The sequence below is a fragment of the Oncorhynchus tshawytscha genome, linkage group LG15 (assembly GCF_018296145.1).
Source record: "Oncorhynchus tshawytscha isolate Ot180627B linkage group LG15, Otsh_v2.0, whole genome shotgun sequence".
Lineage (NCBI taxonomy): Eukaryota > Metazoa > Chordata > Actinopteri > Salmoniformes > Salmonidae > Oncorhynchus > Oncorhynchus tshawytscha.
The window spans coordinates 2,746,597-2,875,447 of record NC_056443.1 but is presented as its reverse complement, the minus strand read 5'-3'; the positions used below and the strand labels follow the sequence as shown (position 1 = coordinate 2,875,447).

Here is a 128,851-nt window from a genome sequence, read left to right as displayed (position 1 = left end):
CACTCACCCCTCTCTGTTCACCGTCTGCCCTGGCCTGTCTCCCCCTGTCTGGTACAGGTACCTCCATCACACTCACCCCTCTCTGTTCACCGTCTGCCCTGGCCTGTCTCCCCCTGTCACAGGTACCTCCATCACACTCACCCCTCTCTGTTCACCGTCTGCCCTGGCCTGTCTCCCCCTGTCTGGTACAGGTACCTCCATCACACTCACCCCTCTCTGTTCACCGTCTGCCCTGGCCTGTCTCCCCCTGTCTGGTACAGGTACCTCCATCACACTCACCCCTCTCTGTTCACCGTCTGCCCTGGCCTGTCTCCCCCTGTCTGGTACAGGTACCTCCATCACACTCACCCCTCTCTGTTCACCGTCTGCCCTGGCCTGTCTCCCCTGTCTGGTACAGGTACCTCCATCACACTCACCCCTCTCTGTTCACCGTCTGCCCTGGCCTGTCTCCCCCTGTCTGGTACAGGTACCTCCATCACACTCACCCCTCTCTGTTCACCGTCTGCCCTGGCCTGTCTCCCCCTGTCTGGTACAGGTACCTCCATCACACTCACCCCTCTCTGTTCACCGTCTGCCCTGGCCTGTCTCCCCCTGTCTGGTACAGGTACCTCCATCACACTCACCCCTCTCTGTTCACCGTCTGCCCTGGCCTGTCTCCCCCTGTCTGGTACAGGTACCTCCATCACACTCACCCCTCTCTGTTCACCGTCTGCCCTGGCCTGTCTCCCCCTGTCTGGTACAGGTACCTCCATCACACTCACCCCTCTCTGTTCACCGTCTGCCCTGGCCTGTCTCCCCCTGTCTGGTACAGGTACCTCCATCACACTCTCCCGAGTTTTGCTCGCCTCCAGCACACAAGCACTGTTGGGGCGACTGACTTGAACTTACAATGGCCCCAAGTCGTTAAATATTTGTATTTTTTTCTTGTGCATTTTGCTATTTGCCTCATGACTCCTGCATACTTTGTTGACTACAAACTTTCTTTACCCAACCGTGGGACAGACTATGTTTGTTCCCACACTCGGGACTCTGACTCTCTACTGGTTACACAGACTTTTGGCCTCCCATCCTATTCTAACCACCACTCGCCGGCTTTGTATTCATGTTACCTGATGAAATTGCTGTACAATATGATCTTGTTGCAATCTGATGCACATTCAGATGTCATAAACCAGCACTGCAGATCTCTCCCTGTACTATGTCGTGCCTTGATTGTATTACTGTTGATGGTATCTGGAAATGTACATGTACACCCTGGCCCATCTATAGTTGCTAGCCCCAATTCTGACTTGTGCTCTGATATCTGCTTCACTGATTTCTGCTCTCATAAAAGCCTGGGTTTTCTGCACGTTAACACTAGAAGCTTATTACCTAAAATGGATCAATTGAAATTGTGGGTTCACAGCTCCAATCCAGATGTGTTTGTCATTACTGAGACATGGTTAAGGAAGAGTGTTTTGAATACTGATGTTAACGTTTCTGGTTATAACCTTTTTCGGCAAGACAGATCTTCCAAAGGTGGGGGAGTGTCGATCTTTACCAAGGATCACCTTCAGTGCTCAGTTGTCTCCATCAAGTCTGTCCCCAAACAATTTGATTTGCTGGTTTTAAGCATTAAACCTTCAAATAAACTCAGCAAAAAAAGAAACGTCCTCTCACTGTCAACTGCGTTTATTTTCAGCAAACTGTAAATATTTCTATGAACATAACAAGATTCAACAACTGAGACATAAACTGAACAAGTTCCACAGACATGTGACTACAATAAATTGAATAATGTGTCCCTGAACAAATGGGGGGCGGGGGTCAAAATCAGAAGTAACAGTCAGTATCTGGTGTGGCCACCAGCTGCATTAAGTACAGAAGTGCATCTCCTCCTCATGGACTGCACCAGATTTGCCAGTTCTTGCTGTGAGATGTTACCCACTCTTCCACCAAGGCACCTGCAAGTTCCCAGACATTTCTGGGGAGAATGGCCCTAGTTCTCACCCTCCGATCCAACAGGTCCCAGACGTGCTCAATGGGATTGAGATCCGGGCTCTTCACTGGCCACGGCAGAACACTGACATTCCTGTCCTGCAGGAAATCATGTACAGAACGAGCAGTATGGCTGGTGGCATTGTCATGCTGAAGGTTCATGTCAGCATGTACCTGCAGGAAGGGTACCACATGAGGGAGAAGGATGTCTTCCCTGTAAAGCACAGCGTTGAGATCGCCTGCAATGACAACAATTTCAGTCCGATGATGCTGTGACACATCGCCCCAGACCACCCTCCACCTCCAAATCGATCCAGAGTACAGGCCTCGGTGTAACGCTCATTCCTTCGACGATAAATGCGAATCCGACCATCACCCCTGGTGAGACGAGAAACCGTGAATCGTCAGTGAAGAGCAATTTTTGCCAGTCCTGTCTGGTCCAGCGATGGTGGGTTTGTGCCCATAGGTGACGTTGTTGCCGGTGATGTCTGGTGAGGACCTGCCTTACAACAGGCCTACAAGCCCTCAGTTCAGCCTCTCTCAGCCTATTGCAGACAGTCTGAGCACTGCTGGAGGGATTGTGCGTTCATGGTGTAACTTGGACAGTTGTTGTTGCCATCCTGTACCTGTCCCGCAGGTGTGATGTTCGGATGTACCAATCATGTGCAGGTGTTGTTGCACGTGATCTGCCACTGCAAGGACGATCAGATGTCCATCCTGTCTCCCTGTAGTGCTGTCTTAGCTGTCTCACAGTACGGACATTGCAATTTATTGCCCTGATTACCCTGCATCACATGCTCCTGCCATCATCACTCACACCTGCCCTCCCTCGTCACTCGCGTCAGTGTTATTGGACTCACTTATCACCTGTAATTTCCTCCCCTATATTTGTCAGTTCCCCAGCTCTGTTCCCCACTGCTGCATTGTATTGTTTTTGTCTTATGAATTTGTTTCTGACGCTGTTCCTGTCTCGTCTCTGTCCGTTATAATTAAATGTTTACTCCCCGTACCTGCTTCGTCTCAACAGCGTCATTCTGCCTGACAGAATGCAGCAACCAAACATACGAATCATTCAGAGGTACTGGCGTTCCAGTTGGAATGGTGGCAGCGACTCTGGGTCGCCACCGATGGAACCGGGGTGCCTAAGCCAGCCCGTCGGGCTCTCACGCCCTGGCTGGCTCGAGAGGTTTTCCTGGCTCGGTGGCTTCCCATCCCACGTCACACTCCACTCGATCATCGGGCTCTTCTTCTGTAGCGGGATCATCAGGCTCTCATTGCCTAAGCTTCGTCTCAACAGCGTCATTCCGCGTGACACAAGCATGGGAAACAGTGTTTAAACCCTTTGTTACGTTCCCCAGTTTCTGTGTTGTGGTTTTGTTTGTATGTGTGTGTGTTTCAGGATGGCTTCCTGGATTCCTCTAAGCAGCTGATTTTTTCGGCCCCATTGATTGGAGCTGACCCTGCCCTCTCATCAGAAACAGCTGTCTTCAATTACCAACTTCATCTGACGCTATAAAAGTCAGTGTTCTGTTGCTCAGAAGAGAGCTGATTGCTGAGAGATGAGGGGGATATCCTGAGTTGGTTGTTAGGAGAGAGATGATTAGTGTGTCCTGTGTTGGTTGAGTGAGAGAGCTGATTGGTTGTGTGTCAATAGGATGCAGTGGTTTGATTATTGAAATGGTTTGTTTTTTAGCTGCTTTTGTTCCCAGGCGGGAAGGGGAAGGCACCTTGGGAGTGCTTAGGCAGGAGGCCTGTGGGCATACATATACCCATAGTATATACTCTGTCTATGCACACTAGGTAAGACCTGGGCGGACCATCCCCTGTATTTTGGTTAGTGCTCCAGGTGGTATTAGTTAAGTAAGTAGGGGGTAGGCAGGGGAGGGGGCTTTGACATTTACTTTCTTGCTTTGGTTCTGTCCAGACCCTTTCCCCCAAATTTACCGCGTGAAGGAATAAATTCCCTGTAAATGCTCTGCCTTTTGTCATCCTTACTTGCACCTACAGTTCCATACCTCTTTCACTCCACGGGGAGTTGAGTTGTAGCAGGGTGTCACGTTCCCTCTTCCAAGAGGCGTATGTTACGTACGCCTCTAGGAAGAGGGAACGTGACACCCTGCTACAACTCAACTCCCCGCGGAGTGAAAGAGTTAAGATAGGAGAGGGGGCTTTGACATTTTCTTGCTTTGGTTCCGTTCAGTTGTGTTGTAGCAAGGTGTTGCGTTCCCTCTTCCTAGACGCGTGCGTAACACCTTTACAACGAGGACCTGTGAAGTTATTTGGATTTTTGCAAATTATCTTTGAAAGACAGGGTCCTGAAAAAGGGACGTTTCTTTTTTCGTTAAGTTTAGCTCTTTGTTGCTGGGTGCTTTTGTCCTCCATCAGCACCAGCCTGTACCCTACCTTCCCTAAGCTCTCTCCTGGCCCCTTACACTAAGTCTGAATTTGTCCTGCTAGGTGACCTAAACTGGGACATTCTTAATCCACCTGACCAACTCCTAAAGCAATGGGACTCCCTAAATCTTTCTCCGATTTTCACCAATCCCACAAGGTATGACTCCAAACACCCAGAAAAGGCGACTCTCCTCGATGTTATCCTCACAAATAATCCTGATCAGTCTGGTGTTTTCGGTAATGACCTTAGTGATCCCTGTTTTATAGCCTGTGTTCGTAATGGCTGCTCAGTGAAACGACCTGTCCTGATTTGTCATAGACGCTTGCTAAAAAACTTTAATGAGCAAGCCTTCCTTCATGAACTGGCCTCTGTAAAATGGTATAGAATCAGCTTGATTCCCTCTGTCGAAGACGCTTGGACCTTCTTTTTTGATATTTTCAGTGGTATTGTTAACACGCCCCCATAAAGAAAATGAGAATTATAAACAGGTTCAGCCCCTGGTTCGACCGTGATCTTACAGAGTTACTCCACCTCAGGAATTGCATTTGGCGAAAGGCTCGGCACATGCATACTCAAGCTGACTTATTTTTCATTCAGGCAAATGAGAAATAAGTGCACTCAGGCTATCCGGAAGACTTAAGGAGCAGTTCTCTCTCTCTGGGTCTAACCCCAAAAAGTTCTGGAAAACGGTTAAAGACCTGGAGAATAAACCCTCCTCCTCACAGCTGCCCATGTCTCTTAATGTTGATGATGTGGTTGTTACTGACAAGATGCACATGGCTGAGCTCTTGAATCACCACTTCATTAAGTCAGGATTCCTATTTGACTCAGCCATGCCTCTTTGCCTGTCCAACATTTCCTCATCTCCCACCCCTTCTAATGCAACTATCCCTGATGCTTCTCCCTCTTTTTCCTCTGCCCCAGTACAAAGTTTCTCCCTGCAGGCAGTCACTGAGTCTGAGGTGCTAAAGGAGCTCCTTAAACTTGACCCAAAATACCATCTGGGTCAAATGGTTTAGACCCTTTCTTCTTTAAGGTTGCTGCCCCTATCATTGCCAAGCCTATCTCCAACCTTTTTAACCTGTCTCTCCTTTCTGGGGAGGTTCCCATTGCTTGGAAGGCAGCCACAGTTCGTCCTTTATTTAAAGGGGGAGATCAAGCTGATCCTAACTGTTATAGGCCTATTTCTATTTTGCCCTGTTTATCAAAAGTGTTGGAAAAACTTGTCAATAATCAACTAACTGGCTTTCTTGATGTCTATAGTATTCTCTTGGGTATGCAATCTGGTTTCCGCTCAGGTTATGGATGTGTCACTGCAAACTTAAAGGTTTTCAATGATGTCACCATTGCCCTTGATTCTAAGCAATATTGTGCTTCTATTTTTATTGACTTGGCCAAAGCTTTTGATACGGTAGACCATTTCATTCTTGTGGGCCGGCTAAGGAGTATTGGTGTCTCTGAGTGGTCTTTGGCCTGGTTTGCTAACTACCTCTCTCAAAGAGTGCAGTGTATAAAGTCAGAAAATCTGCTGTCTCAGCCACTGCCTGTCACCAAGGGAGTACCCCAAGGCTCAATCCTAGGCCCCACGCTCTTCTCAATTTACATCAACAACATAGCTCAGTCAGTAGGAAGCTCTCTCATCCATTTATATGCACATGAGTCTTATACTCAGCTGGCCCCTCCCTGAATTTTGTGTGAAATGCTCTACAACAAAGCTTTCTTAGTGTCCAACAAGCTTTCTCTACCATTAACCTTGTTTTGAACACCTCCAAAACAAAGGTAATGTGGTTTGGTCAGAAGAATGCCCCTCTTCCCACAGGTGTTATTACTACCTCTGAGCATTTCGAGCTTGAGGTAGTCACCTCATACAAGTACTTGGGAGTATGGCTAGGCGGTGCACTGTCCTTCTCTCAGCACATATCAAAGCTGCAGGCTAAAGTTAAATCTAGACTTGGTTTCCTCTATCATAATCGCTCCTCTTTCACCCCAGCTGCCAAACTAACCCTGATTCAGATGACCATCCTACCCATGTTAGATTATGGAGACATAATTTATAGATTGGCAGGTAACGATGCCCTCGAGGGGCTCAACATTCTTTACCATTCGGCCATCAGATTTGCCGACACATCACTGCACTCTATACTCCTCTGTAAACTGGTCATCTCTGTATACCCATTGCAAGACCCACTGGTTGATGCTTATTTATTAAACCCTCTTAGGCCTTACTCCCCCCTAGCTGAGATATCTACTGCAGCCCTCACTTTATTAAACCCTCTTAGGCCTTACTCCCCCCTAGCTGAGATATCTACTGCAGCCCTCACTTTATTAAACCCTCTTAGGCCTTACTCCCCCTAGCTGAGATATCTACTGCAGCCCTCACTTTATTAAACCCTCTTAGGCCTTACTCCCCCTAGCTGAGATATCTACTGCAGCCCTCACTTTATTAAACCCTCTTAGGCCTTACTCCCCCCTAGCTGAGATATCTACTGCAGCCTTCATCCTCCACATACAACACACATTCTGTTAATGGTCCGCAAAGCACACACATCCCTGGGTCGCTCCTCTTTTCAGTTCGCTGCAGCTAGGGACTGGAACGAGCTGCAACAAACACACAAACTGGACAGTTTTATCTCAATCGCTTCATTCAAAGACTCAATCATGGACACTCTTACTGACAGTTGTGGCTGCTTTGTGTGATGTATTGTTGTCTCTACCTTCTTGGCCTTTGTGCTGCTGTCTGTGCCCAATAATGTGTGTACCATGTTTTGTGCCGCTACCATGTTGTGTTGCTACAATGTTATGTTGTTTTGCTACCATGTTGTTGTCACGTGTTGCTGCCTTGCTATGTTGTCTTAGGTCTCTCTTTATGTAGTGTTGTCTCTCTTGTTGTGATGTGTATTTTTAATCCCAGGCCTCCGTCCCCGCAGGAAGCCTTTGGTAGGTCGTCATTGTAAGTAAGAATTTGATCTTAACTGACTTGCCTAGTTAAATAAAGGTTAAATAAATAGAATAAAATAAAAAATTGTGGAGTAACTATAATATTGTTGATCCATCCTCAGAGATGGAGAAGAGGTAGTCATTCAAATATCATGTTAAATGCTATTATTGTACACAGAGTCCATGCAACTTGTGACTTTTTAAGCACATTTTTACTCCTGAACCTATTTAAGCTTGCCATAACAAAGAGGTTGAATACTTATTGACTCAAGACATTTCAGGTTCAGTTAAAACATAATTCCACTTTGACATCATGGGGTATTGCTTCTAGGCCAGTTACAAAATATCTATATTTAATCAATTTTAAATTCAGGCTGTAATGCAAGTCTCCCTCAACAAATTATATTTAAAAACAAGTTTTATTAGATATAATTACTGGGAATAAATATAGTGTCATAACACATTGTACACAGAGACATCTAGAGCAGGGAACTTTAACCTTTTCATGCCTTTTCATATTCTAGGCCAAGCAACACTACTGTGCCAGCCTGGTTACACATCCATTGTAGTTGCTAAAACTGCTGGAAAGGACCATGTGAAAGCCAGCTCCGTACGGTTAGGGTTAGCACAACAGTGTGAAAAGGGTATGAGTATGCTTAGTTCCTGGAAGTCAATATCAATACCATTTCCACTGACTTCAAATGTTACTGTCAATTATAAAGCACAGACATGTTTTGCAGGAAGTCTGCCAACGTTTGGCCTTTTATTGGACAATGTAACAAAGGTAGATCAGACAACACAAATCAACAGAATCAACATCCAAAGTGACAAACGCACCAAGAGGTTTTCATAAAGTGCTGACCAAGAAAACAGACAAAGTAACTTAGACATGAAAACCACATAGAAAAGTAAAAATATGATCAATGAAAAGACTCAGATGACAAAACAAATTAAAATCTACCTCACGATAACCTTCGCCTCTGGAAAATGATTAATGGCTTTGCTTGTCCCTTGGTTGCCATCGCCTCTACGAGTTCAAAGGCCGTGTAACAGGCATATTATCAGTAGTAATTCATTTGAGATTTGACCATGTAATAAAAAAATACAAAATAAAAATTTTAAAAAACTCGGTCCGAGCGCTTGTACTTTGTGCAATTTTCATTTGTAAAAAAATATTAAAACCCTAGTTTCTAGTACATTCTAACACCACTCAGCAAGAGTCATTTCTAAAGGCACACGAGAAACATTCCAACAGTGCTTAATTTGACCTCTAAAATGGAAAACACCCCATCATCATCATCCAGTCTGTGACAAAGTAAAAAAAAATGTCTATATTCAATCAAACCTCCATCAATAAAAAGCTTATCCACACCGAGGACAAACATTCAGTCCAGTTATATTTCCTGTCAAAAAGTTGGTTACAATAACCTGCTTTGTAATGAATAATTAACATTTTCAAAGTGTGCTGCCTTAGTTAGCTCTGCTTTGCACAGAAATGACCCTTTCTGAAAAGAAAATGCCAATGTTTAAAAAGTATAACTTTTATATGCAGAGAAAAATATGTATCAGATCAGATGGACAAAGATGGAGCCCTCTGTAGAGAACCTCAAGACATACGAATAGATGTTAGAAAGCTTTCAAACACTCAAAATTATAGAAAAAGGATAAGAAAACAAAAGGCTGTTGATGGGATGTTGGTTTACAACGTTTCCATTGAGTGTTTCGGTGTTAGGCTTAAGACTGAATTGAGCTGACCTCAGATAAAATCAGTATCATTCACTTCTCAACCCATTCAAAGACAGCATAAAAACTTACTTATTGTCAAATGCTATTGAAGCATGAACTTTTGACAACAGGACAATTAAATGAGACAAAGTAAGTAACATTAAAAAAAATCTGACCAACTGAGAAACAAATGTAAAAATGGGAGCGGTGCAAATGGCGTTTTGAAAGTTAAACACTAGCTTGTGTGTTGACAGTTGCTGCATCTATACCCGGTTGGGTATATATTTGTGTGGACATTGGTGTTCTGCTGAATCCTGGTTGGGGACTTATTCAGACAAATACCGTGATGGAAGCACTAATGTTCAGTAGGACAGTACAGTCCTTCCCCGTCACATTACTATGTCCCCCAACTACGTTCTCACGTCTTCTGATGCCTTCTGCCGTTCATTTCAAAATAAGGGTCCTCGCTTTTGTTCTTGAGTTGGGTCTTCTTCGTGAGAGCAGTGTTCTTTTGGGAAGGGAGGGCTTTGATGTTGGGGCTGGTATTTTGGGGGGCCGTTTTGGTGGGCACCGGTTTGAGAGAGGGGGTGATGGCAGAGGGCGCTTGCCTCCGTACTGCCCTCTGGGCAGTTGGTACCATTCTCTGGTTGGTCTTGCCAACAGTGGTAGAGCCACTAGGGACCCCATGTAACCGCCCAGTGGTGCCGCCACATAGAGGCACAACCACTTTGGGGACGGCCCTGGTTTGGGCCTGGCTTTTGGCTGTGGTGTCTTTGCTCTTCGGGAGTGAGATGGTGGATTTGGGCAGGGCTGTTGTGGCAGTCCTGGGGGTAGGGGTTAGTGTCCTGGTGGGTTGGGCCGTTGCCGGCCTGGGTGTTTGCACAGTCACACGGGGGGTTGGACGGACCCGTCTGGCAGCATCCGGACGAAGGCGCGAGGCCGGGGAGGCGGGCCGCCTCTGAGACAGGCGGCGTTGAGTGGCGCCGGTTGGGGGTCGGCCCTCTTTCTGGAAGGGGACCCTCGATGGGGCTGTGGCGGGGCGTGGCACTGTGATGGAGGTGTGGGTGGATGGAGTGGAGGAGGGTTTAGGAAATTTACAGGAGGGCTCGGGGCACACAGGGCTACGAGGCTGGGAGAGGGCGCCGCGAGGGGACGGCCTGAGCTTCAGCTTGGGGGCAGAAGGAGCCACAGCTGGGGAAGAAGAGGAATGGAGCAGTGGTGCCGTCTGCTGGCTCTTGCCACTGTGAATGGAAGGGCTTGGGCCCTGCGGCGAAGACAGGGTGGGTGACACAGCAGCCACCTTCTTGGGGATTGGCAAGGGCTTCTGGGTGGGCTTCTTGGGGGAGGGAAGGGGCATCTGCAGGATCTTTTTGGGTGCTGCGGCTGCTTTCCTGGGCAGAGTAGGGGTCGAGACGGGGGTGCAGGTGGCTTTTGAGGCCGAACCAGAGGAAGACGAGGAGGAAGATGAGGGGATGAGGTTGACTGCAGCGAGAGGGTCCATGTCAGGTGGAGGGGCTGCTGCTGCAGAGCCGTGGACCAGTGGACCCTTCTGGTATGCCAGGATCTTCTGCTCCAGAGTGGTGAACTGGAGCACCCGGCCAGGGTCGTACTTGAGCAGGAAACCCCTTAGGGTGTCCCAGCCACCCCCCACACGCACCATCACATGCTTCCCATGCAGCATCTACCACAGTGAGAGCGAGGGAGAGACAGGGATAAATGTGAGACATTGCAGTTAGTCTCTTTAAAGGGTTAACATGGATATTTTTTACTTAACTATTCTTCGAGACCCGCATCTACACTCACTCCTACTACTTACCACCCACTACTCACTCCTACTCCCATCACTACTCACTCCTACTACCACCACCAACTAATATCTACAGTGCTGCCAACTACTATCTACAGCCAACATCTATTTTCCAGCTGCTGTTTGTTGGAAGTGTTAACGCTGTACCTTGGCCAATAAGGGTGTAATCCCTCCTGTAGGTCCAGTACTAATGAGATCCACTCTGCTTCCCTAATGAGCTTAGGGAGTGATCTGCTGCTGTGTGGAAACGTGAGACAGACCTCTCCTCCTTCCTTCCTTTATCCTACACCGCTGCTTTTTACACTTGGCACGGTTTTTTACTTTCCAGTTATATAAGCATTTTATCAGCCTTAAATACCCAACATCGGTACTAAGCTTACTTTTCCAAAATGTCTTCGTCTCAAGTCTACAGAACTATCTTGTAGGTTGGTCTCCAGTCTACAGGACCATCTAGTCTATATAGCAGGTTGGTCTCAAGTCTACAGGACTGTCTATATAGTAGGGTTGGTCTCAAGTCTACAGGAATATCTAGTTTATATAATAGGTTGGTCTCAAGTCTACAGGACTGTCTATATAGTAGGGTTGGTCTCAAGTCTACAGGAATATCTAGTTTATATAATAGGTTGGTCTCAAGTCTACAGGACTGTCTATATAGTAGGGTTGGTCTCAAGTCTACAGGAATATCTAGTTTATATAATAGGTTGGTCTCAAGTCTACAGGACTGTCTATATAGTAGGGTTGGTCTCAAGTCTACAGGAATATCTAGTTTATATAATAGGTTGGTCTCAAGTCTACAGGACTGTCTATATAGTAGGGTTGGTCTCAAGTCTACAGGAATATCTAGTCTATATAATAGGTTGGTCTCAAGTCTACAGGACTGTCTATATAGTAGGGTTGGTCTCAAGTCTACAGGAATATCTAGTCTATATAATAGGTTGGTCTCAAGTCTACAGGAATATCTAGTCTATATAATAGGTTGGTCTCAAGTCTACAGGAATATCTAGTCTATATAATAGGTTGGTCTCAAGTCTACAGGACTATCCAGTCTATAGTATGTGAAGGTATAAAAGGACCAGACAAGTACTGACCATAGAATTAAATCATGTGTAGTAATTTAATTTATACGGTGCTGACACAGCCAAACGTGTGCCAGGCACCGAGACTGAACCTTTGGATTAGTGGCCAGGTAATGAATGAGGTTACGGTAGAGAGATGTTTCCTGGTCTCTTGGCAGAGGACAGAAAAGGTGTGTCACTAGCTACAGGTCTAATGCTCACTTAGCAGTGGAATTGACCCCAACACTGGTGTTCAATATTTGGGAGTGTTCAGTGTGTCACTATACAGTGTGTGCTGCTCACCCGGATGAAGAGGGTCTTGTCTCCCAGCCTGTAACGGCCCTCTGACAGGTATTCAATAGATACTCTCTGGGAGCAGTTACACGGAGGCTCGTCCGTCAGATGTTGCTCCTGTAACACAGAGGGAGAATTAACATGGGCCTATAGAGTCCTGGCTAAGGAAGTAAGAACATGAGAAAGAAATGTTCTAAAACATTGAGAAACCCTGTTTCATTAACCCATCGCCTAAGGATAAAACAGAGTTGCTAACAGGAAAACTCAATGAACCGATGAACTCAACTGAACCAATTTTAAGTTGCAAAGACTTGAAAAGGCTATAGAACAGCATTCAGTAGCAGCCTCTGAATACTGTAGTTTAAGAGGACCGCTTTGGCAAACACACTAATCAAAGGCTAAGTGTCATGCAGCTTAGGCTGTGGACACAGGAAGCGTCATGATGTCCGTTGATGTTGTGACTGCGCTGCATTGGTGCCACAGGCTACAGAGTCACATGACCCCGGATGGATGGAGCATCACAAGGACCATAATGACTCATACAGCCTTGAGCAGCGAGGCTAGAGCCACTGCTGCATCCATTTTGGATCTGATGAACTGGGTCACCAACTAACTATTTTAATAGAACAAGAGATGAGACGAAAGTGGAGTCGAGACCCTATTTAGTCAGTACAAATTTGACAATAGCAGTTTTAACTCCTGGAGTGACTTACCCCAGGCTGGTAGAGGCCCCCATGCTGGCAGCACACAGTGAAGGTTTTGACTGCAGTAGCAGGCTCTGTCGTCTTCAGCAGGGTCTCCTCCAGCTCAATCTCCTTCTCCAGTTTCACCAGCACCGGAGGCTCCACCCCATACCTATGGAGAAAAACAGATCAGTTCAGTGCTCTAAAAGGACTGTTAGGAATGGAAAAAAAGATGCCACACATATTCATTTTTGCTGCATTGTCCATCTTTCTACCCTAACATACCACATTGCATAACTACAGGATCAGTGAAAGGTCAAAACAAAACGTGGTGGTCATGTTCTAGAATGATCTCATCTTACATTTGTCACAGTGCAGCACCTACAGCACACAGTGCCAGTCAAAAGTTTGGACACACCTACACATTCAAGGGTTGTAATGTATCAAACACCAAGGGCAACGTAGTAATGTATTAATCAACTCCTAGGTAATTAACTCCAAGGATAATGTAGTAATGTTACAAGAGTGGAATGGATTAGACCCTACCTCAACTGTACAACCATGGTTCTACTCCACTGATTACACAAGACTGAATGGGTTTTGGTTTGATTGATATACCTGTGATACCTGTCACAGTGCAACACCTACAGCACATACAGTGCCAGTCAAAAGTTTGGACACACCTACACATTCAAGGGTTTTTCTTTATTTTTTACATTGTAGAATATTAGTGAAGACATCAAAACTATGAAATAACACATGAAATCACTGTAGGCGTGTCCAAACTTTGACTGGTACTGTACATCATCTATCAACCAAGGGAAACTTACTTGGAGACGATGCGGCCGATTTCTAGCAGACACAGACACACCTGCCGGGGATCCTTGTGCAGAACTGCAAGACAGAGAAAATACATACTGTAGAGAGACGACATGGTTGTATAGTACAGCAGCAGTGTCACAAACCCATTACTTATAATGAGAAGGTGTCCACATAAAGAACTTATGTTAATCGCTCTCTATGGTGGATCCTATTATGTCATTAAGGAGGATGGCTTAAACAAAAGCCAGACAATGGCTGCAGTGGAGGCATCTGCTCCGTTCAGTCATTAAAGGCTTACAACTCAGCCCATGTTCCTTTGAACCGATTAAGCTAAGAAGCCATTAATCAACTCCAAGGGTAATGTTGTAATGTATCAAACACGAAGGGCAACGTAGTAATGTATTAATCAACTCCTAGGTAATTAACTCCAAGGATAATGTAGTAATGTTTAATGAGTGGTGGGATGGAATGGAGTTGGACCCTACCTCAACTGTACAACCATGGTTCTGCTCCACTGATTACACAAGACTGAAAGGGTTTTGGTTTGATTGATACCTGTGGACATTCGTGCTAGAATGCTAAGCTAACTAGAGGCTGCCGAGAAAAAAATAACCCAAATATGCACTTCAAAACTATCTGGAGCGATGGCCGTTTGTGATTAGCTCCTACTTGCTGTGTCTACTGGTCAGTACAGCCTCCTCACCAACTAAAACACCTACCCAGGCCCTCCGATTCAAACAGGTACGTCTCCTCCACGCCGATGTGGCGACACCAGCCCAGGAAGTTGGCAGTGTTGTCGCGGGCGAAAAAGGACCCTGGAGAGGCATTGCACTTACATGCCACCTTCTTCATGGGAAACAACTGCAGGGAAAGTCATTCAAAAAGCTTTAAAAAATTAACCACACATGCATTGGCATCACAGTTGACATATGACCATTCTTGGTTAGGTAATATTTTCAAATGGACAGAAAAACAAATAATTTCAGAACCAAACACACCAACTCTTTTCAGATGGGAAACAGACCACCAACTCAAACTACCCTATCCTTACCACTCTCCCCACTCCCCTACTTTTCCTTAATATCCTGTTCCCACCGCCATTCCTCTCATCACAGCTCACCTTGCCCATATCCGAGGCCCTGCTCTGAGAGATCCTGCTCTGCAGAGCTCCAATTAGCCGACACAGCTTCACACCGTTGTTCAGCTCCGCCATGAAGCTCTCCGCTCTCACCTCCTCTCCTGTGTATCAGAGACAGAGAGGAAAATATTAGCATGAGTATGTTAGTGTGTATTGTTGGGAGTGAGGGGTGAATGACAGGGCAAGACATTTAAGGCCAAATTATTAACAAAAAAAGGAAGAATTCTAGGCTGCACATCCAACAAACTTCCATTGCCAGGTTCAGAGTACAAATAATGCCACACGAACAAGACAACGACACACTTTTTGAATTATTTTCCCCCATGGCCCTCCTGGTCTTACCCAGCATCCCGGTGAGCCAGATGGCCAGGTCCTCCTGCATGGGTACCAGTGTGGCTTCGTGGCGCACGGCCAGCCACTGGTCATACTGGAAGACATCGGCTAAGCCCGGCCCATAGCGCAGCGTCAATGGGCTGCGTGGACTCTGCAGGGGCGTGTCAAACTTCTCCCCGAACCACATCTGCAGGGGGGATATAGAAAAAATACATTGAGTGACAAACTACCACCAGCTGGTGTCGTTACTATGGGAAGAGGGCAGAAAAAGGTTTTGGGGGCTGACAATTAAATCTTCCGAGCATATCGCTTACATTCATCCGTCATTCAACCCTTCCATTATATTACAAGTGGTGTCTGCCTGGCTAAGGAAATGTGTCATATTTTCAGGATGGATTCCAGCACTGTAGTGATTGTATCCAAATGCTCGTAGACTAAAGGAGCTGCACGGATCACTGGAAGTGGGTTTAGACACGGCTGGCAGTGGGATAGACCAGGGGGAGAAATCCGAAATCCTTCACTCACACAGGCTACTAGAACTCAGCCCCTGGCACACAGACCGCGCCTTCGTCAGGACAAGAATAACATGATTCAAGCATATCAATTTTCAAACATGTTGATATTCATCAGTATACAATTTCGACATTTGGACAAAAAAATAATCCAGCTACACTAATTAGATTGAAGTGGAAATAGACAGAGGAAAGGTTGCCTTGGAGATTGAGCAGGGTTTTGTAGGACTCTAAAATGGAAGAAGAATAGAAATAGGATATTGTCGAGACAACCAAGTACTCTGAGACGGCCTACTAGATGTCTGCGGTGACATTCCACTCGCAGTGAGGGAAAGGAAATCAGCTGAGGGGAGGAGAATGCCTGGAGGCTGGAACAAGCCTTGTATCCTACAGTCACATCAGATCAACCTCCAATCATACACACAGCTGACAGTATATCCGCTATCGCTTCCTCTCTCCCACACCCTCATTGGTATATCATGATTGAGACTTTCCCTGGGTTTAGCCTCACAGAAAGGCCTCGTTTGTTCTTTGGGAGTTTTTCCATGACCCCATTTGAATGACTCCCAAACTTCAGTGGGGGAAGAGAATGGGGGTGAGTCAAGTTATCACTGCTGGAGATATCAGATGTCACAGAAAACATCCCAGACTGACGAGAGTATGAGAGAGAAAGAAAATATGAGAGAGGAGGAGGGTATGAGAGAGGGAGAACGAGAGCAAGTAGGTGTGAGATAGAAAGAGTGAGCGTAAATGGCCCTGCTCAGTAGAAAGTATTTCAAATTCTGTCTGGTTCTCAAAAAGAGATACATTTAATTAATACAGAAATAAGAAGAAAACTCCTCCTCCCCAACCCCCTCTCCCTTACATAACTGTGTTCTAAGGATAAAGTGCCTGGCTGGTGCTCTGGGCAAGGCAACCCCACAACATATGTTGTTTTCCGTCTTACTCGTACCAAATATAGCTAATTAGAGAAAAGGCGACGAGGAGGGGAGTGTTTGAGTTACATAAACATGTGGAGATTAACACCATACCATTGGGGATTACCCGTGGTGACCTCTCCAGCATCACCTGACTGGATGCAGGTTTCACAGAAATGAAAGCTTTAGTAGCCCTCACGTGGGCTTATTGTAGTTAGACATCAATTCAACTGATCCTTTATGGTAGTACTTGTGCAGTAGAAAACCTACCACCTTTCTTGTGTCCAAATAAAATTGCTAAATGGTTTTGGGTACTGTGAAAACTTTAGACTCCTCCCAAGTACATGTTTAGTTTTCAGAATAAGGGTGTAGGGGTAGCCTGTGTACAGGCAAGTAGACTAATTGTGGAAACAAATACCGCCTATTCCTGGTAAATCTAGCACATAACAGAGGGAGATTGTAAGAGTTTTAACCATTGGACTTTAGAGCTCCCTCTTAATGGAACATAGTTAGGAAAGGGATTTAAAAACAGCAAATCTACATTCCTAACGCGTTCTTAATGAAGCCACCAAATATCCATTCAGGATGATGTGGATCGCATATATGTACACATACTAGGCCTCTTGATTGCATGTTGGTGTGATCACAAGACAGACACTAAGCCAATGAGTTTGAATACTTCTCAAATGCATCCTTTCACCCTTCCTTAACAGAATCACATGATTTGAGTGCGAAAAAACTAAGTTTCCACTATATTGCTTTCACTAATAATGTCACATCAGATTAGTGATGGTGAAAAAGATGTTTACAGTTACATATCGCGATAATATTTGCGCTGTACCTGCGCCATAACTCCCGTATTTTTCATCCTATATCTTGTTCTCCATCTTTTTAAAATAGTGAGCCAACATGTTTTCAGCACTTTTATTTCCCTGATCAACACTCATTTTCTCATGGCTCTCTATCGTCCCTCTGCAGCAGACATTGGGTGAGCAATATGTTAGGAACAGCAAAGCATAATAAAAATCATAGTATCGAATCGTAATACACATTGTATCGGCACCGACGTATCATGATAATATTGTATCGTGAGGTCCCTGGCAATTCCCAGCCCTACATCAGATCAGTGATAACGTCAAGGACGAGAGGAAGGAAGGATTCAAACAGGGCTGGAGTTACACCTGCTAGTCCTTTACGCTCCTCCTAGTTGTGAAATCTTCCCATGGTTCTCGTTGACCTAGAGTAGAAACCCCCACTGCCGTAACCAAGGTCTGAGTTTTAGTGAGGTCTGGACAGGGGGGAAAGATGAAGCTCATTTACTGCATTTCTATACCATTTAAAAACTACAAAAAAACAGCAAAAAAATAACCCTAGCCATAATCACATTCCCTTCAGTCCATCTACAAACACATAGCCTATTACCTATACAATTAGCTGCTAAACATTAACCAAGCACCGTGATTAAAAACAATAATTTCATACGTTACAGAGGGATCTGTTTGCAGCAAAAGTATTTTATTAACAAAAAGTAAACAAATGAGTTTGCTTTACAAAACTTCTATTTCAGACCATTTTCTGCAATTGTACACATTTTGCCACAGGGCGGGAATTTTTTTAAAGCACATTTTCTACAATTCTACGATGTTAATATAATATCTGAGTGAGAGTGACTAACAAAATAAATGGGTGCCCCCTGGAGGTCAGGGCCCCTGGGCATGTGCCCTGTCAGTAATTCAGCCATGATTACTACAAGTTTAGTTAGCTGGCTAAATTAACTAATTTACCAATCAAAACATTTTTACTGACTATCAGTGACTTGAACTGGAAAACTGCTTATGTACATCCAAGTTTCAAAATTGCACTTAGTGTATTCCACTATCCTAACTCAACAGTAAATTGAGATCCTCAACGACTGTGTGCCCCCCAAAAAATAAATCAAAGTTTATTCAATTTGTTTTATTTAACAAAAAAAATGTACGAGATCCAGACCTCTGTGTCCTCATATGTAGTTAAGGCCCTGCCCACAGGGTCTTATTGGCCTCCTCAGATATCAGACGGTCTTGAGAGCAAACAGATTATGTTGCTGGAGATAAGACCAGGAAAAACAGTAAAGCGATTGGATTGCTGTCAGTCCACCTCCTGAATAGACCAGCTAAACCAGGAAAGTGTTAAGAGATTTTGAATGACTTGTGAGGGGGTCCTAAACTGACGGGGGAAAAATATATATTTTTAAAAAATCACGATTTTGCTTTGCCATTGTATCCAAGGCATTTTGCTTACACCTGACTGCTACTCCTATCCTTTAAATATGTAAACACAGCAGGGATAGGGACCACGGTATGAGAAGAGGTCTTTGGACTGGGCCTTTGAGGGTAAAGGAGTTACCCCTTCTGAACAAAAAAATTCAAAAAATCCTTGTATGTGCATAATAAGTCATTTTCTTACCTGTATGCCAGCCTGCACTGCCATCGCTGCAATCAGAGGAGATTCACCTTTTCATCCTGAAACAGACATGAGGCTATTAAGTATAACATATCTAGAAAACAGCATTGGAACATGGGCCACAGCACTGAGGGTATCAAATCACCATTCTTACAGGAAATAGGGTTGAGAGTTTGCTGCCTCCTTGATCTTGCTTTGTGATTATATACCAATTATGACAACACATTCAAGCATTCACATTCGATACATGTGGCTCACGCATCATCATGTCCTATCCACCACGTGCTAACAAAAACAACACTTCCAGAAAATCTGAAACATCTGCAGCTGACACACATGGTGAGGATGATACAGTCCACAGGGCTGAGAAACATCTGGCAGTAGCAACCATCTCTGTATATTTTGTCATTGTAACTTAGCTCACTTAATAGTAGAGCTTCTCTCTCATCTAGGTAAGAAGACTTTTCAAACACATTCAACTAAAGGGCTGTTTAGCATGTAGTCTGGAAAGTTCAAGAATGGGATGGGACAACACTGATTCAGCATCAGTCCATGCTATCAATTACACCTTCCAGCCTTAACAGCTTCTACCCCCAAGCCATACAACTGCTGAACAATTAATCAAATGGCCACCGGACTATTTACATTGACCGCCCCTCAATTTGTTTTGTACACTGCTGCTACTCGCTGTTTATGATCTATGCATAGTCACTTCACCCCTACCTACATGTACAAATTACCTCAACTAACTTGTACTCCCGCACACTGACTAGGTACCCCCTATATATAGCCTCAATATTGTGTTACTTTTTACTGTAGTTTATTTGGTAAATATTTTCTTAACTCTTCTGGAACTGCACTGTTTGTTAAGGGCTTGTAAGTAAGTATTTCACGGGAAGGTCTACACTTGTTGCATTTGGTGCATGTGACAAATACAGTTTGATTTGATTGAAAAGGACATGAGTCAAGGACCATGTGCCAAGTAAATGACATGATATAGGTTAGTGATAAACAAATTAAACTATCTAGATTAGCTGTAAAGCACTGTGCTTTACTTTAAGAGATTATGACTCAAAGATTGACATGTTTTTTTTTTATGACTAAGCACACATACATACATCTCTCAAGGTATTGGAGTGGCCATCACAAAGCCCTGACCTCAATTCTATAGACAATTTTTGGGCAAAACTGAAAGTGCGTGAGAGAAAGGAAGCCTACAAACCTGACTCAGTTACACCAGCTCTGTCAGGAGGAATGGGCCAGAATTCACCCAACTTATTGTGGGAAGCTTGTGGAAGGCTACCCGAAACATTTGACCCAAGTTGAACAATTTAAAGGCAATGCTACCAAATAATAATTGAGTGTAGAGGTCGACCGATGATTTTTCAACGTCGATACCGAATATTGGAGGACCAAAAAAGCCGATACTGATTAATCTGACGATTTTTATTTTTTTATTTGTAATAATGACAATTACAACAATACTGAACACTTATTTTAACTCAATAAAATCAATTTAGCCTCAAGTAAATAATGAAACATGCTCAATTTGGTGCCATGTAAGAAAGCTAACGTTTCAGTTCCTTGCTCAGAACATAACATATAAAAGCTGGTGGTTCCTATTCCCAGGTAAGAACTTTTAGGTTGTAGTTATTATAGGAACTTCCCTCTATACCATTTGTATTTCATTAACCTTTCACTATTGGATGTTCTTATTGGCACTTTAGTGTTGCCAGTGTAACAGTATAGCTTCCATCCCTCTCCTCGCTCCTCGCTCCTCCCTGGGCTCGAACCAGCAACACAACAGCCACCATCGAAGCAACGTTACCCATGCAGAGCAATGCAATGCTTGACACACAACGAAGAGCTGCTGGCAAAACGCACAAAAGTGCTATTTGAATGAATGTTTACGCGCCTGCTTCTGCCTACCACCGCTCAGTCAGATACTTAGATGCTTGTATGCTCAGTCAGATTATATGCAACGCAGGACACACTAGATAATATCTAGTAATATCAACCATGTGTAGTTAACTAGTGATTATGATTGATTGTTTTTTATAAGATAAGTTTAATGCTAGCTAGCAACTTACCATGGCTTACTGCATTCGCGTAACATGCAGTCTCCTTGTGGAGTGCAATGAGAGAGAGGCAGGTCGTTATTGCGTTGGACTAGTTAACTGTAAGGTTGCAAGATTGGCTCCCCCGAGCAGACAAAGTGAAAATCTGTCATTCTGCCCCTGGACAAGGCAGTTAACCCACCGTTAACTGACTTGCCTAGTTAAATAAAGGTATATAAAAAAACTAAAAATCAGCAAATTGGCGCTCCCACAAAAAAGATTTCCGATTGTTATGAAAACTCAAAATTGGCCCTAATTAAATCGGCCATTCCGATGAATCGGTCAACCTCTAATTGAGTGTATGTAAACTTCTGACCCACTGGCAATGTGATGAAAGAAATAAAAGCTAAAATAAATAATTCTCTATTATTCTGACATGCCACATTCTTAAAATAAAGTGGTGATCCTAACTGACCTAAGACATGGCATTGTAAAAAACTGAGTTTAAATGTATTTGGCTAAGGTGTATGTAAACTTCTGACTTCAACTGTGTGTGTGTGTGTGTGATATATATATCTATCTATCACACACACAACTATATACACAATTCAGAATGTAAAGCTCTCCCTCTTCCTCCCAGGATGTAGGGGATTACCCAGACCCATCCCCTTGGCCCAAAGGATGTGTGTGTGTGAGAGAACGAGAGACAATAATGAGCTATAATAGCCTCTGACACTTTAGTCAACAAGAAAACACAGACCCCCCCCCCCAACACATACACACCCCAAAATTGCTCCCTTTCTCCCTCAGCAATCCACCCAAATCCCCTTCCCAGTCTGTTCTATAGGATAGAGACTGAGAATGTAAACTTCTCTACTGGGCTGAGCTCCAGTACTCAAACGTCACCATAGACCCGAGGGGCAGGCAGCACAAACTAAAACCCGAGCACTATGACCGCATTTCAATGTCATAGATAGGGTTGCAGAACTTTCAATAAATTCCCTGGTTTCCCCCGAAATCCCAGATGGGGGATTCGCAGAGTCCGGAGGGAAGTAGCAGAAAATCCAGAATCCTCCACCAGGATATCTGGAAAACCAGGGAATTTATTGAAGGTTCCCAGAATTTTGCAACCCTAATCATAGATCCACATTTCGCTACTTAATACGCTGTTGTCATTTCAAAGACTGCACTTTTTTTTTGTGCACGTAAAGAGCTTTCAGTTACTCTGACACAGCGTGAGAGAAATCAATCCATGTCTCATCTGTGATGCGTTGCTCTCGGCAGAGAACAGGATGACAGCAGTGCAGACAAGCAGAATTACCTTAGGACAGGAGGAAGACAGTAGTCATGTACGAAAAGAGCTGCGTAGAATCCCCAGAAAGTCGGAAAAACCCGTCTCCACCCTGCTTCTGACCGGAAAGCAGAAAGCGCAGCACAAAACATGCAGGCTCCTACTGGCTGGTTCCAGACTTCAGAGTGTGTAATGTCGACAGCCAGAGAGAGAATGACAGGAGGAGAGGAGGAGGGAGGAGGGAGAACATTCACTAATGAAGTGGCTCTGCTCAGCGCTGCGGAGGCCCCCCCACTCCTGCCACAGCCAGTCCTCCGCTCACAAAGCACCCATTGTTACACACCACACCCCCCTCCAGCCACCCCACACGTCCATCATCCCAACTCTGCAGCCTGCCCTGGGAGCTCCCTGCGAGGAGCTAGTGGAAATGGAGGACTAGGGGGCAGGGGAACCAGCCACTTCCTCATCCCATCCTCCTTCCCTAAGCCCCACTCCAAAAGACATGATCGCAAGGGTAAAGTTTGGTGTGGGGAAGACTGAAGAGGAAAGGGCAAGGGCCAGGGTTCAAATTGCACATTGTGACTGTCCCAAAGTTTGCATTGTCTAATGCTTATGTGGGTGCCCAGGCCAGTGCACATTTCCTGATTTGCTAAAAGGTGACAAGTACTGCCATAGTTGGAACCCTGGCAAGACTTGCTCCTGGAGCAGATCAGTAGGTCTAAACTACTGGACAGTAGACAAACAAAGAGGGGGAGAAAGAGAGAATGGGGTGACTTTCAATTTGAGTAGGGAGGCGTATGGGGCTAACAGCAGAGGACAAAGGGAGCACTAGTCTCTAGAATGTGCTGCATCTGGGGCCCCAATGCGCGAGCTGAGAGAATGCCTCCCCGTGGGGACCAAAAGGGCAGCATGTGCGTCCACACCACCACCAAAAGTCAATGCGAGGGAGGGAGCGAGAAATGAAAAGAGAGCCGTTCAAAAACAGAATGTGTTTTATGCTGCTGGGTTGGCTGAAGTGAATGTGCAAGTGTCTGAGGAAAGGGCAAGGCTCGACACTTGACAAGGGCCGCTGCCTCGCACATTCGACAGTGGTTGCTGAAACACTTGAACAATGCCTGTTCGCTCTTGGCATCCTGTTCAATCAAAACTGGTCTTCCAACAATGACCTTTGGGTCCAGCATGCATGTTTGAATGAATATGCATTTGAGCTAGTTTTTGCTTCATAATGTAAACCTTGTTAGGTACATTATTATACATTGGCACATTGTTGGGTAAATTAGATGTCTTTATCTTCTTTGGAAAAGGACCAGTAAGTAAGCATTTCACTGTTAGTCGACAACGCATGTGAAATAACATTTTATTTGATGTTGATTCATGTGTTTTGCGTCTGATAGAACCGGGATGTAAAATTACAAATCAAAAACCTGACAGCTCTTTAAATGAATTGAAATGGTGGGTCTCCCTTTGTGAGTGAGTAAATGGGAAGGTTTAATGAAGTAGAGGGACATGAGCCAAGCCTCTCTGTAGTCCTGAAGATAACCATACACAGATGGATGAGGGATCAGTAATCATTTAAGAGGATCAGGGGCTATTCCAGACATGGACGATCCACCCTCACCGATCACAATACTACAGACAGCACGTGGCACATGGATGGAGCTGCAGTCGGAGTACATCATGTGTTTGATGTGCATTCACAGTGGATTGTAAAGTGTGTGCGAATTAGTGAGTTAGGGGGGTGATTTGCGTATTTACCAATAGCATGGAGCAGCTGCACAAGTCTAACGTAAGAGTGTAAAGGGGCTGTAAGCCAGCACATGGGGCCATAACCTTTTTCATTTTAACCCTGCTCTCCTGCCAAACGGGGTCTGCTCCACTCTCCCCAGAGACTACCAACTTCTCATTCATTTAACTTCTCCTGCTGAGCCCTTTGTGTCTCAACTTAATTGGCCTGTCAGTTGAAGGTTTCATTCGGTGCCTCTCCATCAGAAATGGACCTTGTATCCATTGTGGGAGTAGGTGCATTCAGGCAGGATTAGGCCTAAGTGTAGTGTACATCATTTAGGCTCAAACCCATGTCCTTCAATTAGAGTTGTCCTGAAGATGACGGGTCGCCAGGAAAGCCCCTCATCGGCTTTTAGGTGTGAACTGAGGAGACACCTGCCAATCCCACTTCATCCTGGTTTGATTAGTCTATTACCACAGCATGCACTGAGGCTGCTGGGAAGTTTGTCTTAAAAAAATTAAAAACTGGAGACAGTCGCACTTCTGGTAGTGAGTAAAAATGTGTGGATTTATTGAAGTCCGAAATTGAGGCAACCAGATTAAAGTTGTCAAAAGGGAGCCAGCATTGAGTTAGATCTCCTATAGGGTGATTGTGCCCGTTAAGCTGCGGAAGGACTAGCAGCTTGCCCATTCATCGGGGGGAGTTCGCTCGCTGATTAACATAGGCTAGCTAGGCCACTGAATAGCAAGTCAACGCAGATGACATCATCCCTTCAGAAAACAATATCCCAACTGAAGTAGCTAAGAATGTCTCGAAGACCAAGAGCACTGATCTAACCTGACAGTTTCATAAATGTTGACATTTGCTTTAAATACATTTTCCAGAATGAATAGGGCTCCATGGCCATACTGACAAAGTCCCCATCAGGAAGGCCTTCTTTGATTGCCGAGGAGAGGGTTGTGATCTGATCATTGCAGTGATGGCAACAACTGCAGAAGCTGCTGTATTCAAAAATGGGTCAGTTGTAAGGACAAGGCAGTTAATGACCTCATCTGAAACTGTGACTGGATGATGTCAACAGAATAAAAAAAAGGGGTTTGACTTAAAGAGGGTGTTGAGGAAATGTTCTGTGTGTATTAGGGTATGCTGAAATGCTCTTATGACAGGAACATACATATTTTTTGGGTTATCTTAAAAGGTATACAAGACGAGTTGTACCTTTCAAATTGTACGACTTGTGTTCTCCATTGTGCTAAAACTCAAAAAAGAAAATCCTAAAAAAGGAAATTGGAACACAATGCAAGACCAAATATGGGCCTAAGACGTGTAGGCTAATTTGTAACCGGCTTTATCAAAGTGGTCAGATAAGCTGCTAGACGTCCAAGGCCCTGAAGAAGACCCTCACAGATGGTCAGGTAAGGAGGGTTACTTGCCTGTATGATAATCCCAGGGGTAGAGGGGAGTGGGACTGGGTAAACCTTTCACCTTAACATGAAAAAAGCTCAGCCCTCAGTAAAAACAAAAGCTACCATAGACCCGGTTGTCATTAACTAATGACCTCCAAACACCCTTTCAGCATCCTGCTCTCATCCTGTTCATTGTTTTGAAACTGGACTCATCATCAACTGTCGTAGGAGTCCAAAGACCTCTAGAATTAAACTGTATATATTCACAGGACGCCTAAAAGATAAACTCCTCTCACTCTGTCAATTAATCGATGTTCATTGATTCAGGTCAGCGAGGTCATTTCAGTAAGGCCCTACCTATAGAAGTCAGTCAACTCCTGTAATAGAAGACTCCAGGAAAATACGACACTCAAATCATGTCTGTTTTTATATCAGAAGAACTGAGAAATGTAATATTGAATGAGGTCATTAGCCATGAGGGTTCGGCAGGTAGAGAGTGAGACAATGGAGACGTTCGCTGTTAGCCAGACAGGCTACAGCCCAGCTGAAACCTGGCCAAAGGAGAAGACATTTAAGCCAACAGAGAAACATTTGTGCTGGGGAGACTATGAAATATTCAAATCCTTGGTGAATGCATCCTTTGAATGTGTACTTTGAGAACCAGTAGCCTAGCTTGCCATATGTTTGGCAGAAAGAGAAGAACTTCTGCTGAACAAAGTGAGCTTAAATGACTGCCCTAAGGCAACACACCAAAGTTACCACACCAACCAACCTATCCTGGAAATGAAAAAATTAAATTATCATGAATGTATGCATCACTGTGGGCACACTGCCTGCCCTCCAGGACATCTACAGCACCCGGTGTCACATGAAGGCCAAGAAAATCATCAAGGACCTCAGCCACCAGAGTCACAGCCTGTTCAACACGCTACCATCTACAAGATGGAAAGTACTGGTGCACCAAAGCTGGGGCCGAGAAAATGAAAAACAGCTTCTAACTCCAGGCCATCAGACTTTTAAATAGCCATCACTAGCTGGCCTCCGCCCAATACCCTGCCTTGAACCTTAGTCACTTACTAGCCGGCTGCCCTATGTACATAGTTATTGAACACTGGTCACTTTAATAATGTTTACATACCATTTTACCCACTTCATACAGTTGAAGTCGGAAGTTTACATACACTTAGGTTGGAGTCATTAAAACTCGTTTTTCAACCACTCCACAAATTTCTTGTTAACAAACTATAGTTTTGGCAAGTCGGTTAGGACATCTACTTTGTGCATGACGCGTACATTTTCCAACAATTGTTTACAGACAAATTATTTCACTTAATCACCATTCCAGTGGGTCAGAAGTTCACATACACAAAGTTGACCAGAAAATGTCACCATGGCTTTAGAAGCTTCTAATAGGCTAATTTACATCATTTGAATCAATTGGATGTGTACCTGTGGATGTATTTCAAGGCCTACCTTCAAACTCAGTGCCTCTTTGCTTGACATCTTGGGAACATCAAAAGAAAATCAGCCAAGACCTCAAAAGAATTGTAGACTCCACAAGTATGGTTCATCCTTAAGAGAAACGTCCAAATGCCTGAATGTACCACGTTCATCTGTACAAACAATAGTACGCAAGTATAAACACCATGAGACCATGCAGACGTCATACCGCTCAGGAAGGAGACATGTACTTTGGTGTGAAAAGTGCAAATCAATCCCAGAACAACAGCAAAGGACCTTGTGAAGATGCTGGAGGAAACAGGTACAAAAGTATCTATATCCACAGTAAAACGAGTCCTATGTCGGCATAACCTGAAAGGCCGTTCAGAAAGGAAGAAGCCACTGCTCCAAAACCGCCATAAAAAAGCCAGACTACGGTTTGCAACAGCACATGGGGACAAAGATAGGACATTTTTCCAAAAAGTACGCTGGTCTGATAAAACAAAAATATAACTGTTTGGCCATAATGACCATCATTATGTTTGGAGGAAACAGGGGGATGCTTGCAAGCTGAAGAACACCATCCCAAACGTGAAGCATGGGGGTGGCAGCATCATGTCGTGGGGGTGCTTTGCTGCAGGAGGGAGTGGTGTACTTCACAAAATAGATGGCATCGTGAGGATGGAAAATGATGTGGATATATTGAAGCAACATCAAGACATCAGTCAGGAAGTTAAAGCTTGGTCGCAAATAGGTCTTCCAAATGGACAATGACCCCAAGCATATTTCCAAAGTTGTGGAAAAATGGCTTAAGGACAACAAAGTCAAGGTATTGGAGTGGCTATCACAAAGCCCTGACCTCAATCCTATAGAAAGTTTGTGGGCAGAACTGAAAAAGCGTGTGCGAGCAAGGACGCCAACAAACCTGACTCAGGTACACCAGCTCTGTCAGGAGGAATGGGCCAAAATTCACCCAACTTATTGTGGGAAGCTTGTGGAAGGCTACCTGAAACATTTGACCCAAGTTAAACAATTTAAAAAGGCAATGCTACCAAATACTAATTGAGTGCATGTAAACTTCTGACCCACTGGGAATGTGATGAAAGAAATAATTCTCTACTATTATTCTGACATTTCACATTCTTAAAATAAAGTGGTGATCCTAACTGACCTAAAACAGGGAATTTTTACTAGGATTAAATATCAGGAACTGTGAAAAACTGAGTTTAAATGTATTTAGCTAAGGTGTATGTAAACTTCCAACTTGAACTGTATCTATATACTCTATTGTAGTCAAGGCTCATCCTATAAGTAACTTTCCAAAAACACATGTTCTATTCATATACTGTCCAAAAAGTATACCAAACATTAGCAACACCTTCCTAATATTGAGTTGCGCCCCCCCACCCAAAGCACACAACTGTGGGAAGTATTGGAGTCAACATCGGCCAGCATCCCTGTGGAACACCTTTGACACCTTGTAGAGTCCATGCCCAGACAAATTGAGGCTGTTCTGGGGGCAAAAGGGATGGTGCAACTCAATATTAATGTTTGGTATACTCAGTGCATATATTCCAGACTGAAATTGCACGTACTGATATTTCTTAATTGACGTGTGTATTGTTGGGTATTATTGCATTCCGATGCCGACAGAGATGGCCGCCTCGCTTCGCGTTCCTAGGAAACTATGCAGTTTTTTTACGTGTTATTTCTTACATTAGTACCCCAGGTCATCTTAGGTTTCATTACATACAGTCGAGAAGAACTACTGAATATAAGATCAGCGTTAACTCACCATCAGTACGACCAAGAATATGTTTTTCGCGACGCGGATCCTGTGTTCTGCCTTTCAACCAGGACAACAGAATGGATCCCATGCGGCGACCCAAAAAAACGACTCCGTAAAAGAGGGAAACGAGGCGGTCTTCTGGTCAGACTCCGGAGGCGGGCACATCGTGCACCACTTCCTAGCATTCTTCTCGCCAATGTCCAGTCTCTTGACAACAAGGTTGATGAAATCCGAGCAAGGGTAGCATTCCAGAGGGACATCAGAGACTAACGTTCTTTGCTTCACGGAAACATGGCTCACTGGAGAGACGCTATCGGAGGCGGTGCAGCCAGCGGGTTTCTCCACGCATCGCGCCGACAGAAACAAACATCTTTCTGGTAAGAAGAGGGGCGGGGGCGTATGCCTTATGGCTAACGAGACATGGTGTGATGAAAGAAACATACAGGAACTCAAATCCTTCTGTTCACCTGATTTAGAATTCCTCACAATCAAATGTCGACCACATTATCTACCAAGAGAATTCTCTTCGATTATAATCACAGCCGTATATATCCCCCCCAAGCAGACACATCTATGGCTCTGAACGAACTTTATTTGACTCTTTGCAAACTGGAATCCATTTATCCGGAGGCTGCATTCATTGTAGCTGGGGATTTTAACAAGGCTAATCTGAAAACAAGACTCCCTAAATTTTATCAGCATATCGATTGCGCAACCAGGGGTGGAAAAACCTTGGATCATTGTTACTCTAACTTTCGCGACGCATATAAGGCCCTGCCCCGCCCTCCTTTCGGAAAAGCTGACCACGACTCCATTTTGTTGATCCCTGCCTACAGACAGAAACTAAAAAAAGAAGCTCCCACGCTGAGGTCTGTTCAACGCTGGTCCGACCAATCTGATTCCACACTCCAAGACTGCTTCCATCACGTGGACTGGGATATGTTTCATATTGCGTCAGATAACAACATTGACGAATACGCTGATTCGGTGTGCGAGTTCATTAGAACGTGCGTTGAAGATGTTGTTCCCATAGCAACGATTGAAACATTCCCTAACCAGAAACCGCGGATTGATGGCAGCATTCGCGTGAAAATGAAAGCGCGAACCACTGCTTTTAATCAGGGCAAGGTGACTGGTAACATGACCGAATACAAACAGTGCAGCTATTCCCTCCGCAAGGCTATCAAACAAGCTAAGCGTCAGTACAGAGACAAAGTAGAATCTCAATTCAACGGCTCAGACACAAGAGGTATGTGGCAGGGTCTACAGTCAATCACGGACTACAAGAAGAAAACCAGCCCAGTCACGGACCAGGATGTCTTGCTCCCAGGCAGACTAAATAACTTTTTGCCCGCTTTGAGGACAATACAGTGCCACTGACACGGCCTGCAACGAAAACATGCGGACTCTCCTTCACTGCAGCCGAGGTGAGTAAGACATTTAAACGTGTTAACCCTCGCAAGGCTGCAGGCCCAGACGGCATCCCCAGCCGCGCCCTCAGAGCATGCGCAGACCAGCTGGCCGGTGTGTTTACGGACATATTCAATCAATCCCTATACCAGTCTGCTGTTCCCACATGCTTCAAGAGGGCCACCATTGTTCCTGTTCCCAAGAAAGCTAAGGTAACTGAGCTAAACGACTACCGCCCCGTAGCACTCACTTCCGTCATCATGAAGTGCTTTGAGAGACTAGTCAAGGACCATATCACCTCCACCCTACCTGACACCCTAGACCCACTCCAATTTGCTTACCGCCCAAATAGGTCCACAGACGATGCAATCTCAACCACACTGCACACGGCCCTAACCCATCTGGAGGATTTCCGCTTGCAAGAGGAATACCTATGTGAGAATACTGTTCATTGACTACAGCTCGGCATTCAACACCATAGTACCCTCCAAGCTCGTCATAAGCTCGAGACCCTGGGTCTCGACCCCGCCCTGTGCAACTGGGTACTGGACTTCCTGACGGGCCGCCCCCAGGTGGTGAGGGTAGGCAACAACATCTCCACCCCGCTGATCCTCAACACTGGGGCCCCACAAGGGTGCGTTCTGGGCCCTCTCCTGTACTCCCTGTTCACCCAAGACTGCGTGGCCACGCACGCCTCCAACTCAATCATCAAGTTTGCGGACGACACCACAGTGGTAGGCTTGATTACCAACAACGACGAGACGGCCTACAGGGAGGAGGTGAGGGCCCTCAGAGTGTGGTGTCAGAAAAATAACCTCACACTCAACGTCAACAAAACTAAGGAGATGATTGTGGACTTCAGGAAACAGCAGAGGGAACACCCCCTTATCCACATCGATGGAACAGTAGTGGAGAGGGTAGCAAGTTTTAAGTTCCTCGGCATACACATGACAGACAAACTGAATTGGTCCACCAACACAGACAGCATCGTGAAGAAGGGGCAGCAGCGCCTCTTCAACCTCAGGAGGCTGAAGAAATTTGGCTTGTCACCAAAAGCACTCACAAACTTCTACAGATGCACAATCGAGAGCATCCTGGCGGGCTGCATCACCGCCTGGTACGGCAACTGCTCTGCCCACAACCGTAAGGCTCTCCAGAGGGTAGTGAGGTCTGCACAACGCATCACCGGGGGCAAACTACCTGCCCTCCAGGACACCTACACCACCCGATGTTACAGGAAGGCCATAAAGATCATCAAGGACAACAACCACCCGAGCCACTGCCTGTTCACCCCGCTATCATCCAGAAGGCGAGGTCAGTACAGGTGCATCAAAGCTGGGACCGAGAGACTGAAAAACAGCTTCTCTCTCAAGGCCATCAGACTGTTAAACAGCCACCACTAACATTGAGTGGCTGCTGCCAACACACTGACTCAACTCCAGCCACTTTAATAATGGGAATTGATGGGAAATGTAAAATATATCACTAGCCACTTTAAACAATGCTACCTAATATAATGTTACATACCCTACATTATTCATCTCATATGCATACGTATATACTGTACTCTATCATCTACTGCATCCTTATGTAATACATGTATCACTAGCCACTTTAACTATGCCACTCTGTTTACATACTCATCTCATATGTATATACTGTACTCGATACCATCCACTATCTTGCCTATGCTGCTCTGTACCATCACTCATTCATATATCTTTATGTACATATTCTTTATCCCCTTACACTGTGTATAAGACAGTAGTTTTGGAATTGTTAGTTAGATTACTTGTTGGTTATTACTGCATTGTCGGAACTAGAAGCACAAGCATTTTGCTACACTCGCATTAACATCTGCTAACCATGTGTATGTGACAAATAAAATTTGATTTGATTTGCACCGTTGGAGCTAGAAACATCAGCATTTTGTTGTACCTGCAAAATGTGTATGTGACCAATACAATTTGATTGTATTTCTTCTCAGTCACTTCTCCCTCTCCTGTAACCATTCCTCTGCCACTCTCCCACTGGTCCCAGTCTGGCCATTAGTCAACAGTACCCTAAATAAATGAGGGGAAAACCAAGAGGTCTTCATGATCTCCATTGCGTCCAGGGGAGATAGCAGCACATATGGGCTCACGTGGGGGTTTAACCCATTAAGCTGTTCATATCTTATCTGTGGCAGTGTTTTTTGGTTTGGCCTCCTTCTGGAGACTCCACTTCCCCAAAATGTGAGGCATAATTGCCAGAGATCAGCCAGATGGTGATTACGGGGTAGAGGGGCAGAATCAGGGCTGTTTGGGGGGCGCACTCCTCACGCATGCATGCGTCTGGATCCAGTCCAGATCTCAAGTATGACCCTATGCCTAATTTTTATTATTTCTGCACAAATGCTACCACAAGATGGTAAATACAGTTGCCTGACAAAAGCAGCACAAAGGGAAAAAATAACCATCTTTGTGTGGTAGGCCTACATATGAGAAATACCTATGAAAAATATTTATTTTCACATTACAGCTCAATTCATATACAGAAATGTGTATGTTAAAGAAACAATAAGCAGGTCTACTTGAGTTTCTAAAACGGGTATAGTATTTTGGATCCCTTTGCTGCTGGTGAAATAGTCTTCCTCTGGGGTAGCAGCACACACTTAAGCGAAGGGAAGCACCTACACAACCTTGCTATTACGGTATTCCTCTAGCAGAAAACCAGGAACATGAGATTTAAATGGACATAAAATCAGTCTGTAGTCAAACATGTTCTATCCATCTCAAGTTGTAACGGTAGGCTACATAGCCAGAAAGATGTATTTTCTGGTATAGCCTAACATTATGTAGCCTGAAAGTAAGCCATAAAATCAAGGGTATCTCCTTCCAGAGAAAGGGTGGATGGTTGCCAGAAGATACAGACCCAGGGCTCGAAGCCTTGGGTCTGGACACCACCCTCTGCAACTGGATCCTGGACTTCCTACCGGGTAGAGCACAGGCTGTGAGGATTGGCAACACCTCCACCCTGACTCTTAACACAGAGGCCCCCCCAGGGGTGTGTCCTCAGTCCTCTGCTGTACTCCCTCTTCACCCACAACTGCATGGTTGCACAACACCAACCCCATCAAGTTCGCTGACGACACCACGGTTATAGGCCTGATAACCAACAACGAGTCAGCCAATAGGGAGGAGGTAAGTGAACTGGCATTGTGGCGTCATGATAACAACAACCCCCTCAATGTTAGCAAAACAAAGGAGTTGATTGTGGACTTCAGGACACAAAGGGGGGGGAACATGCCTCGATCCACATCAACAGGACTGCAGTAGAGAGAGTCCTGAGTTAAGTTCCTCGGCGTGCACATCACTGGACCAACAACACCACCCTTCTCAAGAGGGCACAACAGCGTCTCTACTTCCTAAAGGTGTCCACATGCTTCCCAGCTGAAACAGTTCAGTAGAATTTGTGCATATATTATGATGAAATTGTGGCATTTTTTCCCTGTTTTGTACTTCGGTGAGTGTTTTTTCAGCAGTTCGGGCACAGATTTTTTCTGGAGGTAAGCCAAAGTTCTGAGCCGAAGTCTTCGTCCCTTCGTCAGTGATTTGTTAACAGTAGGGACTCTTCAATAAAGTATTTTTTTGTCATTCAATGAGAGATGACTTGTTTTCATGCCCATTTTATCTGTTGAAAAATACTGACGAACACATGCTGACGAACACAGTGATACATCGAACTGAAGCATGCTGATGAACACGAGGATACATCGAGCAGATAGAAATACCGCTGAAAACTGCCCTTGTCATCCTCGTGCTAGCTACCATTAGTCACGGGAGCCATTTTTAAATGACAGTGTCAGCCTATCAGATCCTTTGTTGTTCAACATCATGTGCCATTCCATAATGGCTGCAGTGGCTACTGGTAGCTAGCATGAGCACAAAATGGGAAGTTTTCTGGGAACACAAGTAGTATTTTAATCTTATTGATGGAGCATGTGGATAAAGGTCAAATTTGGAGTACAGTGCCATATCCCATTCCTGCTTTGAGGTACGTTTTCCAACTCATATCTCACGTCGGCTCAACTGTGTCAATGTAGCCAGGACATAAAAAATGTATCAAAAAGTCACACACTATATACAAATCACCAACGTTTCAGCATCACTGTGCCTTCTTCAGGGTCATGAATGTAGCCAGGACAAACATATTTTCATGATTTCACTATTATCATCAAAATCAATAAATCATAGCATGGTTTTGGGCTTATTCAGTAGTTTTTACCTGATAAAGTTGAATTATGTCAAAAGTACCATTTCTATTCATAAAAACAGTGGTCACAAGCTAGTCGATTGTGATCTTTAAGGCATTCCTAGTCGATCGCCAAACATTTCTGTAGAAAAGCTAACGTTAAAGGCACACTGGCTTGCAATGCTTTTTTCTTCTTCCGCCGAGTTGTACTGTTGGCGGTAGGTGCACAGGGTCGGTGTTTCTATTTTCAACAATTTCATTTGTCTGAAAAGACTAACTCTGCCTATCCTGCGGACCAGGAGATCTGTGACTACATCGAGTGAGCAGAATGTGCTGACCAATCCGATAGATCAATTCACTGTGCCTACTACAGGCTTCCATGACACTGGGCACAAAAAAAGTTTGTTACTAGCCTACGTGAGACTTCATAACTTTTAAACCCATGACCAGAGAGAGAGACTGTCAAAGAACAAAGCAAAGATCTGCTGTTTATATGAGTTTTATTCAACACTATTACAAAAAGCACTCTACTTCCACTCGCACTGCAGCTGCAATGAATGAGTAGCCAAGTGTATCGATAGCCCTGCATTTTTAGTATTATTATTAGCTCGTTGTGTCTATTTGAATATCGAGTATTTAACTTTCTCTGGTCATAGGAACAATTTGTGCCTGAGGCAGATGTGGTGCGACTCAAGTTTTTCCATCAGGTGGAAGCCTGTCCCCTCTCTCTGATCAGTCTCACTGGAGGAAGGAGAGAGCAGGGACTGTGAGCAGTGGACCCCTCTGCTGTTCTCACCCTACCTCCGCTGAGACTAATGCTGTCTTTGAAACAACTGGGAACTCTGAAAACTCTTGACTTTTGAGGGTTCAAGACAACTGGGAATTCTGAAAAAAAAACGAGATCCCACTGGGGAAATCGTTTTTGAACGGCCATCCAACTCGGAAACTCAGACATCTTTACAGAGCTCCGACTTTCCGACCTGAAGTTCACTGACTTCATGATTTGACCTTTGAGGCCAGACTTTTATGGGAGGAGCGTGCAATTTATTTTCTAGCCACCATAGCCTGAAAATGACAGCTATGTTCTAAGTCCTCCTATTGGCTGGCACTTATGACAAACTCGGTACTAAACCAAAGATAATTATCTGTTTTAAGGAATAGATTGTGACTTCTTGATTTATTTAATTTAACTAGGCATGTCAGTCAAGAACAAATTCTTATTTACAACGACGGCTTACCCCGGTCAAACCCTAACCCGGTCGACGCCCTAAGGGACCAATCACAGCCAGTTATACGGCCTGGAATCGAACCAGGGTCTGTTGTGACACCTCTAGCGCTGAGATGCAGTGCCTTAGATCACTGCGCCACTCTGGAGCCCTATAACTGTGTGAGCAGTTGTTATAGTCATCATAAACGGATTACTATAAGCTTTAATACTAACATCACCAATCTGAGATAAAAAGGATGGGTATTTCCTGTAATTCGTGTGGTGAATTTTTTTGTTGTATTATGTTGTAACACATTATGTCCACCATGAGTAAATTTGAGTAATATAACATAATTCAACATCAAAGTAATTCAACACTAATATATTATCATACTACTTTAACCATGGAGTTTAAAAATGCCCGTAAACGCTATTTAACCAGGCACTCTAGACTAGAGCGTCCATAGGGTCTGTGCAGCAGGATGAATGTTTGACTACCATACTTAATTAATGTAACCACGATTGTGTTCCGACCTCAGTGCAGCTCAGTGTACACAAGGGTAAAAGGTAGTGTCGGTATCTTCTGGCAAGGTGGATGGTTGTCCAAGGCCAAGCATTTCTGTTCCTTGCTGTTTGTATCCATGGCAACATTTTCAAACACGCAGTCATTAGTAGGGCGTCTATAACCTGTGTGACATGATGATGCTCATTATGCAGGTTCATACATGGACACGTCGGCAAATTTTGAGTTTTCGATTTCTTCGCTCATTTCGAAATTTGTGTTTTAAAATCCTTTACCAGGGTTTTTCCAGAGGTGTACGCCTAATTGTACATTAAATGTAAAACAAGTTCAGTAATCTAAGCAGGCTACCATATTACACGCCTTTCATTAAAACCATGAGACAAAATCTAGTCTATTGTGTAGACTATAATAGGGTTAACGAACTTAGAAACTACATGAAATAGTCTTCCACTCGAGAGAAGAGATCAGCCACGGGGCACTTGTTGCTTCCTCGTGGGCTGAGAGAGGAAAGGACAGATTCGTTCACGCCACGGAAACAATTGTCTAGTGTTAACTCACCAGCAGTATATACATTACCTGTTCCGTCTCTCGTATAGTTTTCTTTGCAAGTTCCCAAAAGGTTGAGTTCTCTGTCATTAGTTGTCAGTTAACCCTCTCTCCAAACGTGCATGCACTGTTCGAAACAACCAACCAGAGCACAGCCGAAGCTCTTCATGGAAAAGGGGCGTGGTGAAGCTCCTGCTGGAAGAGCAGGTAGGCGGACCCAAATGACGCTCCAAGTGGAGTTTGGCTAAACTCACGAATAATATAGACAAATAAATTGTGGTTCGTGAATATATTGTGATAAATCAAACCCCATTTATGTTATGTTGTCATATTTGTTTACGATATTTTCAGCTCTCTATTACTTTTCCATCATAGGCTAACTTTGGACATTTATGGAGACTTCTGGGATATTTTTTTTATAATTATTGTTGTTGCAGTCCTCTTGTTGCACACATCTTCAAGTCTTGTCAGTGCCAAGTTGTCACCGATCTGGAATACTGTAAATTACACACATAGAGGTTAGAGCGTTGGGCCAGTAACCGAAAGGTTGCAGGATCGAATTCCCGAGCTGACAAGGTAAACATCTGTCGTTCTGCCCCTGAACAAGGCCACTGTTCCTGTGCGCAGTGGATGTCGATTATGGCAGCCCCCCGCACCTCTCTGATTCAGAGGGGTTGGGTTAAATGCGGAAGACACATTTCAGTTGAAGGCCTTTGTACTAGGTATCCCCCCTTTCCCTTAATTGAGAGAGAGAGAGAGAGACAGACACTCACTTGAAATGTCTCTATTCCTTTGGAACTTTTGTGAGTGCAATGTTTACTGTTCATTTTCTATTGTTTATTTAACTTAAGTTTATTATCTATTTCACTTGCTTTGGCAATGTAAACATATGTTTCCCATGCCAATAAAGCCCATTGAATTGAGAGAAAGAAAGAGGCTAAAGTTCCTCCTCTCTGTCTCTGGATCAAAAGCAGATATATACTACCCCTCCAAGGCTGTTAGTCGTTACTACAGGCTAAGACTTTTCTGGGGGAAATTTAAATTGAGTGAACTCAATAAACAAATGACATATTCTCTACTTCTTGCAGTTTTAGCTTTTACATGTTGTTTTTTAAGTCAACCAAAAGAAAATGTGTGCTCTTGGTTAAAGATAGGCTAAATAAAATATATTGAAATTGGGCCCACCAATTGTGTGTGTGTGTGTGAGAGAGAGAGAGACCATTGGAACAACTACTGGGACTTGAATAAGGCTCAGCAGACATCTGGTTTGAGGGAGACCTAAATTGGACAGGGAACTGAGCCAGTGTGGCTGGATGGGCAATGAGCACTCTCACACAGTGCAGACACAATGATTCTAGATGGTGTACTGTCTGTACAATGACACAGCCATCTGATCAGGTTGGGCAATGTCTCCACAAACACCCATACAAAAGAAGCGTCCTTCACCCTTATGCAAAACACACAACTTTTTTTCTGAATAGTTTCAAGATTTAATGTCACATTCACAAGTACAATGAAAAACCTTTCTTGCAAACTCAAAACCCAATAATGCAAAAATCAATAACAATGTAATACTAGAAGAAAAAAACACAAGATATAAGAAGATACATTTTATATCCCATAAAATATGTCAAAATGTAATTCTATACATAACATTATAGTGTCAGGAAAGTACACCCAAGCATGCTTCAGCCCAGCTTGAACAAAAAGGGAATCAGGTGATGAAGGACTTGAAAATGTATGTCTCGTTAATACATGTCTGATCTATGCAGAAACAGAATGCACCTTTTTCTTAATTTTCCTGGATAGTCACCCGCTGAAGTTTCCAGGGACATGGATTTTTTGGGGGGGATGAAATATAGTGTGTATTTTATACATTTTTGCATATATTACAGATTTTCCATGAAAAATACACCATGTGACAGATGGCCTTTATAACTGTACATTTTTCTGGTATGTCTAAAACAAATCAATACATTTCTGCTAATTATTTGTTCCCTGATAATGTATTGGTTTGATATTTATTAGTAACGTTTCTTACATAGGACATAGAACGTCTCATATGTTTGAACATGAAACACAACATATTACAAAATATTCAAGGAATCTCTTGCAAGTAAGATCTCCACAAGGGGAAGCTATTTTCCACGTTATGGGTTTACCGTCAGTAATCAAATTTATTCCAGTTGAGATCCAGGAAATGTCAAGGACCTGGAAGGCAAGGACTTTACATGCAATTAGAACCCTGCTGAGATCTTTTGTCTAGGTGTGCAGAGGCAGCGTGGACCATGGCCCCATTTCTGCCATATGCTATAAAAGGTCTGTCAGACCTAATAAAGACCAACATGTGACATCACAACTGACCATGCATGCAGTTCATCACTGGATGGACACTGCTTTCAGCTTAATGTCTCAAACCAGTGATGGCCGATCAGCTTTTTAAGGTCAGGCAAAATATTGCACCTGAATGTATTTATTGAAACCAATACAAAGCTACAGAGCAATGCTCATACAGTACATAATCACATTAGAAATGTTGGTAATGTCAGGGATTTTGAGGAGAATTGTATTTATTTTATAAAATGGCTAGCTATTGCTTACTGTATCACTGTCTGTATTCTCTTCTCAAATTATATTGGCATCTGAAATCTCATTTTAAGCAGTATCCTGTTCAACAAAGAGAACACGATTGTTTAAAACGTTCATGCCTAGGATAACAGGCAGTTGTTTGCCTGGATATATGCATTTTATTTGACATTATTACATGTTATAAACCCTACAATGCGTGCCTACATGTCATAGATCATTGTATTACAAAAGTATTGCGCTATAAGGAAGTCACTGAGAAATAATTAAATAATATAACATTTACTGTAAATAAAGGTTAAATAAAATAAACATGTAATGTAGTGAAATGGGTGGTGCCAACATGAAGGTCTTGTCTGTGTTGCTTGACTATAAGGCTGTTTCTTTCCACACATTTTTTTTATAACAATGATTGGGGGCCAACATACTTTACAATAAATGTTCACATGGCCTTACAGGAGAGACAATGTGCACATGTTCAATCTCTCTTGAAACATTTTTATGACATTATCCTGATCTGAGCCCCCCAAGCTGACACAATGGACATTAGGTGTGAATACTTTTTTCTGTCTGTATTTTAGATTGATTCAGTATCCAAAAGTACATTTCAATACTGATCCATCAGTTATGTGAATTGCTTACAATGCAGCCACCATTATACATTTTTAGCAGGCCTTCCAAGTAGCTAGATTTGACTACAAATTGTATCCGAATCCAGGGTTTTGTGTTCTATTTCAACAGAGCGCGTGCTGCTAGCTAACCGCGCGAAACTTTGCCTTTCAGTTTATCTGTAGCTAGCCAGCAAGCCTGTGGGAGGACACGTCCATGTTGTAACTAGCAACTGTCGTGTCAAAACGTGAAATTATTAGCTACAGTTGTTTATATTCATTGTGAAATTATAGTTAGCCAGTTACTACGAATACGCACATCCCAGTTTCTGCGAACGTTAGCTAAATTAGAAGATAGACAATTTAGCCAGTTAGATAACGTTAACTAGTTTCCGATTAGTAAAGTCGACATGGTTGTTAGATAAATTAGCTAGTTAACGTTAGCTGGGCAGTTGAAATAAATTAATGGGTAGACTATTTAAATAATCCCTCGGGGTTAGCGATTATTAGTTGAGTTTTCAGGAACGTTGACGTAGCTAACGATATCTGTTCAAAACCAATATGCCTCTAGCAAGATAGGTACCGTTACAACTAGCTATCCAATAATAGCTACGTTGCCGCCATGCCAGCAAATAAAACCCTTCTGCTCATGGAAGGAAACACTGAATATTTGCTTCATTCCAAACCCATTCATAAACTGTCCTGGATCTAAAACTGACTAGCTATGTGGCTAACGTTAGCTGCTGGCTAAATGTGACTGACTAGCTAGCAGCCACCGTCAACTAGTAAATCCGAAATCGAATGCCTCAATGTTGACGAGCCGCTAATCTCAGTATTGTTGCTATTTATTTCGCTGAATCGTTAATATCCAGTGGGTAAAGTTAGCTGCACCCATAGACTTTCTACTCCACAAAATGGGGTCTTTTAACGTTTGTCTCCGCCATTTTGTGACAGAAATTTCTCTGAGCACAGGGGTACGTGTAATGGTTGAACGTAGTAACCTCGTCAAGTAGATATCCGTCTGGCAGTTACAGAAAAGGGATCATGAGCAATTTCCATTCATCTCAGGAGACAAAAGTAATTTCTGACTGCTCGGCTATTGGTTCCAACACCGGTGATAACCTGGTAGCTGGTTGCTCTCAGGCAAGGGCTGCAGATACTGGAATAAAGTTACATTACTAGCTATCTCCAATTAAGCTATGACACGATGTGGCATTATCACTTTGAAATTGTAGCTAGATTTGGTAGAAAGTAGAGTTGCGGCTATTGAAACGGCCAGGTGATTTCGTTATCACAATATAACCAAGAGAAAGTATTTGTGAACAAACAGTACAGTAATGATACATTATTATAACGTGTCTTCATTTCTACATTGACAGATTAGAGTACCGCCCTGGGCCCAGACAATTTAGTTATGAACTGTCACAGCTTTGACACAGGTGTAAAGCAATGTGGTGTAATGGGATACTGTTTTTGGCGTTGAGATAACTAATATCATGAACCACTCATTTTGTGGATGAAATGAGCAAAACTGAATTTACTGTGGTGACTTTATTAACTGTAATGATTAGTCTTAATAGTTAAGAATATTCAGAGAAAGCAGTCACTTCATCAAACTTTACAATTTATATGAAACCATTACACTAGGAAATTAATTGAATGTCAATATTGATCAACATATAGCCAATTTTGAGAATAAAGTAGGTCTCCCCTCCCCCACGAACAGTAGTAATTCTGTTCTGTTTGAACGGGTCTTGTAAATTTCAGATGAGCTCTAAAAAAGACAACACTGTCTATTGTTCCAATAAACCGCTTTGGAGTGCAATACCGTTGTTTCTAGTAGAGGGCGCTGCGTGGCAGTACGAGCTCGAGGCCTCAGATCTTTTTGTCTGGAACTGGATCCCGCTGCCGCTCTACAGTGTGTGCGATTGCTTGGAGCCGCGTCCGTAACACACTGTCAAACCACTCCAAACGAACACATTTGATACCAAAACTATTAATTTAACATATTTTACAATGGCAGTTTTAGTTTGCCGTTGAAATCGGTCGTTATTCTGGCTAAGTGTTTATTACAACTTACTGAATCGGCTTGTTTTCTGTGTGTAGCTGTGCATCAGTCTTTATTAGCGAGCTGGCGCTCTTCTTGCTATTAGCTATTTCTTTAACTTTTTTAAACACTCAGCTTCGCGAATGACTGAGCGCCGGCGGAGTATGGGATCCTTGGTGTCTTAGGAAGCGAGTGAGTGGGGTTTTAACCGTTTTTACATGCAAAAACAATGGCAAATTCGACGGGGAAAAATGTACTAGATCAGCGAAGGAAAGGACTGGCTTTCCTGGACGAGCTGCGGCAATTTCACCGAAGCAGAGGGTGAGAATGGGGCGTTTAAATACACCTTTAAACACCATGTGCACATGACTATGGATGCTTACAAACAATTAGTAATACCATTCTCCATGTATTTAATGTTTTTTTCCTTCAGATCGCCGTTCAAGAAGATTCCTATCGTGGGTGGGAAAGAGCTGGATCTTAATGCTCTCTATATCAGAGTCATTTCGTTAGGTGGATTTGCTAAGGTGAGTGCAACTAAAAGTGCATTTTCGCACTCTCGGTTTTCAGTGAAGTCTTCAGTGAACCGCTAGAGAAGTCTCTTTCGGCATCCCGAAGAGCTATTTCATACTAAAACCGCGGTAGGAGAGAGAGGATTGCGGTCGGCCTTGTGCTAGTTTGCCATCTATGCAATGTGGTGGCTTGTGTTGTGTATGGTTTGAATTGAAAGTCCGTACGGTAGCTGCATTGCTCGGAGTCTGAGTGCAGTTAGAGCAACTCAAAATTAGCGGGCACGTTTAACATCGATTATCGGCACAGAGCACTGGCTAGGAAGAACTATTCGCCGCGGGCGATAGGTAACATTTTGTGCAACTATATTTTTTTACGATAATTTGGGGGAAGCTAGTTATTCGCATTAGCCATCTTTGGCTCAATGGCTGAAGACACATGTAGGCCGCACACAGGCCTATTTATTGAAAACTGTAAACGTGAAAACAATTACTCAAATAAAGACTGCTCGCCTTCATTCCATCATTGTTACTAGCATTGTGCTGAAGCGGGTCATCGTTGTCTCGGGCTTTGGTAGCTACCACATTTAGCCTGCACGCTTGGCTTGCCAGAAAAGTAATGTTAGCCAGATTGCTAACACTAGCTAGTAAGTAAGCCATCCAGTTCAAGCTGTAGCTAGCTGTGAGTTGTTGCTTGCGGTGATAACTAGATGGCTTGCAAACATGGAATAAAATACACAGTTCTAGCTAAAAAAAAAAGTAGCTAACATTAACATGTTATTAGATGCTAATCAGATTGTTTGACTGTCTTATCCATATTTTATGCATCCTGATATTGCTTAATTGAAAAATGTATAATAACAGCCTCATTTACTTTACAGGTTTCTGACAAAAATCAGTGGTCTGAGCTGGGTGAAGATTTTAACTTCCCAAGGAGTTGTTCAAATGCAGCATTTGTTTTAAAACAGTACTATCTTCGGTAAGTGGCATGGTCTTGCATTAGCTACTACACTCAGGCAGCATGTGGCAAATGTTTACAAATTGTGAGAGGCTGGAAACAGGAAAGGACCATGCAACAATCCAGCATCGCTGACAGTTTTTAAAGATGTTGAACACAGAAAACAAAAACCCTATACTGGACCTTACACTGGCTGCAATGTTTATGCCTCATAACAATATGATTTGATGTAACATTTAGTACATTTTAGTGGGTTAGTGCAGATCACTATTTTATATATATATTATTTTTTATATGCCGTGTCTTACTACTGGGGATTCTGCCATACATCTTCTCTTTGTAGATTTAAACTATTACTAAGGGACATGAACTGGGAATGCTTTTTAAATGGTCCGTGATTGGTGTGTTACTGAATGCTGGCTGGTCATTTGTCATTGAATAGGCTAGCCGTTGCCATAACTATGCCATCAACAGCACGTTACCCTAAACACCTTTTGCCCTCGGTGTAGATGTTTCACCAGCAGCAAGCCTGTGGACAGTGTGGAGCTGCTTCTCTACTCAAGTCTCCCTTTCCCTCCAAAATATTGCCACGGCCACCTGCTTTTAAGAGGAAGGATCACATTCACCAGTCTAACCTGGAGGCTGCTTATATAACCCTGCTTTGCCAGTTAGTTGAAGCAGCATATCTTTAGTAATCCTGTTGCATTAATCACCTTCACTTTTTGGGAATGGTTGAAAGAGCAGTAGGTCAACATAGTCTACAAGTATCCAATCATGTAGGCATGTTAAATTCTAAACAAGGTTCACTTAGACTACCTAGGTGGCATACCTGCTTACAGATATGGCTTATGAATTTGAACAACTTGGCATAGGCCTGAAGATGTTATTGCCTTCTTCTCTTAAGTCATCATGGGATTTTATATAGGCCCAACATGCAGAGCCAATGATAGGCCAGGCATTGTAATGAAGTGTTTCCAAATGGTGCTGGTTATTCCAGCATGTTTAGCAAAGGATTTCATTCTTGGCATCAGATGAACAATAGTAACACTTGATACCCTATAAGAGTTTATTGAATTCAAGTATTTGAACATTAACTTCCTGATTTGATATTGGGTAGGCAATTTCACCCTGTGAGATTGGGTGCAGGATGTTCTAGCCCAGCTGCAACACCTGATTCTACCAATGAACAAGGCCTAAATGGTCTTCAACCAAGAAACAGGTGTGCTGCTGCTTGGCTGGGAACAAAAGCCTGCACCCAGTGAGACTTTTTTTCCCCTTTCAAATCAGCCTATGACTCTTCAAATGACAACTTATGATATAGCTCAACGCAGGGCTCTGCAATGACTATTTTACTCGTATATGTGTATTGGCACAGCAAATATGTTGTGACGATGCAAGTATTGTGATATTTTATTTAGGAGCACCAGTGTGCCGAGGAGAACGAAGGATTCTAACATTATTACTTCAAATATGTTTTGTTGCACTCCTAAATTTCTGTGTGCACCTGGCTACATTTCCCAACTTAGGTGAACATGTGCTCTTTGTAAAAAATATATTAACACATGTCAGAGTAGAGCCCTGTAAAACAATATTTGACTGAAACACAGAGCTGTAAATAGCCTAACTGACAGCAGGTTGGAAGGAGCTGTTGGGAGCTGCCCAGATGCATTACTTATTTTGCTTCATATATTCAAACAAATGCACAGGCCTAACCCATTTCAAGCCTGCATTTGACCTCGCTCCCTTAAACTTCTCCTGTGTTTTACCCCATGACACACCCCACTCGAATCACATGTTAGTTGTAGACTAGAATGGTCAAACTTCTATTCCTTGGAAGGTTTTTTTCACAGCTTATATAGGTATATATATCTATAGGTTTATTTTACCATACTCCTGTGTCTTTACCAAACAAAAAATTGAATTGACCAGGTTAAGACCACCTTCTCCCGTCAACTCAAATTGGTTTAAGTGGAAGCAAGCCTGTAACTGTGAAACTTATTGGAACCAAAGAGCCCTTTGGTTTAGCTGGGAGGGGTATCTCAATACCAACGCGGTCTTAAGGGCAAACACTGAATAGTCAAATGTATTGGAAGTAGGGAGTCCTTTGTTTGCTTGTTGGTCTTCTTGTACCACTACTTAAATTGAACGTTGCCAAGGGCAAGGCACTTGTCATTGAAAATAGTAAGTAATCCTGCAACCTGGGAACCTGAGCAAAACCTTAGTTCAGGTGCAGGAGAGGATGTCTCTTAAGACTGAGATGCTGCTTGTGAATAGACTGTACCCAACATGATGTTGTTAACACTGTGATGCCCATGCCAATATAAGAGCTGGATTAGAACTACATAGCTGTTTTCTTGCATACGTGAAGTCAGAGACAATCAAGTTGTCTCATTCACACAGCGTTTGCTAGTGAGATTAGCCTTGGCACCTGAACAAAGGTGAAACGTGGCCACAGCGTCTATAGATCTAGTGTTACAGATATCAGGGGACAGCAGGGTATGCCTTTCTCTGATGCTAAATAGAGGGTGCTAAAATGATGTAGCAAAACTCATGTATCAGCAAGCTACAGAAAACGCAGTCTGCAAGCGAGTCTGCTGAAACTTTGGAAATGCATGTTATTTTTTGACAAGGTCAACAGTTTCCTGGTGTAACCCAAGCTGCTTATACCATGTTCATTTTTTATTAAAAGTCAGTTTGATTTCTAAACCAGTGTCATATAAATTAGGGCTGTGACGAGATAACTATCGTGATATTTTTTCCATGGCAAAAATGGAAACGTGAAGCAGACATCTCTTTGGTTCTTTAAAAACTTGCTGTTTGTGAAGTATTGTGTATTTTTATAGCTTGGAAAACACAGCGAACAAAAATAAACGTAACATGTAAAGTGTTGGTCCCATGTTTCATGAGTTGAAATAAAAGATCCCAGAAATGTTCCATACGCACAAAAAGCGTGCGTCTCACATTTTGTGCACAAATTTGGTTAGATCCCTGTTCGTGAGCATTTCTCCTTTGCCACGATAATCCATCCAGCTCATGGGTTTGGCATGTTAAGAAGCTATTTAAACAGCATAATCATTACACAGGTGCACCTTGTGCTGGGGACAATAAAGGGCCAATCTAAAATGTGCAGTTTTGTCACACAACACAATGCCACCGATGTCTCAAGTTATGAGGGAGTGTGCACTTGGCATGCTGACTGCAGGAATGTCCACCAGCGCTGTTGAAATTTCTCGACCGTAAGCCGCCTCCAAGTCGTTTTCGAGATTTGGGCAGTGCGTCCAACTGGCCTCAGACTACATGTATGGCATCGTGGGCGAGCGGTTTGCTGATGTCAACGTTGTGAACAGAGTACCTCATGGTTATGGTACGGGCAGGCATAAGCTACGCACAACGAATGCAATTTAATTTTATTGATGACAATTTGAATGCATAGAGAGATCATGACGAGATCCTGAGGCCCATTTGTCGTGACATTCATCTGCTGCCATCACCTCATGTTTCAGCATGATAATGCACAGCCCCATGTCGCAAGAAACTGTACACAATTCCTGGAAGCTGAAAATGTCCCAGTTCTTCCATGGTCTACATACTCATCAGACATGTCAACACCCATTGAGCATGTTTGGGATGCTCTGGATCGACGTTTATGACAGCGTGTTTCAGTTCCCACCAATATCCAGCAACTTCGCACAGCCATTGAAGAGGAGTGGGACAACATTCCACAGGCCACAATCAGCAGTCTGATCAACTCTATGCAAAGGGGATGTCACACTGCATGAGGCAGATGGTGGTCACACCAGGTACTGACTGGTTTTCCAACCTTCAACCCCTACTTTTTTAAAAAGGTATCTGTGACGAACATCTGTATTCCCAGTCATGTGAAATTCATAGATTAGGGCCTAATGAATTTATTTCAATTGACTGATTTCCTCATATGAACTGTAACAGTGAAGTTGTTGCGTTTTTATATTTGTTAAGTATAAATGTGAATCTGGATGACATAAGGATGTTTGTTTCCAACTTTTGGGCTGTTTTCCTAAACAAGTTAAATCCGCTTTGTGTTCTGTTTCCTTGCCACAATAATAATGAGTATCGCGATGCTGGTATCGTACTGCCCCCTAATATAAATATCTGGATTAGGTGTTTTCTATCATCAGATGTAGGCCTAACAATAACAATTGAATCACTCCATAGTTCCCCACTTAGGTCGATAGGTCAAACTGCTGTGAATGATGGGCAGCAGAAGTTGTTCACTCTATAAAGAAGGTACACCTGGGAACCACTGTCTAAGTACAGCAGTTCTCCCTACTCCAAATCCTATTTCTCATGCCTGGCATACATTACAAGACTTGACTGGCAAGTAGGACCCAACTTTGTGTGTTGGACAAAGAAAACTATAGAAAGTCTGCTTGTTTGCAATTTGATTACAGGTGAAGAGCCATTTGCTTAGGTTTTGTTCTGGTTTTCCACCACAACGTGAGGTCACCGCTTGCGCTCCCTCAGCATACCCCCTTATTTTGTCAGTAGTTATCTGCTTGCCATGTCTTTCTCTTGACTTAATTTTTTTTTTTTTGTAAAACCTTGTCAGCAACAATAGCTAGGAGAGGTTTTGAATCACAGATAAACAGTCCATGGAGGTGGGGATTGGAGATGTTGTGACTAGCGAAAGCTAGCTGAGGTAGGCAACACTACTACTACTATTGGCCTAGGATTGGGCATGCTGTCCCAATTTTCTTTGACTGCGGTAAGCTCTCTGCAGATCACACAAAGAAATGTTTGAAAGTGAGAAACTTTTTAACTTTGCATCAAGCAAACTACACCAGCGGAAAATGTATTTAGGGGGCTGACAAAATAAACTTACCCACCATTCTCGTTATGTTAAGCATAGTCCTGAGCTCAAAATGTTGGATTTTTTGTCTAATGGCATTATTTTACCTTTGATTCCCACCTTGATTGTAGTTGTTAGCGTTCTTCTCAGTGTAGTTTACCATCGTCTCCCCCAGTCTAGTTTCTTGTCCTCAACCGAGTATTTGGATTTCACTCACCCCCACTCTCAGTAGTGGTCTGTATATAGTGCTTCCATTTATTATTTTATCAGCAATAAAACCAGCCTATTGCTTGATGTAGCTTTAGGCTCATAATCTGGATTTCTAGTGTTGCTGATTGGTCCCTGTTGTATGCCTCCATGTTTAAGAAGTTGTCTGTCTGCTCATGAATCTGCAAGCATTTAATTTTCATGGTATAGTAATATATATTCACCTATTTATAGAACAGTAGTATTGCCAGTTTACTCAATCTGATTGTGTGCTTGTCCAACAGAGGGCACCCAATTCTCTCTCTCTCACACACACACACACACACACACACACTGAGGCAGCCTTTATTGAGAGGGTTGCTCTTATGTCCTATCAGCTCTTGTATGATCCGGATGACCTTAAATTACATCAGTTTGCAAACAGTCACCATTTGCAGTGGTAGATCTATGGCTTCAGTTGCTTACATTTTTGTGTGCCGTTCAGGTTAATTGAAAAAGGGTCATCTTGTTTAGATTTTTTTTGTTGCTGGGGACAAAAAACAGGTAAGAGCCCTGTTACACCTTAATTTCTTGTTGTTGTTTTTACATGCTGATCGTATGACACCTGCGATGACACGATTTTTATATGTCAACTTGATTAGACACTGATAAAATGAGAAGGCCTCTTAATTCTGTGATGCTTTTCTGTGGCACACTGGCTGTTGTCTTGTCAGAAGAATGGGAGCTTTTTGCCAGCCATGTATGAAAAGGGAAGTGCAGACATTAGCAGCTGCAACAGAACCCCCCCCATGCAGCCTCCCCTTCTGCCCGTGCCCAGACAAGCGTGTGATGACGCTATGCAGAGCCGGGGCCCCTCCTCTCCAAACGGAGAGTTGGTGTATTTATAGTCCAGTGTGTCACGCGCCGTGGACGGGGGATTACCTTGGCCGCTGCGAACCAGCAGCAGCACTGGGACTCCGTTCAGATTGGAGCTCTCTCTCTGACTCACGGCAGCACACACACTCCGCTTAGCCAGGGCTTTCCACGCTACCACTGGTGAGGTATTTCCTGCTGCCACCACTGCAGCATGTGTGTCTGTGTAAACAAATATTCAATGTGCAGATGTGTTGGTCCCACCCTACCTAAACATGTGAGAGACGGCTGCAACACTTGTTAGACATGAACTCAAGTAAGGTTTTGCAGGTTTTTTTGTAGATTTTCGACCGAAAGCTATCAGTCTTTGTGTTTCATTAAAACTCCCTCTACTTTTCTGCACCTCTCCCCAGCTGAGCGGGTGGTCATTTGAATGAAGACATCACCCCAGTGTCTAGAATATTTTGTCTGTGCTGGTGATAAGATCATATCATCCCCAACTGTGTCACATCCGAGCTGAATATAAAAATATTAAGGAAGACTGGTATTGGTTGTGACTCTTGATAAACTAGTTTGCCCTGTCCAATAGGGTACAAAGGATTCGTCACTTGTACTCTGCTTAAACACTTGCACTGTCATGCAGATGGTGTAACACATGTCTTTTGATTTGAGTCAGCTAGGCGTAAACATAATTATTTAATCATAACCGATGGTCTCTATGTCAGAAACTTGGATTGGATTGAATCCCCCTCTGGCAGTATTTTTCATTTCATGCTTTGTCGTGTAGTCATTCATATTCACTCTGTCGATTAGAAGTAGGCGAGAGACATTGGTTGTGTTGTAAGCCCCGTTTGTAGTTTGTTCCAGTCGGCAGCGGCTGAGTAGTGGAATTGCTTTGCAGCTGGGGTTGAAATAGGATGTGGGCACAGATAGCCTGACAACATTAGTGTTGTCTGTAGGAGAACTTTGAAAATGGTAGGAGTTCACAGAAGTAGGCTTGTGAGTCTTTATAGGCCAGAGTGTAGCCTACCAGTTTACTTGTGTGATTGCAAGCATTAACCAAATTCCTCAGAGTGGCTGTCATAAAGAACTCCATTGGCAAATTATATGGTGGGAATGTGCCAGGGTGTCCAGTTTTGTTATCAGGGATTTGGAGGCACAACAGTTGGTGTTTTTGCCATAGTCTAAGGATGCAGGATTTATCCTAGTTTGGCAGATTTGGGGATCGGGTGAAACAGGATTATTTGCTATAGAGGCCATTTCAGATTAGATTTTGGGAATAGGTGGGGTCTTGGATCAGTCACCCTTTGAGCGTTAAGTTCTCTTTTTGTCTACAGATATTTAGAAAAGTATGAAAAAGTCCATCACTTCGGCGAGGATGATGACGAGGTGCAGCCTGGGAACCCGAAACCATCTCTTCCAATTGGTGCGATCCCCTGCTCCTATAACTACCAGCAACACACTGTATCAGGTAAAGCTTTCTCTCTTTTACAAAGTGTCTTCAAACAACCACAAAGCAATAATTAGCTGCATAAGTTCGGCCCAAATCTTCTTGGTTGGGCTAAGACTTGAAATACAATTAGGATTCTTGAAGGGATGGCCCCATATTCTGTATACATTCTGTATACTTCTGGCCCTTCTTTGAACACTGTGTTAACAAACCTCCAGACGAGCTTCAATGCCATACAACATTACTTCCGTGGCCTCCAACTGCTCTTAAATGCAAGGAAAACTTAATGCGTTCTCTTCAACCCATCGCTGCCCGCACCCGCCCGATTAGCATCACTACTCTGGACAGTTCTGACTTAGAATATGGACAACTACAAATACCTAGGTGTCTGGTTAGACTGTAAACTCTCCTTCCAGACTCACATTAAGCATCTCCAATCCAAAATTAAATCTAGAATCGGCTTCCTATTTCGCAACACAGCCTCCTTCACTTATGCTGCTAAACATACCCTCGTAAAACTGACGATCCCACCGATCCTTCGGCGATGTTATTTACAAAATAGCCCCCAACACTCTACTCAGACTTCATCCAATTTTCTATCACAGTGCCATCTGTTTTGTCACCAAAGCCCTGTATACTACCCACCACTGCGACCTGTATGCTCTCGTTGGCTGGCCCTCACTTCATATTCGTTGCCAAACCCACTGGCTCCAGGTCATCTATAAGTCATTGCTTGGTAAAGTCACGCTTTAGCTCAGCTCACTGGTCACCATAGCAACACCCACCCGTAGCACGCGCTCCAGCAGATATATTTCACTGGTCATCCCCAAAGCCAACACTTATTTTGGCCGCCTTTCCTTCCAGTTCTCTGTTGCCAATGACTGGAAGGAATTGCAAAAATCACTGATTCTGGAGTCTTATCTCCCTCACTAATTTTAAACATCAGCTGTCAGAGCAGCTTACTGATCATTGCATCTGTAAATAGCCCACCCAACTACCTCATCCCCATATTGTTTTTTTGTTTTTTTTGCTCCTTTGCATCCCAGTATCTCCACTTGCACATCATCTGCACATCATCATTCCAGTGTTAATGCTAAATTATTTAGGAACAATGTGTTAACTGCCTTGTTCAGGGGCAGAACGACAGATTTTTACCTTGTCAGCTCAGGGATTCGATCTAGCGACCTTTCGATTACTTGCCCAACGCTCTAACCACTAGGCTACCTGCCGCCCCAATACTTAGGTGCTGATACGATATGTATTGCGATTTGTTTATGTATCGCGATTCGATGTTCCAAACACATGCTCACTATACTGTATGTCTGCTGCAGAGACGCAAGAGAAAGCCATGAGAAATTTAGTTGTGGAGGTTAAAGTGCTCGGCTCAACTTTTTTTTTTTTGGGGGGTAAGATGGAGAGAAAGCTGTAGGATGCTAAATACCGGAGTCGTGGGGCAGGTACACCTGACTAGCGTTAGCTAACGTTAATAAACAAGGTTACGTTTAACAATTATAGTGACAGTAACTATGTAAAACCGTCAAAAATGATATTGCGATACTCTACTGTACCCATACTGTGAGGTAACGCGACCACCCTTGGTGGATTTTGGGACGCTGTGAAATAAATAATAGTAGCCTTAGGTCAGAGTACATTTCTTCAAGTATTGAGTGATGGGGCTGTTGAAGAACACCGCCAACTCTGAATTTGAGTCAACTTTACGACTCAAATTGAGTCAACATTATGGCCACCTTCAGCACTGAACTTCCTCTCAACTCAAGTCTCTCTACTCAAAGCACTCACATTTGTTAGTTGTCTGAATGTGCATATACTGCAGGCTTGTTTGCTTTGTCCTTTCAGACAGTTTATTGCACCTCATAACATAATCATAGATTCATCAAGATAGGATTTGGCAGCTCTTCTCCAAATGTTGCAATTTAGTTAGTCATAATGGTGCTGCTGGCCTGCTCCTACGGTAAAGCCTGCTCCTACGGTAAAGCCTGCTCCTACGGGTGGGGGGTAAAGAAAGCTCAAGAGAGGAGGATGTTAGCAAGACAACAAGATCTTAAAATGTATGATGAAAGTAGCTAATATACCAAGACGGACGAGTTGTATTAGGATTTGTCTTTGAGCTGTTGAATGGTGTGCTTCAGAACTGAGACGCAATATACTTCCTTACTGTATTAGGTCTGCTACATTTATACTCCTTTTGTTTATGCACAAACATATGGGCCTTTAAACCAGAGCCCTGCCACCAGAAGATCATATCCTCCCTCATATGGCGGTTGAGATAATTGTTTGAATAATCTTGACTTTGTATTAGAATTTTTGTCCAATCTTGCCCAGGCCTGAGAGTCCCCCATCAGTAAGAGTGTATCTGAACTGAGGTTGTCATGTCCCCAGGCATGCAGGCAATTTGCAACCGTGTGTTACCATGGTGCTGTGTGATGGTGCATTACCACCATACCCGCTGTGTGTGAAGTAGCTCTAGTTCAGGAGTCCTGTCAGCCACACACGCACACACGTGTGAAACATATGCAGAGCTGGCGGCTGTGAGGAGTTGGCTATTTATATCCCGTTTGATTGCACTGTAATCAATTTCAAATAACTGAAATATGCCATACAATCATTGCCATCCCAGCAAAGTTATGCCAAGAGACAGACTGAGGCTTCAGGAAGTTGCACTTGTTAACTCCACCCCTGCATGTGACTTTAATCACGGTTTCCTATCTTTTGAATGCATATTCATTATCAGGCAGGTGTCCCAGTGCGTGCAGTTGTAATCATTTTTCTGAACAGTCTAAATAAACTCATAAATTATCATTTCTCAAGGTCTTTATAGCACAACATTGTAATTTAAAAAAAATGTTTTCATCAGGCTTTCTTTACATTCACTTTGAGGTTGAAATTACAACTGGATTTGTGGTTGTTTTTTGTCCCCAGACTATCTCCGCCAAAGCTATGGGCTGTCCATGGAGTTCACGGCCCCATGCGACTATAACAAACTGGTGCTCTCTCTCCTGTCGGGCTTGCCCAATGAAGTGGACTTCGCAATCAATGTTTGCACTCTCCTCTCCAACGAGAGCAAGCATGCCATGCAGCTGGAGAAAGACCCCAAACTCATCACGCTGCTGCTGGCACATGCAGGCGTCTTCGATGACTGTATGTCTTCAACACCTTTAAATATTCTTCATTAGGATCCAAATCTATTTTTTCAGGACAGTAATTTGAGATGTATGGGTGTTTTTTGTAATCTTTGTCTTGTGGGAACTTGGTGGGGGAACTGTTGACACTTGCACTACTGTGCTCAGTTTCCCTTTTTGGGCAAAGTGGAAATGGGGAGAAAGTTGTGTTTTCCCTTTCATTTGCCTGTATGGAGACTAGATGAGTTATTACCTCCTTGGTAAACGTGTTAATTTTGAGTCTGAAGCAAAATGCAAAAATCCAGGCTTCAGCGCAACGAAATGTGAACACTGCATTTCCTTTCAAGGCAGTGCCATGGCAGAACCTTTTTTTTTTTGTGATCCCTCAGGTGTGAAAATACCTTCTGTCTCAGAATGTAAGGGCTGGAATGTTCTCTCTAACGGTACTCTTGTGAATTTGCAGCACTAGGCAGCTTCTCCTCTGTATTTGGGATGGACTGGAAGGAGCAAACCTCCCGGGACTTCATGAAGGTAGATTTAACTGAAAGACTCACTATATATCTATATTATAGGTTTGTAACTTACTAGGCTTTTGGTCAGAGGGAGAAAAAACATAGTTGCCTCGCCTCCAGCCGTTCAGGGATCTTAGTGAAATACGGTGTGATGTCTGACTTTGCGGGAGTACATCAGCCTTAACCGCTCTGGTTTTTCTAGCAATGCATCTTTTCAGCAGTCAGTATTTCAACAATAATCTGTGAATATGATTCAACAGTTCTGGAAGGATGTGGTAGAGGATTCTGAAGTCAGGGACCTCATCTGGGACAAGACCAGCCTGACACAAGGTAAGCAGCGTATGCCGAAAGACCAAATTTTAAAGACCCATTGCACAATAAAATATTTATTTCACAACAATGGGGAAAATATTAAGTCAAATAAATATTTCGACCTTGTTTAGTGAACTTTTTGTGTAATAAAGTATTTGAAGATTTCTCATTAAAAAAGATACTCTTAATGCCATTGCTCTGACATGAAGATGTCCTTGGTGGATCAGACATTCACTGTTCTTTCTGCTCTTCTCCCAGTGACAGACACTACGTCGGGGGATGAGCGCTGGGGCGCCCTCTTCCACCCTCCACGCAACCTAGGCATCGGCGACATCGAGGGTCAGCGGGTCCTGCAGGTGGGAGTCATCCTCCGCAACCTCTCCTTCGAGGAGGCCAACGTCAAACTGCTTGCTGCTAACCGCACCTGTCTGCGGTTCCTCTTACTGTGCGCCCACTGCCACTTCATCTCCCTACGGCAGCTGGGATTGGATACACTCGGCAACGTGGCCGCAGAGGTGAGGCGTTTTTACTGCTAGAATATTTCTGTTCTGAAAGTTAATATTTTGTGCAATATTGAGCTATTTCATTACATGAATTAATACTATTCAGTATAATATTGTATAATGTTAGACAAGGCTGTAGCTGTTCCAAAGCATTTGTGTTATTGATGATTCTATGAGTTAATATGTTTTCTCTCACAATAGCTTCAGTTAGATCCTGTTGACTTTCGAACAACCCACCTAATGTTTCACACCATCACCAAATGTTTGATGTCAAGGGACAGATTCCTGAAGATGAGGGGTGAGTGTCAGAGCCTGTACTTTATCTTTTTCAGTGTCTGGGTCTTTTTATTACAAATGTCAGATATATTTTTATATCACGGTCCTTTTTTAATGTGAATGGTATTTCATGTCTTTATGTAACAACAGTAAGCATAAATTGTGATAAAAGTATAGATGATTTTCCCAGAGCCTGACCATTTGTTCCTCCTCCCCTTAGCCATGGAGATCCTGGGTAATCTGAGCAAGGCGGAGGACAACAGCGTGCTGATCTGTGAGTACGTGGACCAGGAGTCATACCGGGAGGTGATCAGCCTGCTGTCGCTGCCTGACCTCATGCTCCTCATGTCCTCCCTGGAGGTCCTCTACCTGCTGGCCCAGCTGGGAGAGATCCCCTGCAGCAAGATCGCCTCCGTGGACAGGAGCATAGGTGAGATACCAACAACCTAGCCCTAACCAGGGTACCAGTAACCTAGACACTAGTCAGGATTGAGGATACATGCAGTAGTATAAACAACCAAGCCAGAATGGAGGGGCTGGAGAACCATCTAACTGAGATAAAGTGTAAGTATAGCATTAACAACTTGGCTAATCGAGTGTTTGGGTATTGTTTGATTAAGTATAGTCTCTTAGCATGGCACAGCAACCAAGCTGCATTAATTGACAATCAAACTCGTTCAGAATTGGGAAATCAAAAATAACTGTCATGCAACAATTTAGACACATGTTATTAAACTGTATATTTCTGTCTCCCTGGGCAGATCTGCTGGTGCGACTGGTGTCAGTGGACCTGCACACGTTTGGTCCGGATGCTCTGACGGCCGTGAGGCTGATGGAGCACCAGGCAGCTGGGCAGAGCCAGGTGGCTGATGTGCGGCCGCAGCTTGTAGAACAGCTGCCTGCTCCGCTGCAGGGCGCACCCATCCCAGGTGAGCATCTTAACACTTAAACCCTGTCCCCTGATCTTCAGGTGCACATTGGAATTAAACTAAGCCAGGTTATAGTCATGTTGTACATAAAATCAGAATTCAGAGCAAGCTGTGTGAGGGCAATAATTAGCCATATGGTTTAAAGGAACAGTTCCCCGAGACAATGGCCTGAGATTATAGGCTCAGCTCTGTGGAGCCTTGCTCCTTGTCGTGTACGTTGGAGTCTGATCGAAAGCTGACTGCTCATCAGTTTACGCCTCCCATAAGCCTCTGCGTCCACCCTGTCTATAGAGACGTTCCATCTGTTGGTTATTTAGAAACATGGATGATCAGGCAAAATGGTGTAAACCCGTGTTGTATGCAATCAATCAGCTAAAGTTGACGTTGGCATGAGGTGCTAAGAATAATTCAAGCTAGGGTAAACACAGCAGTCTGCTTGTACAGTACTGTCGCTGCTCCCTAGTGGGCAAAATGAGGAACAGCACACTAAACACACCATGTATGACGGGAGCACTGTTCTGCAGATTTGACCGTTCAGAACAAAAGTGTTTCCAGCGTCGAGAATGGGTTTATTCAAAAACTTTTGTAAGTTTATCAAATTAGACTCACTAATAATGTCATTTCTCTCTTTAGCAGCAAGAGTCCCTGTCCAGTCCACTCCTCCTCCTGGTATTGTTGAGCTAGATGGGGAGAAGTTTACAGTGCAGTGGTGAGTCCCTCTCACACACACACATCCTCTCATAGTCATGCTCTCTCTGTGACACCTTCCTGAGTTCCCTTTGTCTCCACCAGGCTGAACGCCCACTTCGAGGTGAGCGGCGAGAGCTCAGTGTCGCGTTCAGAGATGTACTCGGACTACCTCACCACCGGCAGCAAGATGGGACGCGCTGGCATCTTGGCCTCCCAAGGCTTCCTCAAATGTCTACGGTTGGTTGGCATAATCCCATATTAAATCAATCGATTTCTTTGAAAATTGTCATCATTTAGAGAACACACAACTTTTTTTTTTTTTTTTTTTTTTTTTTTTTTTCTTCTCCCAATTGTGGTCCTGGAAGCCTTGTATTCATGTTATGTTTTCAACCAAGAAATCACCCTATGGACAGTAGTGGTCCAAATTCAATGACTTTGAGAAACATGATTGACAAGGTCTTAGTGTCAACTGCACTCACACCGTGTCTCTCATTTTGTAGGACCATCTTCCCAAACCACACAGTGAAGCGGCTTGAGGACACCAAGCCCAATGCGCAGGCACACATACATGTGGTGGGGGTCAAACGGAGGGCCATCCCACTACCCATCCAGCTGTACTACCAGCAGCAGGCTAGCCCCACACCAGGGCCCAAACATGACGTCCCTGTCGACCCACAGGCATCCCCGTCAGGTAATCTCACTGTACAAATACTACATTTTTGTAGTTAGTGGCATTAAAATTCAAGTTTCCACCTACCTTGATTGTTATCACAACAAACGTCAGACATAGTTGCTGTACATGTTGTCTTGGAGTATGGTGAGACATACTTTGCAGTTGTGTGAATTGGACCTCAATCAATGATTCTGTGTTCTTTGTTGTCTCTTTCTGTGTTTACACTTTGTCAATTGGTATCCTGGTTTTGCCCGGCCTCCAGTCCCCAGCCTTACTGCTAACCCGGCAGCACCGCAGGATGGCATACCCCTCCCCCAAGCGGCTCAGACTGTTCCTCGGCTCCCCCTTCACCACCAGGCCTCACCACATCAGCACCCCCACTCAGCTCAGCAGGCCAAGTCAGCGGATATCCTCAAGACGGCCATGGTCCAGAGCTCCATCCCCACCTCTGGCCAGGTGGTCCAGAATCACAGCCCCAACATGGCCCAACAGCTCCATCAACAGGTCATGGCGCCTACCGGGACCCCTGTCACACTGTTCCAACAGGTACAGCAGGGCCACATCTTCACAGCGCGGGTTCAGGGGGTGCCCATCGCCCAGCGGCCGCCCCTGCCACACACTCCCTCCTCCTTAGTACCCCAGGCCCTCTCCCAGGGCACCCAGCAGGAGACGGCTGTGTTCTCTGCCCCCCAGCACTACGCCGCCGTGTCTGCCCCCTGCTCCTCACTGCAAAACTTCCAGGTGGGCGGGGGACAGGTGTTCACCATCGCTGGCGTGTCCAACGCCCAGGGCTCCCGTGTCACTTTCCAGAACATCGCCCCCAAGCCTGCACCCTCGCAGGCCAGCGGATCACCAACAACCACTCATAACCAGCAGCAGCAGTCCAGCGTTGTCATCGTCAGCCCCAACCCCCAGCAGAACCAGGCCTATGCCCCGGCTATCCATCAGATTGTTCTGGCCAACCCCTCCACCATGTCTGGTGGCCAGGCCATCCAACTGGCAGGACAGTCTCCCACTCCTTCCAACCCCCCACCCTGCCCTCCCATTATCGCTCCACTACCCCAGGGCCTGCCCACTCCTTCCAACACACAGATCCCAATGCAGGGCTCTGCTTCTGTCAGTCAGATGCTGTCGGTCAAACGGCAACCACAACAATTGAACCCCCAGCAGCAGTTTCACCCCCAGCAGCAGTTTCAGATTCAGGCCCAGCCCCTGCCTCAGCAGCAGCCGCCCCCCCAGCCTACCTCCACAGAGTCCAGCCTGATCAAACAGTTACTGCTTCCAAAGCGGCCCTCCACGCCGGGCGGCAAACTCATCCTGCCCGCACCCCAGGTGCCTCCCCCTAGCAGCACGCAACGTGCCCCCAGCCCACAGGTGCTCTATCAGGTGGCCTCACAGGGCCAGCCTCAGCCCCAGCAGCTCAATGTACAGCTGGTCCCCAGCCAGCTTCAGTCCCCAGGGGGGCCTCTCCAGACAGTGCAGCTCATCTCCACCAGCAGCCCCGCCACCATCATCCAGGGCCAGGCTCCTGGTGGCCAGGTCACCTTCACTGTGGTGCCCAATACAGGCTTCACCACTTCAGCTTCTGCAGCCGCTGCCCAGATCAGCCAAGGAGCCGCTGCACCAGGCCTGCCAGTGGTCCAGACAGGGAACACCCTCCACGGGCCACCGCCGCCTTTCAGGGGGGACAAGATAATCTGCCAGAAGGAGGAGGAGGCCAAGGACGCCACGGGTCTGCACATCCACGAACGCAAGATCGAGGTGATGGAGAACTCCTCTCTAGCCGATGGGGCTGGCACCAAAACCAGCAACGGAGACCTGGCAGGGGCTGATGCTCCAGGGGCCAAGCTGCTTAACGGGAGGAAATGCATGGACTCCAGTCTACCTCCATACCACTCAGGGAACAGCCAGGGGGCCTGCGTCAATGGACCGGCCAGCGAGAGCTGCCCCACCAATGGGAAGCAGCCCTCTGGCCCGGCTAACCCACAGGAGGGACACGTCGACCCCAAAAAGGCTCTTGTCAACGGGGTCTGTGACTTTGAGAGAGGGGACGCCTCCACTGGTTCCCACTTAAGCAAAAACATTCCAAATCACTTCGCTTCCAAACACTTGGGGAACGGGGAGGTGGGTCCTCCTCAGAAACTGCATGGGGCTCCCCAGGAGCCCTCTGTCCCCCAGCAGGATACTGCCAAAGCTGAGCAGGCAGAGCGCCTTGCCAATGGGCCTCAGGCAACAGGCCCCTTCTCTAACGGACCTATGGGGCCGGGGCCTAACTACACTCTGCCTGCTTTCAGGCAGCAGCTGTTTCCCCCTGTCACTGTAAACTCCCAGGGCGCCACGGGGCCAGGGACCCTGCCGGCCAATGGTTTGAGTGGCGAGGGCCGTGCGCTCAAGAGGCCGGCGGAGGAGGACAAGGGGGCGTCTGTGATTCCCTGTAAGGTGGGAGTGAGGATCATCACCATCAGCGACCCCAACAAGGCGGGCTGCAGTGCCACCATGGTGGCCGTGCCTGCTGGAGCCGACCCAAGCACAGTAGCCAAAGTAGCAATAGAGAATGCCACGCAGCAGAGGAACTGCTCCACCATACAGGCATCCAGCTCTACGGTGAGTTTCACATAGCTCAACAATTTTGTTTCTTGTCCCAGTTTTGCAAGCTGTGTCAACTAGTTGGCTAGCAAGCTCATTAGATTGCTGACTTATCTTGAATACTTTATTGGATCACTGACATTCTTTTCCTGCTGGTAAAACATGTGACTCCGTTTTTCTTCACAAACATAAAATGCAGGACTCGACATTAACGCTTATTCTCTTGTCTGGGGACAAATAAAAACAATGCTCAGACAAGAAGAATGTAGATTGAAGTTCAGACGAGTAATAAAACACATTTTTTCACATCGAACAATTACTCAGATCAGAATTGGATCAGAGGTCAACATTGGAATAATATTCAAATCAATTTTTTAATGTACATTAATAAAAAAGCCTATGTGTCAAAGTATAGATGATATGCATGTTGGCTACAGCCTCACGTCCAAACCGATGCTGACATGAGGGAGGCACCAGAAAATGTAGCCGAACTTTAATGACTTTTAATTACATAAATAAAGGCTGAACACCAGTCATGTTTGACAAATATAATGAAGGGTCATTAATGTCTAAAGGCTTGATTTGACATACTCCAGGCACGGTTTGTTCAGATCAAATGGTCACAAGACCGGGCCTGTTGCGCACCGCACATCACCCACCTTTAATCTGAGTGGAGGCGTCTGCATTTTGAAGCTATTTAAAGGGCAATTCCACCACTGTTTGACTTAATTCATCATTTCCAGTGTATACATGTGTGAAAATAACACGTTTCTACAATCTGTGGTTATAGAGAAGAGAAGTCCTAAATAAATGCTTCTCTGTGACATCACAGGGTAAGATTAAAAGTTTGAAAAATTGTCAACCTGCAATGTGTTTTTAGCCCAAGGGAGGTATTTTCTTGCTCCCCACATCACTGTGAATCTGTGTTTGAAAATCACTTAAGTAATCTAGTAGAACTTTTTTACTTTAGTTTTTTTCCCTACAAACGTATAAATGCAGTGTTTTCACATATGTTGACACTGGTTTTGTGCTGGAGATAATGAACATGAGGTTGGTGGAGTTGCCCTTGATCCATAAACGTAATTGTTTGAAACCTGGATGTTTTGTCATTTTATGACGAATGTCTTACCTTGTTTCAAAGTATCCAAGCATAATCCTAGTCATATTAGTAACCCATGCTAGTCGATCAAATCAAATGTATTTATAAAGCCCTTCTTACATCAGCTGATGTCACAAAGTGCTGTACAGAACACCAGCCTAAACCCCAAACCGCAAGCAGTGCAGGTGTAGAAGCACGGGGGCTAGGAAAAACTCCCTAGACGGGCCAGAACCTAGAGAGGAGCCAGGCTATGAAGGGTGGCCAGTCCTCTTCTGGCTGTGCCAGGTGGAGATTGTAACAGAACATGGCCAAGATGTTCAAATGTTCATAGATGACCAGCAGGGTCAAATAATAATCACAGTGGTTGTAGAGGGTGCAACAGGTCAGCACCTCAGGAGGAAATGTCAGTTGGGTTTTCATAGCCAATCATTCAGAGTATCTACCGCTCCTGCTGTCTCTAGAGAGTTGAAAACAGCAGGTCTGGGACAGGTAACACGTCCGGTGAACAGGTCAGGGTTCCATAGACGTAGGCAGAACAGTTGAAACAGAAGCAGCACGGCCGGGTGGACTGGGGACAGCAAGGAGTCATCAGGCCAGGTAGTCCTGAGGGAATGGTCCTAGGGCTCAGGTGGAGAGGTAGAGCGAGAGAGAAAAATATACACTTAAATTCACACAGGAGAAATACTCCAGATATAACAGACTGACCCTAGCCCCCCCGACACACATACTATTGCAGCATAAATACTGGAGGCTGAGACAGGAGACACTGTGGCCCCATCTGACAATACTCCCGGACAAGGCCAAACAGGATGGATATAACCCCACCCACTTTTTCAAAACACAGCCCCCACTCAACTAGAGGAATATCTTCAACCACCAACTTACCATCCTGAGACAAGGCCGAGTATAGCCCACAAAGATCTCCGCCACGGCACAACCCAAGGGGGGGGCGCCAATCCGGACAGGAAGATCACGTCATTGACTCAACCCACTCAAGTGACGCACCATTCCTAGGGACAGCATGGAAGAGCACCAGTAAGCCAGTGACTCAGCCCCTGTAATAGGGTTAGAGGCAGAGAATCCCAGTGGAGAGAGGGGAACCGGCCAGGCAGCAACAGCAAGGGTAGTTCGTTGCTCTAGTGCCTTTCCGTTTACTTTCACACTCAATCATAGGACCTACTAAAGAGCTGAGTCTTCAATAAATCATTAACGGTTGAGACCGAGTCTGTCTCTCTCACATTGTCATAGGCAGACCATTCCATAAAAATGTAGCTCTATAGGAGAAAGCCCTGCCTCCAGCTGTTTGCTTAGAAATTCTAGGGATAGTAAGGAGGCCTGCGTCTTGTGACCGTAGTGTATGTGTAGGTATGTACGGCAGGACCAAATCGTAAAGATGGGTAGGAGCAAGCCCATGTAATGCTTAGTAGGTTAGCAGTAAAACCTTTAAATCAGCCCTTGCCTTGACAGGAAGCCAGTGTAGAGAGGCTAACATTGGAGTAATATGATCACATTTTTTGGTTCTAGTCAGGATTCTAGCAGCTGTGTTTAGCACTAACTAAAGTTTTAGTGCTTTATCTGGGTAGCCAGAAAGTAGAGCATTGCAGTAGTCTAACCTAGAAGTGACAAAAGCATGGATTAATTTTTGGACAGTAAGTTTCTGATTTTTGCAATGTTACGTAGATGGGGAAAAAAGCTGTCCTTGAAACAGTCTTGATATGTTCGTCAAGAGAGATCAGGGTCCAGAGTAATGCCGAGGTACTTCAGTTTTATTTGAGACGACTGTACAACCATCAAGATTAAAGTTGATGCATCTTTAGATCTCCCCTTTATTTCTAACAGATTTTCATCTGTCACATGAAACCACTCACGCATGCAGTGTGCTTTTGAAAAAAAGTGTGTGGTTGTATTTGTAATGTTGCAATATTTTATAGGCTACCAAGGTGGCCAACCAATCTCCAGGAGAGCCTTAAAGGGGCAGTGTTGTAATTTGAGACTGGCTTGAATATGCAAAGAAGCCTATTGGAAGAGTGTAGCCTACATTTGTCTGATTCTCTATGGTAAAAACGGTAGTCATGCATTTTATTTTGAAAAGTGGATCTGGGGGCGGGGGCTTGAGCTTTTGAACAAGTGAAAAATCTGAACACACTTATCCAAAGGACAATCGGTCAAGTCCTTAAATGTGTAGTTGTAGGTGGGAGGGTGCTATTCATCACATGCAACTACAAGGCTTTTCTGTTGCTGTTATTTGGGAAAATCAACTGCATTGTGATGAGTAGGGTTAGAGGCCATTTGAATGATTTATACAGACTGACTTGTTTTATATTGCACTTATTGGATTGGCAGGTGTGTGTGATCTTTCATGTCATTGTATAGCAATGCAAGGCTTACAGTTGTTAATTTTACAAGAAAATTACTTGCATGAAACAAGATTAATGATGAGTCTTCAGGTTCTAGGACCTTGAATAATTTATTCAAAGTCTGTTCATATTTTTGTTTAATTCATTTCTGAATAACTAATAAGCAAATTGTAGGTTATTCATATTTATTGTATCATATTTATTGTAAGCAGAGGGTAGCTAGGCTAAAATCTAAAATAATTTCTTCAAAATTAGCTTAATTTATTTTGTTATACTTTTTAAAAAGGTAAAAGAAATACAAAAATGTTTTGGACTTGTTTGTTTTATTTGGGAAATAGTAATACAATCATACAACACAAAATATCACTTGCTTATTGGGTCTGATAAAGCTTTGCCTGGTTTTACGCAGCTTCCGCCAACAGTGGCTCAGCCTGTGCAGGGTGGCAGCTCCAGCCCCAACGCCCCCCTTTCTGGGCCACAAGCCGTGGTGGCACCCCCTGAGCAGACCAGGAAAGCGGGACAGAACTTCAAGTGTCTGTGGCAGTCGTGTAAACGGTGAGTCAATCTCTGGCCATATTGACTTGACCTACTTAAAGAAGTCCTGTGTTGTGAAAGGTGTGTTCATATCATGGCTAACTAAAACTGCGTTTAGACAGGCAGCTCAATTCTGGTATTTTTTCCACTAATTGGTCTTTTGATCAATCACATCAGATCTTTTTCAGAGCTGATTGATCAAAAGACCAATTAGTGGAAAAAATATCAGAATTGAGTCTAAGTGGCCTGTTCATTGACTGTCCCATTGTTATCCGTGTTGTTCTTCCAGGTGGTTTGAGACGCCGTCTAGGGTGTTCTACCATGCAGCCACGCAGCATGGTGGCAAGGAGCTGTACCCAGGCCAGTGCCTCTGGGAGGGATGTGAACCTTTCCCCCGACAGAGACTGTCCTTCATAACCCATCTACAGGTAAGACTACACCTTCTCAATCTATCAGTCCATGTTTGTGGCTTTTTGCCGACAATTATCCTATTTTCTTCCTGTAGGATAAGCATTGTTCTCGAGATGCCCTATTGGCCGCACTAAAACTGGAGCAGGAACCGACACAGACGCAAGACTCCAATCAGAAAACTTCCAAGTATGTACCCTCTGGTTAGTTTAGCATGCTAGTGCTAATGTCCATTCTGTTGATGCTAGAATGCGCTATGTGTGGCAAACTCTTTTGCATTGTTCCACAGGCCTCAGCCAGTGGCAAGCAGCACTCCAGCACCGCGAGCACAGAAAGCTATTGTCAATCATCCGAGCGCAGCCCTAATGGCACTACGCAGAGGCTCTCGGAACTTGGTGTTCAGGGACTTCACTGTGAGTATGGTTAAGCTGTTTGTTTACACTGAAGGTGTCTGGCTGGCATTTGACAGAATTGTATGATTTTATACGTGGAAATAAGATTTAAGATGTTAATCATTGCAGTCCTTGACTACTCCATATTTATCATATATTCCCACTTGGAAATCTTTTGTTATCAATGTATCTTGTAACTGATGAATTTCACAATCCTTTTCCTTAGGATGAAAAAGAGGGACCAATGACCAAACACATACGACTAACTGCTGCCTTAACGCTAAAGAACATCGCCAAGTATTCAGACTGCGGTCGAAAGTAAGAACTTTTTTTTTGTATCCATTCACAACTACAGAAGGGTCTTCTGAGGACTCCTCGTGCTGATTGATCGGCGTGATGAATCATAATCAATTAAACCTATGTTTATTTACTGTTTCATGGATAGTATGTAATGACAGCTTCCTATCTTGTCTTCTCAGGTTGGTGAAGAGGCATGAGAGTCACCTCTCTGTGCTGGCACTCAGTAACATGGAGGTCTCCACAACGCTCGCCAAATGCCTTTATGAACTGACTCGCTCTCTCCAGGCTTGAGTGCAAAAGGGCAACCCCACCCCCAAAAATAGGAGAACCATCCTTCAGGGGTGTCATGACAATGGGGCACACAGGTGGGTAACACCAGACCATGCCCTTCGGACTCCCCTCCCTCACCCCACTGTGCTCAAATCCCCCCCATCTCCTTCACAAAACAAACTGCCACGGGGTCTTCCACCAGCCGCCCAAGAGGGGGAGCTCTTTAGACTGCTGCCCTGAGGGACTCTACTAATGAAACCCTAAATACGAGCACATTTTTGTAATCCTGGGACTGTTTGCAGAGAACTTATTTGAGTAGGAGCGGCAGTACTTTGATGAGTTTTGCTTTGCCGAGGGAGGGGAGAGGCTAGAGATGGGGGAGGGAGACACAGCTGCAGGAGACTGGCTCGATTGTTTTTCTTTACAACTTGGTAGCGTGGTTTTCTTACTTGAGTCAATATATTTTCACTTATTTATTATTGAAATGAATACCATTACAATTAATGAAAAGAATCTTGTAAATATTTGTGAATATATATATATAAAGAAAATCCTCTCATGCCGATACAGCCACTGGGGAACTTGCTCTGTGGAGTAATAGAAGCATTACTTTGGTAGAATCTAAGTTTCTTTTTTTTAAATGATCCCTGGTTACTTGTATCTAATGTGATTCTATACTCAGCAGTGGATGAATGTACTTAAAACCTGTAAATACTTCTGCAAAGGTACTGATGCTGTAAAGTTAAGGGGGGAAAACAGTTTTTTTTTGTGGAACTGACTTTTTTTTGTATTATAATACCTTGTAGAACTCATTTTGCTGGCTGAAAGAGTATGGAATAATATATCTCATGTCATTTTGTAGAAGAAAATAATATTGAAGGTATTCTCTCACCCCTCACCCCCAACATGTATCCACTGTAAACGTTTGTCATTGTACGAGCACAGTGCGCGTACATTTTTTTTTTTTTTTTTTTTTGTATTTGTAAATTGGTTTAAATACATGGAGTTTTATACAGGTTTTCTCCTGTGTTCTTTGCTTTATGTGCAGGTATATTTTCTTCACTACTTTTTTTCTATGTTAATATAGTGTGGCGTTTTATTGTACTATTTTTTTCATTCTTAATACCATGCCACATTCCGGCTCACGTCCTCAGACTATCCTCTCTATGGTGTGTTGTGTAACATTAATGACTGCCTGTTAGCGTCCGAGCGGGGCAGCCCACCATCCTCATTTCTGCAGTGTCAGTAGGATGTGCTATTATACATAGACATAACAGTCTGTTAGATTGGCTTTATTTACTTTGGTGACTGTTTATAGTTTTTAAATAAAAGACTGAACAATTTGTCTTTTTGGGGCTCTTGTTTTGTGGTGTGAGGAGGCAATGGGTGCCTCTGTTCCACAATGCTACATGGCTGTGATCATCCAAAAAAATGTTTTTCCCTAAATGTGTATATTCTATTGATCAAATTACAACACAGTTGAGCTGTTTTAGAAAGCTTCTTTCCTAGATCATCTCTCCCAGTGGAAAGTGGATCAGAATGATTTTCTATCCCAAACTACCTCAATTGGGTATATATGGCTCTGAGTGTAGCTTACCTTTTACTTCTGTTGATGGCCTGTCACTAAAGTTGTCAGTCTCTTGCTACGGTTTATGAAATGACAACCTTTTAGCCCCCATGCCAGTTACTGGTATCATTGTTTCTAGTCGTTTTATTGCATATAAATTCCGTTGAATTGAAAAGAAAGGAAAATATCAATGGTTTCTTGAAAATATTTTAACATCATTGGCAACTAAACAGTGTTCCGGTTATATCTGGGACCGGAAATAGTTGACGGATTTTTTCCCCCTAGTGTAAAGTGTATTGCAGCGACACTGTGTGGTGCTGTTTAAACTTCACAGGAGACAGACATCGAGACATGTGGCCGAGACGTTCGTAAATGTATAACGAGTTAGCAGTGCAATCTATTCGGCTATATTCAGGTTATCTTCTAGCTTTGGAGTCTAACCAATACACGAAAATAAGTGGGACAACAAAAAATAAACAACCACGACAGTTTTCTAGCTATTGATTTAGCTTCGGGTAAGTCAACAAACACGTAGCTAGCTAACCAATTTAGCAAGTCTGCAGCCGTTGGCAAGCAAAAGTATCGTTAGCTGCTAGTTAGCCACGGTAACAGCTACCTAGCTAATATAGCGTCTGTATTGTAGGCCAGGCCAGTCTCGTTAGCCAATGAAGTTGAATAATTAACTAGCTAGCTATGAGCATACTTGTTTTGTTTCTTGTTAGCTAAATACAATTACGTTGTTACTAGCCTGCTAGCTAACAGCTGACTAGCCTATATCAACCAAAAGTAGTTAAGTTAGCTGACTAGCGCTTGATCATGACCATCTTGTTAACATTATCTGAATCGCAAACTAGCCAGCTAACGCCAACTACTTAACTTAGTTATCAAACTAGTAGAAATAACAAGTAGCTAGTTAACCAGCGAAACATAGAAGTTAGTTGAAGTTTGAGGGGCACTAGTACATACTACTAGAATAAGTTGAAGGGTCGTGTTACATCACACATGGGCCACAAAGTTTAAATTGTTAACATTAGCTGTTAACGTCAGCGACCGCAGGGCATTTCATAATGTTTACTAAATTAAATGTCAACTTACTTGACAGCTAGCTGCGAGGTATTTGGTTAGCTAGCTGCGAGGTATTTGGTTAGCTAGCTGGACATAAAATACAAGACCACAACTCGCCGGATTTACTAGATAGTTGGAAGCTAGCTAGTTTACGTTAGTAGTTGGCTGACTAGCTGGTAAATTAAATAATCCAAGATGGCATTGGATGATAGAGAACATGGCTAACGTTAGTTATTTTATCAGCTCACATGGTAGAGTGTTGGCCTCAGTGACCTGTATAAACCCATTTAATTTAAATATCTGCGACTGTGTCTGCCTGTATTTTAGCCAGAGCTGACACACTGGTTAAGCAAGACCTTTTGTTGTACTCTTACCACTGGCTTTCACTGGACAGTGTTTTGCTTCTTAATTCATGCGGAAGGCACATTTCAGTTGAAAGCATTCAGCTGTACAAACCTTTCCGTTGCTCCACTCACCAAGCAGACATTAACTTCTCAACTGGCTATATACACTTTGTGACAGTGTTTATTTTTGTTTTTTCAAGTTTATTTAATTTAACCTTAATTTGACTTGGCAAGTCAGTTAAGAACAAATTCTTATTTACAATGGACGGCCTAACCCGGACAACACTGGGCCAATTGTGCGTCGCCCTATGGTACTCCCAATCATCGCCAGTTGTGATACAACATGGAATCGAACCAGGTTCTGTAGTGACGCCTCTAGCACTGAGATGCAGTGCCTTAGACCACTGCGCCACTCGGGAGATCTCCAGAGCCCTGATGTCTCCTGCTTCCATCTGCTGGTCGGGAACCCGCTTAGCTAGCGATCCACTATTCAAGAATGCTTGTTTCTTTTATTGGACGTGGATACCGAGAGAAATCCTTGGCCAAATCAGCCTTGCATTCAAGTAGTTACTCGCCAGACACATGCTGGCAAAGACGAGACCATTTGTTCACAGTTGCTGTGCTTATGCTGATACAGTTTTAAGTTTAATCTTATGTGCGAGATAGGCATGGTATAAATCGTCCAACGAAATGCTCACTTGCAAGTTCCTTCTCGACAATGCAACAAGAATACGAACATAAAGTAAATGGCAGTAGAATAGAATAACATTTTTAGCATAAGTATAATACAGGAAGGTACAATGTTTATGTGTATTGGGGATAGGGGCAAGTGTATTAATTGAGAAATATAGTAAGAGTCTGGTGTCAGCAGTTGTGATAAGGTGTGGAGAATCACAGCAGTCTGATGCTTATAGATAGAAACTGTATCTGAGCCTGTTGGTATCAGACCTCATGCTCCGATATCGTCTATCGACGGTAAGGGAGAGAACAACGCGTATGTGGGGTCCTTGATGCTGCGTGCACACCTCAGGCACTGTTTCCAGTTGATATCCTGGATGAGTGGAAGCACCAATGATGTACTGGGCCACCTTCACCCTCACCCCCATAGGATTATCATTTATTTACATTTTAGTCATTTAGTAGACGCTCTTATCCAGAGCGGCTTACAGTTGGTACGTTCATCTTAAGATAGATAGATGGGACAACCACATCTGTTATAGTAAGTATATTTTTCCTCAGTCAAGTGATCTTGTAGTGGATGCGAGCTTTGACTGGAAGCCAGTGGAGCGTGCAGAGGAACGGGATACAATGGGAGAACTTGGGAAGGTTTAACACCAGGCAGGCTGTGCCATTCTGGATAAATTGCAGCGGTTTGATGGCACATGCATGGAGTCCAACCAACACCGACTTGCAGTAGTCCAGACGGGAGATGACAAGTGCCTGGATTAGGACCTGCGCCTCTTCCTGTGTGTGGCAGGGTCGTACTCTACCGATGTTGTAGAGAATGAACTTGCAGGAGCGAGTCACTGCTTTGATGTTTGCAGACAGAAATTATTCATGACCTGGCAGGAATATAGTATGTGGGTCTGGTTTAGAGGTCAACCGATTAATCGGAATGGCCGATATCACATTTTCATAACACTCGGAAATCGGTATTTTTGGACACCGATTTGGCCGATTTTTTTTATTTATTTTTTATTATTATTTTTAAAACACCTTTATTTAATCTTTATTTAACTAGGCAAGTCAGTTAACAACACATTCTTATTTTCAATGACGGCCTAGGAACGGTGGGTTAAAACCTCTTAGGGCAAGGTGAGACGTCTGCGTCTCACATAGCCAACAGGAAATGGAAATGCGCAACGCCAAATGCTAATAGTACTCGCTAAAACTCAAACTTTCATTAAAACACACATGTGGGGTACTCAATTAAAGCTACACTCGTTGTGAATCTAGCCAACATGTCAGATATTTAAAATGCTTTTCAGTGAAAGCATGAGAAGCTATTATCTGATAGCATGCACCCCCCACAATACCGGAAAAAGATGTAAACAAAGGAATTAGCGTAGCCGGTGCTACACAAAACGCAGAAATAAAATATAAAACATTCATTACCTTTGACAAGCTTCTTTGTTGGCACTCCTATATGTCCCATAAACATCACAATTGGGTCTTTTTTTACATTGAATCCGTCCATGTATACCCAAAATGTCCATTTATGAAGCCCGTCTGATCCAGGAAAAAGCAGCTTTACAAAACACAACGTCATTTTTTTAAATAAAAAAAGTTGCCGATAAACTTTGACAAAACACTTCAAACTACTTTTGTAAACCAACTTTAGGTATTAGTAAACGTTAATAATCGATCAAATTGATCATGGGGCGATCTGTATTCAATAGCAGCAATTCTTGAAATGATTCTCCATTTTCTCTCTCTCAAAACTTCCAGCTGTGTACTCGATAACAGGAAGTGCCTCTTTCTCATCTCAGCAAGGATTAACTTCAATGCAAATGACAGTACTGGCGACATCGTGTGGAAGCTGTAGGCATTGTAAACTGGTCGCTATCTATTTTCCCTTGCCATAGACAATACAGGCAACTGGCGGAAGGATATATATATTTTTTTGTGAACCGTTTTCCTTGGGCTTTTGCCTGCTCTACACGTTCTGTTATAGTCACAGACATGATTTAACTAGTTTTAGAAACTTCAGAGTGTTTTCTATCCACACATACTAATCATATGCATGTACTATATTCCTGGCATGAGTAGCAGGACGTTGAAATTTTGCGTGGTTTTTAACAAAACGTTGAAAAAAAAGACCCGATCTTTATTAACTGCCTCGGTCAGGGGCAGAACGACAAGATTTTTACCTTGTCAGCTCGGGGATTTAATCTTGCAACCTTACAGTTAACTAGTCCAACGCTCTAACCACCTGCCTCTCATTGCACTCAACGAGGAGCCTGCCTGTTACGCAAATTCAGTAAGCCAAGGTAAGTTGCTAGCTAGCATTAAACTTATCTTTTAAAAAACAATCAATCAATCAGAACCATTAGTTAACTACACATGGTTGATGATATTACTAGTTTATCTAGCGTGTCCTGCATTGCATATAATCAATGCGGTGCGTATCGTTGTTCCAATGTGTACCTAACCATGAACATCAATGCCTTTCTTAAAATCAGTACACAGAAATATATATTTTTAAACCTGCATATTTAGCTAAAAGAAATCCAGGTTATCCAAATCAAATTTATTTGTCACATACACATGGTTAGCAGATGTTAATGCTTGTGCTTCTAGTTCTGACAATGCAGTAATAACCAATGAATAATCTAACCTAACAATTCCAAAACCACTACATTATACACACAGTGTAAAGGGATAAAGAATATGTACATAAGATATATGAATGAGTGATTGTACAGAACGGCATAGGCAAGATGAAGTAGATGATATAGAGTACAGAATATACCCTACATTACTCGTCTCATATGTAAAGGTATGTAAACATTATATTAAGTAGCATTGTTTAAAGTGATAGTGATATTGTTGGACTAGTAACCGGAAGGTTGCAAGTTCAAACCCCCGAGCTGACGAGGTACAAATCTGTCGTTCTGCCCCTGAACAGGCAGTTAACCCACTATTCCTAAGCCATCATTGAAAATAAGAATTTGTTCTTACCTGACTTGCCTAGTTAAATAAAGGTAAAATATATTTTACAACAATTCCCATCAATTCCCATTATTAAAGTGGCTGGAGTTGAGTCAGTGTGTTGGCAGCAGCCACTCAATGTTAGTGGTGGCTGTTTAACAGTCTGATGGCCTTGAGATAGAATCTGTTTTTCAGTCTCTCGGCCCCTGCTTTGATGCACCTGTACTGACCTCACCTTCTGGATGATAGCGGGGTGAACAGGCAGTGGCTCGGGTGGTTGTTGTCCTTGATGATCTTTATGGCCTTCCTGTGACATCGGGTGGTGTAGGTGTCCTGGAGGGCAGGTAGTTTGCCCCCGGTGATGCGTTGTGCAGACCTCACTACCCTCTGGAGAGCCTTACGGTTGTGGGTGGAGCAGTTGCCGTACCAGCCAATATTAACCAGGTGAAATTGTGTCACTTCTCTTGCGTTCATTGCACACAGAGTCAGTGTATATGCAACAGTTTGGGCCGCCTAATTTGCCAGAATTTTACGTAATTATGACATAACAGTGAAGGTTGTGCAATGTAACAGGAATATTTAGACTAATGGATGCCACCCCTTAGATAAAATACGGAACGGTTCCAAATTTCACTGAAAGAATAAACATCTTGTTTTCAAGATGATAGTTTCCCAATTTGACCATATTAATGACCTAAAGGCTTGTATTTCTGTGTGTTATTATGTTATAACTAAGTCTATGATTTGATAGAGCAGTCTGATTGAGTGGTGGTAGGCAGCAGCAGTCTCGTAAGCATTCATTCAAACAGCACTTTTGTGCGTTTTGCCAGCAGCTCTTCGTGGTGAGTCAAGCATTGCGCTGTTTATGACTTCAAGCCTATCAACTCCCGAGATTAGGCTTGTGTAACCGATGTGAAATAGTTAGCGGGGTGTGCGCTAATAGCGTTTCAAACGTCACTCGCTCTGAGACTTGGAGTGGTTGTTCCCCTTGCTCTGCATGGGTAATGCTGCATCGAGGCTGGCTGTTGTCGATGTGTTCCTGGTTCGAGCCCAGGGAGGAGCGAGGAGAGGGACGGAAGCTATACTGTTACACTGGCAATACTAAAGTGCCTATAAGAACATCCAATAGTCAAAGGTTAATGAAATACAAATGGTATATAGATAAATAGTCCTATAATTCCTATAATAACTACAACTTAAAACTCCTTACCTGGGAATATTGAAGACTCATGTTAAAAGGAGCCACCAGCTTTCATATGTTATCATGTTCTGAGCAAGGAACTGAAACGTTAGCTTTCTTTCATGGCACATATTGCACTTTTACTTTCTTCTCCAACACTTTGTTTTCGCATTATTTAAACCAAATTGGACATGTTTCATTATTTATTTGAGGCTAAATTGATTTTATTGATGTATTATATTAAGTTAAAATAAGTGTTCATTCAGTATTGTTGTAATTGTCATTATTACTAATAAATATTTCGGCTTTTGTTGGTCCTCCAATAATCGGTATCGGCGTTGGAAAATCATAATCGGTCGACCTCTCGTCTGGTTAGCCCTATTCTTCCAAAGTTACGCCAGCAACTTGGTGTGATGTCATGGTTGTAATTTCATTGTGTTATTGGAGTTTTGGAAAATTCAGTCAATATTTTTCATGAGTATTCCCTGGAGTAGAGAGTTGGTTGTCTTGGACCTCCCAGTCTTATTGTGTTATTACTATTTACAGCTCGTCTACCCAATTGGTTACCGCTATAATATTCTCCTTTTTTGTTATTTTATAATTATGTATATGTGCATTTACCTTATGCATTTGCTATTTATCAAATTAAAGGATCTATAGAATATATTTTTGTGCTGTAAGTGAGCTCTTTTCACAGGAAGGGTCCCAATTTATGAGTCCTATGACCCATGCTACCCAAGGAAGTGGTAGCACAATTGGAGGCCATTTTTAATTTATAATTTTGAATAGCCTTTGATTTGGGCCTGGGTATGTCTTGAAGTCCAGTATGAACAAAACAATTCATAAAGACAGTGTAATTCAAAATAATAATAATTTAAACAGGCAATGGAACAATAAATACAGCATGAGGGGACCAGTGTATTATGGGTGCTACAAGAAACAAAGAGAATGACACCCGTTATGGAGATTTCTAAATACTTATATACTTAAATGGCTGTTGAAATAAAAATTACTTTGTTTAACGTAAATGGCCTTAATAGCCCCATTAAAAAATGACAAAAAATATTGTTAAAATTGAAGAGGGATAGAGGTGATATCATCTTTCTCCAAGAAACACATCTAAAGAAGAACATAGAAAATTAGAACAACTGGCATCAGCACAAGTGTTTTCCTCTTCCTACCGTTCAGCAAGAAGAGGGGTAGCATTAATTACCAAAAATAATATCCCTTTTCACACAAAGAACCATTGTAGACAGACTGAAGACACATACTAGTAAATGGAAAGTTTGAGGGCACGGAAATAACATTAAATGTATATAACCCAAACGAACAAGGACCTGAATTTATATCCAAAATGCTTAACCTACTTATCATGGAGCCAAAAGAGACAATAGTAATGGGAGGATACCTCTACCTTCTCATGAATCCCTTGTTAGATTGTCAACATAAACACAAGGCAGAGAAGGCTGCAGTGACACTAAGAAGGGCAGACTTGGCGGTGGGTCTAATAGATGTTTGTAGAACTCTACACCCTATTTTAAAGCACGTAACAAATATACTCGAGATTATACTATTTCTTCATTTTTTAAAACAGACCTAGCCAAAGTCAATAACCTCATTAGACCAATTGAAATATCGGATCATGCTAAGTATGAAACTAAATATATGACCAAAGAAAGGCTTGACAGTCTGGAGTTGAAATAATTCACTTTTCATGACATAGAATTTAAGAATAGAATCAGGGCAACACTGAAACAATATCTGGAGATTAATGATGATGGAGAGGTCTCCCATAATGGCATTGGTGGGGGCCAAAGCAGTGCTTCGAGGCGTGATAATATCATATGCTTCTTCTTCAAAAATAGAGTACGTACCAACCTGTAACTCCGCTATTATTACTGTTATTCATAAAGAAGGTAAAGATCCAGCAGAATGTGCATCGTATCGACCAATATTGTTGCTGAACGGCGACCAAAAATTGCTTACATAAATTATTGCAAATAGATTCAGTAATATAATCCCAGATATCATAAACTCTGACCAAATGGGGTTTGTCCAGCAGACTTCTGAGAAATTAATGTTAGACAAACATTTAATTTGAGTGGAGCAGCGGTCTAAGGCACTGCATCTCAATGCAAGTGGCGTCACTACAGTCCCTGGTTCAAATCCAGGCTGTATCACATCCGGCCGTGATTTAGAGTCCCATAGGGCGGCACACAATTGGCCCAGCGTCGTCCGGGGTAGGCCATCATTATAAATAAGGATTTGTTCTTAACGGACTTGCCTAGTTAAGTAAAAACATTCATAATGTAATGGAGCACGCTCTCAAGAAAAAACATAAATAGCTAATGCTAACTAGATGCAATAAAACCATAGTGTCCTATCTGGATACAGACTAAATACAGGGAAATCAGAACCAATTACTGTAGGTCAACCAATATCCCAAGACATCAAAACTAAGTTTAAACTTAAATGGGATCAAAATGAACTGAAATACCTATTGATTTTGAAACAATGTAAATAAGCAGGGGGACTAGCATCACCAAACCTAATGCATTATTATATAGCCGCCCAACTAAAATAATTGTTTGGATAAACCCGGCATCAACAGCTAAATGGAATCCACCAAATGGAAAAACCAGTAGGTACAACTATATTTAGGAAGATAATCAATACACACACTAGGAAGATAGAAAATACCTGTATAAATAACACCATAAAGGTCTGGACAAAGATCACTAAAATAAAAAGCCTTCCAAACAGACCTTATCTACCTGTGAGAAATTGTAATGGACGGCGACTTTAAGCCAAGGATGATTGATGATGCATTTAAATTATGGGCTGACCAGGTATCATCAGATGTTCAGACAAGGGGGTAGATACATTTGAGAATATATCAGAAAAAAATACAACCTCCAGAACTGTATTTTACAATTACTTACAAGTGAGAAGTCCTTACTAAAGCAGTGGGACCTAATAAAACGCCTAGTGATAAAAGGACATTCTACTCCAAAATGCAGGAAAATTAAGTTGAAATTGAAGACAGTTTAATTGTATCACTTGATCTCAAAAATATCACCATTCTATATTAAACCAAAAAATAATTTAGCTAGCGTAACATTACTGTATTTTAGCTAAAAAGTATTGCATACATCTAAATAGGGTTGGCTAGACTTAGCTAGGTACCGTGGCAGGTTTTTTGGACGATCTGATGAGAATCTGAAGAAGATAGGTAACTTGTCAATTATTTGATAAAATATTGAATTTGGCCTTTAATACTATAACCCATAGAAACGCATTGAGTAACACATTCATAAAAGACAGTCCAAAAATAAATCATAAGAAATAAGGCTTTGAAGTGTCTGTCCTATATCTAGGAGATATAAGAAGGCTCATGAAATATATATATATTTTTTGGGATGCATAATTACCCCTTATATTTGTTGGCACAAAAGTACCTCTATACTTCCATTGGTTTGTATTGGTTACCTTCAGACGAGTCCTGTGACACTTGTGGGGGTCGTGGAGCAGTCATAATAGTTTGTCGGCCGTTCGGACGCTACAGACATTTTTGTGAGAAGACAGATTTTTGGGATGTCTCATAGTCTGACAAACACCGCTATAGCTCGGCCACCTTCCACCGCAGATGTGGAAGGCCGACATAGGCGGATGCGGTGGATTTCGACGCAAGCTATGCAAAAAAACTGATATCTCTAGTTTAAAATGACCGATGAAAAAAATGTAATAAATTGTTACTTAAACTGACAAACAGGTGTGTCGATAGACTCTTAAGTTGGCCATTGTGTAAATAATGCATTAAAGTCAATGAAAAACTTGCTTGACAAATTGGTTACACACACAGATCTCAGGTTTAATGTAATTAAGTGATGGCACTGTGACTGGGTTGTTAAAAAACCTCTTAAAGATCGGGTAAATTTTTTCAACTTTTTGTTAAAAATCGCGCAAAATTTCAATGTCCTGCTACTCATGCCAGGAATATAGTATATGCATATGATTCGTATGTGCGGATAGAAAACACTCTGAAGTTTCTAAAACTGGTTAAATCATGTCTGTGACTATAACAGAACGTGTGTAGCAGGCAAAACCCCAAGGAAAAACTGTTCACAAAAAAATATCTGTATCCCTCCGCGAGGTCCCTGTATTGTCTATGGCAAGGGAAAATAGATAGCGCCCAGTTTACAGTTCCTACAGCTTCCACACAATGTTGCCAGTGTTGGGAATTGGGTTGAAGTTAATCCTTGGTGAAATGAGAAATAGGCACTTCCTGTCATTGGGTACACCATGGGAAGTTATGAAAGAGAGAATATCGACCATGATTTTAAGACTTGCTGCTATTGAATACAGATCGCCCCGTGATCAATTTGATCGATTATTAACGTTTACAAATACCTAAAGTTGGATTACAAAAGTAGTTTGAAGTGTTTTGGCAAAGTTTATAGGCAACCTTTTTAATTTAAAAAAATGACGTTGCGTTTTGGAAAGCTGTTTTTTTCTGGATCAGACAGGCTTCATAAATGGACATTTTGGGTATACATGGACGGAATTAATCGAAAAAAAGACCCAATTGTGATGTTTATGGGACATATTGGAGTGCCAACAAAGAAGCTCGTCAAAGGTAATGAATGTTTTATATTTTATTTCTGCGTTTTGTGTAGTGCCGGCTACGCTAATTCTTTTGTTTACGTCTCGTTCCGGTATTTCAGGGGTGTGCATGCTATCAGATAATAGCTTCTAATGCTTTCGCCGAAAAGCATTTTAAAAATCTGACACGTTGGCTAGATTCACAACAAGTGTAGCTTTAATTGAGTACCCTCCATGTGTGTTTTAATGAAAGTTTGAGTTTTAGCGAGTACTATTAGCATTTGGCATTGTGCATTTCCATTTCCTGTTGGCTAGGTGAGCGTCTCGCTGGCGTCTCACCTGGCTCTAAGAGGTTTTAATAGAGCTACCCCCTACTTTTTTCAATTTCCGCCTGAAGACATACCCAAATCTAACTGCCTGTAGCTCAGGCTCAGAACCAAGGATATGCATATTCTTGATTTCATTTGAAAGAAAACACTCAGAAGGTTGTGTAAATGTGAATTGAATGTAGTAGAATATAACACAATAGATCTGGTTCAGATAATACAATGAAAAAAAAAACATACGTTTTTTTTTCATTTTTATTGTTGTATCATCTTTAAAATGAACAAGACAAAACAAACATTCAGATAGGATGATGGGGACAATTTCAGTGAAAAACATAAGAGGGCAACAGTACTTGTGCAAAGTTTCAGAATGATAACTTCCAAAACAAGTGTGCTACATCACATTTATCATGAAGTCACCCAGGTGTCCCATACAAGTAGCCCAAATGTACCCAAGTGGCCAAATTGGTGAAGGTATACATTTTGAAACAAATAACTATATACAAAATACCAAAATGGTATTCTAACACCCCCCCATTGTACATTTACAAAATAACATGGGGAACTATTTACACACTTTCAATATTTGGAAGACCCTCAGTCCTCTATAGCCCTTTGTACACCAGCTAATATCTCAAAGTGCTGTACAGAAACCCAGCCTAAAACCCCAAACAGCAAGCAATGCAGGTGTAGAAGCACAGTGGCTAGGAAAAACTCCCTAGAAAGGCCAAACCTAGGAAGAAACCTAGAGCGGAACCAGGCTAGGAGAGTTGGCCAGTCCTCTTCTGGCTGTGCCGGGTGGAGATTATAACAGAACATGGCTGAGATTTTCAAACGTTCATACATGACCAGCAGGGTCAGACACTAATAATCACAGTGGTTGTAGAGGGTGCAACAGGACAGAACCTCGAGTAAATATGAACAGTTTAGGGTTCCATAGCCGCAGGCAGAACAGTTGAAACTGGAACAGCAGCAAGGCCAGATGGACTGGGGACAGCAAGGAGTCATCATGCCAGGTAGTCCTGACGCATGGTCCTAGGGCTCAGGTCCTCCGAGAGAGAGAAAGAGAGAATTAGAGAGAGCATACTTAAATTCACACAGGACACCGGATAAGACAGAAGTACTCCAGATATAACAAACTGACCCTAGCCCCGACACAAACTACTGCAGCATAAATACTGGAGGCTGAGACAGGGGGGGTCAGGAGACACTGGCCTCATCCGATGAGACCCCCGGACAGGGCCAAACAGGAAGGATATAACCCCACCCACTTTGCCAAAGCTCTACACAATATTCTGCTGCTGATGCCAGGTGCCATTTGTAAAGCAGAGGGTCGCCAAGCATGTGGTGCAGGTGATGGGGGACTTCATCTTGTAAACAACACAGTGGCGCCTCCATGCTGTGCCCTTTTGGCCCTTAGGCACATCCATACCTGCAGAAATAAATTTGGGCAGATGAACACTTGTGGCAGGGGCAGAAGGGACAGAGGTAGAGTAGGTAGAACATGGTGCAGTGGTGCTGTAGCCAGCAAGCTCCTTGATGAGCAGCTCTCTGAAGTGAGAGGAAGGGCTTTCCACAGCTCTTAGCCATTTCTTTGTTTAGGATGAATGCATTCACCACAGCAATGTCAATGAAATGATAGAAGAACGTCTTGTACCATTTCATCGTCTTATGGAGAACATTGTAATAGCCTATCAGCGCATCTGACAGGTCCACACCTCCCATGCTCTTGTTGTAGTCCTTTATTGCAGTTGGAATGGGGACATTTTTGGTGGTCCATGCCCTGGCACCGTCCTTCACACATCTGACGACATGATCCCCACTGAAGGACTTGTAGATTGTTGTGCACATCACCACCTCTCTGGTATCCATCCACTTTACAAAAAGCAGGCCATCTTCATGGATCCATCGCATGGTCCCCCGCTCAGCCCGCTTAGGCATGTCGTTCACCTTCGTCTTCGGAAAGCCCACCCTGTTGGTACGAATGGTGCCACAAGCCCACACTTCCCGCTTCCTAAGGTCTGCAAACAGGGTAGGGCTTGTGTAGAAGCTATCCACAAACAGTTTGTAGCCCTTCCCTAGCAGTTGAAAATCCAGTAACTCCATTACAGAGTCATAGCTAAGTCCCTTACCGGTAGCAAAACTGTTCTTCCCCTCATAGACAAAAAAATTGCATGTGTAGGCACACACAGAATCAGTCAACACAAACTGCTTGTAACACCACTTGGTTGGTTTGTTTCTCATGTACTGTTTGAGGCCAATTCTGGCCTTTGAGGCTACCATCCTCTCATCTATTGACACATTCTGGGCTGGCTGAAAGTAGGTTTTGCAGGCCTCAACAATGCTGTAGTAGAGAGGTTTTATTTTGCACAATCTATCAAATGTTGCTGTGCCTCTCTTGTCATTCGCTTCATCAACCTTTGGGTCACTGATATGAAGCGCCTGTGCGATAACCAGAAACCTTTTGCAAGACATAACGGTCATGGGGAAAGGCAGTTGGTAGAGAGATGATGTTTTCCAGTAGTCCCTCAGGCTTTTCAGCTTCACCAGCCCCATGTAGACGACCAGTGAAAGGTAGCAGAAAAAGTCTGACATGGATATGGGCTTCCATGCTACCTTTTTGCCTGCTTGCTTCTTCTCCCCATACTTATTTGTGTTAGACATGAGCGAATCGACAACGGATTGGGTGAAAAACAGCTGAAAAAGCTGAAGGGGGCTGTAAGTTGAAGTCATGTTCAGCAGAGGTCCTGGCTTCCTTTTTGGCCTAAATGTTGGTTGAGGTGGCTCCACATCATCTTCTAGGACAGTGTGCCAACGCCCTTCTGTCCCTTCGTTAGCAGGTGGCACACTTCCCCTCTTCCGCTTCTTTGTCAGTGCCTTCACACCTCTAGATGGCCCGGGAGGTGTGGAGCCGGAGACAACAGGTGTCCGGCTGGATGAACCAGCTTCAGTGGGGGATGGACACCTTGGCACTGGGGTCTTCCATTCAGAGTCAGTGTCACTGTGAAAGAAAATGTTCAGTTAGAATAGTTTCACATATGAGCCCTGTATCAACAGGTATAATAAACAGATATATAGATTACAGGGAACATAAAGTGCTGTTCCATTTCACTTTGGCCATATACACACACACACACAGACACAAACACAGACAAACAGGCTATGGGTCATTCACATACATACAAACACCCCCACCCACAACACATAGCCAATGTGTACTTTGCACATTTCATTACATTTTTATATATTGCAAATAAAATGTTTGTTTTTTTTAAATCACAAATAATATTTTATATTATTAATTTCAAACAATGGCATTAGCATGAGAAGAACTTACCAGTCCAAAACAATGTCCTCTCCATTCAAAACATATGCTTCCATTTTGGAGTCATAGCTATGGTCGCTAGCTGAATCGTCTTCCAAAAGAAGATCTGTTTCACTGTCACGATCAATTTCCTCTATAATTTTGTCTACATTCGTATATCTAGTCTTATATTTAGCTTTTCCTGACTTATTTGCCATGATGCTCGATATATAAACAGCTGAAGATGCGCGTTACCGAAAAAGGGCTGTGCATCACAAGCTTGGCTCCTTCCAGTATGAATCTTCAATGGCGAATGACCGTCTTTACGCAGGGGTTTACTACATGGGTTGGTCTTCCAACACATAAACATTACATATGGCCGTTTACCTCAGCTCATTTGCTATCTACCCAGCTAGATTTCAAGACGATCAGTGGTCATTGGGTTAAAATACAGTCTTCAAATCGGTTTCTTTCAGTCAATACGTCCCGCAAAATGACCCATCAGGTTTGGCTGTGTTACAAACAAACCAGTTGATTGCAATGAAACCAAACATGACTGGAGAAGTCACGTTTACTGTGTGTATTTACATTGAATGTGTCGTCGAAAATGGAATGAGACGGAATTCACGACACAAGCGGTTCACAAAATGTTTTGTGTTAGGCTATAAAAATGGATTTTATCAAACAAAAGACCATTCATTGTATAACAATGAGCTTTGGGATTGCAAACAGACGAAGATCGTCAAAGGTAAACAATTTATTTTATTGCAGTTTGTGATTTTGTTACGCCTGGGCTGGTTGAAATAGTTGTTTTTATGGGGCTCTATCCTCAGATAATCGCATCGTATTCTTTTGCAGTAAATCCTTTTTTAAATCTGACAACGCAGTTGGATTAGCAAGATTCTAGGCTTTCGAAACATGTGAGACACTTGTATTTTCATGAATGTTTAATATGACTATTTATGTAGCGATCACCGTATTTTGTCTAATTTCATCCTGTCGAATTTCATCCTTCATCGGTGCGCAGAGGTTAACAACAATCTCTCATACATTTTTATTTCCAGGGGTCATCTGGTCATTAGGGACAAAGCAACACTGTGCCAAAGATGACGGGTGAATCGGGAAATGGTAAGTAACTGCCAGCCAGTCATCATGAATAAGATCTTTCAGTGGGCTTTGGCGTGATGATTTCATTTCAAAGTCTCTACCCTCAAGTTTGTTCTTGAATGACAAGCTGTTGTGCCACCTCTCTCTGGTTGTCAGACGGACAGACCCCAGAGGGAGACCCGGAGCCGGAAGAGGCAGAGCGGTGTCCTATCTGCCTGGGTGCCCTGGGCCGCTGTGTCCTGGCCATGCCCGACAGCTGCTGCCATGTATTCTGCCTCAGCTGCCTCCTTAGATGGGCAGAGGTAAGCACCATATCTCTGTCCTACCCCCTAGACACATCACCCTCTGTGGCAACAGATAGTGCTGCAACTGGCAAGTTGTCTGTTGTGATAAGCCATGGTCTTACTCCCGGTGAGGCTCAGGAGACTATACATGGCTAAGATGTGTTGGACTGATGTTTTTTTCTTCTTCTGTGTTTAAGTTGCAGGCAGTTCCATCCTGCCCAGTGGACAGGCAGCCTTTCAATGTTGTCTACAAACGTGATGCTGTGCTGGGATGTGTGACGGTAAACAGGGGTTTCTCCGCTGGCTCTACCTTCTGTTTCACAATTTGTAAATGTCATGTCATGAAACATCAGAAGCTACATTATAGCTTTGGTCACTATGCAAGAAGAATGTACGTGCTTTGACTTCAGTTGTGATGTGAATCTCAGGTTCCTGTGAAGAAGAGAGTCAGCCAATCAGAGCCAGAGAAGTGTGGCTGCACAGACCCGGAAGCCAGTGGCTGTTTGTTGAAGTGAGTAGAGGTCTTGTGTTAGTGAAAGGGTTGCCCTGCTGCACAGTTAACCTGATAAAGAACCTTGGTCGAAACGTTGTCTTTAAACTTGGTGAGCATTCAAACAGTGTGCAGCTTAATGGCAGTCACTTTGCGGTGCATTATTATATTTATTTTTTTACCACATTTTTTTGTTGGAGGTGGGTGTTACAGGTACAATATACATGTTAATTTACACACTTAGTTTATACCACATGTACCTGTACTCTAAAGGATTAAAAACTAAGAAATACATCCCATCCTGCCTAGCAACACAGATTGGGTGTCAGTTCCCCCATATCTCTATCTGTAGTTATTTGGCGAATTTAGTTGTGACTGATACAAACCTTAGAATGTCTTAGAAATCAAAACATGTGGACTGCATGATGCGACTAGGCTATTCTATTAGAAAAAGTTGCATAAAAAGATTGCACTCTTTGCCTCAGGCTGCGCACCCTGTTATCTCATCAAGTGATCATATTTTCACCCATCAGACTATTTTCAGTTTAAATTTGTCTTTACTAATATGTCACATTTGTTTTGATTTAGAATGGTCCATTATCAAATGGGTAGGAACAGGGGGAGGGGGAAATGTACATGTCATCCTTATGCACTCAAATAGCGAATGAAGGCCACGTTCCCACAGTTTAAATTATGCCCGGTAAGCTATTCCTGTTTTATAGCGGAGCAGCTGAGAAATAAATATAGTAGCAGCTGGGATCCTCCTCTTTTTAGTGGCAACCATCAAAATCCTGCCTTCACACGGGATTACATATAGAAATGTCTGGGTTTATAAGAACACTTATTTCACTTTGTGGATTAACCACTCTTTGAAGAGAATGCATCCTCACTGCGTGACAGGTGATATACTGCATAAACTATGTATGCCATGGGCTCTCCAACCATGTTCCTGCAGCTACCCAGTGCTTAATTTGGGAAACTAAGTGAAATATGTTCATGAACATCGATAACAAAGAAACATATTTAAACTCTTGACAGCCCCTATCTCTGCATGCTTGAGAAAGGAATGAAGGAGAGAGAGGGGAGGAGATGGAAACACACAATGGTGATCTATTCTGTAGCTAAAGTTAATGTCAGCCTATTTATTATGAATATATTAAACATACCCTATTACTAGGCTATTCAAAATCAAATACAAAGTCACTATAATTGTAGGCTAATTCTGTAAGCCACTTGCACAATCAATGAACCAACAGCATCACCTAGGAATAATACGTTCACTCCCAGACTCATGGATAGTTTGGAGTGTAGCATAAGGTAACCAGTCCATCCAGTATGCATAATAATATAGTCCACACTCCAAGGCGATAACTCCCCAAAAAATGGTTGGGAGTCTAGACCAATTATGTACCAAGACATCTTAAATCTGGGTTTTTATAAAATATTTTTTTCTGCTGTGCGTAATGTATTGTATAACAGCACAGTAATTATTTTAATTCAGGGTATTTTTTTCGGGTATGGGCTCATAAAGGCATATGCCTATGCATAGGCTCTAATATTCATATGGGTGTTCTACATGCAACTTAAATGCTTAAATGCTTTGAATTAATCTTCACCTTAGAAAGCACTCTCCATTTAGTTGTTTGACATTGAAACAATGACCATGTTCAATTTGAAGAACTTCTTTCTTCAAATTGATCATCAGTGAGGTCCAAAAAATGTAGCCTAATGGTGAGGTTTAAAAGCATGATACTGTTTTAATGATGTTTGATGTGATTTTCGATATTTGCATTGATGTCAGTGGTTAGAGGGACAATACAGCCCTGAGTACCAGGCCATTAGCGACCTAATGGTCGTTAGCGATTTGGGTACTACAAAAGAGGAGATTACCAGAACCCCACGGTCACGTCGAATTTAACTGCGGTCATTACAACCCTAGTTGGGAGTTGGGCCAATTTCATCATACCTTTTCATTGGTGTTAAATACCAACTTAAAATGTATAAGTTCGTGGTTAGGACACCAAGGTCATGTTTTTCCATATTCTATTCCAGTTAAATGGTTGTTCAGATTCACTCAGGTCTTTGGATCATGCTTTTTTAATGGCGAGCACAGAATGAGCTTTATATATAAAACTTGTTTATATATTATAGAGATTCAATATTTTTGGGGACTCAGATAATTTATTTATAAATCCTGTCATTGGCATAGATTACCTAATTTGTACATATTTTTTTTTTAAAGGAGTCTCTTCCAGGGCAATGTGATATACCATATTTCTCTCTATACTCAGCCAGGGGTTGGAGGAATCATGTCTAAACCAATTTATGATGGTGTGAAATGCTAGTGCCTGAAAATACATTTTAAAGTTTGGTACAGTTCATCCTCCCACGTATTTCTCTCTTTGTAAGTTAATTTTAACCGGGATCGCTTACCTTGCCATATTAATTTTGAAACCACACTGAATTTTATCCCAATAGCCAGAAGGGTGAGACATGGGAAGCATTGAACTACAGAAATTCAGCCGTGGCAATATTCATTTTGACAATATATATTCTGCTGTTTAATCTGAGGTTGGATTGAACGTTCTGTTAAAATTTCTGGCAATGGTCTTATCTACTCCCAAATGTTTGAGATTTCATAAGTAGAGATGGAGTCCATCATAGAGAACGGCAGAGCCGATATTGGCCTTTTAGTCTTTCGGCTTTGCCTATAGGCCCTCTACATAGTAAACCTGCCGTTACATTGAGATGTACAGTTATTTATAGAAGAATCTTGGCTTAGTTTGGGTTCTGATAGTAATTCCCCTGTTTCAGATGCAATAGTTGCTATATCAGCTAATTGAGCATTACGGCTTAGCTTGTGGGCCAGTAAATGACTGGGACGATTACCATGGACGTCATGGTTGAGTCTAACTCGATGGATGGCAAATTCTGCTTCGTCTTGTCAATAAATTAAGTTGTGTCTTGACTTTGGAAATAGTAATAGCTACCTGGTCTGAAAAAAAGGGTTTGTTGAAAACAATCTAATGCAGTTAACATTTCCCATTTGTGATTTATTCAACACAGATGCAAATGCAGTCGCATACATTTTTATAAAACTTTGATGGCATTCCATAGAATTCTGACATTTGAAGTAAAGGTGATGATCAGACAAGCTCATGCAGTGCCTTCGGAAGGTTTTCAGACCCCTTGACTCTCTCCACATTTTGTTACGTTATAGCCTTATTCTAAAATTGGTTAACTTTTTTCCCTCAGTCTACACACAATACCCCATAATGACAAAGCAACAACAGGTTGACATTTTTACTAATTTATTAAAAATACATTTGCCCCAGTCTGAGGTCCTGAGCACTCTGGAGCAGGTTGTCATCAAGGATCTCTCAGTACTTTGCTATGTTCAGCTTTCCCTCGATCCTGACTAGTCTCCCAGTCCCTGCCGCTGAAAAACACCCCCACACCATGATGCTGGCACCAGACGTGGCGCTTGGCATTCAGGCCAAAGAGTTCTGTCTTGGTTTCATCAGACCAGAGAATCTTGTTTCTCGTGGTCTGAGAATCTTTAGAAGTCTTTTGGCAAACTCTAAGCAGGCGGTCATGTACCTTTTACAGAGGAGTGGCTTCCGTTTGACCACTACCATAAAGGCCTGATTGGTGGAGTGCTGCAGAGATCGTTGTCCTTTTGGAAGGTTCTCTCATCTCCACAGAGAAACTATAAGCTCTGTTAGAGTGACCATCGGGTTCTTGGTCACCTCCCTGACCAAGGCCCTTCTCTCCCGATTACTCAATTTGGCTGGGCGGCCAGCTCTAGGAAGAGTCTTGGTGGTTCCTAACTTCTTCCGTTTAAGAATGATGGAGCCCATTTTGGTTTTGGGGACCTTCAATGCTGCAGAAATGTTTTGGTATCCTTCCTCAGATCTGTGCCTCAACACAATCCTGTCTCGTTGCTCTATGGACAATTCCTTCGACCTCATGGCTTGGTTTTTGATCTGAGATGGACTGTCAACTGTGGGACCTTTATATAGACAGGTGTGTGCCTTTCCAAATCATGTCCAATCAATTTAATTTACCACAGGTGGACTTCAATCAAGTTGTAGAAACATCAAGGATGATCAATGGGAACAGGATGCACCTTAGCTCAATTTCGAGTCTCATAGCAAATGGGCTGTTTTAAAAAAAACTGTTTTCGCTTTGTCATTATGGGGTATTGTGTGTAGATTAATGAAGGGGGAAAAATAATTTAATACATTTTTGAAGGCTGTAACATAACAAAATGTGGGAAAAGTCAAGTGGTCTGAATATTTTCTGAAGGCACAGTATGTTGAATTTATATTTTCTTCATTTTAGAAAATAAAGGTTTAGATAAGAGAGAATTGAGTACTCTGTTTGAGGAGAAAGTCTACTCTTTTGCTTTAGGAGTATGTGCTCACCAGGCATCATTGAGGTTGTAATCAGAGAGTATATGTTGGAGGGCCTAGGTTACATGTGGATTGTAGTTGGTCTTTATTAGATTTGTCCCACATGTTCCAAATGGCATTCATGTCTGTCCCAATAACTAGTTGGATTTCAATTAATTCTAACAATAGGCTGTTCAGAGAATCAAAAAACTTGGGCTCAAACAAATTTGGAGCATACACATCAATAAAGGCAATTTTCTTTCCATTATGGATACGTTTAAGGAAAGTGATTCTGTCTTCTTGGTCTTCACCTTAACCAAGATGGTTATTATTTCTTGGAGCATTGCTATATCAATATGGGTTATTGCTAGGATATCAAGACAGCTAGAACATTTGATTAGTTGAGTAGGTATCCACTTTAGAAGTGAGCAATGACGAGATTCATTTACCAGTTTTAATTGCAAGTCGAGGGCAGCGGTAATTTCCCCACAAACAATCTCTTGCATAGTAGCAGCCAACTCTTTCTGTTCCCACCTGCTAGTTGTTTCTCCACCTTAACATGGTGTTAATATGTTGACAATTATTTTAAAATATACTCCGTGGCCAGTTTATTACGTACATCCATCTAGTACTGGGTCGGACCCCCCTTTGCCTCCAGAGCAGCCTGAATTCTTCGGGGCATGGAAACATTGCTCAATTGCTATCAAGGGACCTTATGTGTGCCAGGAAAATAGTCCCAACGAATTGTGGGTTCCGAGATGCCGTTCTTCACACCACTGTTGTACTGTGCCGTTATTCACCTGTTTGTGGCCCGCATGTTTGCACGATTCTTGCCATTCTCCTTCGACCCTTCATCAACAAGCTGTTTTTGCCCACAGGACCTGCCACTGACTGGATGTTTTTTGTTTGTCACACCATTCTCTGTAAACACTATTCCAGATCAAATATCTGTTTGGGATTCTTGCAGTTAATTTGCAGTCTACAAATTTGTAATTTTGTTCCGGTTCCCTGACCAGCCGCTCAAGAAAGAAAATCAGCCCACGGTTGAATCTAGTTGATGATCCCTGCCATAGACACTGTCGTGCATGAAAAGCCCAGAAGGCCATCCGTTTCTGAGATACTGGAACCGGCGCTCCTCGCACCGACGATCATACCATGCTCAAAGTTGCTTTGGTCACTTGTTTTGCCTATTCTAATGTTCAATCGAACAGTAACTGAATTCCTCGATACCGGTCTGCCTGCTTTATATAGCAAGCCATGGCCACGTGACTCACTGCTTGTAGCAGCAAACCAATTTTGTGAACGGGGTGGTGTACCTAATAAACTGGCCAAGTGTAAGTGTTAATGTAAAGATATTTTGCTAAAGGAATTCACGAGAAAGCCACACGTTTCAATGCATGCCACCTTTTATGACAAATGTAAAAACCACATTTATATTTAAGGAAAAAAGGAGGAAGATGGAGGAGACCGAAGACGGAGAGGACATCAGAAGCCAAAGGCCTTATTCGGAAATGTATGTGCTTATTCTCCTCATATAAATCATCTTTCCTTAATTTGTTGGCATTTTATTGGCATTTTATTCAGATGTAACAAGATAAATTGTGTTCCCCAGGCAGCGATGATGACCCCTCTGTGTTGAGCAAGAAGAAGGTTAGTAATTTCTGACCCCTTTGTAGAGGCATCTATTTCATAACAAATCATATGTACGGTTCATGCAAGATTTTATGGGTTTAGAGTCCAACTGTCAAGATATGTAATGCATGCGATGCAACTAAGAAACAAAAGTTTGTTTTAGCATGCTAGATTCGTGTTAGATTCACACAACATACGCACACACTCGCATACCGACACAATACAAACACAAATACATTTGTGCATTCGTAAAGTATTTAGTTAGAACCCTTGACATTTTCCACATTTTGTTACATTCCAGCCTTATTCTAAAATTGTTTAAATAAATTGTTTTCCTTAATCTACACACAATACCCCATAATGACAAAGCGAAAACAGGTTTAGACATTTTTGCAAAAACAGGTTTAGACATTTTTGCATTGAATAGAGTCCAACTGTGGTAAATTCAATTGATTGGACATGATTTGGAAAGGCACACACCTGTCTAGATAAGGTCCCACAGGTGATTTTGGAGAAAAAACCATGCCATGAGGTGGAAGGAATTGTCCGTAGAGCTCTGAGACAGGATTGTGTCGAGGCACAGATCTGAGGAAGGGTACCAACACATTTCTGCAGCATTGAAGGTTCCCAAGAACACAGTGGCCTCCATCATTCTTAACATCTCTGGTACAAGTGGGACCCTAGCGTCCCACCTCGACAACAGCCAGTGAAATTGCAGGACGCCAAATTCAAAACAACAGAAATCCCATAATTAAAATTCCTCAAACATACAAGTATTTTACACCATTTTAAAGATAAACTTCTTGTAAATCCAGCCACAGTGTCCGATTTAAGATAGGCTTTACGGCGAAAGCACACCAAACGATTATGTTAGGTCAGCACCTAGTCACAGAAAACCATACAGCCATTTTCCAGCCAAGGAGAGGGCTCACAAAGTCAGAAATAGCGATTTAAATTAATCACTAACCTTTGATGATCTTCATCAGATGGCACTCACAGGACTTCATGTTACACAATAAATGTGTGTTTTGTTCGATAAAGTTAGTCTTTATGTCCAAAAAACTCATTTGAAATTGGTGTTTTCTATTCAGAAATGCATTGTCTCAAACAAACATCCGGTGAAAGTGCAGAGAGCCACATCAAATAACAGAAATACTCATCATAAACATTGATAAAAGATACAAGTGTTAAACATAAAAATACAGATAAACTTCTCCTTAATGCAACCGCTGTGTCAGATTTAAAAAAGGCTTTACAGCGAAAGCACACTTTGATTATGTTAGGTCAGCTCCTAGCCACAGAAACCCATACAGCCATTTTCAAACCAAGGAGAGTGTCACAAAAGTCAGAAATAGCATTAAAATGAATCACTTACCTTTGATGATCTTCATCTGGTGGCACTCCCACCAGATGTTTTCGATAGTTAAACTTTATGTCCAAATACCTCTGTTTTGTTGGTGCGTTGAGTTCAGAAATCCAAAGGCACAATGTTCGCTCTCAAAACCAAGACGAAAAGTCAAAAAAGTACTATAAAAGATAGTAGAAACATGTCAAACAATGTTTAAAATCAATCCTCATGTTGTTTTTGTCATAAATAATTAATCATATTTCAACCGGACTAAAGCTTTGTCAATGGAAAAGGTAAACAAGAAATGCACGCTCCCGATCACGTGCTTGGTTCATGGATGGAAATTTCCACTGTCCTCTCATTGAAAGCGGTGTATCTCCCTCATTTTTCAGAGTAAGCCTGAAACAATGCCTAAAGACTGGTCACATGTTGAGGAAGCCATAGAGATCGTGAACTGGGTCCTAAGTCTTTGTATGGTGGATACGCTTTCAATGGAAAACCAGCCTTTCAAAATAATAGTACTTCCTGGATGGATTTTCCTCTGGTTTTCGCCTGCCATATCAGTTCTGTAATACTCACAGACATTATTTTAACAGTTTTGGAAACTTTAGAGTGTTTTCTATCCAAATCTACAAATTATATGTATATCCTAGCTTATGGGCCTCAGTACCAGGCAGTTTAATTTGGGCATGCTTTAATGCTGCCCCCTACCCTAGTGAAGTTAAATAGAAGAAGTTTGGAACCATGAAGACTCTTCCTAGAGCTGGCCAAACTGAGCAATCGGAGGAGAAGGGCCTTGGTCAGGGAGGTGACCAAGAACTCGATGGTCACTCTGGCAGAGCTTTATTTGGTATTTTATAAGAATCCTCATTAGCTGTTGCAAAAGCAGTAGCTACTCTTCCTGGGGTCCACACAAAACATGAAACAATACAGAACATCATTAGACAACAGCTCAAGGACAGAACTACATACATTTTTTAAAAGGCACACGTAGCCTACAAATCAATGGATACACAGAAACTATCTAGGTCAAATAGGGGAGAGGCGTTGTGCGACGAGGTGTTGCTTTATCTGTTTTTTTTTTAACCAGGTTTGCTGTTTATTTGAGCAATATGAGATGCAAGGAAGTTCCATGCAATAAGGGCTCTATATAATACTGTACGTTTTCTTGAATTTGTTCTGGATTTGGGGACTATGAAAAGACCCCTGGTGGCATGTCTGGTGGGATAAGTGTGTGTGTGTCAGAGCTGTGTGTAAGTTGACTATGCAATCAATGTGGGATTTTCAGCACATTAATGCTTCTTATAAAAAGAAGTGATGCAGTCGGTCTCTCAACTCTTAGCCAAGCGAGACTGGAATGCATAGTATTTATATCAGCTCTCTGATTACAATTAAGAGCAAAACGTGCCGCTCTGTTCTGGGCCAGCTGTAGCTTAACTAGGTCTTTCCTTGCAGCACTGGACCACACGACTGGACAATAATCAAGATTAGATAAAACAAGAGCCTGCAGAACTTGCTTTTTGGAGTGTGGTGTCAAAAAAAGAGCTTCTCTTTATTACGGCTAGACCTCTCCCCATCTTTGCAACCATTGAATTTATATGTTTTGACCATGACAGTTTACAATCTAAGGTAACGCCAAGTAATTTAGTCTCCTCAACTTGTTCAACCACCACACCATTCATTACCAGATTCAGCTGAGGTCTAGCACTTAAGGAATGATTTGTACCAAATACAATGCTCTTAGTTTTAGAGATGTTCAGGACCAGTTTATTACTGGCCACCCATTCCAAAACAGACTGCAACTCTAAGGGTTTCAGTGACTTCATTAGCTGTGGTTGTGGATGCGTATATGGTTGAATCATCAGCATACATGGACACGCATGCGTTGTTTATTGCCAGTGGCAGATCATTTGTAAAAATAGAAAAGAGGGTTTAGAGAGCTGCCCTGCGGTACACCACACTTTACATGTTTGACATTAGAGATGCTTCCATTAAAGAAAACCCTTTGAGTTCTATTAGATAGATAGCTCTGAATCCACGATCTCCACAGAGGAGACCCTTCCAGAAGAACAACCATCTCTGCAGCACTCTACCAATCAGGCCTTTATGGTAGAGTGGCCAGACGGAAGCCACTCCTCAGTAATAGGCACGTGACAGCTTGCTTGGAGTTTGCCAAAAGGCACCTAAAGGACTCCGACCATGAGAAACAAGATTGATGAAATCAAGATTGAACTCTGGCCTGAATGCCAAGCGTCACATCTGGAGGAAACCTGGCACCATCCCTACGGTGAAGCATGATGGTGGCAGCATCATGCTGTGGGAATGTATTTCAGCGGCAGGGACTGGGAGACTAGTCAGGATCGAGGGAAAGATGAACGGTACACAGTACAGAGATCCTTGATGAAAAGCTGCTCAGGACCTCAGACTGGGGCAAAGGTTCACCTTCCAACAGGACAATGACCTTAAGCACACGGCCATGACAACGCAGAAGTGTCTTCGGGACAAGTCTCTCAAAGTCCTTAAGTGGCCCAGGCAGTGCCCGGACATCAACCCGGGGCGGCAGGGCAGCCTAGTGGTTAGAGCGTTGGACTAGTAACCGGAAGGTTGCAAGTTCAAACCCCCGAGCTGACATGGTACTAATCTGTCGTTCTGCCCCTGAACAGGCAGTTAACCCACTGTTCCTAGGCCGTCATTGAAAATAAGAATTTGTTCTTAACTGACTTGCCTGGTTAAATAAAGGTAAAATAAAAAGAGAGACCTGAAAATACCTGAAAATAGCTGTGCAGTGACGCTCCCCATCCAACCTAACAGAGCTTGAGAGGATCTGCAGAGAAGGATGGGAGAAACTCCCCAAATACAGGTGTGCCAAGCTTGTAGCCTCGTACCCAAGAAGCCTGAAGGCTGTAATCGCTGCTAAAGTGTCGCCGCCTTTGACATAACATTTGATTTTAGATTGTTGGTTAGAAATATGTTCAGCAGATCTAGCCTTTCCCATGTTTGAATTTGCTCAGCCAAGAGTTTTCGAGAATACTCTGGCATAGAATAAGTAGTATCAACGTGGCCCCATGTCCTCATCGGCCTATGTGTTCCCACTGGGCGCTTGTCTGGTGTTTGCAACAGCCAAGCCTCCTTTTGAACGGGTTTCTCTCTTTTCCAGGTGAGAGGACCTCTGTGCTCTTGGTCTGCGGCCCAGACAGGCACAGCAATGGGGACTATGACACAGTGCATGTGAGTAGGCCACTTTGTTAACGTTTTGATTTGCAGCTCACCGAGCAGAGACACAGTAACTACTTCTTATGGTACTTCACAATTTGTTGGAAACCCTGTTCTAATCATCATTGTCCTAACAAAGTTGAAATAGGTGGACTCTTTCTGTCTCAAGTTTGTGTTTTTGACTTAAAGACAACCAATGAAAGATGTAATTTTTCTGTGTTTGTATATTGTGTCCTTTGTCTACTCTGCAGTGCAGAGCCCCTTTGGGTGCCCGAGGAGGAACCGTCTGAGGATGACTGTAAACAGTGTAGCCGCAAAACACAGGACTGCCCATTTCTGCCTGTTGCTGTACCCGTTCCTGCCAGTGGCAACTCGAGGTGAGTTGGTCCGCACACAAGTAATGTATGTAGATGGAGTGTGTGTATATATTGTAGGTAGAGGTTGTAGGGTGAGAGTTTTTCAATAGAAAGGGATTTTGAGTGCATTTTTGACAGTATGAGTGAATATTGGTCAGCATAATTTGTAGAGCTCTGATCTGATATTTCCCTCCCAGGCAGTTGTTCCATCCCTCTGAGTGGAGTAGCAGCCCCTTTCCTCTGAGACCCCTCTCACCATTCTCTACTACTGCTTCACCTCTCGGCTCGGGGCATTTTGGTGAGTCTTATCAACCATTTATTGAGTCTGTTCAAATGAACCCCCTCAGGTTTTCCCCCCTCCCAAAACCTGGTATAAATGTTAACTTGAATCACTGAGTTTGAATGAGGTCACGAAAGGTGACTGACTGTAAGCTGCTTGGCTACATGAAGCTACATTGTGGCAGTAAGCTACTTTTTCTGAATAATTTCCATCATGTGTGTGGGTTGTGCAGTACCCTGGCATTAGGAGTTCAGTTTTGTGAAGGCACCAAATCCAAACCTTTAATCAATAGGTTATGCCTAATTTTATGCAACATTGGACCATTTAGATTTCTCACAATACTTCTAATATTCATGATTATGTCTCATAATAAGTGTTTCAGGGAAGAGTTTGTGCAGTCACCTGCCCCAAAGGAGAGGAGAAGAAGGGCACACGTGGATCTGGCTCCAAAGGCCCCTCCAAACAGACAGAGGCCTTGACGACTAGGCGCTCTGGCCGCCACAGCAGGGTTGAGGAACAAGCTCCTACACAAGACCCTGCATCTTCGCAGTCCCACTCTTCAGATTCCGACACTTCCACAAACCCACCCACAAAAGCGGGCAAAAGCACCGCAGCAGCTTGTAAGAAGAAGGGCAAATGGGCAGCTCAGCGAAAGCCCAGCGCCAGGAGGAAGGCCCAAGTGAGAAAAAAGGCCTCCAAAGTCATCCTCAGTAGTCCATCGGGAAGTGAGGAAGAGAAAGCCAAAGAGGAGGAGGAGGAGGAGGAGGAATTCGAGCAGCAGAGGAAAGAGGTAGAGAAAAGGGAGCAGCTCTCAGACACTGCAGTGAGCCCACAGGCTGTGCAGCGCACCTCCAGCCCTACCGAGGAGGAAGGCCGTCCCGAACCTTCTGCGTGTGATGCCCTGAAGGACACTGAGGACCAGCCATGCGAAGATGATGATCTTTCTGAGGAAGAGGAACATGGGAAGGAAGAAGAAGAGGAGGATGGTGAGGAAGAGGACCGGAAGTCACCGTCGTCAGATGTAGAGCTGAATACCCCTGGGCTCTCCGCCGACAGGGACCAAGGTGCAGGGGAGAAACACCCGGACCAAATAGAAGACCCAGAGAAAAGCAACTCACCCACCTCTTCCAACTCACCAGAGAGACCATTGGAGAGCCCCCAGTCTGGGCAGTCAGGACAACTTGGGGAGGAAGATGCTGATGCCGTGGAAGCCACTAACGATCCAACAGAAGTGAAATCAGATGATGAAGCCTCAGTGAAGGAGGAGAAAGCAGAGGTCTCTCCCTGCCCCACTGCAGAGCCTGAATCTTGTACTGGCTCGACTCGTTGTGAATCTCCAGACGGTAATGTGTCCCAGAGAGTTCAAGGCGCCTCAGAAGCAAAAATGTCAGAGGAGGACAGGCATGATCCAAAGGATGTCATAAATGAAAAACCAGCAGCCAGGTGCAAAGAGGATGGTCTGTCTGAGGATGACACAGAAGCAATACCAATGGACTGTGATTCACCCAGCAGTGAGCGCAGCACCAACCTGGCCTCTGATCCACCAAAAGAGACTGAAAGTACAGCTCACGAGTCCACAAGCCAGGCCCTGGAAGACAAGAGGAATGGTAGCAGGCAGGAGCGGGAGAGATCGGTCAGAGAGGAAAAGGTAGAGGAAAGGAAGAATGGCAGGCAGCGAAAGTCGCGCTTCCACTCTGCTGCCACCACTTGGTCTCCCAAGAGAGAGTCGAAGCAGGACTCGTTGAGGAGGTCGCGCTCCAGATCTCAGGAGCGCAACAAGGAGCGCCAGGCCTCGGGCAGCAGGGAACGGGACGCTGAGAGGGACGCCCCCAGGACGGACCGTATCCGTGACCGTAGCCGTGAGAGGAAAAACAGGAAGCGCTCTAAGAGCCGTTCCAGATCTAGTTCCAGGTCCAGAAACAGGTCCTACCGAAGAGGGTCATCCCCGGAGCGCCCAGACTCAGGGGGACAGTCACCACGGAAGAGAGATCGCTGGACTGGAGATGGATGGAGGGCTGGGCCTGGTAGCGACCCCTCTCGAAGGAATTTCCCAGAGAGGCCAGCCAGAGACGCGGGCCGCTCTGAAAACGGCGGCTTTGCAGATGTTTCCCCCAGCAGGGAAAATCCTGACTGGGTTATTGAGAAGGCGCGTGCTGACACAGAGGCCAGGGTGACAAGTGGGCCTCGCTGGGAAGATAAAGGCTGGGGTGGAGATCGTGGACGAGGCACAGGACGAGGCCGGGGCGCCTACGGAACCTCCAACCAACAGGGGGAGCAGGCAGAAAACCGCTGGCAGCCCAGAAACACATTCTCAGGGACCTCAAACAATTCAGGGAGCGACGCGTACAGCCGATTCAACGAGAACCGTGGCGGCCGCAGGAAGGAGCCTGAGATGGGCGAATCGATGATGGACCGCTCTGGCTGGTCATCAGCTTCCAGCTGGGCTGTGCGGAGGACACTCCCGGCAGACGTGCAGAACTATTACTCCAGGAGAGATCGAGGGGGAGGTGCAGGCTCTGGCAGCTGGAGCAGGCAGGAGGAGACGTCAACAGCAGGTCAGAACCCTTCGATTGTGTGCCATGGAGTGTATGCACTCATTACTGTTACCAGTTTCACTGTGCATATCGAAATGGTATTGCTGATGCCTGTTGCGCAGTTGATGTGGATCCCACTCCTGCCACCAATGTAAATCTTAATAAAAGCCCAGAATGTACATTAGGTAATCTAATATTATTCTTGATATTTGTTTTTGTCTATTCAGACCCAGCTCAGAGTGAGAACAATGCCCAGCCCAATGCCCAAGGAGAAGCTCCACCCGCCCTGAACGTCATGCCTCCCCGAATGAACGTCCTGCATTACCCAATGGGCCCGCGAGGCCCACCTGTCAGCCTGCAACCACCCCCCTTCGGGATGCCTCCTCAGGTCCCCATGCACCACCACTCCTCAGTGCCTCTCCTGCAGGTCCCTGTGACAGCTGCCCAGGGCCTCCCACCACCACCACCACCACCACCTCCCATGCAGCAGGGCAGCATGATGGCCATACAGGCAGATAGCCGCACAACACAGGTAAAGACAGGAGTATTTTTGCATCCTTTGTCAAAATATAATCTTCTGGGCCCAAGCAATCTGTTTGAGTATTTTCACTTCTCTCATACTTTGTCCCCATGAATACCTCCATGCCTCTTTCCCAGATGATGAGCAGCATGGCAGGCCATGGCAAAGCCCCTTCATGCCCACCATGACCAAAGTAGGTGCCGCCAACACAGTCCAGGCCCACAGCATGGCCATGCCATCCTCCACCACCCAGCACAGCAGGGCTGCCCCCCCAGACAGCTCCAAGAAAGAAAAGGTAATGTCACCGCCACGAATAACAACCACAGCACCAGGTATTATTCTCAAGTGGCTTCCTATACTTTCTGTTTTGTATATACTGTGGAGAGCTACTTTGCTAGTTAATGATTTGTGTTTGCATTCTGACCCAGATAATTAATGATCCTTTTATTAGATTAGAACTAGATTTCTTAACTTGATATCTGCTTTGGAAACAACAGATCCATGAGAGAGCTGTCAATGAAGTGAAAGCAGCCATGAAGCCCTACTACCAAAACAAGGACATCACCAAGGACGAGTACAAGGAGATTGTACGCAAAGCAGTTGAAAAAGTGAGTGGTTAAAAACTTCCAGTAACATTTTGACATTGGTATTTGAACTTAGCTTTTAGGAGTATTAAAACGACTTAGCTTTTAGGAGTACATGTAGCTTTTAGGAAATCAAAACGGTCTGTTTATATTTTTTGATTTCCTGAGGGCATTTTATATTTCAGGTCTGCCACAGCAAGAGTGGAGAGGTGAACTCTGGGAAAGTGGCAAACTTGGTGAAGGCCTACGTGGACAAATACAAACACGCTCGCAAGAAATGAATCCTGACATCTGCTGAGGGGGAAACGGTCTCAGCCCATCTGCTTAAGTGCAATTTCTACCAGGTGTAACAGCCTCCCGGCTGACAGACTGGAGCCTGACTTTTGATATCTCTTACTTTACCTTGAAGATTTTTCTATAGATTTCATATTTTGTTTAGAAATAATCCAATCGGAAACTGTAGTGTGAGAAGACCGTTATTTCAAGTAGATCTTGTGGCTTGGGAACTACTATGAGATAGATGCCCAGAGTAGCTGGAGCAGTAAGGTTAGCACCTGTTCTCTGGTGAGATGGACATGGTGCTATGGGTAGTACAGAGGAGAGCACCCTCTCGTGGAGCCAGCTGGTATGATGAATTTCTCCCTCTCTCCACCGGGGACCTCCTAATGACTTCTTAGTTAAAAAATATTGTAATTGTTTCTCATTTTGTTTTTGTTTTATAAATATTATATTATGATTATTCTGGAGAAAGCCTAGGTAAATGTGCATTGCCTTTATGACTCTCTAGGCTGCATCACACAGGCAGCCCAATTCTGATCTTTTTCTACTAATTGGTTTTTTGACCAATCAGATCAGCTCTGGAAAAGATCTGATTGGTCAAAAGAGGGTGCGAAAAATATCAGAATTGATCTGCTTGTGTAAACTCGGCCTTAGTCATCACAGCTCAAAGCTTGAGTGTAATTGTATCAGGGACTTCATTGGTTGAGAGTTGGTGATCAGTTGTCCAATCAGCAGTGAATTTGTAGCGTAAGGTATGGGTCTGGCAGATCAGGTGAAAACGGCCATGTCCCTTACTTGTTAAATGTGCTGCGTAAACGTGCAAAATAACTAGAGAGCAATGAAATAAATGAGCTGCTTCATGTCTGGCTATGTGTGTGTGTTTGTGGTCATACATGGAAAAGTTATTGACCCCATCCATCAATTTTAACATCAGAATTTCTATTTTTTAAAGGTCCAATGCAGCTGTTTTCTCTCAAATAATTTCTGGGTAACAATTACTGTTACTGTTACTGTGGTTGTTTTCAATAAAAATTGTAAGAAAATGTATGTAAATACCTTGGCAAAGAGCAATTTCTCAATCAAGAATTTAACTAGGACTGTCTGTGAGAGGTTTGTGTGGGGAGGGGAAAACTGAAAGGTAGCCATCCCACCAAAACAGACTGAAATTTCAGGTGCTTTTCACACAGCTCTTAACACTAAAAGGGCATAATTGTTCACTATTTCACCTGACAGACATATTTTGTTATGGTCATGAAGACCCTCTTGCCAATGTTTCACAAAAGCAGTCCATTGCACTGCTTGTTAACCTGAAAATGTGCTTCACTAGTTTCACCAGCAGGGCAAGCTTGTCAAAACCATCGTCAGGTTTTTTTTTTTTTAATTAACCCACCATTTCATAGAAAAGATATGAACAGTTAACATGACAATCAACAGAACATTGGCAATCAGGGCCTTTTCCAGTTATAAGCGACATAAATGGTTGCTTAGGCCGGTGTCTCAATCTAGTAAAAATTGTAGAAATTTGTTTGTGCATCCGCCGTTTTTCTCTTATGACACGCACCAGGTTTCCATCCAACCTTTTTATGCGAGTAAAGTACATGTTGGATAAAAGATGTCATGACAGGCTAGATGGAAACATCATTTTTCGGTAAAACTTCCAAATGTCGGCAAAAAATACACTGGACAAGGTGGGATCTTTTTGTGTTGATAAAATAATTATACGAAAACGTTGTTGGAAACGCTTTTTTTGCGAAAATATTGATATGCTTAATAAACATATCGAAGTAAACTTGGAGTCACGCGATGACATGTATGGTCCTCCCATTAGGACTCGTCCGGAAAGAAATCAGGTTACAGATTTGAATAAATTATGATTAGCGTAACAAGGTGATGACTGATACTCCTTTCCAGTAAATATCGAGGGATTTATTCTTGTGACATGATGATTGATTTTTGGCTTCCGTTTGACAAAAATAATCTCGCTCTTTTGTCCATCATAATAACAATCTCATCATGTAGGCTATATGGGTGATTCTACGGAAATGGTGGATTTTGAAGAGCACATTTTTTTTTGTAAATAAAACTTTGTCAGATAATAGTTAACCCATTGTAAATCAACATGCATGCCAGTTTAATTACATTTAATATCTGTAATACATAACATAAAAAAATGCTAGTGCTGCCTTGTCGTCTCTGGTGCTCCCTATATTTTAGATGACAATTCAGGCTTTCCTGAATGTAATTTCACATTGTAATTTGCATAGATAATAAAAGACAAAAGGTTAATGCAAATATTAATACATTGTAATAGATTTGTAATAATTAACTTTAAACCTGTATGTAGAAAGTTCTAGTGTGTGACATTTTTATATTTCTACCACGTGTTTTGTGTTGTAACATCAGAAATAATTTAAGTTGGGTCATCAAAATTGGATTATCATATCCTTAAAATGCTTACTAATGAATGCAGCAGCAGTTGGGTAGATAAAGATTAACATATTCTATGAAAATGGGCAACTCTGATGCCAGAACACAAGTATCCATGCAGTAACACCAGTGACACGATGTGAAACCATTGACATTAACATATAAATTATTTCATACAAATTTGATCAATTTAGTCATTTAAAAAAAGTATATAAATCATGTTAGAATGTGTTGATTTTATATGAACAATAAAATGAATGTTATTGGTCAAAGATTAAGACCAAAAGATTAAGCCTATTGCCTCAAATGTATTCCCTAACACATTGTCGTACAAACATAAAATATGTATATTAGAACTGTAGAAACACAACATTGAATGTAAACTAAGACTAACTTTTCCCAAAAGCACGGATATAGACATATTGTACGCAGTAAAACATGTTCATGGAACAGGCCTATTTCCTGTACTAACTTTTCCTGTACTAATTATTTCCCATACTAACTTCACTTTTACTTGAGATTTGTTTGTCTTTAGAAAAGTTTGTCCATATGTTTGTCTTTGTTATGCTATTGTATCACATCCATCTGTTAGCATCTCCCAGCCAGTCTCCCTTGCTTTCTAACCACTGACGCCTTCTTCTCTGGGAGCCAGTTCACATCTTCCACTTTCACACATTCAGGTGCTCCTCCAAGTACTTCCAGATATTGTGGCCAATCTGCGCTGATCTTTTGTTCACTGGCATTGGCTTTGGCATCAGACACACAATGTGGTCACCAGTTGTTATCATCTCTTGGGCTTGACCAGAAGAACTTGTTGACTTCATTCCTTGTGCATGCACTTAACTTTGACATTATGTTCTTTGACCTCCAGTATAACCCCAGGGTATGGTGGTTCATCGTGGTTCACAATGCACCCCTGTCGGGAGAGTGACACTGTAGGGAGAGTGATTTCTTGGAGTCCATGACATGGGCAATCCCACATGCTTTGCGCTGCATGGCAGAGACGACTTATGTCTTTGTATTTTAGGATGCCAGGCGTGATTACTCAGAACCTGGTGCATTCGTATGGTTCCTTTTATGGTTACTCCATAAATCATCTGTGCCTTACTTTCCACTTCTTCCTCACTAACATAATATAACTCTATTTGAGTGCCAGAGTCCCTTACCTCCTCATCGAAAGACATTGCATCCTTTGTCTTTCACATGGTGGACCAAGGTCAGTTGTCCACTTTAGTGAGCCCCCCACTCCACCTCTTCATTGGATTTCTGTCTAGCCGGTGGAGTGTTCACATTCTTGGCTTGTGCCTTTGAATTGTTACAAACTGTGCTATCTGCAATCTCCTCCAGGTTTCTGGACTGTGAAAGACCAAGTTTGTGCATTTTATCCATTGTAAACTGCAAGTTCTCAGGAGTCTTGCACTGGTAAGTTTCTCAGTCTCTCTCCTGCGGTGTCACCACCCAAAAGGGGTTTTCCCTGCAAAAGAAGTGCTCTCTCTCTCCTGCTCTCAACATCTCTCTGTGTTTTTCTGACTGACCCGACATTGCTTTCGCTACTGTCCTGTTCCTCTTTCTGTGAGATCATTCACTCTCTTTCTTTTTTGACTCTCTAAATCCTTTAAATAAGTAAGTTGTTTTTGTAATGCCGGCTGCTCTGCGGTCTGGGCAGCATCCCTGCGCTCTCTGTAGAGTGTTTGCTTTTCCGCAGCACTTACTTTTTAATTTGCTGTATCTATTAAAAGGAAAGCCATACAAATCACAATGTTGAAACAGTATAAAACCTTATGTTGATATAAAAAGTTATCAGTGTGATTGATTTTCACTGGTGTTAATGTCAAGTCACTGGTAACACCAGGGACGTAACACCGGTGACAAATCTGCTGACAAGATGGCATATCTAAAATGGGGGCCACAGTAGCTCAAACCACACTTCTTAAATTGTAAATAAATCACTTAATAATATGATTGGATCAATTATATCAATCATATTTCCTTACCCCATACTATAAACTATAACACCAGTGAAGGTTTTTTTCTTTTAATTTGATTTAACATCTTTGCATCATCAAATTGCTAATATGAAGAGGGAGTGCAGACTCACCATGTGCTCTTAAAACAGCCCTGCCTCTAATGAACCTTTGACCCAGGAAAAAGTTGGCAAGGATGTGTCATTTTTTCAAAGTGGTGTTTTTTTATTAAGGGTAACACCAGTGACATGAAATTGAGGGACAGCGATTTCCTGTAAATTATTTATAATATTTAGTTCATATTTTAAGTAATTCCCTAAACAGCTCGAATACTTTAATTTGTATTATGACATTTAAAATATGTCACTAAACCATGACTCCTGGCTCTAAGTTGTTTTCATGGTGCTGAGCGTGTTCTACGATAATATGAAACATATAATTTTCAATATAACTGTCTTACATATATTTACTAACAATTGAAACAAAAACATATATTTTGTGTCATTATCAGATTTTCCCTGGTGCACAACGTGCCAAAACCAGAGTTTTTTGTTGTGAGAAAACGGTAGAGTTGAAAGTGTGATGGAAACCCATTTAACTTGTATTTTTATTTGGTACATGGGAATTTAACCACAAAAGGTTTTTTATGTGCAATACATCATCACGCACAGCCTTTTTTCTACAGCAAGTCAATTTGATGGAAACATCTCTGGTGGGAAAATGCACATATTGTTTTTATGCTGATTTAAGAAGATATGCATGAAAATCTGTTGCCAATTGGACGGAAACCCAGCTACCGACAGTCACTCAATTAGCCATGTCATCAAAAAAAAATGTTTTATTGGTAGTTAGCCAGCTATCTAAACTTGTAGTAAACATGACTGAATACCTACCTCCAGGAGGCACCCATTGATTTTGTTAGTCATTCTCACTCAGATATCTTATTAACATGGCATAAGTCATTACTAAATGTGTAGAATTGCCGAAAATTTGCTTTAAAACTGCCAAAATATCTCTCCACCCTATGGAAAAATGGGTAGAATTGCAGGAAATTAGCTGGAAAACTGAATTTATTTTATATACGCCCCATGGCAAAATGTGTAGATTTATATTTTTCTCTCCACCCTCACAGGGGGGCCACTAAAATGTTTTGCTGCGAGGTGGGGAGGCCCCTCAACCAAATCTGGTTTAGGGCTCCCAAAATAAAATACTGTGTCTGGAACGCACTGGCAGGGACAACCCACAGGGCGGTTGGGGGGGGATTGGGCTTGATCGTATTGGCCTTGTGGTTGACCCCACTTGACTGTCACAGTGATTTAGTTTCATTTACAGAAATCACTTCAAATAGATAGGTTTCCATCCAATTGGCGACAGATTTTCATGGGAATATTTTTAAAATACGCATAAATAAAATATGCGATTTTCCCACCCGTGGTGTTTCCACCAAACGGATTCCTTGCTGATAAAAATCAGTGCGTGTTGACATAGTGCACACAATTTATTTATTTTTTGCTTAAGTTTTCATGTACCGAATAAAAATGTACTGTTCAATGTGTTTCTATCCATTTTCATCTATACCAATAGTTTTTACACAAAAAGTGTTGCGTTAAATAGCAAATGTGCCCAGTCTGGTATTGGTGTGAAATGGCTAGCTAGTTTGCGGTGTGCGCAGTAATAGCGTTTCAATCCGTGTCGTAGCTCGCATTTTGTGGAGCGATGGGTAACGATGCTTCGAGGGTGGCTATTGTCGATGTGTGCAGAGGGTCTCTGATTCGAGCCCAGGTAGGGGTAATACTGTTACATTGGCACATGCCCTTTCGCTAAACAGCTCGCAGATACTGTGCGGGTAGGTTAGTCTACAATACATAGATAAACGCGATGATTTTTTATTTGTCAAACGGCAGTTCATCATGTCACCAGAATAAGACCCTCGATATTTATTGGAAAGGAGCCTCAAACTCATCCCTCATACCATAGCGGGATGACTACTCATGTCATCGCGTGACTCCAGGTTGATTTCAATATATGTATTTTATTATAGATACCCATTCGCTGCTGCAGCAATATTACGGGAATGTATATATACACACATTAATACACACACACACACACTACTACAACACATCTACAATACAAAATCAATACGTAATGTGTGTAGAGTACTTGTGTTAGCGTGTGTGTGTATATGCTTGTGTCTGTGCCTGTGTTGTGTGTGTGTGTGGCTCTTCACAGTCCGCGCTGTTCCACAAAGTGTAGTTTAATCAGATTTTTGTAAAATCAGATTATACTGCTTGCATGAGTTACTTGATGTGGAATAGAGTTCCATGTAGTTAGTCATGGCTCTATGTAGCACTGTGCGTTTCTCATAGTCTGTTCTTGCCTTGGGGACTGTGAAGAAGCCTCTGGTGGCATGTCTTGTGGGGTATGCATGGGTGTCTGAGCTGTGTGCTGGTCATTTAAACAGACAGCTCAGTGCATTCAACATGTCAATACTTCTCACAAATACAAGCGATGAAGTCAATCTCTCCTCTATTTTGAGCCAGGAGAGATTGACATGCATATTACTAATGTTAGCTCTCCATGTACATTTAAGGGCCAGCCGTGCCACTCTGTTCTGGGCCAATTGTAATTTGCCTATGGCCCTCTTGTGGCACTTGACCATAGGACTGGACAGTAGTCCAGGTATGACCAAACTAGGGCCTGTAGGACTTGTCTTGTTGATAGTGGTGTCAAGAAAGCAGAGCAGTGCTTTAATACGGACAGACCTCTTCCCATTTTAGCTACCGTTGCATCAATATGTTTTGACCATGACAGTTTACCCTCCTGGGTTACACCAAGCAGTTTAGTCTCCTTAACTTGCTAAATTTCAACATTATTCATTACAAGATTTAGTTGAGGTTTATAGTTCAGTGAATGATTGTTATTACATCAATATTTGCGCGTGAAGTCGTTTCCACTGCCTTTTCTCGCATAATTGAATTTAAAGACGCAAAAAGATTCCACCATGTCAAATAAACAAATTATCTCTCAACATTTATAAAATTGCATCGAAACTTCCTGTTTCCATCACAGCTGTCGTGATTTTTTTTCATAGGGTGGATGGAAACGTGGTTAATGAGGTCATTTGCATGAGTTGTGCTTTTATTTATTTCAGCAAGGCAGAGTAAAGATGTGTCTTACACATATTTGGCTGTTCAAATCCAATCAACAGCACTACTTTAACATCATGTCTAGAATAAGGTTGTGTCTTCCTGTCACCTCATATTCATCATTTGATCCCAAATTGCTGGAGTTATACTTCACTGTCCAAACACTGGTGGACTTATGATTCTGGACTATACATCTCATTCATGCCAACATTTGAAAAAATGCATCATTTCCCACCACAATATTTAGACAATGTAATATTCTCTCCTGAAATTGTTTGTGTTTTTGTGCAGTTTATCAAACAAAATTGAGGGGGTTACAGTTCTTTGTCTCAGGAGTTGCCATCACTTTCCCAACATTCGGTGGGCTCCTTGCAAAACCACACCACAATCAGCTGGTCTGCAAAATAGAACTGACACAATAAAGACCCGACAATGTGTGGGATTATCTTTGACTTTATTTTGACAATAATTACATGATGTACATAGTGTTTCATTGAAACAAGAGTGTAACACTGGTGGGCGATGCCCTCTGCTCCTGAGGTCAAGAGATGGCTCACATACTCTCTAACCAAGACGTGCATAAAGCATGTGAGAAAAGGTTATCAGGGTCACAAATAGAACAAGTGTGAAGTGTGTTACACAAAGACCACTGCCACTATGTTTTGGTAGGTTCCACTTTAAACATGGTCTTTCAGAATTACAGCAAGTGGAAGAGGGAAAGCTCTCACTATGGTTCCAGAAATGAAAGTGAACAGCTCCATACTGAATCATAGGGGGGGTAAATTGATAAAGACCAAATTCACCAGCTATTTTTACAGCTCTAGTTTTAGTGAAATGCCAATAGAAGGTTAAACAAAACAGAGCATATATACAGTAGTTCAACTCATAGATATTTACACATATATGTACAATATATAAATATAGTAAAATAGATAAAATTACATTGATTTCATGTTCTTCCATAAATAATCGCAGGACAATAACAGTTTGGATGATGTGTGAGGTTAACATTGGAAGTAGTGAGCCGCTCGCCTCGTGTTTGTGACGAGGTGACAAGCCAACATTACACTATCCTTATCAATCATTTCGTAACTTTTTGTACCTACGGTCATGTTTAATAAGGAGAAGCTGCCAACCGTTAGAAAAACACTGACATTTTGACAGATACACTGAGCAGCTCACACGACATTCCTCCGCCTTCCCTCAGTTCTGCATGGAAGCCATTATGTAACGTTGATGTGACGTTTGGTTATGTGCGGTCTCAAAACAGTCAGAAAACAAACTATTTTAGCAAGTTAAACAGGTACATTACAACCACGCATGTGGTCAAATTCAAGATATTCTTCCTTAAAGAAAAAAAGTGTAACGTCCCCCTCCCCTTAGCATCCGGGGGATTTGACAGGGAGCATGCCCCATCGACAAGCAGTAGTGTCATCGCTGTATAAGATTTGAACAAGGTCTTCAATACATTATAATGCGTAATACATTTCTTTAAAAGAGATATTTTGCAACTTCCAGTGTGGGGTTTTGAGAAGGCAGGTTTCGTTGATTCATACTAAGCATTTTACAAGTTAAGCTGACACCACTAGCTAGGTCACACAGCCTTGGTACAAATACTGATAAGCGGTCTAGTAGTCCGTGAACAGACAATTTCCTCACGAGTGTGCTGAACATTAAGTGCTTTTTAAATATAATAACACATATTACAAATACTTTTTTTGGCAATGTTTTAAAAAATAAGAAGTTGAACGCTAAATTATTCACGTCGAGTAGAGTCTGCTGTCATGTTCTCCCCCTGTAATGAGTTCTGGGATTCCAGGATGTCCGCGGTTGCGTGCGGCCTCGGTTGAGAAAAGTTGTCGCCGTGCCCAAAAAGCTGAGCTCACACGCAGTACCTGAATATGAGCTGCAGTGGAACTCTACAACTACACCATCCCTGTTTGAGGCACCGTCAAATGTTTCAACTGTACCAGAATAACAAAAAAAGAGAAAACGCCCAAAACGGGAAACAAAACAAAGAAAGCACAACGAAAGGAAAAAAGATCATCACCACCTGTGTGGCTTAACTGCATACTGTACAAAGTTCAGTACATTCTCATTGGAATGGTATAGTCTCTTGCTTAGAGTTCAAAGCCGAACATTGTTGTATGTGAGGTCATTTTCTTCTTCTTGGGTAGCAGTCTTAGCGGTCAGATGTTTAGCGGCTGAGCTGGTGTGGTGCCCCCCGGTGGATGAGGTATCCTAGTGTCCGTCGGAGGCTTGTGAGGCGTTGTTGATCCAGTCAAGGGTGATGAGGGTCAAGCTGCCGATCATGACGAAGAAACCACTGCACAGGAAGATGGATGCCTGGAGAGAGAGGGAGGACGAGACCGTTGGGCTTTTAGCACAACAAGGCTTTCTTCTCCACTCTATGATTGCTGCTCCTTGCCAGGAGTCACAGACCACAACACCCACAAACACATCAATTCATGGATCAAAAAGGAGCAGGGTTTTTTCTTACCCCAATTTTCTGCACAGACTTCATGGGCTCCTTCTTGACCAGTTTGATATAGAAGGCCGAGGGCAGGATGAAGATCAACATGGCTGCCGCAGATGCACCTGAGGAGGAAGATGACAGGCTCAGTGGGGATGTTCACCTCTTTTCTTTCTCTATTACAACTTCTAGATTCTGTGAACTGCACCTGACCAACTGAACACATTCACTCACCAATGAAGCCGAAGATGTCTCTGATGGTGGGGACGAAGATGACCAGACAATTTGTGCTGGCCAGCAGAACCACGGTGATGATGGTGTGGCGGATCCAGCTGAACTCCTTGGAGGCACACAGTAGCTGGTTGACCGACGTGCGGATCTACAGAGAGACAGAGACGGGGGACCAAGGTCAACATGGTGGCAATGCCGAACTTGACAATGGACGATGGACAGACAGACAAGCTGCCAGCCAGACAGATAGATAGATAGATGTGAGGCTTACAGGAAACAGCACCACAGGGACAGTCAGGGTGACAGCTGTCAGCACGGCCAGACGAACGATGAGTAGGATCACGTCAGACTTGTAGACCTTGGAGTAGGTGTGCAGAAGTTCGGGCTCCACATTCACTGTAAAGCCAATCCAATATGGTCATTTAATTTATGCTTGTTTCCTTTCACTTATAAAGCCACATATTCAATTAATTTCCCTTAGCCTGATGAGTCCACACCTTTCAGATATTCAGATATCCAGACATAGGGCCCATGTGTGACCAACTGGGTATCGAACCCTGGTCAGCAATGCTCTATAATAACCCCTACGGTCAACATTCACTCATTTAGCTGTATTATTGGTGTTCGTTCAGAAATGTCTTTGTAACCTGCATGTTACATGTCCAGTCAAATCAAACTGAGATTGAGAGGTCAATTGTAATACAGTTTAGATTATTCAAGGTTGTGCGTAACTTTCACACCCTAGTTCATTCATTTTCGTCATGTCATCCTTGCTAACGAGGGCCATTGCGTAGCCATACTTTTAGGGAAGTCTGGAACATGACTGGACACCTGCTGCGATTTCCTTGCCATAACAAATGTACAGGATCATTGGTGTATTGGACAGATGATTCTGTGTCTTGTTTTCTCATGGGGGACAGTATTTGCATAACAACTGGTTGTATGAGCCCCAAAACGGACTGTTTCCTTCTCAAACTAGTTTTGTATCCGACTGTTAAAAAATGGATGAATATGTTTCTAAGAGGGGCGGGGGTGGCTCACCGTTGAAGGTCAGATATCCGAAGAGAGCAGCCAGCAGGTACATGATGAACATGGCCAGGAAAGACACGTTGGCCACGCCCTGCATCTTTCTACGGGAACGACTGGGAAAGAAGAGGAGGTTGAGACAACACAGAACCACTGTTCTTTTCTCTTTCTTCCTTCACAAGTACTACAGCTATAAACTGTGTGTGTGTGTGTGTGTGTGTGTGTGTGTGTGTGTGTGTGTGTGTGTGTGTGTGTGTGTGTGTGTGTGTGTGTGTGTGTAGCCTTGACAACGTGTCAGCTGGGTAAACAGCGATAGACTCACTCTTTAAGCTCCTCGTACATGGGCAGGACAGCGGGGTGGCAGACAAAGGCGAACGTCAGGATAGGAACAGCATACACCGTCTGAAGGAGAGAGTTAGGCAAGACCGTTAGACATTTGACACATGTACACAGACACAAAAAAACATTAGATCACACAAAAAACAAACATAAAGACAAGTACGAAAGCACTTGGGCATCCATTAAGTAGTTCTCTTTCTATTTATCGATTTACCACTCAACATATCTGTCCATTTCTCACCTGAGAGTTGAAGACAAAGTATTTGGGTGTGCAGACGTCCTCGTTGTAGACGATGGCGGTGGTGTTGAGGAAGCCCACCGTGTTGTTCAGGACCTTGCTAACCGTCTCGTTCAGTATCACGTCCATGTTAGGGACGTAAGGGCACGGAATCTGGAACTTCTTATAGATCACCTGGAAAAGTAACCATGCCCATTTAGACTCCCATACAAAAGGTACAGACTATTGGCTACATACATTGCTAATTGCCAATATTATAACTACTACAGATTAAAACTCATTACTTTTAGAATGCTTGCTCATGGTCCGGCTAGTGTGAGCAGCAGGTCAGAATTGTAAACCAATGTGTCACAGTTATTCGGGTGTTCTATCTTAATTTGACCAGTTTCTCACTGCAGGGAAATAGTCCTGCAGTGACAGGAAATGTGAATTATTGTATGGATTATAATTAATGGAAATGTGGTTGATACATTTTAGTTAGGATAAATCAAGATTGACAGTATTAAAGTGGAAATGACTAACTTTAGAAGCCGCTTTAAACCTTAAATACACTACAATTTGCATTTCCTACTGTGCAGGAACATTATCTTCGACAACAGAGTTATAAAATTAAGATATCATATCTGTAGGTGAGCCATTCACTACAATAACCTGAACTGTAAAGACCATAACAGCAGAGTAGTTTAGGATGTTGACTCACCACAATCAGAAAGAACACCATGCAAAGCAGGGAGAAACCACTTGTGTAACCAAGGTAACCTGAAGTAAGGTAACAGAGAGAGAAAAAACTATTGAGTACTTCATATACTGTGGAAATGTAAGATAGGAAATATACTAACAACTGTGTAATATCCGTTATAACATATTAAAACTATATTACAATGAATAAGAATGTACTCTAAGGCAATATATTAACTTTATCAGTCAAAAAGGAATCTAATGTAAACAAACTGTTCTGGCCTCTACTACACACATACGTTGCCACAGTGCGTCACCATCCCCTGCCCTTTCACAACATTTTACACAAGTGCTGCATTTTAACACACACACACTATTGTGTCTTACCAAGGTTCCTGAGAAGTGAGAGTGGCAGGATGATGACAACTGACACCAAGATCACAAGATAGTCCCCGTTCGCATACCACTCTCTGGAACGCACAGGAGAGACAAGAACACGTCATACACTGTACACACATCACCACAGTTTAATATAATAACACACAGTTACACCCACACACACATACACACATTCATATCCCAACATTTATCTAGCTTTTGTGAAGAAATATGACCTATATCAAAGCTATTGTAGCGTTCGTTTCTCGTTTGACTGTTGTTGTAAAATACAAACATGGCAGAATGTCTGCAATGCACACATAAATAGCAGCCTGCTCTTAGGGTGGTCTAGCTACATGCTGGCAACACTTCATGAATGTTTGATGGGCCAGTTGGTTGGTCTGAATGAGCTCATCCAGAGGTCTGTCTCGGTGCGGCACTGGCTCTTCTAAAAGGACCCTTTGAACGGCCGCCGACAACACACCGTCCCTGCTCCCTCCTCTCCCTCTCTGCTGAGAGGGACAAAGAGGCCTCTTCACATCTTCCCAGCGCAGCACTCAAAAACAACCCGCCGCCATTTTGAATGACACCAAAGTCACTACTTCACCTCGAGGGTCGACCGCTCAAAAACAACCATGGGCCATTTGTTAAACCAAAGTAACAGCAGACTAAAAGACACACACACACCAACCGACACACAGAATCTAGAGACAAAGCTGCTTACCCATTGGTAGCTCCCACGAAAGCTTGGATAACGATCGGCAGCTCGTACTTCACAATGTAGAGGTAGCTGGACATGGCTGCAAAGGTAAAAGCAAAGTCACGGTTGGTCAAAGTCATATTGTGACTTTTCATCAAAACATGCCTTATTTTGTTCCAAAACAGACATCTCTGAGAATGTTCTAGTAGCACTAACTAAGGATGAATAGGCCTATTGGTTCGCAGAAGGGATGTTTGTTCTATTGGAAAGTCTAGTACCCTTGCAAATATTTATTGTAAACATTTACAGAACCATTTGGTTTAATTGGCTGCTCTTCCTTTTCTATGTGTGACATCACTGACATTTAGACTTTGGACTTTTTTCCACATAGTCTCATTGATCCACTAGGAGTTGACTGTCTCCCCGACTTTGATCTGTCTTCCTGAATGACCATTGAAGTGTCCTTAGTTCTCACCTCCGATGTTCTGCATGGTGATGGAGATGGATGCAGCCAGTTTCCCGGGCATCCCGAAGGCCTTGTAACCCAGCTGTTCATAGACCAGCGACCCTCCTTCATTGGCTGTCTTTAGAAGCAAGTGCACAGAGTACAGGGAGAAGATGGACACAGCCACCAGGAGAATTCTGTTGAGAGAAGAGGAACATTGTATCATGAGTAAGGTACGGAACCAGGCCAAAGGACTGCTATTGCCTGCAAGACTGGTAAGGACTATTATCGACTGCTATTAACCACACTGACACCTAGTAACACGGTTGACTACTGATAAGTGCACATTGGATAAGAACAAGCTTTGTTTCCGTTTGGTGTATTTCACCAGTCCCAATTCAAACATATTATTTTGACTTGATCTCCCAAAGGTTCCATCTGAACGTGAAGACAAACCACACCAAATGTCAACGCAGGGCTTAAATTCACATGGAAAATGTGTTCTGACCATCGCAAGGACACATCTCATGTTGACCATGTTGAGGCTGGGGAAGTGACATACAAGTGACCTTCTCTACTGTACTGTAGCACCCAAACACAGGGATAAATAGGTTCTGTCTGTGAGCTGATCTGCAAAGACCTTGTCATGGGGACAGTTTTGATGCAACACAGCTATGCACAATCCAGATACAGGGATGTGATTGGACAATGGGCTCCAGCTGTGCAGAGCTAACACTGACTCACTGTATTAATAGTAGAAATTGTGCCACTGAGAAAAATTCTCTAAGAGATATGAGCTAGGTTCACGTTATGATGGCTTTGTGCAAATCATTTCACTCACACAACTTCAGAACCACAACACAGTGGTATAGAGACGATTACTCAACTATATCCGAGCACAGCTCTGTCGACTCGGCTACTTCAAATCAAATTTATTTATAAAGCCCTTCTTACATCAGCTGATATCTCAGAGTGCTGTACAGAAACCCAGCCTAAAACCCCAAACAGCAAGCAATGCAGATATAGAAGCACTGTGGCTAGGAAAAACTCCCTAGAAAGGCCATAACCTAGGAAGAAACCTAGAGAGAAACCAGGCTATGAGGGGTGGCCAGTCCTCTTCTGGCTGTGCCGGGTGGAGATTATAACAGAACATTGCCAAGATTTACTTGTCACCATTTACACTTCTGCCCATAATAGTTTAGTCTACATCTCATCACGTCATATGCACTTCACTGACTCATCAAATATACCTTAGATGACCCCAAGGTAATTGTTTTCACTCTGTAAATACTGAATCTACCCAACAGTGAAGTGTTTGCAAATCCCATGGTGTGGAAACCTTTTGCAAACAAAGATCTTTTTTAAACAGAGGCCTTTGTGAAAATACACAAAAGCTTTTATACCCTGAAGAAGGTATGTTATGGAAATGCATAAGCCAAATGAATGAAGTTTTTTTCAGTATGGTTTATATATTTTACAGAATTTCTCCTACTTCACAAAGCTACACTAATAATCAGAGGTATTATATTCATAATTCATATTCATAGCAAGTGGCCCTTCAAACTGGCTACCCACTGGGCACAGAAGTCATTTCAACATCTAGTTTTGATTTACATTTGGTTGATTTGTCAACTAACGTGAAATCAACAAAAAAATGACACCATGTCATTGGATTTAGGTTAAACGTTGTTTGAAATGATGTGTAATGAGTGTAATGGCGAGAAGAAGAAGAGTCTACTGGAATGATCTCATGTGAGGCCCGTTTCCCGTACCTTACACCTTTATATATATCTCTGGCCCCCTCGCAGAAAGATTAGCGCTGCTAAGCGGCTTCCCCCCGGCTTTGAGTGACTGGCCCACATGAAAGGCCCTGATGCTAGTGCGCCACACACCCAACCCCAGCGCTCACACTCGTACGCCCCCTGTTCGTAAACACTGGCCTGCATGGCTACTAGCTACCGTGCCCTGCGGTAGCATAAGCTTTGATCTCTGTGGCTGTACTCACCAGCCTACTCTAACTCCCTTCAGGGTTATCCAATGCCCTGTCTTAGACAAGGACACATCTCCAGTAGACTGTGGAGAAATGCTGTGCTCAGGTTGTATGTACAGTATCTATGCCTCACATTGGTACATATTGAGATGTGTGACCTTATTGTGCTCTACCTGGTGGTATATCACACTGCCAAGTTTAGAATGTGCTGTATTGTCTCTGATATGACTGAGTGCATTCAGACTCAAGACAGTTCCACAAACTATCTTCCACACTAGCAACATACAGTGATATTCTATATTGCATTCTATTCAATGTGATGTTGACTTACATTTGAGTTATTTAGCGGACGCTCTTATCCAAAGCGACTTACAGGAGCAATTAGGGTTAATTGTCTTGCTCAAGAGCACGTCAACAGACTTTTCACCCAGGGACTCGAACAAGCACACTTTGGGTTATTGGCCCAACCCGCTTAGCCGCTAGGTTACCTGTCACTCCTAATTCCTACTACCTACTTCCCAGATTCATAAAGCTGAGCCCCATTTCAATTGTGGAAGTGTATTTTCATTCCAATGATTTATATATACGCTAGTTGACTGACAGGGAGTGCTGTTTTGAAGCCACTGCGCCTTCATCTTGGCACCACCCTCCACCATTGTAAAAAAATAATTTGGAAGCTATGAAATAAATGTATTAATGTGTATATTTGTTTTTGCCACATTTATTAGTTTACTGACACCAAAATGCATAATCGAAATGTGAGCTAAACATAAAAAATGTAAATTCTTTACAATGTTTTTCCATAAAGTATAATTTTTTGAAAGTACTAATGTTACTGTACCCACTACAACAACAAAATACTTAAATACATGTAATTTTGTCCTTGAAAATTTGTATTAAAATACTATAGAATGCCATTCATTCCTATGGAGGACTACTCCTTCTGGGGACTGCCGATATGACCGACCGGTGGCTTCAGCAATCCTGGGACATATCACTGGTGTTAACCTCTTTAAAACAGACACCACTAGTTCTTCGTCACACCTTGCAAGCTGCGGACATTGCCATTGGATGACACAGTGTGAACATTCTGATTGAACCCGCAGTGCAGTTTTCCTTCATTAATCAAATGTATTTATAAAGCCCTTTTTACAACAGCAGCTGTCACTAACTGCTTATACAGAAACCCAGCCTAAAACCCCCAAACAGCAAGCAATGCAGATGTAGAAATAATCTGAAATTGATTTCAATGAAACCCAAGTCTGACACTGGCATACAGGAACACTAGAACTGTACTCACACAAAGAGTGCAATGCCAGTGTTGGCCATGGCGTAGGAGAGACCAAGGATGCCACTGCCCATAATAGCGTTGCCCAGGTTGAAGACTGACATTCCAAAAGAGGCGGTGCCCGGATGCTGTTGAGAATAAAGTAAAATATACCCAGTTAGAAAAAAAACTCAAATAAATGCACAGTAAACCATAAGCCTCAAATTGGGTAACCTATATGTTATCAGTCCAGCACTTACATAATCCGTTTCATACTTCTTCTTGTCCAGGTGGTAGTCTGGAAGGAAGTTTTGACTCTCCGCATCCATATCGGGATATTGACTGGAAATCAAACACGCATAAATCATTTATTTAATGGATTAATCCCATTCCAATTCAGCCTTTAAAACAAACATAATACAAGTTCTACAAAAATAAGCAAGTTGATGACATTTCTGCGGTTAGAAACACAGTCTATTGCAGAGCATCTTCAGACCCAGCAGGCTGCAGTGCCTCACCTGTCAATAGGAACCTTCTTGGTTGGACAGGAACTGTATTCATGACTATTGGAACTGATACTGCTATCCTCATCCGGGGAAATGTTGAAGCGGCTCATCTCTGTTTTTGCAGTGGCCTGTTTCATGCTATAAAATAAACAAACGGAAAACCTTGAATCAATTTGTGTTTATTTGTGAACTTCTTGCCTGTGCCATTCCAACTCTCTTCTTTCATATGACCGTGAGTTCTACCAGGGACGTTGAATAATCAATATTAGAAAGGGAGAGACTAGGCTACTCAATGCGCTGCAGCTACCTCATAAATCTGAAGTCATGTGACCAGACGAAGGGGGGTGACTCATCCCAGGAGCCAGTGGAAAAATACCAGCCGCCCGGCACCCGCGTCTATCCACATCAGCGCAGCGTCACATTCCCAATATGAATGACAAAAGCATTGCGCAAGTCTTTTGATCTCCAATTTCAACGTGTTAAATAAGAAGGACATTGTAATAGGCCGATAAATGTAACTAACAAATCCCGTTTATTTAAACAGAATGTGAGATCGTGTTATTAGTTTAGGGGTTTAAATGATAGAGCACAGCCTAATCTAAAACATTATAGGCATGGGACTGTTAAATAATTAGATTTTGGGCTCCATTTAATAAGATTTCTTCCATGACTGACTGATGGAAACAAAAGGCACGTGCTTGTCTATTATGGGCATGGCACCATTTTGCGCAGAGCTGTAGTCTTATATCTCTTTTAGATATCCTCACCTGTAGCTTACAGGCATTCATTTGGGTTGCATCATTTCTTGGACATTGATGTCTTTTATTTACAAATATCCTAAATAAGGGAAAAGACTAAACCATCAAATCCATTACATTCCTTTCTTGGTTACCGCCCCGACATTCCTCTAAATAATATAGCCCACTAGCCTACAGCGTCAGTGCTATTTATTTATCTCCTTGTGAGTCTGGCCCATTGCGCTGTGTAGCCTAGGCCTATAGCATAGCATCATAAACATTATAAAGAATACAGAAACAACACATCTATAACCTAATAAATCTGATCTTTGCGCCTAATTGATCTTGGCTAATTGACTAGGGAAATAACCTGCAAGAGATGAAATACATCGGCCCGCTATTTCAATACACAATATATAGGCTAATTATTTAACCTATTTTCCAATAGAATAGACTTAATTATTAACAATACATCCATTTACTAGGCCTATAGAATTGTAAATTACAATGTATAGTTTATAGAGAATTACAAGTGAATTAACCTACACCCGGTAACCCAGTATATTTCCCGAAAGACAGTAAAAGATGCGGCGCAGACTGAATCTTACCTTTGAGAAAACGAATAAAATCCCTATGAAAAAGTAGCGATCCTTTTCAATTTGAATTTGAAACAATTCCTTCACCGTTGAATGTCTCCAATATTCTACTAGAAACTATTTATCCTTGAAGTTTTATTCAGTAACAATAAATGTATCTAAGATACAATTCAATTGTCCCAATTAAATAGGAAAATAACTTACAATGTGGATACAATTGTATAAGAATAGCTTAAAATATCAATTTTAAGATGTTATATAAATCAAATTGCCAACGATGTGATACGCAACTTGAATTTACGTTGTTCTAAACGAGGTGGGGTTTGTCTGCACCTTTATATCTATCCAGCGTTGCATCAGCCCGAGGAGGAAGGGGAGTGGCTTTTTGGCTTGGCGACAGGCATAGACTTCACACACACCAGAATGAATGACGCGGTTTGTGTACAAACACACGGTCCAGTAAAGGGGATGGTTCTGAATGCCCTTCACAATGTGCATTCGACTATCTTGATTTCTGCTCATGGAAAAAGTTGAATTCAGATCATGTATTTGGATCACTGTGTCCTCGTTAGTTTTTTGTTATGTGTTGCACTGAGAAGATAATAAATAGCCTAGCCAATAGTCTATACTTTAAACTATAGCCCATAGTAGTCTAGGCCTACATTCCTTTGGTTTAACCCACCCCGATAATTAGGCCATGGCTCCTTTTCTGGACCGTTTTTACTTGGTTCCCGGACATGAAATTGACCAGACGATTAACTGATGAGAAAGCACGAGATTGTGTGTCAGTAGAATTTAAAATGCGACCAACGCTTCAAAGAAGACCTCCCAGTATCAAGAAGATTAACGTACGCAAACGAATCATGTGACGACGGTTCAGTGAGCGCGCCAGGAATCCGTGTCATCCCAATCCCCTTGTCATGAAGTGACTCCCTCACATCGGCTTTAGGTTCACACTCTGCTCCTTTGCGAGTCTAAGCAGCGCGTTGGTTCTCTCAACCATGCTGTTAAAGTTATGTTTACACACTCTTTCTAAGCACACTAAGCTACCCCCTACTTCACACACAGGCTCTGACTTCCTGTTATGGTTACCTGTGTCTCTCACACACACACACACACACACACACACACACACACACACACACACACACACACACACACACACACACACACACACAGCTGTTTCTTCATTGTAGCCCATACATGTTAGGCTATTACACATGTCTTAGGCTATCACTTTATTATTGTCCATAGCAGGGTCAATGTTTCTCAGTATGCTACACATTTTAGATTGATTCAGCTGGGGTGTCTGACATTGAGGTGAAATCACACAGTTTCGTAACAGAGACCCCGTTCCCATTCATTATGCAACCATATTAGAGCAGTCTTTATGTCTAGCCTTCTGGTCTTTACTTTGGCTTCATGAACTTGTGACACAAATACAAATGAACCCATGGCACTGTTAGAAAATAAGGATCTCTGAGAACAAGTTTGCAGATGAACAAAGTTAATGTTGTTTGGTGGTATGAGACCAGTTGGACCTCAGTGGTTAGGGTTAGTTGCTTATTCGGGAGATAATACTGTTAAAGGACCACTCGTCTACAACGTCCACTATTTGTGCCAGGTTCATTTCCATGTGATAGTAGAACGGTATACATTGTAAAACATACTAACCCTGTGTACGTATGAACAGCCTCCCAGCCTATAGACCAAAACATAGCAACACAGATGTACACACTACACACACACACACACACACACACACTCACACACACACACACACACACACACACACACACACACACACACACACACACACACACACACACACACACACACACACACACACACACACACACACACACACACACACACACACACACACATTATTCCCCTCTCAGTCACACATGAGTTAGTTTGTGTATAGGTCTGTGGGAGCCATTGTTTGGGGCTTTAGAGTGACCCTGCCAAACTAAGACTGATCAGGAAAGTGGAGCAGGGCCTGGATTTGGGCCGATTCCCCAGCCTCGCCATGGCCCTATGCTACATTAACGCATCATTTAAGGTGACGCGTCCAGACACAGGCCGTGGGGTAGGCACCTCAGGAGTGGAAATTATCTTAAATGAACATAACTTTTGACTGATATACGAGAGTGTGAAGCCTAAATGTTGTCAATGTCTGTCTATGGATTTGGATGGAATGCATCCAATTATGTATTTCTATAGGACAATGTAGTATAAACAATTGTTTGGTTTATCACCTGTGTACCCTGTTACTGTCCCAAATACCTGTATGAGTAGCTTAAAGCATTTCTACCACCTTAATTAAAATGCTGCTGAGTATTCTAGTTCAGTGGTGTGCTAATAAACCAATAGCCTACTGTCAGCTGATTGGCTGCAAGAGGTGAGAGATATTTAATTTATCAACCATTTCCTGTTCACATTTTTGGAAAAGAAGTGACTAACTTGAAAGTAAAGCAACAAAAAGGCATAGCAAAGGAGATCTACTTTTAGACTGTGCCTCTTTGTCTCTGATATATATATACATATATACATATATATATATATATATATATATCCTTTTTCAGGACCCTGTCACTCAAAGATAATTTGTAAAAAGCAAAATAACTTCACAGATCTTCATTGTAAAGGGTTTAAACACTGTTTCCCATGCTTGTTCAATGAACCATAAACAATTAATGAACATGCACCTGTGGAACAGTTGTTAAGACACTAACAGCTTGCAGACGATAGGCAATTAAGGTCACAGTTATGAAAACCTAGGACACTAGAGACGCCTTTCTACTGACTCTGAGAAACACCAAAAGAAAGAAAGATGTGGCCAGGGCAATAAATTGCAATGTCCGTACTGTGAGACATCTAAGACAGATCTACAGGGAGACAGGATGGACAGCTGATCATCCTCGCAGTGACAGACCTAGTGTCAGCTACAGGATGGCAACAACAACTGCCCGAGTTACACCAGGAACGCACATTCCCTCCAGCAGTGCTCAGACTGTCCGCAATAGGCTGAGAGAGGCTGGACTGAGGACTTGTAGGCCTGTTGTAAGGCAGGTCCCCACCAGACATCACCGGCAACAACGTCGCCTATGGGCACAAACCCACCGTCGCTGGACCAGACAGGACTGGAAAAAAGTGCTCTTCCCTGACGAGTTGCAGTTTTGTCTCACCAGGGTGATAGTCGGATTCGCGTTTATCGTCGAAGGAATGAGCATTACACCGAGGCCTGTACTCTGGAGTGGGATCGATTTGGAGGTGGAGGATCCATCATGGTCTGGGGCGGTGTGTCACAGCATCATCGGACTGAGCTTGTTGTCATTGCAGGCAATCTCAACGCTGTGCATTACAGGGAAGACATCCTCCTCCCTCATGTGGTACCCTTCCCGCAGGCTCAACATGACATGACCCTCCAGCATGACAATGCCACTAGCCATACTGCTTGTTCTGTGCGTGATTTCCTGCAAGACAGGAATGTCAATGTTCTGCCATGGCCAGCGAAGAGCCCGGATCTCAATCCCATTGAGCACGTCTTGGGACCTGTTGGATCGGAGGGTAAGAACTAGGGCCATTCCCCCCAGAAATGTCTGGAAACCTGCTGGTGCCTTGGTGGAAGACTGGGGTAACATCTCACAGCAAGAACTGGCAAATCTGGTGCAGTCCATGAGGAGGAGATGCACTGCAGTACTTAATGCACCTGGTGGCCACACCAGATACTAACTGTTACTTTTGATCCCCCCCTTGTTCAGGGACACATTATTCCATTTCTGTTAGTCACATGTCTGTGGAACTTGTTCCGTTTATGTCTCAGTTGTTGAATCGTATGTTCATGCAAATATTTACACATGTTAAGTTTGCTGAAAATAAACGCAGTTGACAGTGAGAGGACGTTTCTTTTTTGGCTGAGTTTATATGTATATGTACAGTACCAGTGAAAAGTTTTGGACACACCTACTAATTCAAGGCTTTTAAACTTTTTTTAAACTATTTTCTACATTGTAGAATAATAGTGAATACATCAAAACTATGAAAATACACATGGAATCATATAGTAACCAAAAAAGTGTTCAACAAATCAAAATATATTTTATATTTTAGATTCTTCAAAGTAGACTCCCTTTGCCTTGATGATAGCTTTGCACACGCTTGGCATTCTCTCAACCAGCTTCCTCTGGAATGCTTTTCCAACAGTCTTGAAGGACTTCCCACATATGCTGAGCACTTGTTGGCTGCTTTTCCTTCACCCTACGGTCCAAATCATCCCAAACCATCTCAATTGCATTTGGGGTCGGGTGATTGTGGAGGCCAGGTCATCTGATGTAGCACTCCATCACTCTCCTTCTTGGTTAAATAGACCTTACACAGCGTGGAAGTGTGTTGGGTCATCGTCCTGTTGAAAAACAAATGATAGTCCCACAAAGTGCAAACCAGATGGGATGGCGTATTACTGCAGAATGCTGTGGTAGCCATGCTGGTTATGTATGCCTTGAATTCTAAATAAATCACTGACAATGTCACCAGCAAAGCACACCCACACCATCACACCTCGTCCTCCATGCACAATGATGGGAACCACACATGTCCCCTGTATACAGCCTCGTTATTGTTATTCTTATTGTGTTACTTTTTATTATAACTTTTTATTTTAGTCTACTTGGTAAATATTTTCTTAACTCTTCTTGAACTGCACTATTGGTTAAGGGCTTGTTAAGCATTTCACAGTAAAGTCTCTGTATTTGGCACGTGACAAATTAAGTTTGATTTGATTTAACTTGACATGTGGCTCTCATCCGTTCACCTATTCTGCGTCTCACAAAGATACGCCGGTTGGAACCAAAAATCTCCAATTTGGACTCATCAGACCAAATTTCCACCGGTCTATTGTTGTGTTTCTTAGCCCAACGAAGTCTCTTCTTATTAATGGTGTCTTTTTTGTTGTTGTTGAATTTTACCCCCTTTTCTCCCCAATTTCATGGTATCAAATTGTTAGTAGTTACTATCTTGTCTCATCGCTAACACTCCCGTACGTGCTCGGGAGAGACGAAGGTCGAAAGCCATGCTTCCTCCGAAACACAACCCAAGAAAGTTGCACTGCTTCTTTAACACAGCGCGCATCCAACCCAGAAGCCAGCTGTGCACCTGGTGACCTGATTAGTGTGCACTGCGCCCGGCCCACCACAGGAGTCATGGTGCACTATGAGACAAGGATATCTCTACCGGCCAAACCCTCCCTAACCCGGACGGCGCTAGGCCAATTATGCGTCGCCCAACGGACCTCCCGGTCGTGACAGAGCCAGGGCGCGAACCCAGAGTCTCTGGTGGAACAGCTACCATGTCAATGCAGTGCCCTAGACCACTGCGCCACCCGGGAGGCCCGTTTTTGGTGTCTTTTAATAGTGGTTTCTTTGCAGCAATTCAACCATGAAGCCCTGATTCACGCAGTCTCCTCTGAACAGTTGATGTTGAGATGTGTCTGTTACTTGAACTCTTCCTTTTCTGTGGCGGTCCTTATGAGAGCCAGTTTCATCATAGCGCTTGATGGTTTTCGCGACTGCACTTGAAGAATCTTTTAAAGTTATTGAAATCTTCCACATTAACTTCTTTGGGACTGGGGGGCAGTATTGAGTAGTTTGGATAAAAAGGTGCCCAGAGTAAACTGCCTGCTACTCAGGCCTAAAAGCTAGAATATGCATATTATTAGTATATTTGGATAGAAAACACTCTGAAGTTTCTAAAACTGTTTGAATGATGTCTGTGAGTATAACAGAACATATGGCAGGCAAAAACCTGAGAAAAAATCCAACCAGGAAGTGGGTAATCTGAGGTTTGTAGTTTTTCAAGTCATTGTCTATTGAATATACAGTGTCTATGGGGTCATATTGCAATTCCTAAGGCTTCCACTAGATGTCAACAGTCTTTAGAACCTTGTTTGATGCTTCTACTGTGAAGGAGGGGGGAATGAGAGCTGTTTGAGTCAGGGGTCTGGCAGAGTGCCATTAGCTCAGTCTCGCCTGCTCCCGTGAGAGTTAGCTGCGTTCCATTGCATTTCTACAGACAACGGAATTCTCCGGTTGAAACATTATTGAAGATTTATGATAAAAACATCCTAAAGATTGATTCTATACTTTGTTTAACATGTTTCTATGAACTGTAATATGACTTTTCGTCTGAACTTTCGCCTGGACTTGCCCGCGCCTCCTGAGTTTAGATTTGTGTACTAAACGCGTGAACAAAAAGGAGGTATTTGGACATAAATTATGGACTTTAAATGAACAAAACAAATATTTATTGTGGAACTAGGATTCCTGGGAGTACATTCTGATGAAGATTATCAAAGGTAAATGAATATTTATAATGCTATTTCTGACTTCTGTTGACTCCACAACATGGTGTGCTTTTTCAGTAAAGTTATTTTGAAATCTGACACAGCGGTTGCATTAAGGAGAAGTGGATGAAAAATTCCATGCATAACACTTGTATCTTTTAGCAATGTTTATTATGAGTATTCCTGTAAATTGATGTGGCTCTCTGCAAAATCACCGGATGTTTTGGAACTACTGAATGTAAAGCGCCAATGTAAACTGAGATGTTTGGATATAAATATGAACTTTATTGAACAAAACATACATGTATTGTGTAACATGAAGTCCTATGAGTGTCATCTGATGAAGATTATCAAAGGTTAGTGATACATTTTATCTCTATTTCTGCTTTTTGTGACTCCTCTCTTTGGCTGGAAAAATGGCTGTGTTTTTCTGTGACTAGGTGCTGACCTAACATAATCGTTTGGTGTGCTTTCGTCGTAAAGCCTTTTTGAAATCAGACACTGTGGCTGGATTTACAACAAGTTTATCTTTAAAATGGTGTGAAATACTTGTATGTTTGAGCAATTTTGTTGTTTTGAATTTGGCGCCCTGTAATTTCACTGGCTGTTGACGAAGTGGGACAGTCTGTCCCGAATATCCCAGAGAGGTTAACTGACCTTCATGTCTTAAAGTAATGATGGACTGTCGTTTCTCTTTGCTTATTTGAGCTGTTCTTGACATAATATGGACTTGGTCTTTTACCACATAGGGCTTTCTTCTGTATACAACCTTGATTGGCTCAAATGCATTATGAAGGAAAGAAATTCCACAAATTAACTTTTAACAAGGGACACCTGTTAATTGAAATGCATTTCAGGTGACTACCTCATGAAGCTGGTTGAGAGAATGCCAAGAGTGTGCAAAGCTGTCATCAAGGCAAAGGGTGGCTACTTTGAAGAATCTCAAATATAAAATATATTTTGATTTGTTTAACACTTTTTTTGGTTACTACGTGGTATTTCATAGTTTTGATGTCTTCACTATTATTCTAAAATGTAGGAAAATAGCAAAAACGAAAGAAAAACCTTGAATTAGTAGGTGTGTCAACACTTTTGACTGGTACTGTATATATATATTTTGTAATAATATGGATTCATATTAATTATTACACATTAATATCATATAAATAAAACTGCAACTGTTAAAAGTATCTGCATGAAGTGCAAATATAGTATATTACTGTAAGAGATGCTTTTGGTTTAATTCCACTCAGGAACATATTAGTGCCTGCTTGCAAGCTGAAAATCTTTGCCTGTGCATGTTCAGTCTACCTGCCCCTCCCCCAGGCTACTGTACTGATGTTACACGCTTGATTCAGAAGATAGGCAAAGGGATTTTTTATTAGCAAGAGAAGAATAGATTTACTTTTCAGTGCTAGTTAAGGATACTATAGGCCTAGTCATCACGTTTCACATAGGATTTATTAACAACAAAAAGGCAAGACGTGTTTTTAATTATGCTACTGCTCTGCACACACAAGCTTGTTAGCTAGCTAGATCAAATGACATTCAAAGACCCTCCATAAAATCAGCTCCTCCCAGGTATAATTCTGTGGACCTAATTCAGATAATGCATGTCATAACAAGATGTCCGTGCTTCAAGCCTCCTCCTCAAGCCTTTCTCACTCTCTCCCCACCTGCAAAATTTCAGTTGCATTTTGCGCCATAAATTAGGCTACACTTGTCTGTCCATCACACATGTAAATAACTAGTTCGCCTGCTCAATCCGCACTGATTGTGAAGTAATTGAATGATCTAAATGTAAAAAACTGTTGCTTTTCACAGGTTGAAAAAGGAACAGAAAGGAACAATATAAACCACAACTGTTTGGGGTTCGAAACGGTTCAGAACTTTAATTTGCTGGTCGGAATAGTAGAACGAAACAAGAAAAATAATGTGTTTCTTTTCAGAACGAAACGATTGGGAAATCATTTCGGTTCCAACCCCTTATTCGCACAGAGCAAAATGGCATATCATTTATGTGCCACTTGTTGCAATGTGTTTGTTACCCTCATGGCAGCCAATAGGGGTAGAACAGCCTCGAACCAGTCACCCCCATGTCCACGCCATTGATCATTTCCCCATTGTCTTGGCAGAGGGCCCAATTCGTTATCATGTAACCCATTTATCCACAAGGATACTAGATATATAGTTATTCTCAATGCATCCGACTCATTCATGGCACCCCCTCCCCCTTTCCCCCTCTCCTCCCTCCCCCTTTCCCCCTTCTCCCCCTCCCCCTTTCCCCCTCTCTACACATGTACACACACTCACTGGCTTCGAAGTCCGATCGCTAACCTTGGCACATAGCTGGCTAGCACGAGAGCCCCCCCCTTCTCTGTTTTATAAAGACTTTTCATTTTCCCTGGGTTTAAATGAAGGATTTTCCTACTCCAAGCCTTTATCCACCTTCCCAAAACTCAGATTCCGAAAAGGTTCATCTAAGTAGGGGATATTTCAATTTGGATGCCTTTTGAAAGTAAATTAAAGACAATAAATTTTGCCTGTCAAGTAAAGGGCATTTGTTGCTCTTGTTGGCGTCCAGAGGCAGTTTCAGGAGATTTGCTGAACTTTTTCAGGGGTCACCATGTTTATGGGGTAACTGAGGACGCTACTACATAGTTGGTAGCGCAACTGAGAGCAGCTGAGGTTCCTTTACACTGCACAACGGTTCAAAGACAGTTTTTTAAATCTACTTAATGCTGCAATATGTAACTTTTAGGGCGACCTGACCAAATTCACATAGAAATGTGACTTATAGATTTGCCATTCTCATTGAAAGCAAGTAAAATAAGTGGCAGATCTGTTCTGTGTGCTATTTCTATGCCTCTCATTTTTGCGTTTTTTACTTTTTTACTTTTTTATTTCACCTTTATTTTACCAGGTAAGCTAGTTGAGAACAAGTTCTCATTTGCAACTGCGACCTGGCCAAGATAAAGCATAGCAATTAAACACATACAACAACACAGAGTTACACATGGAATAAACAAAACATAATCAATAATACAGTAGAACAAAATAAAACAAAAAGTCTATATACAGTGAGTGCAAATGAGGTAAGATAAGGGAGTTAAGGCAATACATGGGCCATGGTGGTGAAGTAATTACAATATAGCAATTAAACACTGGAATGGTAGATGTGCAGAAGATGGATGTGCAAGTAGAGATACTGGGGTGCAAAGGAGCAAGATAAATAAATAAATACTGTATGGGGATGAGGTAGGTGGATAGATGGGCTGTTTACAGATGGGCTATGTACAGGTACAGTGATCTGTGAGCTGCTCTGACAGCTGGTGCTTAAAGCTAGTGAGGGAGATATGAGTCTCCAGCTTCAGAGATTTTTGCAGTTCGTTCCAGTCATTGGCAGCAGAGAACTGGACGACCAAAGGAGGAATTGGCTTTGGGGGTGACCAGTGAGATAAACCTGCTGGAGTGCGTGCTACGAGTGGGTGCTGCTATGGTGACCTGAGCTGAGATAAGGTGGGGCTTTACCTAGCAGAGACTTGTAGATAACCTGAAGTCAGTGGTTTTGGCGACGAGTATGAAGCGAGGGCCAACCAACGAGAGCGTACAGGTTGTAATGGTGGGTCGTGTATGGGACTTTGGTGACAGAACGGATGGCACTGTGATAGACTGCATCTAGTTTGTTGAGTAGTGTTAAGGAGGCTATTTTATAGATGACACCACCGAAGTTGAGGATCGGTAGGATGGTCAGTTTTACGAGGGTATGTTTGGCAGCATGAGTGAAGGATGCTTTGTTGCGATATAGGAAGCCAATTCTAGATTTAATTTTGGATTGGAAATGCTTAATGTGAGTCTGGGAGGAGAGTTTACAGTCTAACCAGACACCTAGGTATTTGTAGTTGTCCACGTATTCTAAGTCAGAGCCGTCCAGAGTAGTGTTGCTGGACGGGCAAGCAGTGATCGGTTTAAGAGCAGTTGGAGGCCACGGAAGGAGAGTTGTATGGCATTGAAGCTCATCTGGAGGATAGTTAACACAGTGTCCACGGAAGGGCCAGAAGTATACAGAATGTATGCTTGGTAGGTTCATTGATAATTTGTGTGAGATTGAGGGCTTCAAGCTTAGATTGTAGGATGGTCGGGGTGTTAAGCATGTCCCAGTTTAGGTCACTTAACAACAGCACAAGCTCTGAAGATAGATGGGTGGCAATCAATTCACATATGGTGTCCAGGGCACAGCTGGGCGCAGAAGGTCTATAGCAAGTGGCAACGGTGAGAGACTTTCTGGAAAGGTGGATTTGTAAAAGTAGAAGCTCAAATTGTTACGTAAAATGTTCATTTTTTTTATTTTTATTCTACAACAGACATAGCTTTGATTTCATTTGCAGGTGACCGAAGCAATGCTTTCCAAAACATGTACATTTCAGTGATGAGGTTAGGCATTTAGGATGTACTACTTTGAACACCGTTTGTCAAGTTTGTCATGTTTAGAGGGGAGAAAATAGGTTAGTGAGTGCCATTCCACATTGGAGACACAAAGGGCTAGTAGCCATCAGACTGAAAGGCAAACATGTCACCAAAGAGGAAGTGAGTTTTGTTTTGGTATCACACGC

General features: G+C 42.9%; 4 protein-coding genes across 7 annotated transcripts; 2 read left to right on the top strand and 2 right to left on the bottom strand.

Annotated features, from left to right (window-relative positions):
* Window positions 1-8,023: 8,023 nt before the first annotated feature.
* On the bottom strand, window positions 8,024-36,853 carry LOC112264563 (GAS2-like protein 3). 3 transcript variants are annotated; one of them, XM_042297921.1, is made up of 9 exons: window positions 36,678-36,853; window positions 19,041-19,096; window positions 15,176-15,353; window positions 14,816-14,934; window positions 14,415-14,556; window positions 13,704-13,767; window positions 12,904-13,045; window positions 12,200-12,307; window positions 8,024-10,715 (listed from the first exon to the last, which is right to left on the bottom strand). In XM_042297921.1, the coding sequence occupies exons 2-9, from the start codon at window positions 19,062-19,064 to the stop codon at window positions 9,453-9,455; spliced, it is 2,040 nt and encodes a 679-aa protein (XP_042153855.1). In that variant the 5' UTR covers window positions 19,065-19,096; window positions 36,678-36,853; the 3' UTR covers window positions 8,024-9,452. The 3 variants fall into 3 exon arrangements, with proteins under 3 accessions (XP_042153855.1, XP_042153854.1, XP_024297009.2); XM_042297920.1 differs by having other exon boundaries at window positions 36,696-36,852; XM_024441241.2 differs by lacking the exon at window positions 36,678-36,853 and adding an exon at window positions 22,416-22,661.
* Window positions 36,854-41,684: 4,831 nt separating this feature from the next.
* On the top strand, window positions 41,685-67,034 carry LOC112264562 (AT-rich interactive domain-containing protein 2-like). Of its 2 annotated transcripts, none has more exons than XM_042297919.1 (21): window positions 41,685-42,227; window positions 42,340-42,433; window positions 43,297-43,394; window positions 50,598-50,731; window positions 53,651-53,869; window positions 54,314-54,381; window positions 54,623-54,692; window positions 54,933-55,189; window positions 55,379-55,475; window positions 55,674-55,883; window positions 56,215-56,382; window positions 57,019-57,091; window positions 57,175-57,309; window positions 57,573-57,763; window positions 58,008-60,349; window positions 64,197-64,342; window positions 64,611-64,749; window positions 64,827-64,918; window positions 65,019-65,142; window positions 65,348-65,439; window positions 65,601-67,034. In XM_042297919.1, exons 1-21 carry the CDS (start codon window positions 42,136-42,138, stop codon window positions 65,710-65,712), a joined length of 4,953 nt encoding a protein of 1,650 aa, XP_042153853.1. In that variant the 5' UTR covers window positions 41,685-42,135; the 3' UTR covers window positions 65,713-67,034. The 2 variants fall into 2 exon arrangements, with proteins under 2 accessions (XP_042153853.1, XP_024297008.2); XM_024441240.2 differs by having other exon boundaries at window positions 57,016-57,091.
* Window positions 67,035-67,559: 525 nt separating this feature from the next.
* Window positions 67,560-99,611, top strand: LOC112264561 (protein SCAF11-like). The gene is made up of 15 exons (XM_042297790.1): window positions 67,560-67,773; window positions 82,795-82,858; window positions 82,994-83,139; window positions 83,319-83,402; window positions 83,550-83,632; window positions 89,448-89,518; window positions 89,618-89,655; window positions 94,143-94,213; window positions 94,450-94,575; window positions 94,752-94,852; window positions 95,209-97,389; window positions 97,596-97,900; window positions 98,037-98,183; window positions 98,386-98,496; window positions 98,658-99,611. The coding sequence occupies exons 2-15, from the start codon at window positions 82,837-82,839 to the stop codon at window positions 98,751-98,753; spliced, it is 3,582 nt and encodes a 1,193-aa protein (XP_042153724.1). The 5' UTR covers window positions 67,560-67,773; window positions 82,795-82,836; the 3' UTR covers window positions 98,754-99,611.
* Window positions 99,612-106,728: 7,117 nt separating this feature from the next.
* Window positions 106,729-118,213, bottom strand: LOC112264560 (sodium-coupled neutral amino acid transporter 2-like). Its single transcript, XM_024441238.2, has 15 exons — window positions 117,908-118,213; window positions 116,575-116,700; window positions 116,317-116,398; window positions 116,090-116,205; window positions 112,830-112,996; window positions 112,379-112,454; window positions 111,664-111,746; window positions 111,299-111,357; window positions 110,602-110,772; window positions 110,344-110,423; window positions 110,037-110,137; window positions 109,267-109,391; window positions 108,999-109,143; window positions 108,792-108,889; window positions 106,729-108,637 (listed from the first exon to the last, which is right to left on the bottom strand). The coding sequence occupies exons 2-15, from the start codon at window positions 116,697-116,699 to the stop codon at window positions 108,533-108,535; spliced, it is 1,533 nt and encodes a 510-aa protein (XP_024297006.2). The 5' UTR covers window position 116,700; window positions 117,908-118,213; the 3' UTR covers window positions 106,729-108,532.
* Between the last annotated feature and the right edge of the window lie 10,638 nt (window positions 118,214-128,851).

What these genes read in the sequence shown, in the direction of transcription:
- LOC112264563 (XM_042297921.1), bottom strand. Translation starts at nt 19,064, where the DNA reads ATGGCAGTGCAGGCTGGCATACAG. An exon ending in GGGCCTCGGATATGGGCAAG is followed by an intron (nt 14,557 to 14,815) that starts GTGAGCTGTGAT and finishes CTTTCCCTGCAG; the next exon opens with TTGTTTCCCATGAAGAAGGT. An exon ending in ACAAGACCCTCTTCATCCGG is followed by an intron (nt 10,716 to 12,199) that starts GTGAGCAGCACA and finishes TCACTGTGGTAG; the next exon opens with ATGCTGCATGGGAAGCATGT.
- LOC112264562 (XM_024441240.2), top strand. Translation starts at nt 42,136, where the DNA reads ATGGCAAATTCGACGGGGAAAAATGTACTAGATCAGCGAAGGAAAGGA. An exon ending in CTCCGTGGACAGGAGCATAG is followed by an intron (nt 55,884 to 56,214) that starts GTGAGATACCAA and finishes CTCCCTGGGCAG; the next exon opens with ATCTGCTGGTGCGACTGGTG. An exon ending in TGGTGTTCAGGGACTTCACT is followed by an intron (nt 65,143 to 65,347) that starts GTGAGTATGGTT and finishes CCTTTTCCTTAG; the next exon opens with GATGAAAAAGAGGGACCAAT.
- LOC112264561 (XM_042297790.1), top strand. Translation starts at nt 82,837, where the DNA reads ATGACGGGTGAATCGGGAAATG. An exon ending in GACGGGTGAATCGGGAAATG is followed by an intron (nt 82,859 to 82,993) that starts GTAAGTAACTGC and finishes TCTGGTTGTCAG; the next exon opens with ACGGACAGACCCCAGAGGGA. An exon ending in TCTCGGCTCGGGGCATTTTG is followed by an intron (nt 94,853 to 95,208) that starts GTGAGTCTTATC and finishes TCTCATAATAAG; the next exon opens with TGTTTCAGGGAAGAGTTTGT.
- LOC112264560 (XM_024441238.2), bottom strand. Translation starts at nt 116,699, where the DNA reads ATGAAACAGGCCACTGCAAAAACAGAGATGAGCCGCTTCAACATTTCC. An exon ending in CACCATGCAGAACATCGGAG is followed by an intron (nt 112,455 to 112,829) that starts GTGAGAACTAAG and finishes TTACCTTTGCAG; the next exon opens with CCATGTCCAGCTACCTCTAC. An exon ending in AGTCTGTGCAGAAAATTGGG is followed by an intron (nt 108,638 to 108,791) that starts GTAAGAAAAAAC and finishes CTCTCTCTCCAG; the next exon opens with GCATCCATCTTCCTGTGCAG.